General features: G+C 40.1%; 5 protein-coding genes and 1 non-coding gene across 10 annotated transcripts; 4 read left to right on the top strand and 2 right to left on the bottom strand.

The window, feature by feature from the left end:
* Nucleotides 1–335: 335 nt before the first annotated feature.
* On the top strand, nucleotides 336–20,123 carry rbms1a (RNA binding motif, single stranded interacting protein 1a). 2 transcript variants are annotated; one of them, XM_044030966.1, is made up of 14 exons: nucleotides 336–655; nucleotides 4,725–4,867; nucleotides 7,401–7,459; nucleotides 8,413–8,504; nucleotides 10,145–10,302; nucleotides 11,335–11,414; nucleotides 11,556–11,656; nucleotides 12,594–12,643; nucleotides 12,746–12,836; nucleotides 16,593–16,643; nucleotides 17,502–17,603; nucleotides 17,771–17,839; nucleotides 18,046–18,123; nucleotides 20,022–20,123. In XM_044030966.1, the coding sequence occupies exons 1-13, from the start codon at nucleotides 605–607 to the stop codon at nucleotides 18,112–18,114; spliced, it is 1,116 nt and encodes a 371-aa protein (XP_043886901.1). In that variant the 5' UTR covers nucleotides 336–604; the 3' UTR covers nucleotides 18,115–18,123; nucleotides 20,022–20,123. The 2 variants fall into 2 exon arrangements, with proteins under 2 accessions (XP_043886901.1, XP_043886902.1); XM_044030967.1 differs by lacking the exon at nucleotides 16,593–16,643.
* Nucleotides 20,124–26,562: 6,439 nt separating this feature from the next.
* On the top strand, nucleotides 26,563–44,911 carry itgb6 (integrin, beta 6). 3 transcript variants are annotated; one of them, XM_044031188.1, is made up of 16 exons: nucleotides 26,563–26,767; nucleotides 29,111–29,180; nucleotides 31,850–31,929; nucleotides 32,041–32,239; nucleotides 32,952–33,198; nucleotides 33,288–33,453; nucleotides 33,552–33,713; nucleotides 34,954–35,049; nucleotides 35,281–35,370; nucleotides 36,882–37,016; nucleotides 38,094–38,511; nucleotides 38,599–38,821; nucleotides 40,170–40,261; nucleotides 43,203–43,322; nucleotides 43,414–43,580; nucleotides 44,719–44,911. In XM_044031188.1, the coding sequence occupies exons 2-16, from the start codon at nucleotides 29,126–29,128 to the stop codon at nucleotides 44,815–44,817; spliced, it is 2,349 nt and encodes a 782-aa protein (XP_043887123.1). In that variant the 5' UTR covers nucleotides 26,563–26,767; nucleotides 29,111–29,125; the 3' UTR covers nucleotides 44,818–44,911. The 3 variants fall into 3 exon arrangements, with proteins under 3 accessions (XP_043887123.1, XP_043887125.1, XP_043887124.1); XM_044031189.1 differs by lacking the exon at nucleotides 26,563–26,767 and adding an exon at nucleotides 28,970–29,018; XM_044031190.1 differs by lacking the exons at nucleotides 26,563–26,767; nucleotides 35,281–35,370 and having other exon boundaries at nucleotides 28,956–29,180.
* A 1,170-nt stretch (nucleotides 44,912–46,081) lies between these two features.
* Nucleotides 46,082–80,291, top strand: pla2r1 (phospholipase A2 receptor 1). Its single transcript, XM_044030973.1, has 30 exons — nucleotides 46,082–46,355; nucleotides 48,678–49,058; nucleotides 49,154–49,327; nucleotides 49,819–49,983; nucleotides 50,416–50,529; nucleotides 51,551–51,700; nucleotides 53,323–53,517; nucleotides 55,289–55,455; nucleotides 56,090–56,200; nucleotides 58,069–58,181; nucleotides 58,331–58,500; nucleotides 59,158–59,366; nucleotides 61,609–61,754; nucleotides 62,204–62,288; nucleotides 62,390–62,525; nucleotides 62,599–62,634; nucleotides 63,050–63,210; nucleotides 66,773–66,837; nucleotides 68,594–68,685; nucleotides 69,455–69,591; nucleotides 70,868–70,985; nucleotides 71,071–71,210; nucleotides 71,306–71,444; nucleotides 72,291–72,526; nucleotides 76,630–76,825; nucleotides 76,924–77,058; nucleotides 77,401–77,523; nucleotides 77,604–77,780; nucleotides 78,143–78,178; nucleotides 79,231–80,291. The coding sequence occupies exons 1-30, from the start codon at nucleotides 46,196–46,198 to the stop codon at nucleotides 79,443–79,445; spliced, it is 4,482 nt and encodes a 1,493-aa protein (XP_043886908.1). The 5' UTR covers nucleotides 46,082–46,195; the 3' UTR covers nucleotides 79,446–80,291.
* On the bottom strand, nucleotides 53,868–53,941 carry trnan-guu. Its single transcript has one exon. It is a non-coding gene; the product is annotated as a tRNA-Asn (tRNA).
* A 1,408-nt stretch (nucleotides 80,292–81,699) lies between the features above and the next one.
* On the top strand, nucleotides 81,700–111,770 carry ly75 (lymphocyte antigen 75). Its single transcript, XM_044030170.1, has 35 exons — nucleotides 81,700–81,982; nucleotides 84,794–85,165; nucleotides 87,122–87,295; nucleotides 87,545–87,706; nucleotides 89,569–89,688; nucleotides 90,421–90,561; nucleotides 92,254–92,457; nucleotides 92,639–92,802; nucleotides 92,950–93,057; nucleotides 94,153–94,241; nucleotides 94,373–94,542; nucleotides 95,489–95,688; nucleotides 96,317–96,459; nucleotides 97,333–97,411; nucleotides 97,646–97,717; nucleotides 98,093–98,216; nucleotides 98,412–98,447; nucleotides 98,984–99,153; nucleotides 100,317–100,384; nucleotides 100,513–100,586; nucleotides 101,576–101,712; nucleotides 102,334–102,442; nucleotides 102,612–102,772; nucleotides 103,799–103,928; nucleotides 104,527–104,747; nucleotides 104,830–104,992; nucleotides 106,071–106,235; nucleotides 106,330–106,452; nucleotides 106,765–106,950; nucleotides 107,365–107,588; nucleotides 107,701–107,908; nucleotides 108,522–108,695; nucleotides 108,792–108,908; nucleotides 109,768–109,950; nucleotides 110,288–111,770. Exons 1-35 carry the CDS (start codon nucleotides 81,877–81,879, stop codon nucleotides 110,461–110,463), a joined length of 5,253 nt encoding a protein of 1,750 aa, XP_043886105.1. The 5' UTR covers nucleotides 81,700–81,876; the 3' UTR covers nucleotides 110,464–111,770.
* Nucleotides 111,771–122,497: 10,727 nt separating this feature from the next.
* On the bottom strand, nucleotides 122,498–134,772 carry marchf7 (membrane-associated ring finger (C3HC4) 7). 2 transcript variants are annotated; one of them, XM_044030250.1, is made up of 11 exons: nucleotides 134,692–134,772; nucleotides 131,839–132,029; nucleotides 130,518–130,664; nucleotides 130,242–130,413; nucleotides 129,962–130,153; nucleotides 125,795–126,929; nucleotides 124,927–125,096; nucleotides 124,722–124,825; nucleotides 123,556–123,660; nucleotides 123,235–123,283; nucleotides 122,498–123,131 (listed from the first exon to the last, which is right to left on the bottom strand). In XM_044030250.1, exons 2-11 carry the CDS (start codon nucleotides 132,013–132,015, stop codon nucleotides 123,043–123,045), a joined length of 2,340 nt encoding a protein of 779 aa, XP_043886185.1. In that variant the 5' UTR covers nucleotides 132,016–132,029; nucleotides 134,692–134,772; the 3' UTR covers nucleotides 122,498–123,042. The 2 variants fall into 2 exon arrangements, with proteins under 2 accessions (XP_043886185.1, XP_043886184.1); XM_044030249.1 differs by lacking the exon at nucleotides 134,692–134,772 and adding an exon at nucleotides 133,022–134,685.
* Between the last annotated feature and the right edge of the window lie 9,407 nt (nucleotides 134,773–144,179).

Below are 144,179 nucleotides of genomic sequence, written 5' to 3' on the forward strand. Positions count from 1 at the left end.
GGAATTCAAGGCAGGGTCCTAACAAGAACAGCTAGGTGTGTGTGTGTGTGTGTGTGTGTGGCAGGAGGAGGTGGGGGTGAAGAATGTTTGGTATGTGCGGACGACAACAACATGAAAGGCGGCGAGTGTAGTACGCGCCTACGAAACAAACCCATCAAAAGGGCCCACTTCGTATCCCCTTATAAATGGACCCGCAGACACCACACGTGCCAGTGCGTCTTTGTCACCAAAGCGTGAGTTTTTATGCGGCGACATCGCAGTTTATTTGACGACAAACTCCCCCCCCCCCGCGCGCAGAAGGAGATGGTTTGGTCTGTAGTAGGTGGGACTGAAGCGCTGTGCTGCAGGACGTCGTAGATCAATGAACCGGACCGGAGGGTTGGTCCATCGCCTGGTGAGCATCAAAGTGTATAGATGTGTCAGTATACCTATGCAGGACCAGGACCGAGGCTTTATTACTATTAACCAGGCCGTTCAGTATGCGGATGCCCTAAACTGACTGGCTACTCCATTAGCTCCTTCACCTCGGCTTGGATTCCGTCTCCTGTGCCTCCTCTTTGCGATTTTTATTCGGGGGGGGGGGGAAATATCTGTAACCTACAGGATGATTTTTGCAAACACAGGCAACCCGCTGAAGACAGCCCCTCGTAAGCAGGTAGGCCAAACACACACACACACACACACTATTATTCATTTATGTATTCGTATATTTTAGAATAACTGCCTACTTTTTTTTTGCTAACACTCGAGGCAGCATTAGAATAAGCAGTCGGAATAATGGCAGCCAGAAATGACATTGGAGAGCCCTCTCCTGCTTCCATATGGATGATATACATTTATATCAAACTGATTTAAATACCTCTTCATTTTCATTCTGTAAAAAACATAGATCTCAGTCGACCTCTGTGGGGCTGTATCATCAATCAATCACTAATCGACTACTAAATTCATTCATTCAGTAAAGGGTTTGATTGTTATATTTTTCTTTTCAGTAAAAAAGTTCCCCGATTTAAATGATCGGTTTCTTTGTCCTGATGTGACAGTAAACTGAACATCTTCGCTTTACAACACAGATCGAGACCTTTTTTGATATTTCATGGTCCAAACCACTAATCAACGAATCGAGAATATAACCGGCCGATTAATCAATAATGAATATAATTTGATAGCTGCAGCTACATGGAGAGATAAAAGCAGCCTGTGAGCTGATGTACACATCCACCACTCATACTTTATCATGTCCATATAACCTTGTTTGCCCAGTCAATCTCCTCCTCTGGTCGATATGCATGATGGTTACTGTAGTGTGTTTTAGAGGTTAATATATTCTGGGTGGATGCAAAGAGGAAGTAAGACTGAACGATAGCACAGATAGATGTCATGTAATGTGTGTCAGTGTGCTGGAGTCAACCGTGATGTGCTGCGTCCTGACACCTCAGGTGAAACAGAAAGGTAATATGAATATGAAGGACCCGGCCTCTGCTTTCCCATCACACCTTTTGATTCAGCTGGAAGGTGAGAATAAGAGGCAGGCACGTGATGCACAGCTCTGTACCACATGAAGAGGATTGTGGGTAGGGATGGGAAAATGTATGCAGTGATAGACCCGATTGCTGAATTGACCGTGAACCATTTCGATCATGGATTAATCAGTTTGAGATAATCAGCTCTTTGATTTTTCAGCATCTAAAATGTGAACATTTTCCAGTTTCTTTGCTCCATATAAAAAGAATTATTTAGATTTGTGGACAAAACAAGAGATTATTTGTTTGAGGGTTAGGGAACAAATTATCAACATTTTACGGACCAAACTTAGCTGATTAATCAAGAAAATAATCAATGATCATAGTGCGTGGCAGCCATGACCAAGTGGAAGGGGAACTTAGCTTATAATCGCAGGGTTGCCGGTTTGACTCCCCACCAGGTCAAAGGGCTGGGGAACCCCTGAGCAAGGTGCCCAACCCCCATTGCTTCCCGGACGTTGCTCAGTGGCTACCCACTGCTCCTAATTCTAGGAAGGTTCCTCATAGAGGATGGGTTAAATGCAAAGAAATCATTTCCCTAAGGGATTAACAAAGTATAAGAAAAAAATAATAAAAGGAAATGCGGTCTTGCTCACCAATATACAATCCTAGTGATTTATTGTGTGTGCCACAAGGGGGAGCCAGCATCGCCCCACTCGTCTCAGGACCTCATTATTTACAATCATCTTATGTAAGAGGTTCAGCTAGTGTATAAGAATGAGTGATATTTAATGGTCAAACTGCAACAAATGGACATCGACTGTTCCACTCACCCCTCCCTTTCCCAATAGCTTCAGGGAACTACGGTGGCCTTCACAAACCAGAAAGGTTGTAAACCCTCTTTCTCAACTCTCTCTCTCTCTGCTGTCACCTCCTCCGCCCTCTTTGTTAATTTATTCATCAGGTTTATGTGGGTGGAGCTGATGTTCGTTTGCATGTGAGCATCTGCCTCAGAACACACATCCATTTAGGCTGCTGTAGAGACATGGTGCCGCAAGATGGCGGCCTCCATAAAGCAAGGCCCCCTGCCTATTGTGTATAAAGGGCTTATTCTAAGGCTTGAAGAATCAAAAACATTTTTATTTTAAAGCATTTACGCACGTAGAAAAACATACACACTTATAGGTAGTAATATATTTCAACTTTGTCAATAAAACCGACCTAATTAATAATTGTGACGTTGTGCATATTTGTGGGTTCGTTTTTGAAACATGCAGCCTGATTCACCCCTCCCAGATATATAATCTTGATTATACTTGATTATAAAAAGTTGCTGCGTAATATTAATAATGACTACCTAGTTTGAGGTGCATCTATTATCACAAGGTGGCAGCGACAGTAAGCATTTAGTTCAGGGGTGTCCAAACTTTTTTTTTTAACGAGGGCCAGATTTGATAATGTGTAGATTCCTGGGGGCCAGTGGTCACCTTTTATTCAAACAGTACATATGAATGCAATGTTTTATAATACGTTTATTTTCATTGTCACAATTATCATTTTTTTTAATGGCAACGTAACCAAATCTAAACCATGCAGGAGTGAAGAAATGAAAGAATACTGCCTTTCTATATTAGTTTGTAGACTTTGTGTGTGTTTGCAGAGGTGATGAAGTGAACAAGGTTTCTTGAAGGCACCTTGAATCTGCTCCTCTCAGCTGAAGACGCTGTAGATCCCACAGAAGTGATGATATTAACCAAGGTCTTTGAATGCATCTCATTAGCTGCTCCAGTTAGCTCAACGCGCATTGAACCCTGCATTGCTTTCACTAGCTATCATGTGCTGAAGTTTAAGATATTCAAATATGTGACCAACAACAGTGTTGAATATTCAAATAGCATTTTTTTCTCAAAATGCCCATCCCTATCCCAGATACTCATATTTCATATTCAGATGGGATTTGCCATTGCTGTGTCTTAATCTGAAACCAACCGCGTCTAAATTTGGGGATTAGTGAATCCGTCTAACTGTAACATTGTATGGTTTGATATTTTCTCTGTGAAATGAAGTATCTACCAATGGCTGCTCTCTGGTAGAGTAGATGTATCCTCCCTCTGAGACCTTATGCGAACCGTGGTGGTCTTAGATAAAGTCAGCGTGGTAATTGCACACTGACTAAAATGTAAGGCTTCTACTTGAACACATAACAGGCCTAACAGATGTTTCTGCCACAGCAATCTATTCCTCATCTGTTCAAGAAAGAAAAAAAAGCTGCTGTGTATGTTTTAACCGTCACAAGAGCCGGGAAGAATATTCCAGTGATTCGTGTTGGCATGGCTATAGTTGCACCCATGGCTTTGGCATTTGGAGTGGATTGTCCTTTGGTTATGGACAGATGGTGTGATTCTGCCATGCTTTGTCTTTGATCTGATCTGGAGAGGGTTTGGGGTGGCTGGGAGCTATTTTAATGAATGAGTAAGGGGAAGGAAATGCTTTTGCGAGGCAGTGCGGCATGGTCTGGATCAGAATGAAGACAACTGAGGGTTTCTGATAAACACCACGGCAGGATGTGAGAGGTGAACACAGACTGAATCAAAATTGTGAATCACCACTGCCCACATTCATGAATGAATGTATTTGAATCACCCTTTAACGACAACCAGGAGCCTGAAGGTCAAACATTAACTTAAGTCCCTGTAGTGGTGGAAAAAGTGAATCCTTGGTAGAGATGTTGTACAGTTACTTTATATTACATTATAAGTGAAAATAAAGATGCACGAAATTGGACTTTTTTGCTGATATCCAATATATCGATATATTGGGAGTGTTTGAGCCAATAACTGATACCAATGCAAGTTCAATCATTTGTCATATCAGGGGATCTTGGCATGTTTTCTGATATCCAGTAATCCATTTTAAAACCAATGTCTGCAGATAATATCGTGCATCCCTAAGTGAAAGTATCACAACTACAAATACATAATGTAGTCCATACCAAGTGAGTTCAAATCAATACATAATTACTTAAAGTGAGTACACTAAAATGAGCACAGGTTTCTGGTATAGATGCAGAAGTCAGACTGCTGTGTGGATCATTGATGAGCAGAGCTTATCGTCTTAAGGACATGATCAACTAGCATGCATGTCTGTACACTTTTTGTCTCGCGCAGAGATGAGACATTCCTGTGATTACCGCTGACCTGGCTTTTAAATTAGATTATCAAGCTCCAGTACGGTTCCTAACAGAGGTTTTCCTGTCTGCAGTCCTACCCCATGACTCCATCCAGTCCCAGCAGCAGCAGCAACAGCAGCAGCACAGGCCTGGAGCAGCTCAGCAAAACCAACCTGTACATCCGCGGCCTGCCTCCTGCTACGACAGACCTGGACCTGGTCAAACTCTGTCACCAGTCAGTACGAACACACACACACACACACACACAGGTTCACAAAGCCATCTTTTTAAGGACTCTGCTCTGCCTTCCATTCATTTGGACAGCCTAAACCTATTCCCCAACCCTAACCATGAGCAGTTAATGTGTAACTGTAACCTCACTATAGTTCATATCATACCTCTAACTTTGACCAAGAACTCAGAAATGAGTTTCTGCCTCATTAGGATCACGTTTTGGTCCCCACAAGGTCACTATATCAAGAAAGGTAGACCTGAAAGAGGCAACAAAAGCACATACACCGACACATCCTGTATTTGATGATGATGTATGCTTATGTGTGTCAGGTATGTGTGTGTACAGCACTGTTTTGTCGCTGGGGCAAGCATTTTAAAATCATTTTCAGTCTAATTTGAAGGTCTCCTGCTAAAAGACACATACTGTATGTAGTGATTTAAGTTAATATTAGTGTTTTGCATTAAATAAAGGCATATCTGTTGTATTTTTCACTCAGATAATAATAACTGACACTTAACAAAAACACCTATTTGGGTTCTCTTTAGGGGGACCCTGTAGTCCCCCTGTAAAAGCACAAACAAGTACTTTTACACATCAATTTTTCAATGTTAATTATTGAGTGTTAAAGGGCTGCATACATTACGTATATTTTGTTTCCTTTGGTAGAGCGAGGCTAGCTGTTACCCCCCGTTTCTAGTCTTTGTGCTAAGCTAACCAGCTGAGGTTGTTAATGTCACAGTGAGTGTACACTTACTAGCGTTATCAATCTTTTCATCTAACTCGCTGCAGGAAAACAAATAAGGGTCTTTGATGACGTATGCTTATGTGTGTCGTGTGTGTGTGCACACCAGTGTTTTGTCACTGATGTTTTTGTTTGCTGAAAAAAAGGGCAAGAGGTTTAAAATACCAATGTCATTTCAGTCTAATTTCAAGGTCTCCTCCTACTGTATAAATATATACTGTATGTAAAACTGAGTTACATCAAGTTAATGTTTGGGGGGTGGGGTTTGCATTATATAAATGTATTTCTAGTGTATTTTCACTTAGATAATAATAATTTTATTTGACACTACAATTACATCTATTTGGTGTCTCTTTTTACAGTTAGCTGGAAGATGCTGGTTTAGCTTAGCACAAAGACTGGAAACAGAGGGACGATGTTGACGCATTGTAAAACCACAAATTTACATATTTTACACATTAACATTTTAATGTTAATTAGTGAGTTTTAAATGGCTGTTGACATTGGGTGTGTTTTGTTTAACTGTGCTAAGCTAACCAGCTGAGAGTGTTAGCGTCACAGTGACTGCACGCTTACACTGTTAGTGTTATCAATCTTCTCATCTGACTCACCACAAGAAAACAGAAAAGGTTCTTTACCAAACTGTTTACACAAGGGGCTTGTGACCCTCAAAATAATTCTTATTATTATGTTTTTAGATAAGATGGTCTAACCAAAGAAAAACATTTGAAGTGGCTATACAAAAAAACACACAAATTAAGAAAAATCATAGCTAAGGCTGGGGCATATATGGCTTATAAATAATATTTGGATATTTGTAGGCTATATATCGGGATATAGGAGATATATCAGGATATAAAGCTGCACACAGGTTGTTTCGCTGGGCTCATGAAACGTTCGAATGTGTTCGAAACAAAGAAATTGATTATAAATATGGTAAAAGAAATTTTGCTATAGCACTAATAATTAAGCTTTACTTTAAAGAAGTGTTATTAAGTTATTATTCCATGTATATTTTAATTTAATGTATAATATTTCACTAAATAATTCTTTGTAATAGATATAATTATCAATGCAACAGCCTTTAAAACCAGGATAAGTCATCACAGATACAGTATATCTGTAATCTAACACCATATCTATCTAAAATATCTGTATAAATTGCCCAGCCCTAATCATAGCTCATGTAGGGCATGTAAAATTGGCAAACATGGTAATGTAAACAGGATAAAAAAGAAACACAAGTAATGTTAAGCAACCCAGACTTATGTCCGAGTACATGTTTTTTTGCGGTGAATGCCGTAATTAGTGGTGTTTTGTCTGCTCTCTTTGCCACTGAATCCCAAACATATGAAGAGATGCACTCACTCATTTAAGCAGCAGCAGCAGCAGCAGCTGTTTGTGTCCTGTTTGCTCATGTTTTGTTCACGTTCCCAATGGTGTTTGCCAGCACAAAGCAGAAATGAAAGTGCTTTTCATAGCAACAAGCTCTGAATGGTGATGTATGTAAGCGAGGCATTCAGCCAGCAGGCAGCTCATGGCTTATGCCACAATTCAACTTATTTTAAAGTCAGATATACAGCAGGGCCTGTATGTATTCATTTTTGAAATGTGCATTGAGAGAGGGTACACTTTGTACCAGACGGTGCTGCAGAAATATCACTGACATTAATATGAGAAGGCCAAACTGATGAGGAGACGTTTTCATAAAGGACAAACGTGTGTTTTCGTTGTTGCTTCCTTACGGTGAGCATTTTTTTAATGCATATTTACATTTTGATGTTTGCCCAGGTATGGAAAGATTCAGTCAGCAAAGGCAATTCTGGACAAGACAACCAACAAATGTAAAGGTCAGTAAGGCCAGCTCTATCTATTTACGAAGGAAATGTAAGAAAATAAAAATGTACAATGTTATTGCATGTTTAGATATGGTGACTCCACTCTTCCACCACTTTTCCTGAATTAATGTCTTCCAGGCAGCTCCCAGTTTCCATTTTATTTCTGTCGTATGACTATGTAAATCAATTTGCTATGACTAATACACTTGAGTCGGGTAATCCATCACTTTCTGAACGTGAACAGTGAATGTGTCCGCTTTTATTTTCACATTTGAATGCTGCACAAAGTAGTAAACCGCATCACAATGCAGTGGCGCCATACAGTAAGTTTGACAAAGGGGACGGCAGATGACGATGATGATGATGATGAATTACCCAGCTCAGGAGAAGCAGGTTTACACTTTATGGGAATAAATAGAAACCAGTGACTGACAGGCTGGTGGCAAAACATAGTCATGAATCAGAAACATTGCATGTTCAGTATGTGCAATTTATCATAGACAGACTTTAACTTATAGATTCCAGGAGGTCGCTGTGGCCAGAATTAATTAAATTGGTTTCAGTGTTAATTTAGTAGTAGTACATTAACCAGAGGAAAATGTCGTTTGAAGAAGTCCAGGGAAAGAGCCCTGATTTATTTTGGTTATCTGATTGTGATATGGTACGTTGGTTATTTAAGCATGAGATCAATGCCTTAACTGGATTTATTGATAATAAGTGGTTAGATGCTACATAGTCATCTTTGTATCCTGTTTGTGGTGTCTTATAGGCATTTATGGGCTGGGCATTATTGAGTGCATGACATTTAAATAAACACATCAATCAGTAATAGTATTAGTAGTAGTAGTAAAGAATAAGTGTAAATGTGGGTCCAATCCGTCAGTAACAGTGGTAAAGCAATGTGTATAATAGGTGGTTCTATTATTATTTGACTTTCAGTGTAAATATTGTTCTGCCAACTACAGGTTACGGCTTTGTGGACTTTGACAGCCCAGCGGCTGCTTTAAAGGCTGTACATGCTCTGAAAACCAGCGGCATACAGGCGCAGATGGCCAAGGTGAGTTAGAAACGTGTGCACGTGCGCGTGTGTGTTTATTTTTCTCGCTTGTGAGCATCTCTTCTTCTTCAGTGCGTGTGCATGTGTCGGGTGAGCGCTGGCGAATGACATTAGACCGTGGTCACATGACCTCAGCTGACAAGCTGTTCTTCCCGTGACCCCATTTACTCTCACTGTAGAAACCAGATGTCATGTCTGCCTACGCCAAATAACCTGTCAGTCAGCGTGACAGGTTACACACACAGCACCAGCCGCTCTCTCTCTCTCACACACACACGATACATGATATACATGTTACACATTATCACTGATATTTTATGACTTTATTAGTAATAATTAACAGTTATACATACAGATATAGGATTTTCTGTGTTGACTCATCTGAACACTTTTAGAGCACAAAGTGAATACTTTGACATCACATCTATAAATTGTGGACCGCAAATATTGAAATTGCCTTGATTATTATATAAATCCATTTATATTTTGAAGTCACTTCCCTTTCCCACTTGCCTGTTTCCCACTTCACTGATGAAGGACTGCTGACTGTCTAGAGACCTGCATGTTGCTGCTGTGTCTGTTTTGTGTGTTGTGGTAGCTAGGCTACGCGGCTCTCCCGCTGTTTCTAGGGAGGACCATTGAGATGCTGCACAGGGTGTACATGACTCTGCTCGTGTGTGTTTGCAGAGGAGCTGCTTAGCGTTTATTTAACCATATGTCTTCCTCTGACCCTTAACCACACTCCAGTTGAGTCTTTAACTCTCATCCAACAAGACAATTCATTCATTCATTCATTCATTGTCTACCTTATCCTCCACATGAGGGTCGCGGGGGCTGCTGCAGCCAATCCCAGCTGTCATAGGGTAAAAGGCAGGGTCACACCATGGACACTGGACAGGTCATCCATCACAGGTCCAACATACAGAGATGAACAACCATTCACTCTCACATTCAAACCTCAGTGTCCAATTAACCTCTGCATGTTTTTGGACATGTCAGAGGAAACCCACGCACACACAGGGAGAACATGCAAACTCCACACAGAAAGGCCCAAACTGGGATGCAGACAGGTGTCATGCCAAAAAAGTGATTGCCTGCCAGAAATGCACTGGGTTCCGTGGGTGCACCCACAGCCTGTTAAAGCTGTGTCACGGAATATATGACGATTACGGCTGCTTTTCTCTTGATTAGACTGCCATAAGGTTTAACCTGGAGCCCCTTTTATGTGGAAGAGCACGCATCACTTTTTGGTAACTGTAATACTGTAATAATGCTGCTACTACTGGTAACTGTTACTATTTGCACTAGCCCTTTACATGGGGGGTTATATTATATAAAATATGCCGTACTAAGTCATTTTGACACAAACAAACAACAACCCTTGGCCACAAGGTAGGAGCCCAAAACAGCTGTAATGGCCAAATGAATTCTGTGATACAGCTGGACCTGATTCAGTTTCTGGCACAACACCTACAATCTTCTAGCGCTAGCAACATTCTCCACCGGGTGGTTTTATACCAGAGAAAAATATGTTTTGAAACTGCAGTTGCATGCCGGCATGTGGTCTGATGTCACACGCAGAACATTTTTAATATGAAACGCTGCAATTGTATTCACTGTGTCTATCTTTGCGGGAACAGCAACAGGAGCAGGACCCAACGAATCTGTACATTTCCAACTTGCCACTCTCCGTGGATGAGAAGGAGCTGGAGAACATGCTGCAGCCATTTGGCCAGGTCGTCTCCACACGCATCCTCCGAGACTACAGTGGCAACAGCCGAGGGGTGGGCTTCGCCAGGTCAGTCGCAGGAAATTGGCATTGTCGTTTAAAGGAGCATTAATTTCTTCTCTGTTGTAGAATACACCCATTCCACTCTCCTCAGGTCTCTGCCCGCTTCTTTGGCATTTTTCAAAATCAGGCATTGGGCGGAGTTAGCTGCAGAAAGAGGGGGTTGAGTTACACTTAAATAAACTAGCACCAAATTTACTATCAGATCACGTTTTCCTTTCCTTAGCATTTGAACAATGCAGATACATTCCCAATGTGATTTTTTTTTTACGTTTGCCAATTTGAGTTTCTGACAGTCAGACTTATTAACACCGCCATGTGCATTTGTTTTCATTGGAGCCACCGAACACAAGCCGTGGAGCCACGTCCATGCCGGTCGACATCGGTTTTGTTCTCGCCATTTGAAAAAAGCCAATCAAATGTCTGCTCACGTGTGGCCACACGCTCGGTCTGACAGTCATTTCCTCTTCCTCACTTCCTCCTCCGACTGCTTCCTTTTCACTGGCTCTGTCATGATGAACATCTAAAATAATCCTCCTAAAAACCTTGATCTTATAGCCGGTAACTGGTATGTAGTGCCTTGAAACAATTTGTGTTTCTAGAGAGAGCCTAGACTTCTGGGTCGTCTGCCCTGATGTTTTCTGCTAAAAGACAGTAGGGGGAGTGAAGACAGTGTCAAAAATAGTGTAAAAATCCTGCTTAGTTGTGCTTTAACTAGATTCAGTCATGACCTGTTTTCCATACAGCATGATTTTGTGTTTAAACAGCTGTCAGAGTTTGTAATTGCAAGCCATTCAAATCTGATCTCGAGCAGGAAACAGAAGCAACATTTGCGTGCTCCTTTGATTTTTGCAATCCACCCATGCTTTTTTTTTTTACAATCATTTTCACACTGAACCTCTAGCTGATGAACATGCTGCCTATCCCTGTTTGCATCATTCCTAACAATGCTTCTCTGTGCTGAGAACACTTTTACTCCACAGTGACCCATGTGCAATTTAGTGGTGAGTAATGGTTGTTGTATTATCCCCGCCCCCCCAGGATGGACACAACAGAGCAGTGTAACGCAGTCATCTCCCACTTTAATGGAAAATTTATCAAGATGGCTTCTGGAGCTCTGGGTAGGAAAGAATTTTTACCTCTCTGAAATCTTTTCCTTTTGCATGAAAACTGAGGAGGTGGCGACGACTGATCAGCGAGCGACAGTTAATGTATCTGTTGTTGTGTGTGTGTGTGTGTGTGTGTGTGTGCTTTCCCTACAGCTCCCCCTCAGCCCTTGCTGTGTAAGTTTGCGGACAGTCAAAGGAAGAAACATGTTCACAGTGGATTTGTTCCCAATGGACAGACAGGCGATCTCAGACTAGTATGTACCTTCACATCAGTCGCTCCCATTTTTTATCATCTGTACATCACAACATCTATCTATCTATCTATCTATCTATCTATCTATCTATCTATCTATCTATCTATCTATCTATCTATCTATCTATCTATCTATCTATCTCTCTATCTATCTATCTATCTATCTATCTATCTATCTATCTAGGCAGCTTCTCAGCTAGCCAGCTAGATAGCTAGATAGCTAGCTGCCATGTTTGCAGTTCTGCTCATTTTTGTTTCATGAAAATTGAATATCCTCCCATTTTTTATCATCTGTAGAATCACAACACACACCTACCTAACTGTCTGTCTCTCTGTCTGTCTGTCTATCTATCTATCTATCTATCTATCTATCTATCTATCTATCTAGGCAGCTTCTCAGCTAGCTAGCTAGATAGCTAGCTGCCATGTTTGCAGTTCTGCTCATTTCTGTTTCATGAAAATTGAATATCCTCCCATTTTTTATCATCTGTACATCACAACACACACCTATCTATCTATCTATCTATCTATCTATCTATCTATCTATCTATCTATCTATCTATCTGTCTGCCTGTCTGTCTGTCTATCTATCTATCTATCTATCTATCTATCTATCTATCTATCTACCTATCTAGGCAGCTTCTCAGCAAGCTAGATAGCTAGCTCGCTGAGAAGCTGCCATGTTTGCAGTTCTGCTCATTTTTGTTTCATAAATATTGAATATCCTTTTTTGATTGTATTTATTAAAGTAATAATGAATTATTGTGTATATTTGTGTATTGAAACTTATTTATTTTCATGCCAAGTATAAGTAATAAGCAATATTATGACTTTTTTTATAAGTCTCTTGTGCCTGAGTAACTTTGCCCAACATTCTTATCATTTATTTGTAATCGTAGAGATGTTCTTCTCCAATAATTACTGTTTCCTGACCTTAGGGTGCAATGACGCTCACCTACGACCCCTCGTCAGCAGCCGTACAGAATGGGTAAGTTGTGTTCATATCAGAGCAGATCATCATAACGCAGAACATTTTTCTACTTACCCCATAAATCCTTATCTACGTGTTTAAATATTGTCTCTTCCATAGGTACTATCCTTCTCCGTATCCAGTGACCAACCGGATAATGTCTGTGCAGCCTGCGATGTCTCCCTACATGTCTCCGGTCTCTGCTTACCAGGTACTGCAGAACGTCCCTTTGATGGGCGAATATTAACCTGTCTGAATTTTATTCATCTCCCTTTTACTGCCTCACTCCTCCCGTGCATGTTGCGTTTGAATTTATGGTGTGTTTATGTAGCGTTAGGCTGTGTTTCTGCTTGTGTGTGTGTGTGGGAGGGTTGTGCAGGTGCTATATAGATGTAAGAAGAGGTGATAAAACTGGCCAGGACCACCTCACACTTCATCATGTGAAATGGATGTTAAGCCGGAAGATTAGAGTTTCAAAGGAGAGAAGATCTTCCTCTTCTCTGCAGTTAGAGAGTCATCCTCTTTGAGTCATGCTTTATCTCACTCGGGTTGTCGCTCGATTCAGACATTTTAATGCACCACAGACATTTCCGACCAGTGACGTTCGCCGACGGAAATTCATATGCACGGGAGTGATGAATCTGTGGGAGCTTGTTTTGAATGGAGCCCTCAAACAGATGGTAACCAGATATATTCGCAACATGTTTGCACGTTCCATGTCTGTGCTCATGCAAAAAATCTAAATAATAACTTCCACAGACGTTCCGTTAGTGCCGTTTTTCAAGTCAATCACCCTCCTGGCTCTGGTTCTGTAGGCTGTAACAACATCAAAATCTCATGACACAATCATATTTATTGCGATGTTGTACCTCATGAAGTCCATCCACCCGTGGTGAGTGGGATGCACTCAGATCCCAATCAGACCATGTATTAACATCCATCCTGAGTGATCCTATCACGTCCACCATGCTGCAGGTCTTAACGCGCCCAATATGTCATCAGATCTGATCACGAAAACCACGTTCAGAGGTGGTTTGAGGACACATGTGGACGCATTCCTAAATATGCGTGAACGCAATCTGTCCTCAGTACAGATTAAAGACCGCCTCCCCAGCCGAAGTCCTCTGACCTGCAACTTTTTTTTTACACTAATCATATCCCATACGTCAATGTATATTACTGGTATATGATTTCTATTTATTCATTCACTCATTCATCCAGCTATGGCTTTATCCTTCACATGAGTGTCGCGGGGGTTGCTGTCTCTCGCACACACAAACGCTGACATCAGAATCATAAATATTATAATTTTGTTCCAGTGTGTATTTGAATATGGGGGTGGGAAGGCTCGATTGGATCACGTGTGGTTTCAGGAGACGTATCCAGGATGCATTTTAATCCCAGGTGTGAACAGTCATACCTAGCACTATCCGCATGTGATAGAATCATTGAGATCCAGGTCTTAACAGGGCTGCTGATTTCTTGCAGTTATGTGTAGAGAGTTGGTAATAGTTTTGAGCTGAAGTATGTTAACGCGGTATGTTCCTATCACATGCAAAGCTGTTTTTGCTGTCATTGTTGGCACCCTTCTCTTATGCTATCGCATTAAAATGGTACAGTAAGGTCACCCACAACAGAAAAATGTCACTCCCGCCCGCAGTCTTTTCTCATACAAAGCTCCATGTCTTGTTGAGACAAACAACCACAAACCGAGCAGGGGAAATAAAGAGCTGCTGGATGTCCTCCATTGTTGTCTTTTGTGTTGCGTTCAATGACGTCATTCGCTGCCGTCATGCTACATATCTAGCTAAAGTGGCCATCAGGCAGAGCCCACACCCCGCCTGCCAAGTAAAGGTACTGTTCTCAGTATGATGGAAACATAGCTATAGGGCATCATCTGCTGTAGCCACTTTACTATTATCTGCAGAGTGAAAGAAGCACAAAGGATTATGGGCACGCCTGGTATGACGGTCTATGTAGTTCTCCCTTCCCTCCATTCCGTGCCACTGCAGCTAAAACAAAATGGTCCCGCGACTGTATGGAGACTCTTTTGTTCTCGTGCTGTCGTGGAATAGACTCGGATCATATCGAGGAGACAGTTCCTCTCCAGGGAGTCCAAGTCATCGCCTTTGTGAATAGTGATATTGACATAATTAGATAACACAAAGCCAGACTGATTATATCTCCCAGTCTCAGGTTAGGAATATCAACAATACCTCAACAATACCTTTCCTTTAGTTCTGACATTATACCTGCGGGCATTGCACCTGATGCCTACCTTTTCCTATGGGGGTTGCGGGCGTGGCCTGAAAAGTGGTTGCTCAAGAGCCCTCTGGTGGAAGCTGTTGGTTTGCATACGGGTGATTCAGCAGAGGTGGAAGTTTATGAATGGACAATATGCACAGGGCGTCACTTACAACTCAAATATAAGCCAGCCCTTTAACATTAACCGGTCAGTTGTTGCTTAGGGGGAAGATTGGACCTCACACATGTTTACATTGTGTTTTAATAGTTAAGCCTTAGGGGAGTCAACATGGCCTGAAGTTAAAAAGGAGAAAAACCAGGAAGTGACCAGGCATATAGTCAGTTACCTTTACTTGTATTACTGTACTGTTGTTTTTAAATCTGCAATTTTAAAACGTAGTATACTTTGCTAAGCAAAAAAAACAAACAAAAAACTACTGACCTGTGTCAGTGCCCTGGAAACTAAACTATACTATACAATTTTGGTATTCTTTTGTGCCTTTAAAGGGCAAGTAACAATACCTGTGGATCCCTTTTGGCTTAAAGATTCTCCCTATGACTGTTCAAATAACCACAGAATCCACTGTTTATGGTTGTATTATTTTAAAATATTTACAGGATAGTGTGCACTAAAATGACACATTAAACCTCCCTAAATGTTTTATTTTGTCAGTGCACTTAAAATTGTAAAGGTGTGTTTTACTGTATATCCTCCCGTAAAGCGGAGAGACAACACCCACTGTTAAATCCCTGGAGTATATTTTAAATGAGCTACTTTTTATTCTTACTTGAGTAGATTTGTACACTGGTAAATGTACTTGTACATCTAGTGTGTAACAATATGGGACAGGACATCTAATGGTGAGACTGCACATTGAAACAAACACAGGACTCCTCTGCTCAACCCCTTTCCCAAGCGTCCCTTTCCCTTGCATACCAGAAAGGATGTTAGCACTCTTTCACAACTCTCTCTCTCTCTCTCTCTCTCTCTCTCCCTCTCTCTGCCGTCTCTTCCTTCCTCTTCATTGGTTTATGCATCAGGGTTATGTGGGTGGAGCTGTTATTCTATGTTTGCATAGGAAGCTTCTGCCTCAAAACCTGAAACACAGGCTCTGGCTGGTTGTAGAAACATGGTAATGTAAGATGAAGGCATCCATAAAGCAACTTAAAAGTACATTTAAAAGGCCTATTCTAAGACACAACACTTTAAAGCGATTATACACAAACTAAACCCTGCTAAATGTTACACACTGGACCTTTAAATAAGATTGAATTCAAATAAATTGTGCTTTTTCTTAAGGAGACAACATAAGGATTATTTCCACCTCTGTTTATCAGTTAGAGTTTACACACACATGCCCTATGTTTGTATATAAAAAGAATAAAAAATAAGACTAACAGTGCTGTCAGCATAAAAGAGGTTGTGGAGAACCACTGAAGAGAGGAAGGAAGGATCCTGGCCAGGCTGTCAGTGAGGCAGAGGATTGCTGACCTAAACAGGTGATACTGTGGGGGAGGAAGAGGAGGAGGAGGATAATTAAACCCCCATATTAGACAGACACAGTCCAAAACAAGAGAGGCCATCTTCATAAATTAGGTGGAATCATGCGCCGAGCAGTTGTAACACTCAAGTAACTTTCTCTTTTCTCTGTTTCTTTTTTCGTCTGTCTCTTCCTCTTTTTCCGCCCCTCTCTCCCTCCTTCCCTCTCTGACCTTTTCTTAGGTACAGAGTCATTCATGGGTGGCACATCAACCATATCTCATGCAACACCCGGTAAGGGAACAACAACATTTGCTCATTCACTACCTCCGATTCCGCGTAGCCGACAGGAAATGGGTGTGTGTGTGTGTGTGTGTGTGTGTGTGTGTGTGTGTGTGTGGCTCCGCTACAGCTGAATCTCTGAGCTCACACAGAAAAAAAAAAAGTCAGAGTGTTAACTTTAATTGGCCCGTTCTGCTGACGCGGCGCCAAACTTTCCCCAAAAATGTAGGAGGACAGAGCTGTGCTCTGGGAAATCCAGCCACTGCTGTGTATTTACTGTATATAATGTAAGTGTGTGTGTGTTGGGAGTGTGTATGAAAGAGGAATGGAACAACGAAAGGGACACCCCTCCTCCTGCTGCCCGCGCCCTCCTCCTCCCCCCCTCTTTGGATCCAGCAGGAAATGCCTGAAGCAGAGACAGTCTTGTGACTCTTTGACTCGTCCAACAGATGGTTTCCAGCGGAACAAGTGTCTCTGCTGATTTGCCCTCCCCCCTCCCCCACTTCTTTTCTCTTTTTTCACAAGGAAATGGTTGATTCCCCCGTAGGCATCATGTTTAGCGGAGTGTACGCCATCTGAAGACGGAGCAGAGCTGGCGATGTCATACTTTCCCTTAATGGAACCCCGGAGCACAGAGTTCCTTATGTTCAAATACGACATCGTCGCAGTGTTCATATACAGTAGTTTGCATCAAATCCCACTAAGAAGAAAACACTCTTTTGTTTGCGGTGCCAGATCCCACATATGACAGAAACTGACTTTCCACTGTCTGTGTTTTATTTGTCAGTTCTGTGGAACTGTGTGTGTGTGTGTCATGTGACGTGAACGTGAAAGAGAATTGAAGCCTAACCGAGCCGCCTTGTGTTGCAGGCTGCTGTGATGTCTCCCTCTGTGGATCCCTCCATGTCACTGCACCCTTCGGCCATGCTTACTCAGCAGATGGGTCAGCTCTCACTGGGAAACAGTGGAGCGGTGAGTGGAATTCTGGGATGTCACATGAATCCAAACTAGGGTTAAATAAATGGGGTTGATACAGTGATTATGAACGGACTTTTGAAAGCCACATTTTTAGAATATGTGACACTTTTCTGGCCAGTGAAGAGTCTGGCTTGTATTAAATGTTCTGTCTTATTTTACAGTATTTTGCTGCCAACCCCGGTGTCCAGGGAGCCTACATGCCTCAGTATCTTCCCATGCAGGCACCACCTGTAAGTGCACAATATTTCAGCCTCATCTCTTTGCACATTTTAACTGTGATGTATCCTGTTCCAGTGAACAGCCGCCCAATCTGCTTCCATTCATGAGGCCCCGGAGTTGTTTTTTGTAGTGCCCGTCCTCTCAAAGCCATCAATTATCTCCGTGAAGATAGTTATTATCGTGTTCTAAATGAGAGGCGCCGGCTTTTTCTTTTCAGGAGAACGGCACGCCGCAGCAAGTGGATTCTTCCAACAACTCCTCTCCTTACAGTCAGCTCAGCAAGTAATCACAGCAGGTGCGTTGCAGCCTCTGAGTGTTCGCAGGCCGGCGGTCTGACGCAAACAGCAAGTTGTTATCTCAGCGACTTTACTGCCACATACACTAACGGGGGGTTTTGGGAGGGCTTGCTTTATTACAGGGTAATGAATCTAAAACGGAGGCATTATTGACCAACAGAGATATAAGTTGAACTTTACTACAATTCATTTGTTTCTGGTTATTATTAGAAGTAAGTGGCACCAAATCAAATACTTCCTTCAGACATGTCTGACCTGATTTTCCACTCGTGGAAAACACAGAATCTTTGTAGTATTTATCGTTTCATACGTGTAACTGCTTGACATGGGATTTCTCAGTGTCAAGCAGTTGCCACATCTGTTTCCATGTTGTTTGTGAAGCCAGTTTTATTCATATTGACCTCGATGAGCTCAGACACTCACCCCTTCCTTTTCCAAGAGCGTCAGGGAACTACGGTGGCCTTCACATACCAGAAAGGATGAAAAGACTGTTTCTCTCTCGCTACTGTTTCCGCCTTCTTCTTCGTTGGTTTATGCGGAGCTGTTTTTCTTTATCGGAGTAGAAACTGAAAAAGTGTCGGGCTGCTGTGGAAAAAAGTTTAAAAAAAGTAACACAATGTAGGATTTGCTTTACGGGTCCCCCTACAGTTGGGAATCGGTATTGTCTGTTACCACTGTTGTAAAATAGATGTTATAGTGACGTCGGTAGCATTTGCGCTCCTTCACTTTGCGATTCTGACCATGGGCGGGCCTTAAGAAGCTGCCTGCTGATTGGCTACTGGGTTTTGGAGTCAGTAACCTGTCTGTCTGGAACTCGCTCCCCAAGTTTTCCCCGTCGACATCCAACAAAATAATTGTAAGTATCTAACGTTTATAATCTGACAAACGTTGGATACTTACAGTTAAGACGGACTTGCTCATTGTTTGAGTCGTTCGATTTATGAGGACGAGAAGACGTCAGTAACACAGCGTGCTAAGCATTTACACTTACTGTTCCAACAGAAACAGGACCAGGGGCTGTTTTGTTGATTGGAGGTAGAATGGAAGCGTAGCAGTTAGCCACCAGGGGGCGACTCTGGTGGCTAAAGAACTCAGTTTGAATGGAAGTCTATGGGAAAATGAGCATGTGCCTCTCACTTGATTTATAACATTAATTAAAAGGAATATAGAAGTGTGCCACATGTGAGTGGACGCCAAGTGTGATTGACAGCTGGTAGCGTCCAATAAGAACCTGGTTGCAGGTTTTGCAAAATGTAAACATGGCACCTAAAGCACATGTTAAAGGCTTATTCTGAAAAAATCAAACACTTTTTTAATTTAAAGTCATGATACGACCATGTGTTGTCACACTTACAGCGAAGGTCACACATCCAAGTAGGGCTGCAACGATTATTTGATTAATCATTCACTATTGCTATTCAACTATTTTGACAATGGATTCATTGGTTTGTGGGGGTTTTTCTGACATTTTATGGCATCCAGATCAATCGATGATGAAAACAACCGTGAGTCGCAGCCCTACGTCCAAGTGAAGTCAGGATGAGGAAACCTATAAACAACCAGCACTGCACGTCAGAGAGTGCTGCAGTTCCCTGACCTCACTTTTTTGAATCCGCAAAACCGTCTAGTTCTTGGGTGCAAATCGCCAAAATGGACGCCAAAATTAAAAGTGGCCAACTTCCTGTTGAGTTGAGGCCATGGTTACTGTCGACTTTTTTGTTCTTCATGGTCTATATCTTCCCACCAAGTTTCGGGAAATTAGGTGGAACTCAATTTTGCCTCTGTTTTCACCTTATGGAGGGGCGCTATAGAGCTATAGAGGGTCCGGGAATTAACATTGTCGTGTTCTTATTAGTTTATAGTTGTGACAGTGGTGCTTGTGCTTTCTTATTTCCAGGCTTTCTGTGAGCCACACGGCAACATGGGAAGTTGCCGATGACGTCACAGTGAAAACAGTTGCCGCCTTCTCTGACTGGACCAGAAACATGAACTTTTTTTTTTTTTTGCCCCAACACTTGTGGTGGAAATGAGGACGGTGTAAATGGACTCAAGTCAGTTAAATTACAGAAAGAAAGAAAGAAAAGAAAGAAAAAAAAAAAAAAAACAGACACAAAAAAAAAGATTTATTTTGATAAGAAACAACATGCTCTTCTTCTTTTTCTCTTCCCCTCCCCACCCCCATGGATTCTAAAACCAACACCAGAGGATCCCCTCCTTTCCTCCTCCTCCCCCCAGACTCTCTCCTGTCTTTAGCCTCCCCTTCTCTTCAACACCCCCTTCTAGTATGACAGGATATAAAAATGCATGAGATTGAGCTTCACACCCCCACACACACACATACACACCTTCAAAGTGTCTATGATTTTATAGTTCCTCTTTATTTGTGACATATGTCGAGTAAAAACTTGCACTGAAGTTTAACAGTTCAGAATCACTCCCATTTTGTTTGAGGCCACAGAAAAAAAACAAACTGAATTGACAGCTGACACACACACACACACACACACACACAGAGGTGACCGCCGCTCATTTCATGAGGAAATTAATGTTTTATTATTGGAAAAGGTGCCTTCCTGACGTCACATCAAACATCCTTCATCGAGACTTGATCAGGTGTCATATTTCTATCTGACTGATAACATGTGTGTGTGAAATCAGAGGAGATTTCTATTTGTGTTGAGTGTTTTTGCTATCGGGCTAAATGTGGTAGCAATAAAAAGACAATGAGAATCCAACGGCAATACTGAAAAAAACACACACACACAAAAAAAAAAAAACGGTGGTAAACTCAGAGCAAGGCAATCCCCTTAATTTCTCTTCTTTTTTTAATTTTAGACTTCAGGATGATATGAAACAAGAGCTGTACTTTTATGATGTTACATGTTTTTTCACCCAAACGGGCATCTTTTGGGGAGTTTTGTTTGTTTTCTCTCTTGTGGTCAGCTTGACCAGTGATCTACCTCATGGTTCTGCCGGAGCCTGCTGGTGTGGTGGGGGTTTGCAGGTAAAGCCCCCTGTCATCCGAGTGGACGAAGCAGAACAAAAAAAAAAGCCACGCTCAGGAGCTGGCTGGATAGGACTTGTACCGTTTGTCTCCCACGTGCAGCATTTCTCTCCCTGGTTGTCAGAGAAACACCGTTGCGTTGCCTCATCTTCGTGTGCTCCACGCTTTTTCTTTTCCCTCTACTTGAGTGTTGTTCAGTTGTGATGCTACGTTTTAGAGTTGAGTTCTCAAACTCTGGCAGGGGCCACATGAGCGTCACGAGAACCTGTTCAGTAGGGGAGGGGCGGCGTGCTCAAAATTCCATCACGTTATTCCATCACGATATAGCAATAACGACATTTGTGACAATACTTCACATAGTTTGAAAATAAAAGTGATGCGGAGCGTTATATAGTTCGCAATACATCCAAAATTAATCTATAAATATCAAAAAAACACACCTTTAATTGGCAGAATCGATTGGGGGGCCGCATGTGGTCCGTGGGCCGTGAGTTTGAGACCTCTGTTGTAGAGATTTAAAGTAAGACAGCTACTGGTTCCCAGTGTGTTTGACCTAAATGAGTATGTTCTGCCTTTTTCCATTCTAGACACATGTTTTGATGACTCACCACTTCCCTCTACCTTCACGTTTTACCTTGAGTTCAGTTAAAGCTCTCCCCTCGATTTTAAAACCGGGATTCAGCCAAATTTTGGTCGTGAATCGCGTTCATGCCAAATCATCTGGATGACGAGAGAAAGCGACTCAGATGTTGGCTCCTGCAAAAAAAAAAACAATCATGTGTGAAACGCAAAAAAAACTGCAGCGTTTCATTGGAGTTGAATGGCAGTTACAATCACATGTGATAATAAAATAGGATGTATAGATTATTTACATTCAGGGCCAAAAGTGGGGGGAAAAAATGGGTGAGTTTTATATTTTATTTGGATTTGATTTGATTTTTTTTTTTGCCTTGCTTTTCTTTTTCTTTAAATGTGTTATTTCCAATGTAAAAAAAAAAAAACTCAAAGCAAAGAAACAGGATATTATGGTCGAGGTTCTTCTCCTAAAGACCCACAGTGGGGGAAAATGTATAAGCAGTAATCAGGCTTTTACTGAGCGTACTTTTCCATCCTGATGCTGTTGTTGCTGGGGGTGGAAATTTTGAAAAATTCAAAAAGTTTAAAAAAAAAAAAAAAAAAAACAAATAAATAAGAAAATGTACATGTTTTCCTCATCGCATCACCTGTCACCTTCAGCTGATTCTCAAACAATCCTCTCCTTGCTCTCTCCTTTTGAAAAGACTGAAATGAAATCAGTGCTGAATAAATGGCTTCTCTCTTTCTCAGCTCGGACTCTGGTCTCTTTTCTTGCCACTGCAGCACATGTTTGAAATAATGTTTATCTCATGGTTTAAGGGATTTCACAATTGTAGTGAGTCATTTTTAAAAATTGTTATTTGACGCAATTGACAAAAAAAAAATGTTCGGATGTTGAGGACAGGTGAATTGACGCTAATTGAGGCCCATGAGTGAGTGAGAAAGTTAAAGCATCTGTGACCTTTGACCCATTTTGACTGATACATTAAGTGTTTACATATTGTATTTTGTCAGCACTTTAATTTTAACCCTTTTTTATGTTGAAACGTACAGTATATACAGAGGCTTGTCTCATATCCTTTATTTCAGCACAACCTATGCAATCTGATGAAGAAAAAAAAATCACCAACTATATAAACACACCTGAGCAAAAAGTACTTAAAATGTTTAAAATCGTATTGAATTTGTGAAATTCGGAAATGGGTCACAGTTCAAAGTTCCCAAAAAGAAAAGAAAAACGACAATTACTGGTACTTAACATCACTGATCTGAACGAATCATAACTTTGACGCAATAGCACATAAGAAGACGGGAAAAAAACACACTTTTTAAAGCCTGAATGTGACCTATAAACACACACCCCCAGGATGTCCAATAAAGAATTGTGTATTAATCCCACGACAATTTACCATGGGTTCACCTGTGGCACAGATCCATGCTGTGTGAGCACTAAGGGTTAATTAAAAACAATTAAAGAGAGACTTGTGTTCCCTTTTTGTCTTAAAAATACTACTTACTATTTAATAAATACTTTTTCACTTTAACTGGAGTACATTTTTAGATCAGTACTTTTACTTGTACTTAAGTAAAATGTTGTCAAAATAGTGCTACTTGAGTAGAATATTTCAGTACCTCTCCACCTCTGCAATTCTACACTGTCCAATAATGAATGTTTCGCAGCAGAGGGCGCTGTGTCCCCCATGACTGCCCCAGAACCAATGTTTATGGTCAGATATTTTAGTATGATCTTATGATTGGATCAGATGAGGTACTCAGTGTGTGTGTGTGTGTGTGTGTGTCTATTTCAGGCTCCCCGCCTTTGTAGTTTCACTCGCCCACCGGATCTCGCTTCTAAAGCGCAGACTTAGTGCAGCTGATCCCAGAGACATAAAGGCACCATGCCCCCATTTCTTACCAGTCAAGAGGATCAAAACCATCGGGGTGCAAGATTAGCCATCACACCCACTGCCACCCACCTTCACACACATCACCCACCCGACCCCCGACTCCAAGAATATACATACATCCCATGTAGCACACACACACATCAGTCAAGTGTCTATTGTAAGGGCTTTAAGCCTTTGAACATTAGATACATGGCAAGTAGGCTCTCTCTCTTTCACTGCCTTTCCTCTCCTCCGCTCTCTGTCGCTCTCTTAATTCACCACAGCTGAGGGGGACACATGGCACTGATCCCTCGAGAAAGTCCAAGGTCAGACTTGGGGCACAGACGTTGAGAGCGGAGAGGCCTGCTACAGTATCCAGTGTCGTTCATTTTGTGAGATACACGGTCAACATGTCATGCTTCCTGTACTTATTATACACTGGGACTGTTACTGTTGAAATGTACAAAAAGTGTTTGATTCACTTCTTTATCACACCAAAGCAAAAAGCTAAATTTGCAGGAGCAGAAGCCTGATGCTGCATACAGTATGATATATCATATAATATGCATCATATCATATGATTAATAGATTCAACTACAAAACAGAGGGGAAAACAGTAATTATTAACAATAATCACATATGCTATGACTATATTTCTGTCTATATAACTGTGCTTTGCTCTGCGTGACAGTCATTCTTACTTTTATTTACACTAAATACAACCAGGAGACATAAATGGACAATATAAACATGCATTTTGGGCATTGCCTCATGGGGAATCACTGGTTTTTACTTTGTTTCTCTAAACCATTTCATATTTTGACAAAAATAATAAATGACCATCTCTGTATTTTTGCAACTTCTAACATCATGTCAGGTTATATCTAGACACTGTGGCCTAGTGTTTAACTATGACTTCAGTGATCACAGTATTATAATGTTAAGTAAACATTCCATTGCTTGACTTTAAATTAATTCCGTAGATGAATGTAAAGATAATACACTGCAACAATTACATAAGGTATTTTGATTAAGAAAATGTGAATATAATGGAATTTTAACACAGTTTTTAAAACTAACTGTAATTTAGTTATGGTGTCACATAATTTGAAGAGTGAAATAATTGCTGAGACTTGACTTTATACTTATTTGAACACTTGAATTTAAGTAAACATGGTGTATTAATTATCCGGCGACCAACAACAATTTCTCAACATTTCCTCTGTGTCTGTGACATTTTAGCGCCACCATCAGGTTTGTCTTTTTGGCTTTTGTTTTAGTTTGTTGTGTGGATAGATACAGTACATTTGTGGTCCTGAGGAGAAAAACAACTTAACCCTTCTTAGTGCCTCCGTCTGGTTGCAGTATTATTGTTATTACACTAATTAGCAGAAGCTAAACTTCTGCAGTCTACTACTCAACATGGTATGGTAAACATTATACCTTTACATGTCAGCATTAGCACTGCAAAATTGTTAGCCCACTGAAGTTAGCATGTAGTTCAAGTGTAGCCTCACAGTCACAGGCATGGTGGTCGTGCTAATGTGCTATGTTTACCATACATATTATTCTAATTAGCAGTAGATGAATTTCTGAATTCTATGACTTGACGAACACAATATGGTAAACATTCCTTCACATGCTAGTAATAGCACTGAACGCTTAGCATACTAAAGTTAGCATGTAGCTCAAGTGTAGCCTCACAGGCATGGTGGTAGTGCTACCTATTACACCAAATACTAGTAGCTGAACTTCTGCATTCTACTTTGTGAACATGGTATTAACATAACATAAACACAATACTTTGACATGCTACAAACGTGTTAGCTATTGAAGATAGCGTGTAGCTAACGTGTAGCCTCAGAGTCACAGGCATGGTTGTAGGAAAAGCTGATTTATATTCTGTTACACAACATTTTTAATTGTGTCAAGTGAGAGAAAGTGACAGTAACAGTCACTTGATGTATGTCCTCTAATTTGACCCTTTTGTGTGGAGTCCCCATCACATTTGTAGGCACTTTTTTATACAGGCAGACGTGTTGAGTGATGGACTACAAATTAGGTTTAAAGGTCCAGTGTGTAAGAATTAGTGACATCTAATGATGATGATGAGGTTTCTTAACTCTCATAACTTTGATGATCCATCACAGGTGAGCTGAGCCTTTCTTCTTTAGCACTTCCTCTTCAAAACATGAAACTTACATTCTGTTTGATTTGTTTGTTTGGGCTATTTTACAAATATGACTATTCGAGGTGGCATACTTAGTTAAAACAGGACCCTTCCCTAATGCCTTATTAAATGATTATTCAAAGGCAAACAGCTTGTATTTTAAAGCAGTTATACACATTATACAACCATACTTTGGTAGTATATTACATTTAAGCCTCCCAGTGTCTTACACTGGACATTTAAGTCTTGGTTTTGTGTTGTATGAATTGTAAAGCAAATATAAAGTATTAAATATTTGTGGGGGCATGTACTTTCACTCTTTTTATAGTGTAGTGCCTTTTAATTTGCAGCACTCACATGTGTATGTGTGTACACCTGCATTCCAGCCATACCACTGAAAGAAGGAGGCTGTGTTTCTTAGGTGGTTTCCTCCTCCTCCTCACTACAGGAAGTAACGTAACATCAAAACGGACACAAGAAAATAACCAAGAAAACACAATTTCTTCGAGTCATTGCTGTTGCGCCGCAGCTGATACCGGCTTCAATCCCCAAAGTGCAACACATCACTTAGATCATCTCTCAATAAAGAAGTGAGCTCCTGTGAAGGTCTCACAGGCAGCAGTTGTTACTGTCACTCATTATCATCCCAGCCTCCCCCTGCACACACTTACTCACTCACTCACACTCACACACACATGCAAGCAAGTAGGAGCCTGTACAAACACCCACACATGACCCCAGAATGCATGCACACACCAGTCACACACACACACACACACACAAGCCACAGGAGCATGGGCAGCAGGGTCACCCTAGCGCCATGCTTCATAAAGGGCGCCGTTACAATAGGTTTACTGTTACTCTGACGACTGCTCGGATACAATGGGAGTGAATGTATTGGCCTGATGCAGCTCCTCTGTTTCTCTCCATTTTCCATTTTTCACTTGATGACAGGGAGGACAGACCGAGACGGGACAGCATGTTATCAGAGCACGCTCCTCCTGAAGGTGAGCTGGATCATTGTGGGATTAACGTGGCTTATATATATATATGTATGCCTCTATTTCTATGCATGGGAAATGTGCAGTGCTGAGAGAGAGAGAGCGAGAGAGATGAGGGAGAATAATTCATTTGTCTGTTGAATTTTAATGAGACACTACACTAAAAGACAAGAAGAGAAAAACAAAACCAAACTGGACAGCAACATATTTTAAATTGAGAATAATGTCAGGCTGAAACGTTAGTGTGATGCAACTCTGACATCTAACCCACGTGTTCTCAACACATGAGATATCTCTGAGGACATTTAAAAACTATAGCGACAAGTTAACACAGAGGATGTTTTTTAAATGAGGAATGTGGAAACGGGGGAGTGTGGATATGTGGAGGTGTTATGAATGAAAGGACTATTTCACAGAGAGCTGCTGGGTAAGGTGCATGAGAGCAGAGAGCGGAGGGGTCAGTGAAAGAAGAGAGGGGCGACAGTGGTCAGTCGGGGAGTGGGCTTGCTTTGGGGGTAACAGATGGGGGACTCACCCTGATCCAGAGGGGCGTGGTGCGGAATTGTGAGATTCCTCTGAGTTAGGACAAGCTGCACAAGACATTCACACTGCAGCTGTCAATGGTGCGACACCTACGCAGCTCCACCCTCCTTCCCCTCACACACACACACTCATATTTCCAATCATGATAGGCCCGCGTGTTTGTTTTCATGAAGCTGAAGGAAATTCTTGCACGACAATGACACTGATTCATGTGGTTAAAGATTAATATATCCTCCTGTGGTGCCTGGCTAATGCCAGTGTACAAGCTGTATTTGCTTATGGCGTGGTGGCCTTCCAGTATTTTACTGTTCTCTTAGGGTCAAAGTTCAGTCGCCTCACTTATATTGTGTACAGTCAAGTAATAAGTAATCAGATTTTACCCACACATCAAAACTACTAAATAATATAGCATGTAAAAGAAACAAGGTAGAGGTATTTTTTGTGTTAATGTGTTTTATCAATGTTCTTTAACAATATTTCACAATAAAACATGGCATTGAAATAAAACATGAAATAAAATGTGACGTTGGAATAAAAAGTTTAGTAATACAAACCTACCTCCAAGGTGCATTACACAAATATACAGCACCTTGTACTGCACCTGTAACACTACTACACCCTGTACATGCACATTTGTTTTGTTATTGTTGATGGGTTTGAGATCTTTTTGTCAATTAGTCACTATGGGCTTCAGAGCACAATAAATGTGTATGCTGTGATTGTATCATCGACTGCTTTCCTCCTACAGACCAGTGTTTCCCAAACTCTCCATATGGCAACCCACTTATAGAGACACATGAACTGCTAAACTTTGATAACACTGTTAAATATAAAATGTTTCATGGTCTAGCATCACTTCCATGACTAGAATGCATTAAAAAAGAACTCAAACAGAGCTTGAAAACAGAGCTGTCACAATTCTACATAATCTGTAACTTGCCTGTTATTGATTGGTTTTTATTTATAGTTGGACAATAAAGGTCTTAGAATCTGAATGAGCAGCATGAAACGTATGAAAAACATAAGAAAAGACAAGAATAGAAGATCAACACAATGTAAAATCATAGAACAGAATTACCGAATCACACCCTTACATATACACGGGTCGTGCATACACTCAAATTTGCTTTCTAATGATTATAGTTTATTAAGAGAAATGTGTGTTTTTATATATTTATTTATACATAAGCTTTAGTGTTTCAATTACAGTCGTCGACATCATTCCATGTCCAAACAAGCACTTTTACTTTGAAGTTCTGAGTGTCTTTACTGCCAAGTCATGGTGGAATAGTGTTATAATTATAGTTATAGTTTAATTTCAAGCTCATATTGCCCACACTTTTACTCTTGCCCAGACAAGACACTCAGGTCATTAGAGTATTAGAAATATTCCTCTAATTTCTGCCATCCTGTTGTTTTTTGTTGTTTTTTAAATTAGTATTCATCAAAGTCGAGATCCATGCTCAGATCTAAGAATTGAGCTTTTAATTGTAATCCTTGCTTTAAGTTTATCAGGTCTGAATGTGACCAAAAAGCCAGTGTAAACAAACCCACATCAGCCTCAGTACTGCTGCTGCCATTGGCTTTAAAATGTCCTCGTGCCCGCCTCGCTCGCTCACCTGAACGGAAGTGGACATAAAAGGCAGCGCAGGTAAAGGCAGCAGCGCTCACCCACTCACTCACTCAGTCACCAAGTCACGCAGTCATACTCCAGGTACACGGTGCGGGGCAGCTGCGTGTTTGACTCCGGCTGTAACTAAATATGAGACAAGTTGAAATATTCTGCTTGTGTTTCCTGTGAACCAGTAACCGCGAGGACTAATGGGGTTTATTCTGCTGAGCCTGATTCTCCGCTACTGGATCCACGCCGTGGAAGGTAAGGTCCGCCTGCTCTCTACTGTCTACTGTAAAAACAACACGTTTATGATCATGGACAAATAATGTTGGGGGGGAAAAAGGCAAGACATGAATGATCTATCTCGCTATTTATGGCTGTTTAATATTATTCAAATTATACTAAGAAAAAGATGTAGTATTTTATTATAATATACAATATTACAGGTGGCTTTTTAAAAATAAAAATTCTTCAACCCACATCATTGAATTAGGGCGATTAATCGATAATGAATCGACTACTTTAATGATCGAATAATCTGTTTCAGTGTGGTTTTTTGTCATTAAAACAGCTTCTTTTCAGTTTTCAGCTTCTTAAATGTGAATATTTTCTGGTTTCTTTGCTCCACAAAGAAATCATTAAAGCTGAATCCTTTTTAGTGGTTTGTGGAGAAAACAAGACATTTGAGATGATCATTATTAAGACTTTTGGGAAACACTGATTTGATCAACATTTTCTCACATTTTATGGACCGAGGAATTGATCAATCATGTTAAATCAGTTGTGAAATTAATTTAGTTTATTTGTGCACATCATACGCACAATTTCTTGGTAGATTTGAACCAATAGCAAATGTGCTGCTAGACATTTTGGGCCCCACAGAAGAAAATGTATTTAAATGTCTTGTTTTGACGAAGCTGACAAATCTGAAAACTTGTTTTAATTCTTGAAAACACTCAAGCCCTATAACACACACACACACGTGTCTTTTAGTTATATGAGAACCAGTTTTGTGAAGGTGAACACACCTCACTGTTTTAAGGAACATACGTGGGAAAATATGTTTTTATGCAAATTGTGCCCAGAAGGTAGAAAGGAAAATACATGTCTGGACATCAGTGACTTCTGCATTGAATATAAAGTGAGTAAGGTGCTTTTACTGAAATACAATAGTGACCTATTTATTGGGTGGAGAAAAAAAAGCAGAACAAATAAATGCAAATTACTTCACTTTTGGGACAGTGATCTTTGGGTTAGGGTTAAAAAAAATGAATTATGAACATGAGCTAGTTCATTTCCATGTGTAATGTAGGTAGTTAATTATAAATAAGGCCCTAATTAGCTTCTATCTTGCTTTCATAACCATCTGTGAGCATCTCCTGATGCACTTTTCACTTTTTTAATAGCGCACCCTTGACGGAGCAAATGTAAACAACTTACATTCTTTGTTCTTCATTGCTCAAGTGTACGTAGAGTACACGGGGGTGGAAATAAGATATACGTATAATAACATATTTGTATTATTATACTATATCCTCTAGAACAGGGTCCCCAAACTAATTAGCAGAAAGATTTATGTGTATATGTTTTAAATAATAGGCATAAAATGAAGTTGTAATTCATGTTACAGGTCAGTCACTATGTTCTGCACAACTTTGGTCCTGTAGAGTCTTCTTAAATCAATATATGATCAATGTTTAGAAGAAAGAACAGCAAACAAACACAACACTGTGCACTGTGGTATAATACAATACAATACTGTCATATGACAGTATATGTCATTTATTGTTGACATTATCAGTAAAATGTTCACGAGAATGATGAATCACATTGTACTAGACTTGTTCACAATACAATAGTTATATTGATATCATATTTATTATCATGTTTGCAACGACAAAACATAAATGTTCAAGGACTTTTTTCACAGAAAACCCCTTTAAATTGCTGAGGTAGTTAAAAGGTCCAATTATTTTAATTTAATTATTACTTTTTATATTTTTTTCCACAGCTTTTGTAATAATTGTTCCATCTTTGCTTGGTCTACTGCAGGTTCTATACCAAAACCTTTTTTATATGGAAACTAGGGCCGGTAATCACAGGGTACCACATGATACGATACATGATGTGATACGATGCGCGATACACAATACCAATTCTATCATGATACAACAATTCTGTGATAATCAGTATATCGCAAGACAGTCATATTGCGATACATCACGATAACTGTCTAACTGAAGAAAACAAAACATGAATGAAAAGTAAAAAGTGCAGGTTTTCTCAGGAACGTGGATGGAGCATCTCTTAACGTAGCTTTCACCACCATTATCCTGCTGTAAAGTTTGTGGCAGAGACTGTTTAGTTCAGAGCGCCTCAGTTTGTTGAGTAAAATGTCGATATTTGCCCTGGTGTATTGATAGTAATGTATTGCACAAGGAAGGACGACGATATTTCACCAATTTTGACCCCGTTTTTACAGCTCACAAACACTCGTGACCCAATTCACAGTATAAATCCTGATATTTTCTCCTCAATTTGTGCCTCATCTATCAACTCAGCCTCAGCTCTATCTGTTTCACCTACTGTTATTTTTAAATTGGTAAAAGAATAATTACCAAGAGAAGTTAACAAATACATTAAAATGTGTAATTTAACACATACAGTATACACATAAATCTTCTGTGTTGGGAAAATTCTTCTAATTTGTTTTGGGACCCCAAAAAACGTGTCCTGTGACCCATGTCTGGGTCCTGCCCCAGATTTTGGGAACCACTGTTCTCTACTAGTCAGAACATTTTTTTAAAGCAATGTATATCTTCCATTGCTTGTCTTTGCATTAAAAAAAATGATGTGTCATGATTTGACTCAAATTATTCAGTGCTAATTGTAAGAGCATGTTGTGTTCATGTTGTGTGTGTGTGCTGCAGGATCATGTTCAGCTGGCAGCGCTGTGACTTGTGACCAGTGTCTGCAGCTCAGTCTGGACTGTGCCTGGTGTGCACAGGAGGTGAGCAGCCAGAGTTGACCCAAACACACGGATGTTGTTTGCAGCTTCTTCTTCTTCTTCTTCTTGACTTTATGGCACAGTCTTCAGTCTGTTCTCCTTCATTTTCACCAGAACTTCACAGACTGGTTCTCAGTCAGCGACCGATGTGACACACTGGAAATCTTACTTGAAAAGGGATGTGCCCTGAGTCACCTGGAGTTCCCTGTCTCCGAGGCCCAAATCCTCCAGGACCGCCCATTTGGGAAGAAGACGGAGAGTGCGAACAGCACCCAGATCTCCCCACAGAAAATGTCCCTCAAACTGCGAGCCGGTACGCAATCCAAAGCCTTTTGTTTGGAATCAATGATTTGTCTCCAGAGCATGGTTAGGTACCCAATACCTGCTGCTCGTTGTTAAGACTTAATGCTCACGTGGCACGGATCTGTGCCACAGGCGCACCCTTGGTAAATTACAGTGGGAATAAATCACTGGTGTGTGTTTATAGGTCATATCTTCAGGGTTTTTTTTATCTTATGTGTTGTTGAGTCCAAATTACGATTAATTTTATATTGTATATTTTATTTTTTGTAAAGTGGGAGTAGTGATAATTGTGCAAAAGTCACAAAATAGACAATTTTTCTTCCATTTTTGCGAACTTTGAAATGTGATGTATTTTCCAAATTTCACAAATTACAGTAAATGCTCTGTGTTCTAAGAATTAATTGGGTTTTTAATAATTGACCCCAGCCACTGAGAGGCCACATCCAGTGTACTCCTTCTGCCGGTCCCAAGCCTGGATAAAGGGGAGGGTTGTGTCAGGAAGCGCAGTTCAAACCACACAGTGGTGCACGTGGCTCCCACTGTTGCCTCACAGCAAGATGTTTGCATGTTCTCCCTGTTTTTGTTTAGGTTTTCTCCAAAAATGTCCCAAAATATGCAGAGGTTAATTGAACGCCCATAACGGTAGATGATGGATGAATGAACTGCAGTTTTATTCCCTCACTTTCAGACACAAGTAAGGTGTCGATTTTGATTTTGAACAGGCAGTCAATTGACCTTCCAGGTCAACATTCAGCAGACGGAGGACTATCCCGTGGACATGTACTATCTGATGGACCTGTCGGCCTCCATGATCGACGACCTGGAGAGGATCAGAGACCTGGGCTCCACTCTGTCGAAAGAGATGGCCAAACTCACCAGTAAATTCCGCATGGGCTTCGGCTCTTTTGTGGAGAAACCTGTCCTGCCTTTCATCAGGATCACAGAGGAAGAGCGGGACAACCCCTGCAGGTAAACAGTGGCATCACTTTACTTCGCCACAGTGTCATTCGAGAACTCCGTTTCATATCATTTCCCTTCTCAAATGTTGTGTCTTACAGTAGCGTGGGTTTTACCTGCCTGCCAACATTTGGCTACAGGCACGAGTTGTCCCTGACGAGCAACACGGAGAAGTTCAACGACATCATCGCGAAGCAGCACGTGTCTGCAAATATCGACTTGCCAGAGTGCGGCTTTGACGCCATCATGCAGGCGGCAGTTTGTGGGGTATGATTTATTTTTTCACTTTGAATCCTAAATTCATGCAAACACAGAATGCAGTGCGTGATTTTGAGTTAACCCTCTGAGTGTGTGTCTCCTGACAGGACAAGATCGGCTGGAGGAACGATTCCATGCGGCTGCTGGTGTTTGTCAGTGATGCTGACTCACACTTCGGGATGGACAGCAAGATGGCCGGCATCGTGATTCCTAACGATGGGCAGTGTCACCTGGACGTCAACAATGAGTACGCCATGTCCACAGAGCAGGTAGACTCACAGAATGGGCGAGTATTGGACATTTTGTTTGTCTGTCTTTGAGCGGCACAAGGCAAAAAGTAAAGGACGTATTTGGAAGACATTTTCTGTGGGTGTACATTATGAACCGAGATTGGGTTGTAGTAGTGATCTGGATACCGTGGAAACCCCTGAAGTCTTAGAAAGTGAAAGGAACACGTTGGAACTTGTAGTGATTCATGCTCATGACAGTAGCAAGACATGAACAAAAAGAGTCTTTGATAAATCAAACTAACAAAAGGGACTCTGAAAAACAGAAAGCAGACCAGGAACACATGGAAACTAACATGAAACCCAGAGCAACAGACACTGAAACATGACTTGACACAAAGCAAATGAACCAACAAAGGACACCGGGGAGCACTGAGACTAAGGGCCTGTTTTTTGAAGTCATCGTTTTTCCAAAGCACTAGACGCTAGACGACGACGGTGATGTCATAGTCTCGCCTCAGTGTCCCTCCGTCATCAAATTGGACACTCTAAATTGATCGTAGGTGTGAGTGTCACAGTGGTTGTTTGCCCTATGTCAGCTGAGATTGGCACAGCTCCGCCCCCCGTGACCCTCATGTGGAGGATAAAGCAGTAGGAGATGGATGCATGTTTTTACCTAAAGGAACAGATTAGCGATTGTTCCACATACGGTCAGCTGCACTGCACATCCACAGCACATCCACAGTTTCTCTCTCTCCCGTACTAAATACAGCTAGATGATGCTCACTCGTGCGGCAGAACTGTGAGATTTCCTTCTCTGACAGTAGTTAGGGTTAATGCCAATAAGTCGCTAGATTTGTCGCTAGAAAAAAAAGACCAGGGCTATGAAAAGTCGCCAAATACAGTGACAAAGTCACCAAGTTGGATACTCTGTTGTTTGGTCTCTTTGCTTTATGATAAATTTTATTTACTTTCTGTTATTTCACTTTCTCGGTTCATTCTGTCTCTGTTTATGTGATTATGTACATTTTAATGTGTATAGGCAGTACGACAGGTCTTTGTTGGAATCTGATCAGTGGATGTTTTGCGCCGTCTTGAGTTTTTTATTTTCACCATCCAAACCCTGATGATGAGTCATCGCTGTGTCAGTGTGCACCCTCACTACTGACAAAAGTTACCACTTCAAAATCACTCTCTCTCTCTCTCTCGCTCTCTCTAACGCTTCATTTGTTATAAAAAAATGATCATCCTTATTATTATTTATCTCGCCGTGTTTTCTCAGGAGTACCCTACTCTGGCTCAGCTGATGGATAAGGTGGTTGAGAACAACATCTTACTGATATTCGCCGTGACAGAGGAGCAGACGCACAACTACAAGGTACCGAGGTGAAACTCTCTGTGTGAACACATGGTTTTCCTCAGGTTGGCACGTTTACATTTGGCCTGTTACAACTAGCCCTCTCTACTTTTCCTCTGCTCTTTTCTCTTACCTTTTCATCACTGGGAGCCAAAGTCTGCCCACATGTGTACTGTCGCTGTGTCTGTCTTGATTATCTGTTTATTCATGTTTTTTTTTTTCTTCCCTCCAACTCTCTCTCTCTTTCCATAGAACTATGCAAATCTCATACCTGGCGCGACAGTTGGAGTCCTGGCAAAAGATTCCCGAAACATCCTGGAACTGATTGTGACGGCGTACAAAGTAAATAAATGATCTTAGTGGTAATGGATGTGTGGGTATACTTGTATTTGTTGCCTCTTTCGGACCCTTCCTTGTATAAACACCGACCGTATCAGGACCAGTAGTCCAAATGGAGACCAAAACCTGGTCCTAATGACCTAATTTCTGAAGATCGGGTGAAGTTTAAGGCTGCGCTGTGAATTGTGGTTATGTTAAGGTTAAGGTTAGACAGTAAGGTTTTTGTTCTTATATGTATATGCAGTGTCATAAGAAGAATAGCGGTATTACTCATGTTGTGGGGGACGTAAATGTGTTTATACGGTCACATTATGGGGACTTGTCTTCCTTATGGGGACAGAATCAAGTCCCCATAATGTAAATGATTACATTTTAAGGTGAGGACATGTTTTATGGTTAGTATGAGGTTAGGGTTAGGCCAGTAGTAGTTATAGTTAAGGTTAGAGTAAGTCTCCAGGAAATTACTGTAAGTCAATGCAGTGTCATAAGGAGAAATCATGAAAAATGTTTTCGTCTTACACGAACTGCAGGGAGAGACAGTATCTCTGTGTCTTTTCATTCTCCTGCTTTTCCCTTTCATTCTTTCCTCTATCACATTTTTCCCCTGCACCACGCCGGTGCTCTGCATCAGCATGTTTGACAGCAAGTCTCTTCTTGTCCCCTGCTGTTTGATCTCCTCTGATTCGCTCTCTCCCCCTCCCCATTCGCTCGCTCGCTGTTTTCTTTTTTTCTTTCCCCATCTACCTTTTGCACTCCTGTGTCCTTTTGTAAACCCCCACTCCCACTGGTGGCAAGTCCGGTGCTGTCCTCTAATTACTTCATCAGTTATGTGAACACCCTGTTCTCTGCCACGTTCACCACACTGAAGAGAGGAGACTCTGTTATCTGGATGATTGTAGTTCCACTTCTTAAGAGGAGGGAAAAAAGTCCTGAAATATAGAGGACACTTAGTATTTACTCTTCCCCTGCAATTATGGATTAATTTTAAGTTGCTTTGTAGAAAGATATATAGTTAAGCTGCTGCTGCAAAAAAAAGCATATTTACAGAAAAACATGTGCATTTTTTTCTTTACTTTTAATCCATCTTCACCGCCGTCACCCTGTTTTCTCCTCCTTAGCAACACTGAAGTCGAAATTGCGGCCGCCTGTCGGAAGCACACAATTAACCCTCTGTTAGCAGCAGACAGTCCGTCACAGAGTCCGTTAGTCAGTCAAACACGACAAGGTTTGGCCGTCGCTCTCTCCTCAGGCGCTTTGTGAAGCCGAGCACACCTGGGAGGATGAGTCATTCCAGAAAGAGAGCGTTAGATAGCAGGTTTCATAATGGCCCTCTGGATGTGTCACAGGTCAGCACAGGGTGAAAGTAAGGAGAACAAAGCTCTGATTTGATAGTTATATGATATGATATGATGATTCATCTTTTTTGTGCATTGTTTTGCAGAGGAAGTCTTCTACTCGGTGCTAAAGTGTGCCCACGTTGACTTTTTAATCATTTTTAATGTACTGTTTTCCAGGAACTGCGCTCAGAGATCGAACTGGAAGTCCTCGGAGACACAGAGGAGCTGCAGATGTCCTTCACGGCCATTTGCCCCGATGGTACGGTCCTCCCTGACCACAAACACTGCTCCAACATCAAACCAGGAGAGACGGTCAGTTGACTTTAAATCGCTCTGCAACAAACAGATACTTTGGACAAAAGAGAGAGAGAATGCGAGTGAATTATTGGGCTGATATTTGTCATTTTAATGATCTGCATCAGCCGATTAATTAATCAGTCATCAATGTGTCAATGATTCATTAATTAATTGTTTTTTTTTTACAATTAAAACAACCAATTAATCAATTATGCAAATAATGGTTAGTTGCAGCCCTTTAATCAACCAATTACACATTATATGTTTGTGTTCTGAGAAACTTGATAAATGATCCTAAGGAACTAAGACTTTATTTTTGCATCCAAAAGTGTTTTCATTATGTGTTTCATTCATTTTATATGTAGTTTATACAATATTTTTATTTAAAATACATACGTACACTGCAGTGCTGACGCAAAACGTGGGTTGTGGAGTCATAGTGTTGTTCTGTAAATGTTTGTTGTGTTTCATGTGTAATTATAAAAGTGTTTAGCAGATGGAGACAAAAAATACACCGTGTTTTGTTGATGATATTTAATGCCATGCATTCTCCCTCCGACTTTTCTCCTTTCCTGTAAATCAAGGCGTGTGAATATCTACTGACGCAAACTAAACAAAAACTTAATTCCTCAAAAATCGAATTAAAACTGTGTATACAACACTGCCGCCACCCACATGTTTGCGACTTTCCTTTTTCCCTCCGTCTGATAAAACTGTTATTATCACAAATAATTCACAATAGCATTAAATAAACATGTATTGAATAACACTTGTCTGCATTTCAGTGCTCTTATTCATTCTAAATACATGAAAAAAAATTGACACTTTGTCAATCAAGTTTCTGTGTCAACTTACATAGATAGATAATAATTTACATTTTTTTAAAGTGTTCACACGGTGGCGCAGTAGCTGGCGTTGTTGTCTCATAGCAAAAAGGTCACCGGTTCAGATCCCAGTTGGACTGAGGTGTGTGGGTTTTCTCTGGTTTCAGTCCAACAACATGAAGAGGTTAATTGAGCACCACAGGTGTGAGAGTGAATGGCTTGTTTGTCTTCTTTGCTCTTTGACCTTGACTTCCTCTTCACTCCTCAGGTGGTGTTCAACGTATCAGTGGAGCTCCCGGGATGCCTGTCGGGCTTTCGCCACTTCTCCCTCAAACCGGTGGGTTTGCAGGACAGTCTGGAGGTGGACCTGGAGTCTCTCTGCTCCTGTGACTGTCAGCAGCCGCCTGAAGCAAACACCAGCCAGTGCGTCGCGGGCCAAGGAGCTTTCCAGTGTGGCGTGTGCGTGTGTCAGCCAGGCCTCCTGGGAGCAGAGTGTGAATGCAATGAGGAGAGCGCATTGTTGAGCAACTGCCTCGCAAACAATGCGTCTGAGATATGCAGCGGTCAGGGGCAGTGCTACTGCGGACAGTGTGTGTGTCATGCGTCCAGCTTCGGCCGCATCTATGGACCTCACTGCGAGTGTAACAACTACTCCTGTGTCCGCTTCCGAGGAGAACTCTGCGGAGGTTAGTGGTTCCACTTCAGTGTCACTGAAAATCCTCACCCTATTTTTGTGTGTGAGCCTGTGATTGAAACTCATTTGTGTGTTGTAGGCCACGGAGTGTGTGACTGTGGCGAGTGTCACTGTCACAGTGGTTGGACAGGAGAGTACTGCAACTGCAGCAGCAGCGCCGACGCGTGCACGTCAGACGACGGCTCGGTCTGCAGCAGCAGGGGCAGGTGTGAGTGTGGACAGTGTGTCTGCTCTGTGCCGGGAGCGTCCGGGGAAAAGTGTGAGAAGTGCCCGACATGTGGAGACGCCTGTAGCTCTGCAAGGTGAGAACACATTTATGCCATTATGCCAATCTGTGAATTAATCTGTAACTGAAGAAATAGTTCAGTTTTTTCCATGAACCAGCCTGTCTTGCTGTTCCTTTCTCCTTAAAATCTACTTCTGCTTAAATCTACAATGTCTTAAGGACACGTTCACCACTTTATCTCATAGGTAGACACACTTTTACAGCTAGAAACCGAAGTTCACTCTCCCACACCAAAGTCCATAGAAAAATCTGACGTTTTTAGCTCACAGGGTCACAAGAGCTGTTGGTCTACTGCTGCCTCGTTTTGTACGTTTGTATTACTTAAACGAGGGATTTCAAAACTCCAAAGTCACAAGATAACACATTTGAACTTTCTAATGGAGATGTAAGTGGTTCAACATGTCCTGTGTGCCATGTAAAATGTAAAATTGCTGATTTTCTCTATGGACTTTGGTGCATGAAAAGCGCAGTTTACAAACAGCTCGAAAAAGAGTTAATCTGGCATATGAAGACAGCGCCGATGCTTAATGCAACCACACGAAAAGCCTGATCTATCCCTTTAAGCAAATATTGGGAGTTATAAAGAGTAGGTGGCGCCAAAAAGTCCGGTTTACCACAGAAGAAGAATAATCAGGGCATAATTTGATGTCATAAATAGAGAGCCCCTGTATCTGTCGATGCGCGATGGAGTTACATTGTTGCCTCCGTCTATTTTTGTAGTAATAATTGCTTTGTGCGCTAAGTGGAGGACTGTTGTGGTTTCCTCATCAGTCCACTGTTCCTGCCATGTTTCCATTGCACTGAAATGTGGCAGCTGAGGGGACGCGTCAGTTTCCAAATGTCATCCTTCAATCACTGAATCTTGAATCGTTTCCGTCTCCCTCCAGCGTAATGCGATATTTCAGACTTTTTTAATTTCCTGTGTCTCCTTTCAGAAACTGGCTGATTGAAATCCGTTTAGTGTGAAGGGTTTTTTTTTTGTTTCTTTAGCTAAAAGATATGATATTGTCTCCTTGTACGACATGATCGGTCTGTTCTTTTGAGTTCAGGCCTATCGGGTTCAGGTTCCCTTGTTCACATGTGTCTATACCTTTCATGTGACATGAAAAGACAACTAATGTCCTCAACACAGCACTACGAGATTTCCTTTCTCCACTGAAAAAGCAGCTGTCAGGCCCAGTGCCATTTGATATCAGTGTTATAAAAGGGGGAGCGAGAGAGTGAAGCCTTGGGAAAACGCTGATAAGTGACCAACACTGAGATTCATCTGTATTCACCGTGTCAATAAGTGAAGCCTCACGAGGCTCCTGTGTTGTCCCCGAGGTAAAACCGACTCTTTGTTCTTCCACATGTTTTAACATCAGGACCTGTGTGGAGTGCCACCTCCAAGATAAGGCCGATGTGGAGTCCTGTAATCAAAGCTGCAGCGCTCTGAAGATTCACATCAACACAACAGGTAAATGACCACAGAGGCTTTAAAGGGTCCGGTGTGTAAGATTTAGTGCATTGAGTTTTGAATAATAATAACCCTTTACAACATATGGGTATATCATTCAGGGATCTTAATGTAAAGTAATAACTGTTAAATGACAGTGAAAAATAACATTAAAAGCTAGTTTAAATCACTTTAAATGCCTTTCATTAATTAAGGGTTTCTGTGTCTGTAATTTTTTTTCCCTTAAGCGACACTGATGTGTAAAACATCCCTGAACAAGGACTGCATTAACGTACTACAATTAAGCATCTATTGACCAGTATTACCCTTTATTAATGTTCCTTGTGACCCTTGTCATGTTTTTGTACCTGTGTGGCTGTTTAAGGCTCACAGGGGCATTAATAAAGGCTAACAATAGGTTAATAAATGCTTAATTATGGTTAAGTAATGCTTATCCGCATAATATGATGAAATGTATATATAAAACATCAATTAACAGGTAGTAGATTCTTATTAGGGCAAGCTTCCTTTTCTTCTTGCGTGTTTTAAGTGTAGAGCTATTTAATACACATTAAGGATATTTTCTAACATGACAGTTAATATCACAATGTAGTAAATGCGTGATTATGAGAGATTTAAGTACTGAATGAGTAAAATACATGATAATAGTTCAGCCTTTTACCCTCCTGGTATTATTGGAGCTTGAATGATATCTGCCTGATTTGTATATATTGCATAATTACAAAAATATTGGTTATATAAATTAAAAATATAATCTCAAAATTATTTTGAAAGCATTTGCAATAACTTGGTCTTTGTGAATTAATCATTACCAGGATAGTTATTGACTGAAATATTTCCTTACCCTTAGTACCCACATTACCAAGTGTGGCAACATGGTAATAATGTCAGTAATGTTTTGATAGCAATAATTTTAGGTCATAGTTTCCCTCCATATCCATAATCTCTGAAGGTTTTCTGAAGGTTTATGGATATAAAAACCAAATTAAGGAAGATTACGGACAGCAGGTTTTGCCTATTTACATTTAAGAATCATTATCACAACTGTGACAGAACATTTTCATATCATCCCATGTCTAGATTTGCATGAGAATGAACATTTATGTTGAAATAATTACCATGTTGACATTCCAGTATTTTCCACAGCATTCCATACATATTTTATTCTGGACCGCACTTGTGTTTTTGCAAAACACACGTATATTAAAAGGTCATGCCAGTCCAGTGTGAAAATAAACTGTGTGATACATGAAACCTGTTATTCAGTGTGTCACGGGGAGAGTTCAGTCGCCTCCACCCAGTTTGCATTTTGGCAAACTGTCTTGGATGTCACCGCTTCGTGTCGTAGTTTACAAAGGAAGAACTCACAAAACAGCGTCCGCTTGCATCTGTCACCATGTGATGATGGGAAACACTGACAGCGCGAAGGATGTGGAGCAGGTTTCAAGTCAAATGTGCATGTGGCTTTATGTGGAATACCCACATTTTATGTTGACTGGAAACTTAGCACATAATCTTATATCTCATAAGTGAATATAATATATGGGCTTGTAACCGGAGGATCACTGGTAGAGTTTAAAAACGAACTGATAACTCGCTGAAATTGAATTGTGTGTTTATAAAACAAACTAACATTGTAGTGATGATGTGCTTAGTTTTTGTCTTTGTAAATGTGTTATTTACTTATGTAGTTAACTGGGTTGAGTTGGTTCATCCAAGTGAATCCAACCATTAATCTTTTATTGGGTTTTTAATTTTTGCTCAGATTAGATTAGATTATATTAGATTGTACATCCCACAACGGGGAAATTCACTTGTGCAGTAGCATACATGTTACAAAGGACAGAACAGAACAGAATGGCTTAGATTACCTAAAGAAACAAATGTTAAATAAAAAGATAAAATAAATAAAATAAAATAAAATAAAATGAGATATGCAATTTACACTATGTATTTAGATGTGTAGAGGAACTAAATACTGTAAAGAAAATATGGATTATATTTACAAAAGTGATTTATGCTGCTAATTATTGCACAGAATTTGACTATTGCACGGGGGTTAAATTGCACTTTAGGTAGAGGTAGTTAACAGATTGAGCTCCTGAGACTCCTGGCTCACAAACAATGTGATGGGTCTCATGAGGGTTATTTATCATTATTTATGTTATGTTCATGTGTCTGCACATTTTGCTCTTCGGTCTACTTTCTACTCAGGTTGTCTAATGCAAGCCTGACCGATCCAAATCGTACCGCACTGTACCGTACCACAACGGTACGAACGTTAGTCATGACAGTCACTGCTCTGCTAACCTACGATTACGACCTCCGGCCACCTCGTGTCAGACCCGCCACGTACTGTGCGTAAATTATTGTCGTCATGAGAGTCTGCTCTCTCGTGTGTTTTTGATAGTGGTATCAGCACAGTGCCATGCTAAGTTTCCCCATGGGTCAGGGGTTTGGAGGAATGCTGACCTGCATGGACTTGGGTGTCCCTCTGGAGCCTGAAGCCCCTTCTCTTAACACAACACCATCCATGTCCATTCAGGCAGCAGTCGACAATGGGGAACATATTATTTACCTTGTCGTACAGGCAGAGCTATTGTGGTGCATGTGAATGCTCCAAAAGGAGCCTGTCCTCCTTTATGGAAGAGATTAATTTAAACCCACTATACTTGTGCAAGCTGAGAGCTATATCTGATTATCGCCGAGGATTTCTCAGCTTCAGATGTGGAATACAATGGCTTGGTGCACACATGCACACACACACACACACACACACACACACACACCAGATTCAAGGCTTTGATATGGAAAATCACAGCGACAGCTCAACAGAAGGAAGGGTATCCTTTTACATTCTGGGCACAAAGTGGAAAGGAAAGACGATATAGGATGGATTCATTCTTTCCTTATGGATATGTATGTTCACATTTCCTCCCAGATTATGACAACAGCCCTTCTATGCCATGCTCGTTGAAGACGGAGAATGAGTGCTGGATCTCTTTCAATGTGATGGAAAGTGAGACGGGGACCACTACTGCCTACAACCTGCAGATGTATGGTAAGACTCACAGTGACACAGAGAACAGATGAAAAGTGAAAGAGAAAGTTCTGCCACGAGTCTCATTTCTTCGCCTGTCGTCATCTCACAGGTTGCCCAGAGCCGCCGAACATCCCCATGATTATTCTGGGAGTCTCCCTTTCCGTGGTTTGCATTGGCCTGATCCTGCTTGGTGTGTGGAAGGTGCTGGTGTCGGTCCATGACCGTAAGGAGGTCGCCAAGTTTGAGGCAGAGAGGGCAAAGGCAAAATGGCAGACGGTAAGACCTTTAAAGTGACAGGTCATGTTTTTAAAGTGTGGTTGTTTGAGGTATTGAAACATAAGCTGTGTTTCTATCAAGTGGAACTGCTTGATTTTTTTTACCAAAGTACCAAAATAACCAGCCCCTATTGTTCCATTCTTTGGCATAAACTGACTGGAGTGGCTCACTTCCCTTTGGTAGGAGGGAAGGGTGCCAGTCAGTTTATTCTCATACGAAGCTTGACGTCTTGTTGAGACAAACAGCCACAGACAGTGCTACGTATCTCGCTGATGTGGCCATCAGGCACAGTCCACAACCCATCTATCTGGGTCGGGTACTGACCCCATTTGCATTTAGCTTGGTATTACTAGAATAGGAGGAGTATTTTTGAAAAATTGTGCTTCCCAACCTCAGTTCCCCCAGAGCTATGAAATATCTTCATTCTTTTCTTTTTTACGTGCCCACCAGTGACACTTGGTCCTGTTAGCGTAACTGTTAGCGAAGATGTCGGACGCGGTTTACATTCTGAGAATGAAGTCCTGTCCCCCGACGAGTGGATCTAAATAGTTTGGAATTAGCGTTGCAGTTGCAAGCCTCAGACCAAGGCTTGGACCAAGTGTCACTGGTGGGCACGCAACAAAGAAACTTTGTAAATTTGTAAAGTGCTCACTCTCCTGCACCAAAGTCCAAAGGGTAAAATCATAATTTTACCTATAGGATTGGTCACTTGGGTAAAACTGGATAACATAACTGAACTTAATGATGTACAGTACACTTCATGTGTGCCATTTTCTTCGTGGACTTTGGTGCATAGAGAGAGAGAGGGTAGTTTACAAACTTTCCAGCTGTATTGGGGCTGCCAAATGGCGAGAAAAACTGGCAACCATATTCTTCATTAATGAAGACTTAAGCAGGTATGGATTTTATTATGTAAGCCTTCTGTTACGTGGCTAAAGTCTGTTTTTCCATCTGTTCCTGGTGGCAACCATGTTATCAGTGAGAGTGAGCGAGTGTGCAGGTTTCCAGTGCATGCTACCTTTAAAAAAAAAAACCCACTTCACAAAAAAACCCACAAAATCATCCATATTTCAACTGTAAATGACCTGTATTTTCATATTATCACGTGTTTGTGTCTCTTTTTTTTGCTCCTCTTCAGGGGACCAACCCACTGTTCAGAAGCTCAACAACGACATTCAAAAATATCACTTACAAGAACAAAGAGAGAGACAAGATTATTGCAATGGATCACTACTGATGATGAACTGGAGGCAATGCAAAGCAACATCTGAGTGCGCTTAGGTATGCGTGTGTGTATGTGTGCGTGCGCACATATGCGTTAACTTCTATTTGTTACCTCTTTTGGACCTTTTCTGGCATAAACACTGATCTTGTCAGGACTTGTAGTCCTCATGGAGACATAACCTGGTCCAAATGAGGAAGCACCTCATTTTTGAGCTACTGGTTAAGCTTAGGACTAAGATTTTTGAATTGTGGTTATGTTAAGGTAAAGGTTGAGCAGCAAATGTTAAGGTTAAGGTTAGGGATCAGGCTGCTGTCCAAATGAATGGAAGTCAATGCAGAGCACTCAGCTCTGGAGAGGCGTGTGTTTTTGTGTGTGTGTGTGTGTGTGTGTGTAATGTTATAATCACAGTAGACAACACTGTGAACAGATGAACACTATGTACATGATGAATTTGCTGCTGTAACGCAAAGGTGCACTGTCAGTGTACTAAACCCTGCACTTTCCTGTTGCATGATCCTGCAAACTGACACAAGTTTCCCTCTACTGTAACATGCAGCCTGGAAAAGAGGACTCAACACTATGAGTGGCCTACTACTGAAATTAAAGAGTCTGTTTTTTATTAATTTTTAATGAATGTACAGTAAGTATGCAGGTGATATGTGTGTGTATTTCTATGTTATTGTGCTTGTTGTATTTTAAAGTAAGGCTGTGCCTTCAATGTTAATAATGGATTAATGGAATAAAACTGTTTTTTTGTCTTCTTGTGAAATATTTTTTCACTGTATTACAATGTAGTTCTCAAATCCTCACAGAAAGTGTATTTGCATTTGAGTGAGACGCATTGCACTGGAAAACATACAAGATTATTGTTGTTTACAAGTGTATAGTTCATTGTTATTTTGTTCTCCCACAGTGCATTGTACTAACTGTATCGTTTTACCTGGTAATGTGTAAGTAAAAAGTGTATGAACTGAGAAACAACTTGAGCTAAACTTCACCCACTACTACAACAAAACTGCATTCAGTGCTTGGATCTCTTTTCATTTGTATTTGTGTTGTGTAGTTACTTGTTTGTTTGTCTGGCTGCTGTGTTCGTTTGTCTTTCTGTGTGTCTTCGTATGTCTTTGTTATCTGTTTATTTGCTGTCTGTCTGTCTGCCCCATATTTGTTTGTTTATAAAGTAGCCTACTATACTGTATCAGTGCAAACGCAGCCTCCAGCCTCAGCCGTGTCGTCAGTCGTGACGTCACCGCCCCCTTCACTTGGTCAAAGTTTTGTATGAGACGGAGAGAAAAAAAAAAAGAGAGGAAGAACTGCGGGTCTAAAACAGCCGCTGTGACCGGGAGTCTCGCTCGGGTTGTGCGGACGTTTTCTTCCCGCCGTCGTCGACATGTTCTCAGGTCGGTGTGGCTGCAGCTTCCACTCCTCTGCTGTCGTGGCCACGGAACGACTGCTGTTGCTGTTGCTGCTGCTGGTGTCGCGAAGCTGCGTGTGTGTGAGCGAGGAGGACGATGAAATCCTGGACAAAAAGCAGCTCGCCGACTTTTACAGTAAGTTCACTCTTGTCATCTGTGGGTGCAGCATTACTGCTGCTGCTGCTGTTGCTCTTCTACACTCACGTTTACTGTCAACAAAACACGTCTAGTCAACACGCTGTGGTCTTGTTACACTTTTAACCTGGCAGGGAGTGAATTTATGGAGGAATGAAGGAGTAATCACTGCAACATGTTCCTATCGGGCTGTGGTGCTTCGGGTTGTTTTGAAAAGTCTCACTTTCCTGGGGGCCCAATGGGTCTGTGCTGCTGCTGCTGGTCTGTGGACACTTTCAGCCTCACTGGACTCACATTACCTCCACTCATCTGTATTCGAATAGCTGTTGCTGCACTAGTGTTTATAATGATAATAATACTTATAATAATTTAATTCGTAAAGGCCACATTCAAAGCTACAGTGGCCCTTAAGTCCTTGCACTACAACATGATAGGAAACATTACAACATGATAGAAAACACTACAACATGATAGGACACACTTCAACATGATAGAAAACACTACAACATGATAGAAAACACTACAACATGATAGGACACACTTCAACATGATAGGACACACTACAACATGATAGAAAACACTACAACATGATAAAACACTACAACATGATAGGACACTTCAACATGATGGGACACACTGATAGGACACACTACAACATGATAGGACACACTACAACATGATAGAAAACACTACAACATGATAGGACACACTACAACACGATAGGAAACACTACAACATGATAGGAAACACTACAACATGATGGCTACAACATGATAGGAACACTACAACATGATGGGGACACACTACAACATGATAGGAAACACTACAACATGATAGAAAACACTACAACATGATAGGACACACTTCAACATGATAGGACACACTACAACATGATAGGACACACTACAACATGATAGATAGAAAACACTACAACATGATAGGAAGCGCTACAACATGATAGGACACTACAACATGATAGGAAACACTACAACATGATAGGAAACACTACAACATGATAGGGAACACTACAACATGATAGGAAACACTACAACATGATAGGCTACAACATGATAGGAAACACTACAACATGATGGAACGCTACAACATGATAGGGGAACACTACAACATTATAGGAAACACTTCAACATGATAGGAAACACTACAACATGATAGGACACACTACAACATGATAGGAAACACTACAACATGATAGGACACGCTACAACATTATTACAAAACACTACAATATGATTACAAAACACTACAATATGATTACAAAACAATACAATATGATTACAAAACAATATGATTACAAAACACTACAATATGATTACAAAACAATACAATATGATTACAAAACACTACAACATGATAGAAAACACTACAACATTGAAAGAACATGGAAAGTATTTATGACATCTAGTATTAAAGTAAATTTAGTCAAAACATAATGTATGTAACAACATAATAAAGTGTAAATATGTGTGCGTGTGTATTCGTGTGTATTCTTACCTCACAAACAGACTTCTATAAAAACATTGTAGTAACACACAGGAAATTACTTTTTTAAAGATTGTTACTAGTCCTTTCTTTCCTCTTCTCTTCCTTGAGCACCCAAAAAGCTCTTTGAATTAAAAAATATGCCCCTTGTTGACATCCGTGTGCACAGCATTAGTGCAGACTATGGTCAGACATGTGTTAGGATGACGAGTTGGACTTTATTTATATTTTGTTCATAAATGGAAGGGGGGGTCATCAATGGGTTAATGCAGTGGTTCCCAACCTTTTTTCCTTGAAACCCCCCTTGCTTGTGTCCAGGACAAACCAGGCCGAAACCCCTGTCCAGGGCACGGACACAAAAGATAATAAAGTAGAAAGTTCACATGCAAAAATAAACAGCAGTTGTATGTTTTTGTTCCTATTCTCGCAGTGTATATAGATAAAAACTGTCCTGTGTGTCCAATCAAAACCAAGGTATTGCCTTGTTTTCTTTTTGGTCTTTGGTCTTTTTGGTCTTTGGTACTTACACAACAGGAACCATCAGGTGTTGTTGATAAATAACTTGATAAATAACTAAGGGGGCTTGGACCCCAGGTTGTGAACCATGGGGTTAATGTATAGCCTCAGTGTTTCCCACTGCCTATATGGGGACCTACTTTTAAAAGATGGTAAACTATTGTGACCCAACTCACATTATAATTGTGACAAGGTCAAATTTCTGCACAATTTAGCAACTCATTTACAACAATTTCCTATAATAAAAAAATAACCTATGTCTTGTGCTTGCCCTGCTCACACACCTCTTTATTCCTCTGCTTTCAGAGAAGGGAATCTTCATCCTGGAGAGTACGCTGCTGAAGCGCTGTGTCACAGTGGATGGCTCTAACCTGGTGCTGGAGGACTGCGAGCGGCCAACGCGACGCATGCTGTGGAAGTGGGTCTCCCAGCACCGCCTCTTCAACATGGGCACCAGCACGTGCCTGGGCCTCAATGTTTCAGACACCACGCAGCCGCTCGGCATGTTCCAGTGTGACACCACCCACAACACGCTGTGGTGGCGCTGCAGTGGGAAGATGCTGTATGGGGCGTCCCAGTGGAAGGTGGCTGTGACCAGACGCACGTTGGTGGTGAAGAAAAACTCTTATCATGAGTGGAGAAGGTACAACACAGCTAGGGAGGGCCCGTGTTCATATCCTTATGAAGGTAAATCAATGTCCTGTGTTTTTTCAGGTCACTGGCGATGTTTGACTTCACAACATTTGACTTGTCTGCACAGGATGTTTGTGTTTTCTTTGCAGATATCCACACGTTGCAGGGGAATGCACACGGCATGCCCTGCGCCCTGCCCTTTAAATACAACAACAGATGGTACTCGGAGTGCACGAGTGAGGGCCGTGAGGACCATCTCCAGTGGTGTGCTACCACCACACGCTACGACGACGCTGAACGATGGGGCTTCTGTCCTGTCCAAGGTAAAAGACAAGACACACCAGAGTAAACACATGACATACAGACACGTTCTGTACAAAAGAAGAGTAATGAACTGACGCGAAAGACGAGGAAAATGAGATGTATAGTGGACGAGCAGAAACATGCAGTGTTGGTTTACTACAGAAGCGGAAGTGAAGCTTCTTCTGCTTCTACATCCGGAGAATTAGACAAAATAATACACAAAATAAAATAAGATAAGATAGTCCTTCATTTGTCCCGCAGTGGGGAAATTTACAATTTACTATCAACATTAGATACTTGGCTACTCCGCTAACTTAGCTAGCTAGCTAGCTGATAGATAGATGCTAGTTAGCCAACTTAGGTGGCTAGTTAGCTAACTTCGATAGATAGCTGTTACTTAGTGATTTTAGAGAGGTAGAGAGGTGTCTACTAAATATTAAATACTGTATGTAATTTGAACTTGTCAACATTTCCTGACATCTCTGACACTTTTTTTTTTTTTTTTAAATAGATTCCACTTGTGAGCATTTCTGGAAGTCGAACCAGGAGCTGAACGCATGTTACCAGTTCAACCTGTACACCATCCTGACCTGGAGTCAGGCGCAGTCAACCTGCCAGGCGCAGGGTGGAAACCTGCTCAGCATCAGTAGCCTGGCAGAGCACAGGTACATCAGAGGTACGCATCTGATAGTAACGCACACAGGTGTATGCAGCGTTCAGTAATCGCTATTAGAGGTGTCCAAAAAAAGAATGAGTCTTTTCTCCAAAGATTCTAAATCAATTGAAAACTTCCAAAAATCGATTTCTAAGAAAATAACATTGTTTGTTTTGATTGGCACAGGAATAATAGGAAATCGTTTTGATTGGAAGATTGATGTTTTACAACAGATGCGCTATAATCAAACTTTTTTGATTTTAGCAAATGGCTGCAATGAAACAAAGAGTGAAAAATTTAAAGGGGTCTGAATACTTTCCGTACCCATTGTATATGTTTCATAGTAAACCAGTCGTTAGTGTTAACATAATGCCATGCAGTGCAACCAAGAACCTGTTACACAATGAAATCCGTTTTTACACCTTTTTTTTCACTTCATCTGTGTGACTCTAGATCGACTGGCAAGTGTTGGAGTGATGGTGTGGATCGGACTCAACCACCTGAAGAATGGTCGGGGGTGGCAGTGGTCCGATGGAGCTCCTTTATCATTGGTCAATTTCACCACAGGTACTGATTGACTGTTTATTTCATGGCCAGTGGGATTGAAAATTGCTGTATACTCTTATCTGTCAGAAGGATTTCACGTTCTATGCAGCAGCGGTGTAGGCAGACCTTTTTTTGGGGGTGGGCCAGAACAAAAGTGGGCGGACCATCTTGTCAAAGAAAAAGTAGAAGTAGAAAAAAGGCAAACATAAACAGACTGGGTTTGTGTCACACGTTTGTGGCGTCAGCTTATTCCAAAATGGTTGAATAACTGCCAGATATGGAAAGTAGAAAGGAGCAAAAGCACTCACTCATTGAATATTTTTTGACAATAAGGCAGCCAGAAAATCAAAATAAATCCAGACAGCCTCATTATCTTGGTGGTCATAAGAGGGTTAAGGTTGTGGAGAATTTTCAGGCCTGCAGAACCAGCAGCACATCGGCTCTACAGAGCATTTTGTTTATATTTATCTCTTTCTAACATTTCATTTTTGTAACAAAATGGCCGGTCGGACCAGTGAGTAATGTGGGCGGCGCTGGTCCACCCAGGCCCTTTACTGGCTACGCCGCTGCTGCTATGCACCCAGTGGTTTTGGTTATGAAACTCTTCTCCGCATGTAATCCAATAAATATGTGAAGTATGAAATGTGCAAGCACGGTTTGTGGGAAATAAGTCTTCCAATATACACTCACCAGCCACTGTCTCAGGTAGATTTATTATCAGACTGCCCAGCCAGCATGTCCATGTGGGCTCCATTAAGGCCCCACCTGTGTTTACTGAAACCATGTGGGACCTGTATGACTTGTCCACTTCAAGCCCATTGCTCATTTAGGATCCACGTCGTACCCAGGTAGCCTGGAAAGGTGAGGGGCCACTATGTAAACCATGGACAAAACAGCTTGGGATCCATATTGTCAGCCCGAATATAACCTGTACACTGGGTGATACCAATATTGGGTTTGATCTGTGCGTCCCCAGTCAATTATTGGATGCCAGTCTCAAACAATATAAGGTAAATAAAACATAAACTCTTCCTCCCCTCAGCGCTGCCTGCCAGTCCGCTACAGGACAACAGACAGTGTGGAGTGTACAACTCAGCCTTCGATGGTCACTGGCAGAGTCTTTCCTGTGAGTCTGCTCTGCCTTACATTTGCAAGAAAACACCCAACAACACCAGGAGAGCCGAGCCATTGGGTGAGATCATCTGGACACACACACACACACACACACACACACAGTCTGGTTTCCATGACTTCAGAGGACATCACATTGACTTACATTCTTTTCCTGCAGACTTACTCTAACCTTAACCAAACCCTAATTTATGTAATGGTCTTCGTAATGTGACAGTGTAAACTGATTTAGATGAGTAATACCTGGGAACAAGCCTAACAATAACCAGTTAATGCCTAACCCTAACCTTAACCTGACCACATTTTACATTGTATCTCTATTTTTTCGTGTTCAATTCCAATACCAAGACCTCCAGTGTTTACCAATACCAGTATCATTCAGATGCAGTCAACTTTATTTCTAGAGCACATTTAAAAAAAAAAAAAAAAGGTTGACCAAAGTGCTTTACAGATTTAAAGGCACGCACAGCAACATAAAAGGTATGAAGGCATAAAATCAATAAAAAATGGAAGTAAAACAGTAAAATAGTGACATAATAGTATAGTAAAATATTGAAAACTACATAGAAGTGTCCGGGTTGACTATTTTTATCCTGAAGGGAACTAGGGATGCAACTTTAAACCTATTTCATTATTAACTGTGATTAAAAACGTTGCAAGAGCAGCACAGTTAAGAAAGATGGAGTCTGATGATACACTGTTAACACTTGTTACACTTGACATTGAATTACAGCTATGTGGCTGCATTACCTCATCAGTGGCCCCAATGAGCTGGTACAGAAGTGAATTCAAGAATCTCTTGACAGTCAAAGTGGTAGCAATGGTAGACTACTACTACTGGCAAAGCAGCATAAGGAGAACTGCACCAAACAGTCCAGCAATGAATTAGCCTCAAAATGTATAATTGTTGCATCCCTACTCATAACTGACCAATTCACAACAGACATACAGAGTATACAGCCCTAACTCACATTATGGTGACATGATAATGATATTTCCTTTACAACATGTCACAGGTTTCATGACTAACTAAACTCTTTGACTTATTTTCTTTTTCTACTATTTGATTCAGGGATTTTAGCCAATTTTGGACTAATACAGATACTGAGTAATGGCTTCTAACCTGAACAAAAGCCTCAGAAATGAGGTTCTGCCTCATTAGAGCCAGGTTTTAGTCTCTTTGAGGACTACTGGTCCTGACAAGATCAATGTTTCCACCAGAAAAGGTCCTAAAGGTGCATACAGGTAGCATCAATACACATTAGGGCTGCACAATATTAGGAAAACATGCACGGTAACATTGAATATAACTACATAAATGAATGAAAAGGATTTGTGTTCCAAAACTATCTATTGCATTGTGTTTCTTGCGCATGTTGATATTGCAGTGATCATAGGTTTTTGTAGACACAAACACGCACACAAAGCCCCCACCTTGACTGCAGCAGGGATGAATTATCAGTGAAAAATGTTCTCGTTCTAGCTTTTGTAGGTCTTTGGCTCAACAGCTGCACAGCACCTGGGGAGTCAACTTTCCTTTGACCTCTCCCTCTTTCCCTCTGTAGCGCTGTCGGCATCTAGACCAAAACAATGTCTGCTGTGAAAACATGGCGTTAAAAAGCGTGTCTAGCGTGCAGTCGGTCCCGCTCTGATTTCTCCTCCTGATTCTTGGTCCTCTCACAGAGAATTGGCAGTACATCCACACCGAGTGCGCTAACGGCTGGTGGCCTCATAATGGTTTCTGCTACAGAGTCCTCCCTCAATCAGAGGCAGGAAGCTGGGAGGAATCTTCCCGGGCCTGTGGATCTCAGGGGGCAAACCTCACCAGCCTCAGGTCACTGTCGGAGGTGGAGATCCTGCTCAGCGTCTTGGCGAACTGTAAGGAACATATATGACATTCTTTTTCATATAGATTAGGAAACTTTCCATGGCAATTATGGGAATTTATGGGAACAAGAATATATTTGGTGGGACTACTCACTACTGAGTAATTTTCTGTTCTGTTTTTTACTTTTTAAGGCTATGGTTGAAACTTTTTGATCAGCTGTTTCGATGCTGCATTTTGAATATCTACTTACAACATGGTTACAATACACCAGTGCGAAATGTCAATACTTATCATTTTACCTGCGGCCTTAAGATTATGTTCCGCAGTGTATATAGGTCAATATGGGTTTCTCACTGAGGACAAGACTAACTCTGTAATGTGGCTAATGCAACTCAAAAATCGTCCCTGGGTGGGCTTGAACCACCAACCTTTCGGTTAACAGCCGAACGCGCTAACCGATTGCGCCACAGAGACTGTGCGCAGGGTGTGGAGTGTGGCCTGAATGTCAGCCCACCTGTATTCAATTGAAAAACTGCCATATTTAACCCCATATACGTCGTGTAAAGACAGGAGCAGGAATTGGAAATCATTTGAAAAAAGAAGAAAAATTTGTGAACTAGTGCAGTTTCCATGAAAAATCTGTTTTTGTGTGTGTTTTTAGTAGTTGTTGGTTTGGTGTGTGCTCATTGTTACTATTGCACAGCAAAAGTTCACTGACATTTTTATTTGTGTATGGAAAAAAGCAAATACTGATACTGACATAATGGCATGCAATAAATACTACATGAACTACATGCTTGCATAATAGTTGGTTGGTTGTCACCGGAATGAAGAGCTAGATTTCAGTAGGGCGACAGCTGCAGGAAAGAAGCTTCATCTGAACCTGCTGGTCCGGGTGTGGAGAGACCTGAACACGCCTCCCTGAGGGGAGTGGGGCGAGCAGTGTGTGGTCTGCCTCAGCTTGACGGCGCCTTATCTGACCTGCAGCGTTACTTGCCAGTGAAGCATTGCCTTCATCACCTGCCTCAGCTTGACGGCGCCTTGTCTCACTCACAGTGCTGTGCGAGTGAGTTTGAAATCAATCGGACCATCGGTTCGAGAGATATGCAAATAACACACACACACACAGATAGATTCATGAGAATTACCTGGAAATTGGGGATAATTCGCCTGGAGTGGAACTCTTGTCTGATGCATTTGTTGAGCTCTGGGAAAATTTTGGGAAATTTTTTGCAACGTGCTGCTGCATTTTCGTGGCATTCTTCACGTATATGTCTTTGCACAATAATTACACACAAACAAAGACTTTCCATCTACTTTAGCTGGTGTGAAATACCTCCATGTACACGCTGAATAAGATGAAAATGCAGATATGTAGATAGTTAGTTGAACTAATGGAAAGGTCTTTTTGATTTAATAGTTGCTAAACTATAAACTATAGTGTCAAAACTTACTTGACTTTAAGTCGTCCATTAGTTCAAATGCGTGGCTTCATATCTGTGTTGTGGGCTCAGAGAAGTAGCTTAGTAGTTCAGAATTCTAGAAATCATTGTGCATGTGATGGAGGCATGCATGTATGCACGTAGGGGGTGTGGCCTCAGTAGCCCCGCATTACAAGTAGTGTTAGTGCTATGTCCCTGTAAAATCTGATTGTTTTCGCCAAGATTATGCTACAGTATTTATTTTACCAACTATATTTATGTTCCCAACCTTCAACTTTCCAACAATTCCCGTAATTTCCCAGGGAAAGTTTCCAACTTTGAAGTAAATACGATATTGTTTGTGGGAATATCACGGTGTATGTGTCGTCTTTCTCCTCAGTTTCTGGGGACAGTAAGGAGGTGTGGATTGGTCTTCGGAAACAGGCGTCTGCACCAGCAGTAGAATGGTCTGACGGCTCGCCAGTGACTCTCACTCTCTGGCATCAGTATCACCCTCCCCACAATGTGACAGACGCATCAACACTCTGCACCAAAGTAGACAGGAAGGTGGGAGACCTCTTATATTCAAGATTCAAGCACTTTGTCTTTGAGTAGCACGGAAATTGCTTAAAAGGCATAAAAGAACAACAACAAATCAATGCTAATTTAAAAGCAGCACACTTCAAGTACCCAACGGTACAAATAAATGAATAAACAAAGACCCAAAAACAAGTCATCACAGGTAATATGTGCCACCATAATAACTGAGATAGATAGATAGATAGATAGATAGATAGATAGACAGACAGACAGACAGACAGACAGACAGACAGATAGTAGTAGTTACTGATTTAGTTTCTTCCAACTGAGAAACTTAAGAAAACTCTTAGCGAGCACAAACCTCCATCAAGGCTGCTCAGTTTTCCACAGTGTCTACCTCGCAAAAGTAATAACAGTTTTAATAAATACGGAATGCAGATCTATATCTGGATGACCCCCAAAGTCTTATAATTTCTTCCTTGGGCCATAACCTGCATCCCCAGAGAATTCCATCCATTTTTTTTTTTTACTTTTTGAATCGTGCTGCTCACAGTCAAACAGAGGCCACGACATAATCAATCACTGTGTAGCAGGTGGGAATGAATTGTTCAGAGGTGATCAGCTCTAACACTTGCATTGATCAGGTGCTCTGCTTTCACAGAAGGGCACCTGGCTTTTAGCGCCCTGCACTGAACGACTGCCCGGCGTGTGTCGAAGAGAAAGCCCGAGTCCCGTCCAACAGTCTGGATCCTGGGATGAGGGCTGCCCTGAGGTAGGAATGCACACAATTACTCCAGCCCATTTACGTAGTGTTAAAGCAATACTTCACCGCTTTGTATTTGGCTTTGTATTACTAGAATAGACGTAGTATTTTTGATAAATTGTGCTTCCCAACCTCAGTTTCCCCTGAGTTGAGAAATATCTTCATACCCCTATTTGAGTAATACAAAGCTAAATGCAAATCTGTGAAGTATTCCTTGAAACCAGGTCACCCTCAATAATTGAAAATGTTATGAAAACGTTTAGTCTGGACAGGCAGAAAGTGAGACCTCACACACACTCAACTGCACCTCTCTCTCACTGGAGGTCATTCATGCTCATGCATAAGAAAAGTACAGTTTTATACCGTGAAACATTTGATAATTTGAAAAATACAGTGATATTAATTTTTGGTCATCTAACTTACAATCATACCACCTATGGTCCCAGCTCGCCTCGACTCGGCACGGTTTATTTTTGGTTTCCCACTACAAAATAGTTAAAAAGCGACATTTCCCTGGTAATTCTTGGAAATTAACCCACGTTTTTGGGATTTTTAAGTCTTTTTAACTGATCTACAGTTTTGGCATAGTTCGGCTTGATTCTTGTGTCGGACGTTGCGCTCGTAGTAGTATCGCCTCAGCTCTCTGGGAACCTTGCAAGAGCAGGTACTAAAAAAAGTACCAGGTACCAGGTACTATTTGCTAGTGCAAAATAACCATGCCGTGCCGAGACGACGCGAGTTGAAACACGCCATTTGTGTCCAAAGCTATAAACCTCGGGGAAACACTGAAGAGTAACAGAAAAGGATATAAAAAAAGGGGATTAAAATGAGTATTAAATGTGTGTGAAGAGGAGAAACTACAGCAGCAAAGGCAGAATCTATGATGTTTGGTTTTTATTTTACTGATTGTATTTGTGTGTTCATGTGTTACTTTCTGAGAGGAACTTTCATTTTCTCTTCTCGTGTCACAACAGGCCAACCACAAAAGTCACTTTCATTCAGTGAAACCGGCCTCTTGGCTTCTCACATAGCCAAATGAATTGCGAGCAAATCAGATTTGGCGACATTTGAATTCTTGGGCCGCGTTGTGACTAAGTGAAACGCGCGGATGGTGTGAGCTGCGCTGTGTCACAATAGCTCCATAGAGAGCAGGACGTGCAGCAGGCAGAGCCACACACGCCTGCTGCAGGTCAACTTCTGAGCACGTTGCCCTCTTCACAGGCACAATAAGCTGATTCACTCGGCTGCTGACGTATTGTCTGGCATTCATGTTGCTCCTTGACTCTGTTTACAAGAATATCAGACTCCTGACTCACTGGGCTTTTTCGTCCTGGAACATGAGTCAAAAAATGGCCCTGAAGGCACAATATCAGTGGACATGCTCCGGCAGTCTCTCTGGTGATTCCTGCTGCTGTTTTGCAAACAATCCTATATTTCTTTTTCTTTGTTGTGACCGTGTGTTTGTCCATAGATTTTAGTTCCCATAGTGATTTTATGAGGATTTTTGAGCAGAGGAAGATATGTATTTTTCTTTTAATGACTTAAGATGCTGTGTTCTTTCTACTTGCTGCCACCATGAGGTTGGTTTTGAGGCGTAAACATGTGGCTCTTTCACTGTGAGATGGATGCATTCTGGTAACTTTTCATATAGCGCCATCAACAGGTCAACATCAGCCACAGGCGTGTGTGGCTGTGTTCCTCCAAATCCTGCACAAGGAGAACAGAAATTCTTGAGATGTTGATGATATGATTTTAAAAACCTGATCCGTGATATTAGGACTTTTCATTCATCGCCTTGGTGATGATTCGTTTATTGGCATTTGTGGTTTGATTTGAAACAATCTGATTTCACATGGTGTGTCGTTTTCTTATTGCAGGGCTGGAAGCGTCACGGCCATTCCTGCTACACAGTGACGAGCCAGGAGCAAAGTTTTGATTATGCGCTGATGGGCTATTACTGCAAGGCTCCTCTTCTTACTGTGGAAAACAGGTGACAAGCCCAAACGGCTGAATAACTGCCAGATATTGAAAGTGAAAGTTATCTTGGAAAAAAAGGGGGCAGAAGAATTTTTCAAAGAACTAGTTTGGTGGCTACACTGGAGTCTCTGTCCTCACGTCTGCTCTTCTTCACATCTGCAGGTTTGAGCAGGCGTTCGTCAACAGTTTGCTGAGTGAGCGAGGGGCCAACAGCAGCGTGTATTACTGGATCCACCTCAGAGATGATGGGGAGATGGGAGAGTACAGCTGGCTGCTTCACAACAGCTCCTCTCTGCCTCTCACCTTCACTAACTGGAACAAACATCAGCCAGGTGGGCTGCTGGGAATGTTTTTGTTCACTCGTGAGATTTACTATTGATGCTTTTCCACTACATGGTCCCAGCGCAACTTGACTCGCCTCTGCATGGCGCGGCGCGGTTATTTTGCTCTTCCATTAGCGATAGTACCTGGTACCTTGTACCAGGCAGACTGCCGACCACTGATTGGTCAGAGATTGATCAAACTGAACAATGCCGAAATGTAGATCAAATGAAAAGACTTAAAAATCCGGAAATATGCGTTAATCTCCAACATTTAGCAAAGGAAACGTCTAAAATCTCAATATTTATCACAGGAGTACTTTGCAACAGCACGGCTCTAAAGCCTGTGATCACAACTGGTGAGCCACATCACAAACCCTGTCACTGTATTTCAAGTGACTGTGTCAGACGGAGTCTGTGCTCCGGTCATGCAGGAAGTGCTGAACTAATCCTTTTAATTACCTGATTCTAATGATTCAGTTATACTGAAAACAACTGCTTTCACGGCGGGTTCATGCAGGTGTGCAGTGATGACTCCGCCCACTTTGAAGGGGGTACTATAGTAATGGAAAATCAACCAAACCATGTAGAGTTGAGCTGCGCCGAGGCGGGACTATGCAGTGGAAAAGCTTCACCTTCTTCATTCCTGTTTCCTCCTCCTTTCCTCAGTCAGTGCTGGTGGTTGCGTTGCGATGTCAGGTGGACCTGCTCTGGGTCACTGGGAGGTGAAAGACTGCGTGTCTTTCAAGGCCTTGTCTGTGTGCAAGCAGAGTGTGAGCAGTTATCACGATCTCCAGCTCCAAGAGCACCACATCGACGCCCACGCCCCCTGTCCTCCAGGATGGGAGTCACAGTCTGGGCTGCTCGACTGTTTCAAGGTTTGGATCATGTTCCTCTGCCCTCGTTCACCTCCCTTCTTGTCTCTGTTCTGACACGTCATCCCGGCTTAATCTCTCTCTCTTTTTATTTGATATTTGTTTATCTGTATTACAAGAACTTCCATGGAAAATCACAACACATTAGAAAAGCAGGAAAACGCGGCGGGAAAAGGGAAAACAGTCATTAATCTTTTACCTCTCAAGCAAAACAAGACGAAAATCAGACAAGGACAGGATTTGCGAAGGAAAGATAAGAAAGAGGCAGTAATGTAACATAACAGATGCCAAAAATATGAAAAACAACCACATGCCTCCCACACCAAATTCTTTATGAAACAGGAATCAATGGATTTGAGTGTGTCTAAATATAGTTACTGTATTTTTTGCAGTTTATTCCATGCCCACATTGCATTGTGGGTAAAAGTGTGTGAGAACCTGAGGTGTTTTAGAGTTTAGAGTTTAATTCTTCAAATGCTTAGCCAGGGATAATGAGTGTAAATGTGCTACAGCCTGACATCCCATATTTACAGCTTCAGTTACATTGTATTAACATGTAGCAATGATTGTATGTATCAGCCATTTCAAATAAGTCAATAAAATACATTGAAAAGTAGATTTGCTGAAAACAGAGTAGCAAGATTTTGCATATAAGCGTCACATTGAATTTTCATAGGTTGAATCTTAAGGACTCTCTATACCTTAGTGCAGTCAGTGGTTCCCAAAGACCGGGTCAGGGCCCACAGATGGGCCCTAAACATATCCCAAGGTTTTATTGAAGATGTTTTAAATAACTTGCAAAAAAACACATAGATGTCATCAAGAGGCAGATTTTTACTTGTAATTCCCTCAGAGGTCAAAGCTTCAAGGAAGATAAAAGTGGAGGAGAGAACTAGCCACAATACAAAATGTAATTTCCTGTGCATTACCACGGCGTTTCCTGATTTGTTCTGCGCATGTGCAAAGTGTGACCACTTCCTGGCGAATGTCAACAGTTGTGTAATGGCGACTAAAACTGAAAATAACGATAAAATAAAGATAGTTTTAATTCATTTCATGATTTGTTTACGGATTCAAAGCAATACAAAAATGAAGGTGTGCTGTTTCACAGTGGTAGGATTTTTAATTCTCATGCATAAGAATCAGTGGGTGGAGCCAGGCATCTTTCAAATGGAATGGCAGAGGACTCAAACCTGCGGCCCTCGGGCCACATGTGGCCCCCTCAATCTAATTAATGCGGCCCACCACTTAATATCAAGTTAAATGTGTTATAAAAATTGATATTAATAGATTTTAATTATCTTTTTTTTAATCATGAATAGCATATGTTGTTCCATATACAAAAACAAACACTCTAAGAAATATTTAATATCACAATATCATTGAGATAGCATTTTAAGCTTGTATTGCCGATTCATACTGAACACTTTACTGGCCCCTACTGGCCAGACTAGATATGCAGTGGCCCCCAGGTCATATGAGCTTGAGGCCCCTGGTTTATGGGCTTTTCCTAACCCCGAATTGTGATTGACATAACCGTAGAGAAGCTTTGAATGGTCATCAAGACTAGAAATGCTCTGCATGAATACAGACCATTGTCCTGATCCCACATTCTATTCCATTCCAATGTAATGTTGTGCCTGGAGCATGTACAGTGGACACAACCAGTCGGCATGGTCACAACATTATGGGATGCACGTGGATGTTTGCATAAACCGTGTACTTTAAGTGACGTGGGTCGACGATGACATTTACATCATTTGTACCTCAGAAGACATTTAGTTCATAAGTAGACTTCCACTTTTCACAGCAGTTCAAAGTAGACATTTCTTCCTTTCTCCATTGACCGTAGAGCTGAAACACTTAATCGATGAATCCATTAATTGATTACTAAATTAATTGACAACATATTGATAATTGATTAATCGGTTTGAAGCTTTTTTCATGATTAAAACAAGATTTATGATTCTTAAAAGTGAATATCTTCTTAATTTCTTTGCTATGGATAACAAAGAAATCATTAAAAGTTAATCATTTTGGTTTGTGGACAAAACAAGAAATTGAGAACATCATCATTTCCAGGTTCGACGAACACCGATCAACAATTTTTAAGTTTTTCTGATATTTTGTTGACCAAACGATTAATCGATTAATCGAGAAAATAATCGGCAGATTAATCGATTATGAAAATAATTGTTAGTTGCAGCTCTAATTGACCGTGTAACTCCATATGTTGCTCTTCTAGGTCTTCCATGATGAGAAAGTCCTGATGAAACGCTCGTGGGTGGAGGCAGACTTCTTCTGCCAGGCTCTTGGCGCTCAGCTGGCCAGTTTCTACCACTATGAGGAGCAGGTGTTTGTTAAACACCTCCTCACGACCATGTTTGAAGGGTTGGTACAGCTCTCTGGACCTCTGTAACACCATATTAACGGTCTAGTGGGAGGGTTTATTGACTGAAATGAAATATACTACCCATCAGTATGATTTTACAACCAATTAGGTCATTTGATCTCTCATCATCCTCCTTTTCCCCACGTATACTTCAGACTCTGGTATAGTGAAATAAGATTAATTTATTTTCTACACAATAACATACCCTGGTATATATAGTATTAAATAGTAATAAATAGCTCACGTACCACAGATTGAGAACCATGTTTTAATTGGTTGAGTGTTTTTTTCAATAATTAAAAAAATAAATAAAAAAGTACTTGATTCATCGAGAAATGAATCGGCAAATTGATTGATTATGAAAGTAATTATTAGTTGCAGCCCTAATGTTCGTACTGGTTCCTCTGAGTGACTCTTGTGTGTGTTCTTGTTCTGCTCCTCTCTGTAGAACACTGGGTCGCAGGTTCTGGGTGGGTTTAAACAAGAGAGACCCCGACTATCCTGGAGCCTGGGAGTGGTCTGATGGCTGTCTTGTAAGTGCACAGACACGCCCACTTGCCACATTTACCCTCAGTGACATCCAGGAGATTTATTTAACCCTTGCTGTTCTGTTGTTCTGTCCGTGTCTGTGCAGGTTGTGACGTCCTTCATAGAAGATAAGAACGAGGAGGACGACAGGAGGGACTGCGCTGTGTACAGTGCCCTGACCAACACTCTCATGCCACAGCCATGTGACGGCAAACACGAGTGGATCTGCAAGCTGCCCAGAGGTCAGTCATAATTCTCGTGTCAGAATTCAAGAATTCAAATCCTTAAATGTTATTCACTAAATTATTGTTGCAGGTGAAAAACTGAAAAAACCCTACTGGTACACTGAGGGTGAGTATAATTCCGTTCATTGATTTTCACATATATATCAACTTTTGCCACTTTTCCACTACATGGTCTCAGTGTGACTCGACTCGCCTCGGCACGACACTGCATGTTTTTTTTTGTTATATCTATATTATAGATATACTACTATAGATGTCGATGTAAATAAACATATACTGAAGATAAAAGAGAATACAATAGTGTCATAGCTTGTGTAATTGAACCTCATTAACTTTAAGAACCTATTTATAGATGTATAAACAGGTTTAGGTTTATTTTTTAGTCTTTGTGGGTGTGTGAGCATTTATACCAACATGTTTCTGGCCCCCGGGCCTGGCATACTTGACTCGATTTGGACCTGGTGTATATAATGAATAAACCCTTGAAACAGTTTGCTGTATGTGTGCTCTGTTCGCCGCAGAGAGTGAGCCCTGGGTGTTTTACCGCGGTGCCGAATACCTGCTGGCGAAGCAGCCGTTCGACTGGCACTCTGTGTCTCTGGCCTGTCAGATGATGGGCGCTCACTTACTCTCCATTCACTCCAGGGACGAGCTGCACTTCGTGAAGGATCGCTTACGGCGGGTGAGTCACAGCCTCTGCTCACATACACACAGATGCACATAGATTTAGTTTTTTTCCGAAACTTGCTACATGCTGTTCTGAAAGCTCAGTTAGTTAGTCAGTATTTTAAATATTAAAACTATTTGAATCTAATGCAACATTCACATCATTACAAAAACACCCACATTCTCTCCCAATACAGTACTCCTATAGCAGTTCTGGACTGGCAGGGAACTAAAGAATCCAAAAATAAGAAGTGGTACTGATGAAAATAGCATGAATAAAAAGTGTAAATATACAGCAGTAAATAAAATAGACAATAACAGCTGTGAAATTAGAACATTTGTCTGCTCCACATTTACCTGTCCTCATTCACAGCCTTTGCTGCAAACAACATCTTATAATAGAGTTATAATAACTGCAATGGCAAAAACAACATGACAAACGGTAATAATTGTAGATTAAATAAAATAATCTGCTGTATACATGCATAACGCTTTATTTGCTAAAACAAAGAACGAAAATTGAACCAGATGAGTGGAGTCAAAAACTAGGGCGATTTATCACATTACCCAGTATCTTGCCTGAAAGTCGATATAAAGTTTATCCAGGTTTTCCAGTATCTCCCAAATCTATCTTGTTCAAGCCCGCGAATGAATAGCTTTTCCATTATAAAAATATCCTGAACCACTTTGATCCAGTCCTCGAAAGGACAATATACCAGTGACATCCCTTGGTTGGCTTAATTATTGTGTTTTGTTTTTATATTTATGTCTGTCATTGTCTTAAACCAGTTTTTTTTTTTTTCATGTATTCGAAAAGGTGGCACTTTGAAGAAATTTCGAAAAGTTGGCATGTATGCACAATCTTTTACCAACCATTTCCTCGTAATTGCTTTCTTACTCGCTAATAATAGAATATTATACAAATATTGGTCTTCAGACCCCTTCACAGTGTCCGGTCTTAATTCCAGACATAAAGACATAAACTCTGATGGAATTTTCCGAGTCCCAAAACTCATGAAAATGTGTTGCCTTATTCTCGCCACAGGATCTCCGATCCTGCATATTTGATGATATAGAACACTATCTATAAACTAAATGCTATAATAAAATCAATGAAATAGATTTTAAAACTCAGAGATCAATGAGGCTATAGACCATTTTAAAAAACAAATCATATAATATATTTTAAATAAATAATGTAACTGTATAATCAATACCAAGCAGGTAACAGCTCCATTCAATTCACTTTCATTCTGGTCGTGCCAAGTGACGATGTGAATAATTTATAGAGTGAAACCCAACAGTTCATCTTCACAACGAGGAAAAACAAGTGCTCACACAGAACCAAACCTGCCTCAGGTTTAAAAAAATGTGAAAATGCTGCAACAAAGGTTTTGTCCTGCACTTTGAGAAAAGAGTGTCAGGAAACAAGAGTCGCTGATCTGCTTTATAGATGAGAATTGTCAACATACAGCATTGATAAAACTGTAATCACTGTTTATTTCTTATTTTGATATTATCAGAAATAAAAAAAGTGTAATTAAGCCTCTAAACCACCATTTATTTTTGGTATAAACCAGTGTACGTTATTTATAGTTTAGTGTAAAGTATTTAAATTGTACACAGATTGTGATAAATATTTTAAATATAACAATTTTGCCACTGTCTTTCGTAGTTCACATTGCACACCGCTCTAATTAAAGATATATCTAAACATTTGAACAACAGTAAACTAGCATCTCCCTTTTTTACTTTATATTTTTATATATAAAGAGTTATTATTGTCCAGTGCTAATGGTGATGTCGTCTTCTTGGCTTCTATAATCAGTCCACTTCCAATTTTTTTTAATTAAATAGCATCTCTTGTGGTCTCAATTTTTCCATTACAGATATCTCATCCACAACGCACAGCCGCTGACCCTCGTTCTGTTCTATACCATAATCTCATAATTGCTTTTTTGCTTGCTGTTGGTAGTATTCTAAGAAGATACTTGTCCTCTTTTTGTAGTAGGTCTTGTGATAAGCTTCCCAAGTAGAGTATCTTACATGTTCCAAGTATCTCATATCCTCGTATCTTTTTCAGTCCCCACCATATCTTTATCCCAGTATCCTGTAATCTTTTGGCAAGACCAAAATAAATGTGTGTGGTCTAAATTCATGTGTCCAATGAGCTCCAACACGGCTGTTGATTGGATACCAATTCTTTCCTAATCTTTGGCGTTAGAATAAAAAATCTGGTCACGTTTTTCCAATTGAATTCTCTCCAAATCCTGGATCTTGTGGCCATGCACTGCATTTTACAAAATATTAAAGCATTTGTATTAGTTTTTATCTCCTTTTATCTCAAAAATAATCCCTTATTTGTAGGTACCAATATCGTTCATGTTCATCTAATCCTAATTTCCCCCTTCATTTTTCAATATTGCTGTAATGCCTTTATTTGCCCATTGTCTAAACCGTTTATCATGAGAACCAGGTATAAACCCTGGATACCTACTCAACGTGGGCGGAGTCATCACTGCACGGCTGCATGAAACTGTGACTAGTGAATTGTAAAGCACTTGTTTTCAGTGTAACTAAATCATTAGAATCAGTTCATTAAAACTATTTGTTCAGTACTTCCTCCTTGACCGGAGCACAGACTCAATCAGCAGTGCTATCTCTAAATACACCAGACTCCTCTGTTAAATATTGAGATTTTAGACATTTCCCTGGTAATTGTTGGAGATTAACGCACATTTTGAGGATTTTTAAGTCTTTTTTAACTGATCTACAGTTCGGCATTGTTCGGCTCCATTCTTGTGTCGGACGCAACTTAACCGTGGCGAGGCGAGGCGAGGTGGTGGAAACATGCCAATAGTTTCTTCAATGCACTTGGAAGGGAAGAGTGAGAGATATTTATATGCAACATGCAACTTCACTAATAAATGTTACAAGATTTTACACACTTTACCATTAAAACTAACCACAGTGCACCCTCTCACGCCAAAATTATGATATATTGATTAAACGTCAAATTCGATGGATGCCAGTGGTTTTCAAAATGCAAGACATGTTTTACTAACTTCAGAAAAAGTGTTAAATGTTGATACTGTTGGAATAAAACAAAGTTTTAGTTCAATTTAAAGCACAGCGTTATCGTTGAGTTTACCAGTGCACAGCTAAAGAAAAGCACACGTGCGTGAATGAGCGTGAACACAAAGGACACACTTATCCCTCATACGAGCTCAAGTGTTTACAGACACACAGTGAAAAGCCCAAACGTCCCTCATACACTGACACCTTCACGCTTGAGTGGCCTCACACACAAGGAGAAAAAAAAACAGTAGCAGTGGGCGCTTTTCTTTTTCTTTTCTTTTTTTTTACCAGACGAAAGAACTTTCTTGTGGTGTTGTGGTTTGTGGGGGATAAAAGGAGCAGGAGAGAGATAAAAGGAAGTGAAGCGCTTGCCAAGGACAGAGGCTCAATGGCTGCTCATGTCTGAAAAAGGCAAACTTCCAACTCAGTGAAGACAGCAGAGGAGGAGGAGGAGGAGGAGGAGAGTGAAACTAAAGTTTCTTTTCATCTCTTTCTCTTAGTTCTCCCTGGGCCCGACTGACTGGTGGATCGGCCTGTCCATTGGGCAGCCTGGAGAGGAGGTCAGGTGTGTATGTGTGTGTGGGAGCTTGTTAAGCATTCCTTGACATTTTATTTCTTCATTGCGACTAAAGAAAGAGTACAATTGTAAAAGAATATAACTGACACAGTCCTGCGATGGACTGGAGACCTGTCTCGGGTGTATGTCAGCTGGGATTGGCAGTGGTAGAAGATTAATGAATGAATTAACAATCATAACAATACACTTCTTTAGGTATTTTGTTCACCTAATGAAGGGTTTGCTGTGGCCTCCTGCTGCTGCAGCCCATCTGCTTCACAGTTCAGTGTGTTGTGAGTTCAGAGAACGTTATAGTCTGCATACCTCGGTTGTAACGAGTGGTCATTTGAGTTCACCTCTGACCTCTGGCATCAACAAGGCATTTTACTCCCAGAGAACTGCTGCTCACTGGAGATTTTCTCCTATTTTGGACCGTTCTCTGTAAACTCTAGAGATGGGTGTGTGTGAAAATCCCAGTAGTTCAGCAGTTTATGAAATGATAAGACCAGTCTGTCTTGTAGGGCTGTTATTGCGGTGCACACAGAGAGCGGAATATTAGAGGTTGATTGATGATCTTGATTTCTAAACGGGTTACACGTGGGTCGACCTCTCCCAAATATGAACTAAGGTTAACATGAAAATCAGGCTGATTTGTGGTAACAGAGTTCTGAAACACAATGGTTGTGGCGACATCCTGCTGTGTTTTATTGTGAAAGTCACTTTGAGCTGAAAATGTAACCTTTCAATGACTCCATAACAAGTTAGCAAATAGATGTCAACTCAGACAACACACCCAAAATGAATCATCAGACACTTAGCAATGCATCTTTTTTGATATAATCAAGAATAGTCACATTTCTTATAATATCATTTTTTATATAGGGCTGCACGATAAATCGTTAAAAAAATCTCAACTACACGTGATCTCATTTCTAAATGACAACGATTGTTCTGCATTTTATTTCATCATGTATATCGCAAATACGTTTTCACAAGAATCAAAGTGTTTCGCTTGTGACATTGTGCATTTTCGATCACTAAAGGAATTGTCAACTATTTTGATAATTCATTCATCGGTTTGAGGCTTTTTTTCATTATTATTTATTCATTATTTCTGATTGTCTCAGCTTCTTAATTGTGAATATTTTCTTTGTTTCTTTGCTCCACATAACAAAGAAATCATTCAAAACTGAATCATTTTGGTTTGTGGACAAAACTAGACATTGGAGAACATCGTTTATTTCCAGGTTTGACAAACACTGATGAAGGTTTTTTACGTTGTCTGACATTTTATGGACCAAGCGATTACTCGATCAATCGAGAAAGTAATCAACAGATTAATCGGTTATGAAAAAATTGTGCCAGAGAATCGTGATCTCAATTCTAAGCAAAAAAAAAATCACGATTCACATTTTTTCCAGAATCGTGCAGCCCAATGTGTGATAAATACACGGGAATCGACGTAGCAAAGCAAATAATTGTCTTCTGAGGAGTGATGTTGCTCACATGACCCTGTTCCTCCTCACAAATCTCTTCTGTGAAAATCCCAGCTGCTTCTGGGATCCATGCAGGATGTTTGTGTTTACATTCATGACCCCCGACTGATGCTGCTCAAGCTGGGGCAACTCCAATTAACAACAAAGCCAAGCTGAACTTCCCTGAAAAATTAGTGTTTGATCTCCAATGTACATTTCCTTTTTTTTCTGACAGGTTGATTTGCTCGAATCATAGCAATATTCACCATTATTTTTGCTTTTATTTGCAGTTGGAGCGACAAGACTGGAGTGGACTTTCAGAACTGGGCTGAGAGGATCAGTGGGAAACACGGGTTTTGTCTCACTATGTCCTCTTCAACAGGTAAATATAATATACAGAGATTTTTTTGTGGGGAAAACAAGCAGTCACTGGGGTGGGGAAGTGTCCTTGATGATTTTAATGGCTCTACTCCTGCAGTGCCTGGTGTAAATGTCCTGCAGAGAGGGCAAATCTGATCCGTTGCTCAGCTGCTTTGAAGTCCTTTGTGGCCGAGTAAAAGATTTTCAGGATCTTAATTAATCAAACATCTGAATTGAATAATTCAAAATGAAAAACACACAGATTTGGGGATGAGGCAAATTGGACACTCTAAGTTTCAGATGGTTTGGCAGAGTGTTCCAGGTTGTAGGTGCACAGTAAGGAAAACTGGATTTTCCAAATTCAGTGTTAACAGAAGGAAGCTGCAGTGTGAGCCAGTCCTATGAACGTGCATGATGGAGACTTACATTAAAAGATATTAAAGAGTTAATATAGGACGGTAAGAGACCAGTGAGAGCTTTAAAAATAAACAAAATTCCTGTAGATGTGTGTGTGAGAGTGGACGATTGTTTGTCTCTATGTGGCCCTGTGATGGACTGGTGAGCTGTCCTGGGTGTAGCCCGACTTTCACGCTCCCACTCTCATGTGGATGATGAGCAGTATAAGATGAATTAGTGAATTAACAATAATTACAATAATGATGGGTGGATGGATGTCAGTTGTAAATGTGTTGCTACATTATGTGCTATGAATTATACAGCGATAGATATAGATGATAGTTTGCCATCAAACGTTTGGGAAACACCGAGTTAAACTGAGGTTTATGTTGCAGGGAAATGGTCGACAAAGAAGTGCAGTGACCTTCATGGCTACGTGTGCAAGAGAAGGACTGCGTCTGTGGTGGAGACTCCCAGAGAGCCGCACTACATCGGAGGATGTCCCGAGAAATGGCTGTACTTCGGACACAAGGTTTGGACACACAACACAAACACGCATTTCAGGATATCAGAATTTCACAAAATGATGTGAAGATTGCGTGCAGACATTTTGTTCACTAGGAGATTGCCTGGGTCAGATGCACATTTGTACAACAGCAGGACATTTTTCCGGAACATTCGGGTTAGGTGGATGCAGGGGACAAGACACTCACTCTCTTGATGGGAATATTCCACAGATTTTCCTGCTGTGTCTTAGTTGCTTTATCTAGTTTTGTATTTTGCTGTTTATAGTTTTACATTTCTATTGTCTGTGGTCAGCGTCTGTACTCATAATTTGCAAACAAACACTTAGTGTGTCTTTATGCCTGTCCACACTGTGGTATTGTGTAATGACTGTCTGCTCACTGTGCTGCGAGCTGAAAGAGAGAGTAGAGTTGCTCATGTGACCCTGTTCTTCCTCACAAATCAGATCTATAACGGCCTCCTCTGTGAGGTCCCAGCTGCCCGTGGGATTCACGCAGGATGCTTGTGTTTACATTCATGACCCCCGACTGATGCTGCTCAAGCTGAGTCAGCCGCAAGAATAAGAAGGAGGCTGAACTTTTCCCAAATCACTGACTCATCTGGAGTAGCATTTGATTTAAAAATGAAAATCTACACGATGGCTGCTTATTACCAAATTATGATAATGTTTTTCCTTGGGCCATAACATGCAAATACAAATGCAAAATTTGTCCTTGACTTTTTGAGTGAGTTTAAAAATAAACATTTTTTAAACTAATCCCTTTTTTTCCCCTTCAAGGCATATAAAAATATGTCAACATAAGAATTATATTTCTAACGTTTGGTGATGATGATAATGTGGCCAGTCATTACTCTGCAAAACCAGATCAGACCCACATATTTGAGACCATCATTGTTCAGTATCTTTCTACTATTTAAATACTAAGGACAAATAGTATAGGGCAATAAGGAAGGGAGGACATAAAGGAAAGAGTCGTAATGGACAGTTTAATCCAGAAGAAGGCAGTAATGCATCATTATGGAAACCAAGTACAGTTAAATAACAACCAACCAGCCAACTGCTGTACTTTCTCTTCTTGAATATATAAAAATCTACATTATTGTTTCTGAGAATCAACTTTGGGAAAGTCAGATCTTATGTGTTTTTTAGCTGTTCAGACTGCCCGAAAATCAAGCTATAGATACAATCTGGATGCTCTTAAAAATCCAATTTGGGCTACAGTCTGAACAAGGCTCCAAGTTCCATTTCATATTGAGGTTTTGTGTTGTGTGTGTGTTGGCAGTGTCTCCTGCTTCACCTCCCTGACGATCCAAAGGATGGAAAGAGTTGGAAAGATTCCCAGTCTATCTGCTCTTCATTCGAAGGCTCGCTGGTCGCCATAGAGGACGAGATTGAACAAGGCAAAGTGAACTCTACAACCGTCAAGTACACGTCGATATACAAATACCGTAGAAATTGTAATTATTTTCTATTTTTTAACTGCAGCCTACATCACCATGCTGCTGCAGGGCAGCTCTGTGGGGGTGTGGATTGGTCTTGGGGACGGGGACATCATGAAATGGACCAATGGGAGATCAGTCAGCTACACCAACTGGTCTCCAGTAGAACCGAGAAGTTACCTCGCTGTAAGCTCCAGCTGACCTTGCTCGTCTCAGTGTCTGTATTTATGTGTGATAATCAATCAATTAACTTACTTGATTTGTTGCATATGCACCACCAGGACGACGATTGGCTCAGTGACTTTAAAGAGCCACCGTGTATTGTTCTGTCCAACAACCACAACTTTCACCTGACAGGGAAGTGGTACGATGAGAAGTGCAGCGAGACTGGGTATGGATTTGTGTGTCAAAAACCTCAAGGTAAGAGTCTTTCCGCGCTCTCTTTTCTTTGGTTTTGTTCAGTCGCTACCTATGTGTACGTGGACACGCGTAATTGGAATAAATCATCATTTATTTTGCATCCATGTAAACAAATCTTTTCAGAATGCAGAGATTTTGTTGGGTTTCTGAAGCTGAAGAGGTTCCTATTCTCCTTTTATTATGAACTCTCATATTCACACGAGATGTCACAATAACTCCTTGAAGTAAACTCTGACAGGTTGACAGCTTTGGGCTCCTATGATTAAGACATTTAAAAAAAAAAAAAAAAAAGAAATTTTAACACAACAAAGAGAAAACGTTCTTTTGCAAGATCTCATGTGCATGTTAATACTGTGAAGGTTGAGGTGTGTATATATTTTGGATATATAATGTCTAAATTATATAGTCTATCCTGTTTTTATAATCTTAATAGCCAATATTTTTCTATATTATACCTGCAGAGATGTATAACCTTTACCTTGACTGTCTTTGCTGCTGTAACACTATGCATTTTTATTTTAATGTTGCATCCTCTCGTATTGCATTTGCCTCTTGCCTCTTATTCTTATTCCATTCCTATTGCATATTTGCATTAATATTGTGCCCTTTGGGTCATTGGCATGGCAGACATTTTGACATGTTTTGGCTGGAGGGGCACAGGTGTAACAAATCACATTGACAATTACTCTATTCGCTTCACGTATGTTGGGACAGTGCCCTCTGAAATGGAGTATATAAAATGCTACTTATCCAAACTGTCCCAAACTATCTTAACTATATTTCAGTTATCTTTCTATTCCGTGTCTTAATACACTCGCCTCTCTTCTGTTTTTGTTCTTGTTACAGATCCATCCAAACCCCCCACCCACTCCTATCACCACCCTCTCCCTGACAATATTGAGTACAGGAGCCGCAGCTACAAGGTTGTGTCTGGCAACATGAGCTGGTACGAGGCGATGCAATTGTGCATAGAGAATGATTCTGACCTAGTGAGCATTACAGATGCCTACCACCAGGCTTTCCTTACTGTCCTTGTCAACAGATTGGCAGTCCCCCACTGGATTGGACTGTATAGTCAAGACGTATGTATCCTCTCATGCAATTAATACACTCTGTATATTTTCTGCACTGTGAATGTCAACTCTATGATTGCGCCAGAGAGGTGGTGTTGTGTGTGTATACTTTTATTTATAAGACCCCCACGTCACCTCCCCCTCTTCTTCTGCAAAGATTTCCAGCAGCAGACTACAGCATCACATCCTGTGTGTCGCTATGTCAACAACAACAAAATTTCCACTCACGTAGTTGTCACAATGCGCCTCTGACCACCTCCCGAAGTGGTTTCGCAGATCAGATAACAATCTGTCCTCAGGTGTATTTACACCAGTACTTACAAGTGGTCAGGCGCTATCAGATTGCAATCCGATCACAGGAAACACATTTTAATGCCAGATGTTAAGGAGGCCTTTAAATTTTTGTGTAAATTATAGAATTGAAACCGTTCTCATGTCTGCATGTATAGGCTTACCTGAGCTTAGCTTAGCATAATGAACCAGATACTGCATGATCGACCCTGTCCAACAATCTGCCCTCATAGTGAATAGGCAATTATATACTTTGCGTTTTATAATCCATACATAAAGCGGAGAAACCTAAAATTGTAGTTCACAGATAATTTATATGCTGGACAGTGGGCCCTTTGCACAGCAGCTATTTTGACAGATCGCAGTAGGACAATCACAGCTCTAAAGTGGGTTTATCAGGTTGTTATCGGCATCAGCTGAAGTCGAACATGCAATTTATTTACAATTAAATGCAATTAATTTATTTATTACTAATTTATTGTTCACCTGTACTATTTTTGCCTGCGATATGCTCTTTCATATTTGTAGTGATCCTTACTTTTTAAAACTTCGGACAACGCTCATTATCAGTTATTTCAATATTGCAAAAACAGGCTTTTTAGCAGCTTGAATTGGGTTCAAATATCCCGTGTATACTCAGTGATTTCAGTGTGAAAGAGGATTAAGTCTCATGATGATGGTGTTGATTACTCCAGGATGCTTAGCGCTACTTTTTACACTGTAAAACTATGCTGAAAAGATGAACATCATTTCACTAGGAGAGGAGAAGGAGCAGGATATTTACAGTACATACACTGCAAAAACAGCCCCACTAGAAATAAGACAATTTTTTTCTAATTCTTAAATTTTTCTTAAATATTTTCTTTTAAGAAAAGGAATCTGCCAATAGAGTAAGCAAATTTAGCTTGGCTTGAATTTTTGAATCTAGCTTGTACATCTACAGCCTTTTCCAAACTATAATGTGCCTTGAAACGAGGATAAACAGTCCCAAACAATGATACAATACTGGCAAGTTAAACCTATCATGAGCAAAGAAATTCTGTCATGTAAGAAATGTTTACTTGAATTGAGTCTTCCTTCCTTTTCAAGTAACTTTCCTAAAAAGTTACTTGAGCAGGAACAATTGATGTTCCCGCTGATGTTGAATCAAGTTGCTAATTCACCAGATTCACACAAATCACCAAAGCAACTCAACACTTTTTCTCCAAACATACAAATAATTTACATACATCAAATTAGTGGACATGGCTTGCTCTAAAAGTGTAAAACAAACTACTGAGCTATGTGTTGCCAGGCAACAGTCAAGTTGGGCCAGTTGCAGAACTATTTGTTTTGGCAGAGCCAAATAAATAAATAAGATAAATAAAAAATATTCCGTTACAGCTTATTACTGTAAACTAATAAATAGCATCTGTTACACTGAACACTTACACCCGTGCCTGCGATCGTGCCTGCGATTACATCACAGCTGCGCTGATACAGCATGACCTCAAGGGTGATATTTCTTAATTAAAAGAAGAACACAAGAGCACCATTCCCCAAACAATTTCTTTAATGCTGATTAATAAGCATGAATTACAGATAAAACACAATCTCACGGTGGCAAATTAGCTTTTCCTTGGGGGGCTTAATTAAGCTAGCTAGCCATTTCCATAGCAGTGTTGCTAGCTTAACACTTCTGTAATATAACACTACAATTTGATTGAATATCTCTGTTTTTGTCCTACTCTATTTTGTACGCCACTTGACAGGTCATATTTGTCTGTTCTTATATTGAAGTATTTGAATATTTTAGAATTTCTTCTGAATAATAGGACATGTAGCTTTAAATTGAATATCTATATAGGGAAAATATTTTACCTACAGGTCTGAAGGTTGAAGAAAAAGTGCTCTTAATGGTTGGCCACACTAATGTGTGTTAACGGCTTGCCTGTAAGTGGGCAGCTACAATCTCTAGGGATTTTCTCCTGGCCTTTTGTCCATATACTGTACAGCACAAGCTTTGTCGGCACACAGAGCCTTAACATTTGGATTCAGGAATATCATGGAATGTCTTAGTCTCTTAGTCAAGGAAAGAAATTGTCTCCGCTTCTCTTATTTTGCTTTTTTTTTTGCATGTTTCTCTACTTCTGCACTAACACATAACTTGTATTTCTGTTGTAGCATAACTATGACTGCCTTAAATTATTCATGGGAAAACTGCTTGTATTACATCTGGTGAGTCAGTGGCAGTATTTTTATTTTTTTATTTTTTTCTGGAAGTAAACAGTAATTTAAGCTATTAAGATTTTATAGTGTTTCTGAAATAGGTTCCCAGTCAAAGGTTTTAGAACACCTTTGTTTTCCCAGTTGCTTCTGAAATTGAAAAAACACACACAATCATTCTTCACTGTTCAAGTTATGCTGCTCACAAACAGACAAATGTGGGCAAAAACATAACCTCCCTGGCAGAGGTAACAATGGAGATGAACCTTGTTTGGAAAGTTCATGCCATGTCTGAGTCCACAAAAGTGTAGCACTTGCAGGATGCTTTGTTTGCACCTTCTTTAAGTTCATCTCAGACCAGCCCTGTGAGGTTAAGCGCTTTAGTTTGAAGACTTGTACTCGTCTTCCATTTTACAAAGCCACAGTCCTTTTTCTCCCCTAATAATCTTGCTGTCAGGTGAAGCCCTGACTAACCAGTTTTCTTTTTATATCTCCTGAGAGACGTAAACAGTGCTATTGCCTGCAGTACAATATTGCTCTAATAATGCACTAGAGGGTGTATTGACACAGTTTCTTACAGCAGTGCCTTTAACTTATAAGGATTTGAACTAAACTTTTAACAATTTAAAGGACCAGTGTGTGGGATTTAGGGATTTCTATAAAGGAAAATTAAATACAGTAAAATGAAGACTGCCTCCCAACTGTCTTTCCAGGTCATACTCACCTTTACAAAATTAGGTTGGGGTTCTGGTTTACTGGAGATATTGGCCCTCATAGAGCTGCACGCCCATCCCACAATAATCAACTACCAGTATACTGGTATATGTTTGTGTAAGTGTATAATAAGAAAATTATTTTTGTAGTCTTACAGTAAGCCTTTAAAATGTACTGCAGACGATTATCTTGCTTTCCTCCTTCCTCCACTTTCACTTTTACCATAAGATGTTTATGTAATATTTCTTACACAGTGGGCCTTTAATTCATTATCATCTGAAAATGATAATGCATCCTGAAAGCCACAGTAATTTTGGTGCATTCTATTCTAAATTGTAAATCGAAAACCTTGGAACAACCTCACCAACCGCAACATGGCATCGCAAGTTGGCTGCCACTAAAAGTTGCACTTTTGTTGTATTTGTTTCACAGTAAATCAGTTGTACACATAGTACTTTTTAATTTTTAACTTACGGCATGTTGCTACGCTGTTTGTGTGCACGAAATATCATGTAGAGCGTTGTTAGTGACTGGCATTTCTAACTGTGGCTAGTCTAAGACACAGCAGTGAAAACACAGCATTTTTTCTGGCAAAAGATATTCTGTTTGCAGCTTCACTCCTAGAATTTAGTAATTGGTCTTTAAGTTCGCTCAATTGACTACATTAAAACTGGAAAGACTGGGCTGTTCTAGCGCAATTGTACAAGTAAGCTGCTGTTACAAAATACAGGTATTATTTCCAATATTACTAATCAAACTAATGAATACTGCTGTGCGTGAATAGATTGACATCCACAGCTGCATTAGCTTGCATTATACAGAATTGAGCGGTGCAGGCAGAGTGCCAACACAGCTGACACTTCTTGACTGAAAATCTGGTGACTGTGTCCTCTTTGTTACAGAGTGGCATCAATTATCAGTGGTCAGATGGCAGAGACACCGTGTACGCTCACTGGGATGCAGCCGATGATGACGAAGACGAAGACGACGACGACTTTCTGACGGGAGAGTGTGTGTACATGGATGTAAACGGAGGCTGGCGAAGGGCTGACTGTGAGACCCGGATCCCAGGGGCACTGTGTCATGTTTCCACACCGAGTCAGTGCTGCTTCAGTTAAAACCTGAAAATCGGAGAGCTTGATACTGCTTCTCTTCAGCTATTTCAAAATCTCTCCCTCTCTTTTTCTCTCCCACAGGCAATAAACCATTCACATCATATGAGGTGGTGTGTCCTGCCACGTGGGTAAAATTTGGACATGGCTGTTATAGCTTTGAGCCTGTGGTGCAGAAACTCACATTTGAAGAGTCCAGAGAACACTGTAGGCACAAAGGTAGGAATCTCAGTGTGTCTGAACTGGAGGCCTCTCTCACTATGATCTGGCATATGGAATGCATACTCCCCCTACAGGTCAAGTAGAGGATCTGCCCAGAATAAGACTGCTTTTCGATAACAGTTGACTTTTAATGACGTACCACTCCAAGAAATTGATTTACAGTCTCAGTGCTAAGTCAGGCTTATTGACTTTTAGCTGTAGCTTGTAAAATGAAATCAATCAATAAATAAAATAAGGGTGGTATCATCTGATCTAATTCTTAGCAAGAAAATAAATAAAAAATATTCTGTTGTGGCACAGTAGTTATGAGTAGTTTCTTGTGCTTCTGTTATTCTCTAGTCAACACCTCAGATGTGCTGACCATTGAAAGTGAGACAGAGAATCGCTTTGTTCTGGAACAGCTGTGGTCGTCAGGGCTGCGTCATCAGACCGTGTGGTTGGGGATGTACTTTAGAACTGACAGTAAGTATGAGCCTCGGTGGCAAATGATCACAGTGTCCTTGCAGCCCGTGGTGTTTTTTAACTGTGGCCTCTGTTTGTAGCTGATTCTCTGGCCTGGGTGGATGGTTCATCTATGGACTACACCAACTGGCCGAATAAAGCCCCAGACTCCAAGCAGCTGACAGCAGACACCTGTGTCACAACCAGTGTGGCTAATGGTGTTTGGCAGCTGTCGCCGTGCACCGAGCTGCGGGGCTTTGTTTGCAAAACTAACTCAGGTGAGTTCAGTCGGAGGCTGTAGTTTGAAGCCTAAAAGTTCTCCAAGAGAACAATTTTTTTAGAGGGGGTGCTGCTTATCAAAGCTTTGATTTCACAATATTAAAATAATATTAATAATATTAATGTAGCTATAAAGAAATTGAAAGTATGATCCAGATGTGAAAAGAATCGATGCGTTTAATTATAATAATTTGCATTCATTATTGAATTTAAAATTAAAATGAAAGAAAGTAAATATATACCTTTAGCTACAAATGTATTAATCACATTGCCTCTTTAGTTAATCAAGGCTGTGATTAAGAATTTTTCTGAATATGAGACATGATGTGTTATATTTTGAACTGTATGTTTTGTGTTGTAGATAAGATTGCTGAGGTGGAAGTGGAACCACTAAACGGTAACGTGCACTTCCATTCAAATGACTTTCACATGCTGTATAAGCCACATTTAAAATGTCCTATAGGTGCCATTATAAGCATGAGTGAGGTGGAGACACAGCATTTGATACATACTAACAGTGATTCATTTATAGAACATGTGATGTGTATCATTTTATTATGTTGTAAAATATATCTATATGTATATCCTTTTTTTTGTTTTAAAAACAGGTACGGAATTGGATTTGTGTCAATATTTTCAAACAACACTTTTCACGAAGCAAGCTACACTTTTTAAGAAGCAATGTTTGCAATGCTCGGAATCAGACTCTTTTGCGTTTGCGCTCCCTGATTTGTTCTTTGTGCCATGGCTTTTTGTTTGTGTTCTGACCATGGGCAGGCCTTGGAAAGCTGCCTGCTGATTGGCTAACGAGTTTTGGAGTGACAGCTCAATGGACCGGAAGTAGTCAAAGGCTCGGAGTCGATGTCCGTCCGTACACGTTAGATACTTATTTTGTGGCACGTCGACAGGGAAATCAAATACTTCCATCTCAATTGAGCTGTCGCTCCAAAACCAAGTAGCCAATCAGCAGGCAGCTTCCTAAGACTCGCCCATGGTCAGAATCACAAACAAAAAACCATGGCGCAAATGCAATCGAGCCAGAGCAAACAGAATTCCAATCATTGCAAACAAAAAGTGTATTTTCAAAAAAATTAAATACAATATTTTTGAATGATTAAATCGTTTGCTTCTAATTCCATAATTAAATGCGACAGATTGTAGCCATTGGCTAATTTATACTGTATCTAGGCAGGTTGATGTAACATAATGCACAGCAATACACCAAGTACAACCACAACAAAGAGACAACAACACATTATCATCTCCAGAGTGTCATATACCGCCTCTCTGTCAAACTTGGCAGGTGACTTACTGACGGCACCATGGTGTGCAGTGCCTACTTAAAGTTGTTTGAAAAAGAAATACAACAGATATTGGTAGAAATGTGACAGATGTATGTTGCCATCGAAGTGCACACGATAACAAAAACTGTGACGTGGTGTATTTCAGGTTTACATCATGGTGTCATTGCTGCTGCAGTGCTGGTGGCTGTGCTCATCTTTGCCCTGCTGGCAGGAGCAGTGTGGTTCATGTACAGGAGGAACTCCACGCGTTTCCGTGGGCTCCCGATACTCCGCACCGCATATTACCGACAATCGGGCTCACTGTCCGAGTCAGATGGAAATGTGTTGATGACTGACCTGGAGGCTCACTCAGGAGAATAGCGCTAAATCGCCCTTTTTCCTTGTGTCCAAAGTCTTTCGAAGCGTTTTCCGTCTCCCGCCGTTTCACCATCAGGTACGAACGCTACACGAGTCTGACTGATGCCGACTCCTCAGGACAGTGGTGAGATGACGACGGTAACAATCTGAGAAGGTGTCATAAGGATCCCAGTGGCTCTCTGATGTCTCCATTTATTTAAACCATTTCAATGACACACGTTGGTGAAGGTTTTTCTTGTGTTGACACTGAAGAACCTACGTTTTCATGTAGACTAACGAAATATTCACATGAACACAACTGTACAAGAAAGGATGCTAGCGAGCGTTGTGCCGTACACTGTTTGTTTCTGAGAATTTTATCAAGTACATTTGGTTCACGCTTCATTTGAAAGTATTTAGAATAAAAAGGAGATGCTTTGAATAATAATATTTGAACAGGTGAAGGAAATTCTTGGTCTAAAATATTATTCTTGTCGTAAATAACCAGCACACTGAAAAAAGGGGAGAAATGATTCAAATTATATTTGTAATTATACATACTTTTGTACATTTCATTCAGAATCCAGGAGCTGCTGGAGTTGTACATGAGTTACAGCAGTTTTTATCAGTATTACTTTTTAGTATTATTATTATTACTTATCAGTGTTTCATTCTTTTTTTAAATATACATGCTGCACATGATTAACAGGGTTCTTTTTTGTTTATTCAAAACAGAGAATGTGTGAGGCATAACTTGTAATTTGATGGTGAGTATTTTGTGCACTGCTGTCTGTGGATGCAAAGCAGAGTTTGAGATGTATTTTTGCACAACTGTCTTTGTGTTTTAATAAACTGAAAGTAGGACTGAAAGTTTTTTCCGCAAAACATATTATGTGTGTGACTTTTAGTCCATGGAAACTACCGAACTCTTGATACATCATTGGACAAAACACCCAGGCTACCAGGGAGCGTGGACAAAGTTCACCGACACAGAAAACAAAAAGATGCAAAACTATTTTTGCCTTCAAAATAAAAGTCTTACATAAAATTTGGATTGTTCAAACATGCCACTGTTGTATCGTGGAACTCAGATCACTTTGTATTCAGGAACTGTATTCAATGATATAATTTGTAACAAAAACAGCACATTGATTCTGGATCAAAAGAAGACAACAAATTATATTTTTTATTGCAGAGGGAAACTTGTATGAAAAATGTAATTAACATGATAACAATGATACTTTATGAGTAATCGTATGTTCTCAAACTGTGACAAAATGATCTGTGACTTAAATATTTATAATTTATTTGACCTGGTAAACATTTTGACTTAGTTACAGTTATTTGATTTAATGATAATGTGTCTTTGTATTATATTCGTTCTAAGGCTTTTTGACTTATACCTCTCTTTACTTGTTTGTATATGAACACATAAATATGGCAGAAGTTCTCAACTTCCTATCCCATCCTAATTCTGACCTTCTATAATGTTTATAAATATACAGTAATAATAAAACAGTTCCCTTTACTTAGAATCATAAATTCACACAGCTTTGTTAAGTGCTATTTCATTTTTTTTATTTTTCATTCATTTAATCGCCTAATTGTGGAGTAAAAACAAGAACACGGAGTACTTTAACTTCATGACTAAAAACAAACCCAAGAAAATAGCAGTAAAAAAAATAAAATTAAAAATCAAAATATACCCAGTCTATTCTTTCCAAGGTTCCTGAAATTTGAGTTGTTGACACTTCACAGACTACACTTATAATATTTATGATATCATACCAGTCCTCTGGTTAAGTATCTTTTCCAGCCTTTTACAAGATTTATGTGAATATATTCTCTATAAAACATGCATGAAATGAAAAAAGTTGTGACATAAAAATGATGTCTTTTCTATGACTGAAACCTATTCAGTGTTATTTGATTAAAAAAAGTACAGCTTGATAAAGACAAACATTTGACCCATCCAAATTTCATACAGTAATATATTTTATTAATCTTGGTTTGCATAAATAGAATTTATCTATTGTTTTACTTTTTACAAAACTTTTCTCAAACTATTTCTTTTTTTATATGCAGGATGCTGAGGAAAGAAAATTAATTGCCAGATTAAGATAAATATTTTTTATTTTTTATCTTTTATCTCAGAATTCATGCTGTTTTATGTATTTATTTATGTTATATTATGTTATACTCTTCCGTATTGATTAGCGGATGCGCATCGTGTTATATGACATATTTTGAAGGTCAAACCGGAAACGCCGCCCGTTAGCGTACAGACACACATACTATTGTCGGAGCGAAGGCAGCGAACAACACAGCTGACAGTTGGGCAGGACTGGGTTTGGTTTAGTTACCTGCCCACTTTGTGCGTGGAGCTCAGTGTTTTATCACAGGTCAACACCGCGGGACGACACGCTCTTTATGAATCCCACAAAAGGACTCTGCCATGCTGAAATTAGCCAAAGCGACATTTTGCCTTTGTTTGTTGAATGTGTTGGAGACAACAGTTTTATTTGGGAGTTGCTCACCGGCGGCTAACCTTCACGGCTCGGGTAAGTAGTTTCGCTGCGACAGTTCGCTTTCGCTTCTGTTTCACTTTACTTGCTTTTCAGCCATGACTAAGCCGTTTCTGACACACACACACACACGCACGCACGCACGCACACACTTCCCCTCTCTTTCACCCCCTAACACACGCTGGGTAATTATAACTACGTATAAGTACGACACGAATCTGACGACGCAGACACCCAAAACAACTGGAGGCAGATAACGAGCGCCGTGTGAACACGTGACTATTTACTGTCCGAAAAGAATCGCAATTCACGATATTATTGCGATAAATTGCACTAAACAAGTGCAGGCAAATATGGCACCCGGTTGTTTTTGATGGTGAACTCATCTCAATGATATGAACATGTGCTACCCAAACAATAACATTTCACCATATTGTTTTGATTTAACTTAATGTTGAGTTCTATGCTCAAATACAAATTATACTTTTCATAAATAGGACTATAAAAAAGGTTCACTATATATTGTTGTTTATGTTTATGAGTACAGAGGAAAACATTGCACATATTGCCAACATATTTTGTATGTTGGCAACATGTCACAAGATGTTGCAATGTTACAAAAACATAACTTGCGTTACCATAATCCAAATTACACATTGTTGTTAATTGTAATGTTACAAAATAATGTTATGAGAGATATTATTAGTTAATGTTTTAAAGTGAAAAAGAACCCCAAAACTTAAATAAGATAACAATTAAAAATTAAAATTAAATAAAAAAATTAAATTACTAGGACTGTATTTTGGTGAGCTAGACAGTGTTTTTTTTTGAGTATGTGTCATGAATTATTAATGATTTTCACCTTTTGTGATTATTTTTCATGATTTACTACAATTAAAGTAATCGTTTGTTCCATAAAATGTCGGAATATGTTGAAAAAAGTCAAATAACTGTTTTTAATAATAAAGAAAACATTTAAACCGATGAATCGATTATAAAATTAAATAATTGATTAATCGGCCCATCCCTACCCATCCTGCAGTGACATTAATTCCAAATCATCATCATTCTGATGGGTCAAACTAATTGTATAGCCATCCTCCTTATAGCTCTGTGTGTGTCATATGTGTTACAATCATGCAGCTGCTGTTTTATGTCCAGTGAAGTATTAATACTCTCACGCAGCCTGATGCACAGTGAAGCTGCAGTATGGCTCAGTTTTTTTAGGTACTGTACCCTCCACATCCACGTGTCAGTTTCACAACTCTATTTTATTTGTGCCATTATGTGTGTCATAAGTCATAACCCAAGAAAATTCCCCTCACAGAAAAACCCCACACCCACTTGTGCCCACGAATATGGATCAAAGTAAGGCGCAACATCTCCTGCTTCAACAAGTTTTAAGATGGAAGATTCATTGACAGAGACACATCAAAATGAGAGGTGGTACTTTTCCTGTGATGGAACAATTTTAGTCAGCCGAGCCTTTTTGCAAATTAATTTTAAATATATAAACAGAGTATGTTGTAAAAATACTCAGAACAAATATTATTATTATCAGCCATAATATTAGAAGACATAAATGTTGTTATTAATGTCATTGCAGCTTGGTTTATGTCGTCTATAAAAATTATTTCCTGGGCATCGTAAATATTTCTAATCATGTTTTTTTTTCTTGGATTAAAATCTACATGTATTTCACAGCTCAGGTTTATTTTTTTTAGTGGCATATTAATTATTGGTTGGCATGGTCTGTACTAACAGTTATATTATTTATTATATTTGAATATGTCAAATATTGTCTAAATGAATCAATTGTTGATGCAAGCTTTCTGAACTTTGATACGTCACACAAAGCAGCAAACTTTTCACACGTAAGAAGCTAAAATCATAGAACTGTTTTATTTTGAAGATTATCTAAAACTATTATCGAATATTTGATAGTCAATTGATTGTCACAGTCTTAATTTGGTGTAATAAAAATGAATGTAATGGATATTGTAATTTCCCCCCCACAATTTTATGTATTGTCTGATGTCCAAGTGTCAGTTTTAAATACTGTCCAGCTGTGTTTGGTCAGAGGCTTGTTAACCTTCAGTCACTTATATTCATGCTGCGCCATATTTTTGGTGTTTTGTATTTGCATGAAATCTGCCAGCCGTTTTGCTATTTCAAAATATTTCACAATACATATTCTTGTGAGATTTCATATCCTTGTTAATAGGAGAATCATGTGTCTTAGAACGGGACTCTCACTGCCTGTAACCTTTCACCGCTTCTCGCTCCGCTCTCTCGCCATTGCCCTCTTTTTCCCAGATTACAGAGGATATTTGCTGGTTTATATTCCTCACTACAAGTGTCTTGTGTCTGAGCATGACTGCCCTCTAAAAACACATTTGCGAACAAATAGCATTTTGCATGTGCCATCATCAACAACAGAAAAACCATTTGTTATTGAAGCAGGAGATGTGCGAGATGAGATGAAATGTAGGAAAGGGAAGTTAACACAGCACATTTGTGGGTGAGATTATAGGACAACACTCTCATCCTCTGCAGTGCATGTCGATGATGTCGAGGCTCAGTGCTCGCATGTAGGCAAGAAGCTGCATGGAATCTGATCTGACTGTTCTTATTCATGTCGAATGGCCACGTATCATAGGGTTGGTGAAAGACCACATACTGAAGTGATCTGATTTTAAAAAGGAGATTGGATTTTTGTTTCCTCACAGCCCTGGAAAACTTTGGGATATGAGTCACTTCAGCCTGGTAATCTGAACGTTTGAAAATATTACCAGATGCCATGTTTAATTCAGTGCTGTGTTTTCTCTCTATGTCCTGTCATCATAGATGAGAATGCATTCACCATCCAGCACTCCAGCACAGGGAAGTGCCTGGGTTCGGGGGCTTCTACAGACCTGAACCTCGCCACCTGTGATTCAAAGAACAGGTCCCAGCTGTGGAAATGGGGTTCAGGCCACCGTCTCTTCCATGTAGCCACCTCCTCCTGTTTGGCGTTGGACGTCCACTCCAAAAGGGTGTCCCTGGTTGACTGTGGCACCAACATCCTGCTGTGGTGGCGTTGCCAGGGCGGGGCTGTTTACACTGTTTATCAGATGAGCCTGGCTGTCAGTGACGGCAAAGTTGCAACCAAACGGGACACTTTTGATACGTGGGTCAGAGGAGAGTCCCAGGACGATGTCTGCCAGGAGCCGTACCGTGGTGAGTGTGGTTTCCTCTCATGCTGACATACAGATATCAGTACAGCACATTAGGCCATTATGATGCTCTGTAGTCTGACTAATGCTGAAAGGAGCTCGTCCCTCAAGGATTGAAGGTTGCGTTAATTGCAGTGTTTGTGTGTGTGTGCAATGAGGACCCACCTCCTCGTTGGTATGTGTGTCACATGGCTAAACAGGTTCTGGTACATTTTAAACCACTGTGTTATGGCCTTTGCCTATCAGTTCTAGCTTGTCTTTAATGCAGGAAAGCAGTCAAATGTGTGCTGTGGAAGTCTGGGGATTTCTTTTACAATGACCTTTGTACAGTAGGGAAACATAAAAGCTAACTTTTACTTTCGATTTGTGGCTATTTCTGTCTGCAACTTTACTTTACAATTTGCAGACTTCAAAATCATTTTTAAAATGAGAGCGGAAAGCTTGACTGTTGGTTAATTTTAGTTCCTGAAGATTTACTGTATTGTACATTTTGTAAATTTGTAGAATGTTGTCCATGAGTATGCCACAATGGCCTGGCCCACATATTATGTTCATGTCAAAAATAGTTTTAAATAAAGCCACCTAATAATCCATTGTAGATTATACATTTTTGTTTGCAGCTTTTGGTGCAACATTATGAGTGCTAATCATTAGTGGCACATTGATTTTACTGATGTTTAATGAATTTTTGTTGTGGAGCTCAGTAAAAACTGTAGAAAAAAGTTTTCCTCTCATTAACTGATGTTATTTCTGAACAGCAGCGTGTCATGTCCTGCATCCAACTTCCAGCAAAGCTATCCAAACATTAACCATCATTGCTGCTGTTCCATCCAAACACATCCACAGATTTTTCCCAGCTGTCTTCGTAAGGGCTGGGTATTGATTAAAAGTAGGAAATGTGCTGATACCAAGATCAAATCAGACCTGATAAAATTAACAGATTGGAGATCGGCAAACTCCCTGATCTTAATACTCCAGCTGCAGAGCTTTCCACATGTCATGACAATTGGCTATTTTAGTTAGCAGATTATTTATGTACTGTGGCTCAGCTGTAGACCGTAGCAGGGCTTTATTTGAGGCAGACACACACACACCTGTACACACTTTCGTGGATGCCAAAATAGTTGAACGTCACGTTTGTCAGCGTTTGTACAGATTTCAAAGGCATCAAACCACCTGTTTAACACATATATGCAGAAGCGACATTTTCTCAATTTTGGTCACAGTATAATGACACAAACACAGCACAGGCCTCTTAGCACAGGTGTCTTAGTCTTAATCCCAGTATCGCTGATGTCCCTATGATTAAAAATGTACAATACACTATTGATATCTGGATGATGATATTGATTCCTGGATGTAAATTTTTTGATATTAATTTTATTTAGGGCTGCAAGGATTTATCGATTACTAAATTAATCATCAACTATTTCGATAATCGATGAATTGGTTTCAGCTTCTTAAATGTGAGTGTTTTCTGGTTTCTCTGCTTCGTATCACAAAGAAATCATTAAAACTAAACTGGTTTGACATTGGTTGACATTTTATGGATAAAATTATCAACAGATGAATCAAAATTATCAACAGATAAATCAATTATGAAAAAAATGTGTTGCAGCCCTAATTTTATTTCACACATTTAAACTTCCTGCTTGCTTGAGACAGCCGACCATGAGCATTCAAATGGCATGCAGCGTCCTTATTGGCTCCCATATTTTATATTGAATGATGATACATTTTTGGTGATACACAGGAAGTTTCACACATACAGAAAGTGTTGAGGTTTCATACCCAGCCCCAGTCATGAAAGCATTCAGAAAGCTGGGTATTTCCATGCTTTCCAAACATTTTATACTTTTTTTGCTAATTTAGTGGAGTCCAAAGCTATGGGTTACAGGCTCCAGTTTGATTATTTTCTCCCTCTGACTGTGTTCTTTCCTCACCTGTGCTCTTTACGCAGTTGTCCACACTATGAATGGGAACTCTGTCGGCAGTCCCTGTGACTTTCCCTTCAAATACAATGGCAGCTGGCATCATGAATGCCTCCCTGACTTGGATTCCCCTGGACTATCCTGGTGTGCTACTACCTCAGACTATGACCAAGACAGAAAAAAGGGACACTGTCTAACACCTGGCATGTTGCACTTTGATTATTTTTTTTAAATATTATCATCATTTTGTCATCAGATTGATATTTCTTAGTGCTTCAAGAGAATCTATGTTTTTCTAAATGTAGTGTAGTTGTGATGTTATTGACCTAAAATGTCTGACCGAGGCTGATCATGGAAAAATATTTATTTTTTTAAGCTTTTAATCTATAAATACATGTAGAATTTACACACACTGACACACGCACTTAGACTCTCTTTCCTTGATTTTGCAGAGGAGGGTTGTCAGACTCTGTTTGCTGGGCCAGAAGGGGAATTCTGTTACGAGTTTGTCTCCAATGTCGCGGTGACCTGGCAGGAAGCTCTGGATTCATGTCGCAGTCAGGGAGCTGAGCTGTTCAGCCTGTCCAGCCCCAATGACCTCCACTCCAAAACCTGTGAGAATTATTTATTATGACAATTTCTTCACCTCCTTCTCTGCCTTTTTATGTCCCTTATTTCTCTCAGTCAGTGACCAAGACCAAAAATACAAAACATAATATTAATGAATTTGAAGAAAATGAGCAAAAACAACAACATATGTATATGTTGTATTCACACTGCACAGAACAATATGATTGCATTCATTATTTATTATTATAAATAATGTCATAAAAATGATCAATCAATTTTGAAGTACAGGTATATCCGTTTTATGTGATAATATGTTTGTTGTTGTTGAAGGAAAAAGAAAAGGGGGGAAATAGTGAAGCTCAAAAGACTTGAGTGTGCAGGCTCATTGGCAAGTGCCATCTTGGTTGCTCTGCACACTTTCAGTCCAAACAAGGTTTGTGGTTTTTGTAGGTGTGTGACACAGTTACAACTTCTGCAGTGTTGAGACCGTTGTTTTTGGTTGTCCTTTTTTAAATTGATCGTGCAATAAGATTTCATCTGCCATGCCTCTCATACACCATCAGTTTGAGCACAAGATATATTCAAAGTATATAATTATTAAAGACTGCAACATTGTTTTGTAACAAAAAAAAAGAAAAAAAATAGGAGGAAATCGCATGACTTCAAAATAACTGTTGCACCTTCTTTTGTATCTGTGATGCAGCCTGTGTCTTGTTAGGGACGTTACCTTATCAGAAGTATTCACATGTCAAAGTGGTTTCAAAATGTTTCTCTGCATCACTGTTCTGTGTAGAAGCTATGTAGACAAAATGTACATGCATGTACATGATATGGTTTGCCTTTTATGCCATCAGTGGTGATATTCAAAGATCCAGGTTGGCAAGACTGTCATCAGTGTTCTGATTTTATCGATACTGCTTATCTGATTCTGATCGATTCTTATTGATACTTTTCTTTGAATAAATAAGGAATTGAGTGTAATTTAAAAATCACACACTTAGCTGACAATATGGTGTCTGTTTGGTTTGAACATGGGCTATATGAAGATTCTTCTTAAATATATAATGCATTTGTGCATTCATGTATCTAAAAATTACAATTTTTTTATACAATTTTTTTGTACTTTAATTAGCCAAAGGTTTCCAACATATTTATATTTAATGATTTAAAACAATGCTCAAACTGATTAATTGATTGTCAAAATAGTTGAGGATTAAGTGACTGAATTTATTCACACACCCTCAACTTTCCTTACACAGCACTAGATGCATTGTAATAATGCACAATTCCCAGTGTCTTCATTGTCTACCATAAAGCACATAGCAAATACTAAACTACTATTTGTGTACTACCATATATACTGTAACAGGTATAACCTTTGGGGCAAACCCTATGAAATGTCAGTGCTGGTTAGCCAGTGTGTTTTCCTCTGTTTTTGGATTTTATTGTGTGTATTTGTCACTAATGGATCCCAACTACACATTGCCATTTGCTGCATGTTCTGCTGCTGTGCCTGGTCAACAGTGATTCCGTGATGCCACACTGCTTCATCACATCCTCAAACTAAGTATTCTGTTGTAGTTTTAAATGATAGGCCCCTGGCAGCAGAAATTACATACTTTAACAGTATGATCTCTATGTATAAGTGAATACTGACGTTCAAAGACACCACTTCTTGATACATTTTGAAATGTAATAGTTCTCTTACATTAGAGGCTTTACTGCTATGTTTTCCCACCTCTCTCTCTCTCGCTCTCTCTCTTATCTCTCATCACACATCCCCTTTCTGTATTCTATTATTTTATCTTAACAGTTGCATGTGATCGTGATGATTTCTATTGCAGACGCTCACAAAAAATTCCCTTATTAATTTGCCTTTCTCGCTCTGTGCTGTGATGTTGTGCAGTGCTGGACGGCCTTGGCGGAATGCCTGAGAGGATGTGGATCGGCCTTCACCAGTTAGACATGTCTCAGGGCTGGCAGTGGTCGGACGGCTCCCCTCTCTCCTTCTTGCGCTGGGAGCAAGGTAATTATAGTTAGCTCTGTCAAGGAGGTTATGTTTTTGGCCATCTTTGTCCATCTATGAGCTGCATAGCTCAAGAATAATAGGAACATTTCTAAATGAAATGTTCTCGGGGTGTAGGTTATGACCTTTTTGCATCTCTCCACATGTTTACTTTTAAAAATAGAATAGCATAGCAGAATATATAGAAACGGGCTCAACATAAGCCACAGTTAAACGGTTTCAATTGTGGAAACACCTGCTTTTCCTTGCACACAAAATAAGCTGCATCCTGCTCGATATGCTGTTGCTGCTGCCCTTCTATTTACTGCAACTTGGTGTCAGTCGGAGAAACAATAAGGTCAGTGTTAATCCACAGAATGTCATTGTACTTGGTTTTTGGACACAGTGTGCCATTGGGGTTGTTAGTGTGAGTAAACCATTAATATTATTCAACGGAAGGCTTTACAAAGCCTTCTAGCAATTAAAATATGTTTGCTGTTTTTTTTCCCCCCTTTCTTTTAAATATTAACATCAAGGATCCTTCAGCCGTCTGGCCTTCTACTGATACCAGCTCTTTATGGTTGCTATAATCTACAGCATGTCAGTGTTGCTGCTAGCACTACCATGTTTTAGCGGCACTGCAGCATAAAGGTTTTTTTTAAGCTGAATTGAGAAAGATTTGAAAAAGTGGTGAATGCCTCCTCCTGTGTGTCATCATGTTGTATTCATTGTGTGGGTGCCTGTGTTTCACAGGAATGCCATCCATCTCCGCACTCACGGCGTCAGACTGTGGTGTTCTGAACTCCAAGCAGAACTTTGAATCTGAAGCGTGCAACAAGCAGTTGCCATACATCTGCAAGAAGAGTGTCAATGCCTCGCACACTGCAAGCACAGGTAGGACAGCTGCTACCCGTCCCCATTTTGTCTGAATCACATTTAAACAGGACAAAAAGGCTGAAGCTGATCAGAAAATTGGTAGAAGTGGTACTTGTATAACTATTATCACATACACTGTGGTTGAAATTCTCAGTGAGGAAAAATAAATCAAATATTCTAAATGATTAAAATGTCTGCATACATTTATTTAAGACCAGTAAGAATGGAAAGACCAAGAGCTGTTCTAAACTCTAAATTCATACAGGTATCTAGTTTCCAGATTCAAATGACCAGGCATGAGAGAAGGACATGAATGAAAGAAGTAACTGACCTGCTGTTACATACAATAATATAAACATTGTGTCCAAGTTAAAAGTCACGTGTTCATCATATAGATATTACAGTTAATCTTGAAGTGGACATGATTGACAGCTCCAGTGTCTGGATCGGAACCAACAGATGATTTTCTTAAGAAACCTTTAAAATGAAATAACACATGCATAAAATAAAGTTGTCGAACATAAATCTCCTGGAAATGACTGGTGTACCTAAATGGTAGTAAATAATTAGAAACATTACATTTGCTCTGGTAATGACTTGCATAGAGAATTTAGTACCTGTTTTGATCCAAGTGGCCACACACCATGATGTCACTCTTTAATTTCACAACCCTATTGTGACGCCTGGAGTTTGTTTCGAATTATGGCCAGCATTATGTTAGGTTTTTTGAATTTCTGTATTGAAGATTTGAAACTTGATTGACATTTAAGTTAATACAGGTGATAGGCACTTCCACTTTGACTTCACTTACAGACGTTGAGACTATGACCATTTTTAAGTACAGTTTATAAATTGATCCAGCTGATTGATGAAATGACAGAAGCCCTGAAGCCCTACATATCAAGAATTGGGCTAACTTTATGTAAATGTACTCACTCAGTGTTCTTATGCTTCTTTATTTTCTTACGTCTGCCAATAAGGTCATGTATTTCGGGCATGTTTGTGATCAGCGTAACTCCAAACGAAAGGGCAGATTTTGATTACATTTTTGGGGGTTATGGTCCAAAGCAGAAATTATTAGATTTTGGTTTTGACCCGTACTGACACTGTGGGAAACTAAGAGGCCTTTGTGTATGTTTGTGCACTCTGAGTCTTTTCTGTGAGAAGAAGAGGTATGATAGTTGAGATAAGACAGACTAATTCATTAGGGATGACATGATAAGATACTTAAGTCAATTCTAATCCTAAAACAAAAACAAAAGAGAAAAAGAATACTCAAAAAAAGGAGACACACTGCCCTGCAGCTTCTTTGACATATTATGCAGTGGGGTTTCTGCAAAAGTGTGCAAGAGCAGCCTGGGGGAGGATTGAGGTTATTTGTAGAACATGTCAAAATAATGGAGGATTTTGTATGTTTTTAGTGGCAGTTGTTATGTGTGTGCGTGGCTACACTTTGGCTCTCTGTAGTGTCAGTTTTTCTCCCTCCATTATACATCTGCTATTTCATATTTATCTGTTCTAGAAGTGAGATCACTCCTCTGTTGATCCTCCTTTCCATCCTCTTCCCTTTTAATTTTCACACTGAGTCCAAGGTCAGAAGGTGTTAAACATTATGCAGATTATATAAGAACTTTGTAATAAAATATTGTAATTGTGTAGTTGACCTACGTGCCCCTCACGGCCTCTACCTGTCTTGCCCCATCTCCACAGAGGCTCCTGTGTATAGTGAAACAGTGTGTGTGGACGGTTGGGTCCCCTGGAATGGCTGGTGTTACATGTTAGTGAAGGATGACCCTCAGAACTTCACAGAAGCCCAGGAGCACTGTAACAAAACAGCAGGAGAACGAGAAGGCTTTCTGGCCAGTTTCCACTCTATTGACAGCAAAGAGATGATCAGCACTCAGTTCCATGGAGGTAAATCTGTCATGTTTTTTTTGTGCAAGATGTTTAGCTTTGAAATGTATTAATTCAAATCACCATATTCATTTACTTGCACAACAAACAATGAGTATTAATTGTGCTTACTAAACCCCTGTCTAGGTTTAAGTGTTTCGATTAAGGGCTGTGCTTTTGTATTTGTGATATTTTCCCTCAGACGGCCAGTTTTTGGATGTGTGGATTGGTCTGGTCGGTTTCAATATGGACCCAACAACAGTCTTTAAGTGGATCGACCAGGCACCAGTCACCTTCACTTTCTGGGGCCCTAATGAACCACTTCAGCCCACTCAGGATACAAGCTGTGTGTTCTATTCTGGAGAGGTATTGTATTCAGCCTTTCTGTACTGTGTGTATACGTATGTGTATCTGTGCACTGCCAAGGAGCTGTGTTTGTCTTCTTGTGATCTTTGGCACAGGTTTGTTTATTTATGAGGCCTGCGAAATCAAACCTGTTTCTGCTCTCCACAGTCTCATGGTTGGCGGGTCGGGAACTGTACAGTCAGGCTACCTTTTATGTGTCAGACAAAAGGAGAGGTCAGTCAAACAGCAACACAGACCGGATGTCGCTTTGGAGATGTAAGTATTGTCTAAATGACCCACTGTTCTCAAGAAAAATGTAGCTCAGATGCTATCTTTTTTTGTCTCTTCATGTCACTGTGTGGAAGTGATATCTGGCCTTTCACACATCATTGTGTGCATGACCTGCATGGTAGTACGCTACGGATCGTCTCAAAATTTAGACATAAAGGATAAAGTGTGTATTTTAAAAGATTACTTTGTGTCAACGAAAGATGACACATCTTTGAATATGTTTACATGGGTTGAAAATGTAATTATTGTGTTAATCTGAAAATCAGAATACACATTAAAGCGTTAGTCCAACTTGAAATGTGCTAAAATGAATTTTCTCAAAATCAGACTTACTGTAAACCCCCAGTGAATATGGCTGGGATTTGTAGGGCTACCAAGGCGCTTTGCACACGTTGCACATTTCCTGTCTGGGCTTTGATCTGGAAATGATAGAAGAAGCCGGTACACAAATAAAGAAGACAACAGCTAGAAAAACAGAGAGAAATCCAGAGTGTCTCCTTTTTAGACTGAAGAGGGGACTGAATTTATGCTCTGTCAGCTTAAAGAATGAAATATTTTTTAAGTTAATGGATTGAAGAAAGACACGGAATATGACGCTTGACAGCTTGTTGTTTTTGGTGTGTGGTATAATAGGAGAACCACAAAATGCCAAATACTAAGACGCTGAAAGCAATTATATCACCACCTAGATTGGGACACGCTTCATTCAATAAATGCAGGGAAGATAAGATAAGACAATCCTTTATTAGTCCCACAATAGGGACATTTACAATTTACAATGTACTGTTTCAATGTGACGGTAGTTCAATGAAACAGTGACTCGGCTGTGCACGGAAAAGTTACTGACTGATGATTCACTGGCAGACGTGTAGCTGGGATGGCAGCCATTTCCACAATAGAAGAGACGTGCTTATGCAAAATCCATGCTGAAGTATGGATGAGAATGTCTTTAATATAATAGCATCGCAGATGGCTGGATTTGTATCAGAATTAGTACTACGCATTGAAATGACATACTGGAACATGTTTGCTTTTCATATAACTCAACGTATCTGAAGTGTCAAATACTAATCCCCTCAGGGTTGGAGGAGACATGGCAACTCCTGTTATCAAGTGAACACCATGCAAGTGTCCTTCAAAGATCGCTGCAACGTCACTATAAGAAACAGGTACGAGTTTCTTCAGGTTGCGAACCTGCTGTGTTATCACAAATGCACACTTGACACTCCTTCATGGCTTATGAAACGTGTATATTTGGGCAGGAAAAAAAATCCTGCTAATAAATGTCTGTATTTTCTAGGTTCGAGCAGGCTTTTATCAACCGTCTACTTGGAGAGCACATCAGCAAGGAACCGCAGTATTTTTGGATCGGTCTGCAGGACATTAAGAACACAGGGGAATACCAGTGGCTAAGCCAGGATGGGTCCCTAGGTTTGGTTCCATACACAAATTGGGGCTGGTCTGAACCTGGTAAGTAAAACTCCCACGACTTCTGCTCCACTCTGCACCTGCTGTAGGAATAAAAACTGGACCCAGACACTCGCTCTTACTGATAATGTGGTTTCTTGCAGGGACAGAGGAAATAGATGTTATCTGCTTAACAAAAGGCTCACCAAAAAACTCCTCCTGTCAAGTCAGCCATCTAAAGAATATGTTTGTCAATTCTGACTGGAAAATTAAGTTTGCAAACCTCCTCCCCACACCAAAGTCTCTATGGCTAAAACCCGTTATACCCTTTGTCCCTGCTGGCAGTGTCCAGGTCACAGGATGATTCACAGAAGTGGCACATTTGGAAATTGACAGCGGAGGTTCCCCAAAAGTCCTTTACTAAAGCATAATAAAAAAAATGAAATAAAAAAATAATATATATGATATTGACCACATACCAAAGCAGAAGCATAGCCCGGTCTAATTAATCTGAATTTCTGATGAGGCACACAGATGGTAGCATCATAATTTTGCATCAACTTGGGTCCAAACTGCCTTATGTCAACAGTCCAAGCTGCTGATGGTGGTGTAATCAGTGTTTGAGAAAGTTTCCTTGGCACAGTCTGGGTTCTTAATGCCAATCATTCATCATTTAAACGCTACTATGTAACTGAGTGTTGTTGCTGACCATGTGCATCACTTTATGGCCACAGTTTACCATCTTTTAATGGTTTCTTCTGGCATTATTTTTCAGAAATATCCATCCCATTTCTCCAATAACCCAGAGTGTTACCATCAAATACCCTACTTTGTCCGATGTATTGTGCAAAGACAAAATATTCAGTTTAGTAGAGAAGAGAATCATATAAGACACAGAAAATGTGACATTTTAAAATATTTAATACAAATGCTCAGGTTGCTTTTACTGTATGTCATGATGCCAATGTTTAAAAGAAGTACAAATATTGTACATTACGATTTTTTTCAGATCAGCATGGACGTTGTGCAGTAATTTCCACTGCACAACCGCTTGGCAAGTGGGAAGTTAGGAACTGTACCGCTTTTAAGGCTGGCACCATTTGTAGAATCGACATGAGTGCACCCCCACCGCCTGAACCAGAGCCAGACCCCAGCATTCCCTGTCCTGATGGATGGGTGTCCAGAGAAAATATCAACTACTGCTACAAGGTGTGTGTGTGTGTGTGTGAGAGACTGTCTTTGAATCTGTCAATTTCTTGTTCACTGTTTACTCCATGAGGAGCCATGTTTGTTGATGTAGAAAGGGAACACTATTTTACACATCACCATGTATTTACAGATGTTGGAAAGCAGAGGAAGAAGCATGAAGCCTCTTGTGGCTTCAGAAGTGAAGTGAATGAAATCTGTACTTGAGTTGTTTGGAGCTAAATCCTTTGATTTTGAAAGTGACAAACTTTTGTTAGAAAAAAAGTAAGTTATCAGACATCTGTACTTTTCAACCACGTTTAGCATCCTAATCTCAGACAAAACTTTTAGAAGTCTGCTTGCATTGTGGTTAATGTAGATAGCAGGCTGCGAAAAGAAAGAACTGCTAAATTGGTTGCATGCTCTTTTAATTAAGCCCATAATGGAAGTTAATGAAAATATGACAATATCGCTATTCTTTTAAACAAAACACAAACCCAGCACAGTCAAAAAAAGGACTAAAGGAGGACTTAGGAACAATGATCTGTGTAACATTTTCCAAAGTATGAGATCTGATATCTCAACTGGATTTGTTTTCACAATATGCTCCAGTCTCACTGGTGCTGTTTCAGCAGCTATTGTTTCTTGTCAGGTGTTTCATGAGGAGAGGCTGAGCAGAAAACGCTCCTGGGAGGAAGCTGAGAGGTTCTGTCAGGCTCTGGGAGCCCGTCTGCCCAGCTTCACAAGCTATACTGAAATGAGAGCCCTGCACAGCATCATGAGAGAAACCATCAGGTAGACTCACATGAATACAAGAACTGCATGAAATCCTTTGTCAGAGCATTGATGTTGATTTTAAATTCTGACATACAGAAAATGTGATGCGCCTCAGCCTTAAAATACACACTCTTTCCACTCCTTATGGTACTTTATCACTATACAGTTACAGTACAATTGAAGTCTTGGTATCCTTGGTATCCTTTTCCATTTACTATAGTACCTCCTCAACGTGGGCCGAGTCATCATAGCACGTCTGCATGAAACTGCTGTGATGTCATTTTATACGCAACACACAAATTAGTGACTAGTGACTTGTAAAGCAGTTGTTTTTGGTGTACTGAATCATTAGAATCATCCATCAATCCATCCATATTCTACCACTTTATCCTCCAAATGAGGGTCACGGGGTTGCTGTGGGTGATAGGCGGGGTACACCCTGGACAGATCGCCAGTCCATTTGTTCACAGAGTCGTTCAGTACTTCCTGCATGACCAGAGCACAGACTCAGTCTGACAGTCTGTCACTGAACACGATTGCTGGCTTATGGCAGTGTGGTCACTAAATACACCACACTCCTCTGTTAAATATTGAGATCTTGTCCTTACCAAATGTTGGAGATTAACACAGGAAGTCTTTTTAACTCATCTACAGTTCAGCATTGTTCAGTTTGATTCCTTTATCAGACATTACGCTCATGACTCATCCAGTGCCACACAATCACTCATCTTTCATACCCATTCATACGCTTGTCTCACTGTACCGCTGAGCTATAGTCACCCCTCAAGAATGTGTCAAAGAATAAAAAGCCAACATCCCCTTAAAAACTGTTTAAAAATCTTTTTTCTTTGATAGAAGTTCAATACATGTGTTCTGGTTTTCTCGTTGCAGTAATAATAGGTACTTCTGGGTTGGCCTGAACAGGAGAAACCCATCTGATCAGTCCTGGGAGTGGAGTGATGGCCGGCCTGTGAGTAGTGTAATACAGTACAGCACAGTACACTAAACCTAAATTCAGAATACTTAGTATCGTACATCTTGCATGTCATTTTTGCAATAAGATAGTGAATTCTGTGCTAGAAATTGCATTTTAAATGTAGCTGAGTAACCCTGCTGCTGATATAAACAAACCACATGTGCTTGGATAGAAGAGTTATACTATGTTGTGTTTGTTTAGTCTGTTTATTTACTTTTGCCACAACAGGTGTCACTGGAGGTGTTGCCCAATGATTTCCATGAGGATGATGCATACAATCGGGACTGTGCTGCGTTCAAGGTGGGCTTTAGTTTGTGCCTTTAGTCTCCAAGTTGTTAATCCAGCCATGGCTTATGCTTAGTAGTTAGTTTAGTTAGTAGTTTTATTGTGAGATAAGGTTATCTCTTTTGTAAAGCTTGATCTGTGGGTCAAGGCCATTTGTAGTGCTATTTGTGACAGAGTTGATAAGATTTAGAGCTGAACTGTGGCCCACTGGCTCTCATACTACATACTGCACTGAAATAACAGTCCAGTCAGAACAGTTGTCAGACAATGCCCTTTGTCTCAGATAGTGATTGTGTTGTCAGAGAGATGTCATTAAACTACTGAAAAAAATGTTTCATCAAAATTGTTTCTAATGAAAATACACATGTAAACAATCTGTGTCTTCATTAGACGACCAAGAGCACCCTGAAACACCTTTTTGTCTTTCTGCACCATGACGTACCACGCCCACCTTTCTATGCCACACCATTTCACTGTGATGCCAGGCTGGAGTGGGTCTGCCAAATACCTCGTGGTAAGACTATGCGTACAAGTTCCACTGTGTAGTGTAAGCGTGCACAAAAACATATGCTTGTGTGAAATGGTTTGTGTTTAAATAAAATTATTTTCTCTTTAAGAACCTAAACATCTACCTGAAAGCAGCATTAGCTGGTTTTTGTGCTGTTGTTCATGGTCTATATCTAATTTATGTTTGTTTATATCTAAACAGGAAAGACACCAAAGATCCCAGACTGGTACAATCCTGGTAATGATGAAATAATTCTCAAATCTGTGTTTGGAGTGTAATTTGAATGTGTTACATCTGTAATATGTATCTGTGAGTGGCCAGCATTTACTGACTAATGTTATTTTCTCGGACAGTTTTCAGATCAAATGACCCCACATACAGTTTTAGTTAATAAATCAAATAATGAGTATTAGTGTAACAATCCAGGTAGTCTCTAATCCATCCTGAGGACAAACTGCATTCATGCATGCTCAGGGATGTGGACACACAAATCACGTCCAAATGTGTTTTTAGTGAATTGGATATGAGAACATAATCAGAACAATTTGACAACATTCAGACCTGAACAATTGAAAACAAACAAGGGGTAATGGTCTCTTCTCAAAGATCCCAAACAAAGCATAGCATCTACTTCAAAAATCCTACAAAGTATTATATTTTTATTTTGTGAATGATACACAAAATCTGTATTAGTATACATTTGTCTATGTGCGTGTAGTATATCTGTTATCTTGGCCCAAAAAAAGGAATTCCAACACTGTTGTGCTTTTCAGGTGGGCACCATGAGACATCTATCTTCGTAGATGGAGCAGAGTTTTGGTTTGTTCAGGAGCCAAAGCTAACTATCGAGGAGGCAAAGCTCTTTTGCGGTGCGAATGACAGCAAACTGGCTGAACCAGCTAGCACCACTGCTGCCATACAGATCCACCAGTACATAAAAAACGTAAGTGAGAGGCCTCATTATTGTAAATATATATACATTATTAACCTATGTTAATTTTACAGTCATATGGATACTTTATGTGTTATTAATATTTTCCTGTGTGTGATATATGTTATTATTATAACAACGACCATCTTTGAAATTGCCATGATTCTTTTACATCAATCATCTTTCTGTCTGGGACAGTCCAACGTAGTACAATGTTGTCAGAGCACTTAAAAAAACAAAAAAACAAAACAAGGAGTCAAACCCTGAAGCCAAACTTAAATTACATCTCAGTCTCAGCTTCTGTTTGACTTTTGAGAAAACCTCAGAAAACCTGGTTTCATGATGGTGCCCCCTTCATTGGACACAGATCAAATGACAATAGGAAGTAGAATCTGAATCATGTAGCAGAAGCATCAGGCACAACAACCTTTTTTTTCTCCAAGCACAGTAATGATGCAAATACATTTAAATCACATCACACATTTATTTGAAAGTGATAGTAAAATGTGATTTCAGTTGGAAAAAAAACAAGAATTTTGTCCCTTGTTTTTTGGCCTCTACGCTGTTGACATTTTTCTTTCCTCACGGGCAGCTTTAGTAGATCTCCAGAGACTTATGACTGGGGAATTTCTTTTTCCACATTTTTGCAGTCATGGAAAGATGTCAGTTTTTTTCTGAAAAAATACAAGTGGAAGCAATAGAGCAGAATAATAGAGAACATATAATGCGGCCTGAAACACACTGTGTAGAGTAAATTCTGCCTCCAAGCAAACCACTAAAAAAGACTACTATCATCACTCTCACAAAAGCTCAGCTGCATATGCTTCACAGTTCATTAGAAGTCACCCTCAAGTTTATTTTTCTGAAAATGTGAAATACATGTGATCTCAGCTTCTGCTGCATGAATTCTGACTGCCCTGTTTTTGTTCATTCTCCTGTGAACTCACTGGCAAGCTTGCATTGTACAGTTAATCATTTAAATGATCTTGTGAAACCAATGTTACAGAGATTTAGAGTTGTTTCACAGGAAATTGATTTTTAAAAAATTGTTAATGTTGGGCATTCCTTGTCTACTTGATGGGCATGCTCAGGATTTTTTGTCCCTTCAGAAACCTGGCAATGTAATTTATTATGTATTTATTTTGATTATGTTTTTGATTTTTTTTTTTTAACAGATTTCAAGTTCATCGAGGCAAAATTGGTGGTTGAATTTGTCTCAAACTGGCCGGATTATCCCCATGACGTAAGCTGATATAGTCGCATTGCATTGGCTGTTCATGTTGTACAAACCCAAATAATACAAATATTTAACACATAAACATTTATATATGTTGTAAAATTTGATGTTGAGTGAAATATCGTGTCTTGTAGGTTCGACCAGGCACAGGTGCTTTTCCACACACCTAATGCGTGCCTCTCTATGCGTCCTGTGAGCTTCTTTCCCGGTGAGTAGATATTGTAGTGATTCTATACACCTGAGTGTTATGAATGTCCTTTTAAAGCTGGCTGTGTGGCACAAGAACACAGTTTAATTTAGTCGAACCTGCCAAAAGAAAACTATTTATAGAAATTGGAAGGTTACAGTCAGGCTTTGATGAGTTTTTAAAGTAATAATCCAGAGTCCAAGCCGCTATTTGTTTGCAGTGGTGATGGACAAGTTGACAGATGAGGTCAGGCAGGAGTCTTTGATGAGACAAAGTTGTTTACAGATAATATTGTAATCTGTAGTGGGACAGGACCTGTAGAGGTAGAGGTCTATGCTGGAGAGGAGAGGAGTGAAGGTTAGTAGGAGCAAGACAGAATACCTGTGTGTGAATGACAGTGAGACAGAGGAGGTACGGTAAAGAAGCAAGAAGTAGACTTAGAGAAAGTGGATGAGTTTAAATACCTGGGTTCGACCATCCAAAGCAAAGCAAAACAAGAGAGGTGAAGAAGAGCGAGGTGGGTGAAGACCAGTTTGACGGATAGCAACAAAAAGTGAAAGGGAATGTCTACACGATGGTAGTGAGTCCCGCCATGATTTATGGCTTACAGACAGTGACACTGTCTAAAAGACAGGAGTAGGAGGTGTCAGAGCAGAAGATGCTGAGATTTTTACAGGATTAGAAATCAGCATATTCGAGAGACAGCTCAGGTTGAAAGGTTTGGAAATAAAAGTAGATGGTTTGGTCACATGCAGAGGAGGGATAGTGATTATAGGAGAGGACAAGATAGAGGCAAAGGATCCATTGTGGTGATACCTAAAGGGAGAAGCTGAAAGCAGAAGAAAGCACTAACCTAGAGCGACATTAATCACAAAATGACCAACAACTCATTTGACTGTTCAGAGAGCAAAAAAAAGCTAATATTGACACTTTTTTATTTGATTTATAATTGGGACACTGACAGTTCTGTTTACTAAAAAGCACATTCACTGTCTTACATTTACTTTTAGATTTTCAAACGAGTTGTGAGGAGCGTTTGTCCTTTGTGTGTGAGAAACACGCCATCACCTCGGTGGAGAGAAACCCTCTGGAGCCTCAGCCAGGAGGACTTCCCTGTGGAAACAGCTCTTTGTCTTTCAGAAATAAGGTACAAGTACCTGCATTTTTAATAACGTATTACACAGATAAACCTCTTCTTTCACTTGAGTGATTCTGCTGAACCAAATTGGTATATTAAAGCAAAGGAAACAATATTATGATCATGATTTACTTCAAGCCATTTGCTGTGTTAGTTCAACATAATTGAAAAGCTATGGCTTTTTTAAAAATCATCATCACCATATTATTATTACCTCCACCAAGGAGATAATGTTTTTGGCAGCTTTGTCTGTGAGTGAAAAAGTAGGACAGATTTCTAACCTTTCTAAATAGGATGTGTATTTTCACTGTGGTACATTTGCCCTTTTTGAGTGCTTTATTTCGTTTTTATTATTTTAGATTTTAATATTGTACATAAGGAGAAGAACTAATGTAATGTAAAAGAACAAATAATACAATATGAAAAAGAAATTGGTTGTTACTGTATGTCACTGTATATTTAATGTTATTCAACCATGATTTAATGAGTAAGTGTCTTCAGACTGATGAGAAAAGTACTTTGTAGTACAGGGTCTCACTAAATATTTTACATCATGCAGGTGTAGCATGAATTATTAATGGTCTGTATTAGCTCATAGAATCTGAATGATGCTGATCTCTTTGATTTCAGTGCTACACAATAATGACGAGCCTGAAGCCTGTAACATTCAAGTATGCTAACGAAGAGTGCCAGTCATTGAGAGGAACTCTGCTCACTATATCAGATCAGGTGGAACAAGGTAAGGTTGGCTACTCAAGACAAGCATGGTTAATTTACCATGTTGTGTTTTTATAATAAAGATCTTATTTCAGCTCTTCAAATCATTGTTTATCAGAGTCAGAAAATATACATTGCACATCCAGTTGAGGACAAAAATGTTGTATTAATAATGTACGTGTGCATTTTAGATTTCATCAACACAATTTTGCCAAGCATGAGACACATGGACAGGGTATGGATTGGTATGAAAATCAAACATGGTGAACCTGGTTGGGTGGACCAGTCTCCAGTGAACTACCTCAATTTTAACCCCCTGCTGTTGGGCATGCACAAAACTATACATATCAAGGTAAGTTTACCTCTGTGTTTTTTTTTTTATCATTGAGTTAGCGTTGGGTTTAATATCACAGTACAGCAATTCAGTGATGATGTATAATATATTGCAGAATAATCATTTAAGAATCACAATCATAAAAAATGTCCCTGAATCGTTGAGGTTTTGGAGGAGTTACATTCTTTTTCCTGCTGTCCTTCATTATCCTGCTCTTAACGGTGGCTCAGTGGTGTAGCGAGTCATCTTTCAACTGGAAGGTTGTGGGTTCTAGGCTCTGCTGCTCTATGTACAGTATATGCTGATGTGTCCGTGGTCCAGACACTTAACCCCACATTGCTCCCTGTGAATGGGTATGAGAGAAAATGTATGGCACATAGATGTGCTGTAGGAAAGTGTGAGTGAATGTCAAAACTCCAGACTAGAAGCGCTATATAAATATATTTACCATAACTTCTTATTCAGCCAATTCACTTCCATTCACTTTAGTCTGCTCACTGCTACTCTGATCTACAGGCTGGAAAAGTGTGGAGATACAGTAGTTAACAGGACCTTGAGGATGCACTGACAGTAGTCGAGTTGCATTGTGGGTAGACATAAGTACCAGATTTTGAATGGAAGGATCTTATTGTCTTTTATTTTCCATTACCATTGCACAACAGTACCACATGACCTGCTGTCAGACATGCAATAAAACTCTCATTCTATGTGATAACAATCTGGTAATCTTCCATAACTTATTCTGCCAGGTTACTTTCTGGTCAGAGTGCCAGAAAGAATTAAGACAATGTGAGAATACAGCAGTAAAATCTCTTCACAGTGAGCAGGTGGGCCAGTGTTCCGCTTCCTGCTTGCTTGACCCGGACACCTCTCCTGAATTCATTTTATAGAATTTTATTTTCCGCAATTGTGAACACGTCTCAGAGAATCCCCTGCAGGGAAAAGCCCAGAGTTCATGTCTGAAAATATTAATATTAAAAGAATAGAGAAAAAGACTTCATAATGTAATTTCTTTTGGTTTGTACTTTCTCTCATTTTCATTAGTCCTGGGATCCGGACAGTATTGATCTGTGTGTGTATGTGATCAATAACCAATACTCTGCCATGCTGGGTACCTGGGACTATTCCTCCTGCACAGATTATCAAAATTCAGGTGTTTGCCAACACTATGCAGGTAAATGTCTATTTCATGAATGTCCTACTGCTTACTGAGATTCTGCACCATAAATGAAATCCAATTATTAAGCCTGCCATGTAAAGGTTAGTCTTTAATTTGAATGTTATTAAAGGTCCAGTTTATAACATTAAGGAGGATTTATTTGTAGAAACTGAATATACTACCTGAAATATTTCTGTATGTGTAAAGTCACTTCTAAATAAAAGTGATTTAACCAAAGTTTACTACATGAAGAAGAATGGCTCTGCTTTTACAAACAAAGAAATAATAATTTGATCATCAGTAACTTTATCAGCTGACGTAACTCAATACTTGCTGACGATGACACCCTTACTGGTATACAAAGACAACTGTAGGTTCTTGTTGTGCTTGAGGAATGATTTTGCAGTCTGTGCTCTCACCATTGATGTTGATGTAAATAATATCTACTGGGGTTGGTGGCTACCCCACTAATCGCAATTTCCACAGTCCAGATCCGGCCATATCCACTGTTGGATGTCATTTTCCCATTTGTCTTCATCTGTCTAATAAAAAGCATTAAATATTCAGATAAATACTTGATGATCTTTATTCAAAAAAAGCATTCTCATTTCAGATGAGGTAGAGGAGCCCCACATCGACACGGAGCCGTTCCACATCGGTAACCACACTGTCCAGCTGATAGCCAAAAATCTCACCTGGTCCGAAGCTTTGGAGCAGTGCCAAATTATTGACATGGACCTGGCAAGTGTGGCCGACACCTTCTTCCAGTCCGCTCTCACTGTGCGTGTGAACCGTGCACGCACTCCCATGTGGATCGGCCTCACCAGCAAGGATGTAAGCGTGCCAACGGAAAAAAAGTGACCTTTTATTTACAAATCCGCTGTCTTTTACACAACTCTCTTCATTTTGTCCTCAGGATGGGATGCACTACCGCTGGAGCGACCACAGTCACACTGTTTTCAGTCGGTGGTCTCCTGACGTCACCAGTGGCTCCTGTGTTTATCTAGACACCGATGGCTTCTGGAAAGCCACTCAGTGTGAGGAGGAGCTGGGAGGTGCCATCTGCCATAAACCACACAGTAAGTGGAGAGTTAGAATACAGACGTACAGATATGCATGAAACATTTTTCTTGATAAGGTCATTTGGGTCACTCCTTGTAAATTCCTTCAGGAAAGTGGTCAGTCGTTAGAAACCCCTGTTGCGACCTCGGTCCTTGTGCCTGCAGTGTTTTTTATGGGGTTTTCTGCTTTCCCTCGCTATCTCCCACTATCTATAGACTTACAGGTTGGACTCTATTTGTTATAGTCCCATTCACATCTAGATAATCGTCAATAAATGTGTTATTTTTGGTTTAAAATAAATAAATATGTGTATTAGAACACTTGTTATATTGTTTTTCTACACGATTCAACAAATGTTTTTTTAATTCATGGTTGCTTGAAGTCCTTGAAAATGAGTTGTGTTTTCAATGTTTGAAAATTGCTTAGAAATGTGTGAAATACTGACTAATTCTCACACAGAAATATCTTATTGGCTGAATAATTTGCATATGAACCTGTGCGTGTGACAGTCACTATTATAAAACACGATTTTGGTTGTTTATAGCAAAAGTCCATCTCTTTTAACGTGATAGAAACAGTTTGTACATGTTGACATTCATTTGCCACAGCTGCAAGGTGCTGGAAAAGCATTAAAATTATCTTTTAAAGTGCTTGAATTTGACCATGGAAAAGGTGTATGAACCATGATAGTTGTTGACAGTAAGATTAATTATAGTTTTTTTTTAATTTAATCAATTATTTGAGCATAATCCTGCACACTAGCTTACGTCACACTTAAGAGTAGGGCATGGCCCCTTCTTTGATTCTTGTACATGTATTTCTATGTTTCTGTTTATTGTGCAACCAGAGAAAAAGCGTTGAGAGTTGCTTTGATGGGTTTGTGCAAATCTGGTGAATTAATCCAACTGTAAGGTCTCTATTGTTTCCTGCTCTCACCAGATGGTCAGCGGCAGTAATTCTTAATGAGCTTTCAGATCAGCACTACTGAACATGTTTTTGTTTGTTTGTTTGTTTGTTTGTTTGTTTGTTTATTTAGATATTATTATTTTCGCATTATAAATCAGCTTATCTTTTTCTTGTTTTTTCCTTTTACAGAAGAGGTCATCACCCCACAAAAGGACAGTCCCGTAAAGTGTCCCCATAAGAGCAATGGTCCAAACTGGATCCCCTTCAAGGGCAACTGCTATTCCTTCCAGTTGGTGGCCTCTCGCTGGGAAGAGTATGATAAAGGAAACTTTCAGGAAACCTGCAAAAACATCCGTAAGAATTGTACAAAATGTTATTGTGTGGAGACGTGCTCCTGAAACGTTTAATACGGTATTGTGAATGTAATAAGGATGCATATGTGGTTCAGATCCCGATGCAGACATCCTAACCATCCGGAATAAAGAGGAGAATGAGTTCATCAAGCAGCAACTCCTTCCTTTCCAATCCTTGGCCCAGTTTGTGTGGTTGGGGCTGTTTAAAGACGACAACGGTTGGCACCTCATTAATTTGACTACAAGTTTTTGATAGTACAGTACATGGTTCTGTGGTCACTGCATGCCCTTACAGGTCCAATCACAAACTCATGACCATTACAGTCAAATACCTCACTGACCATTATATGTATGGCTGCTTGCAGCTGCTGCTAAAGCCATTAGCTTAGCTGATGTTTTGATCATATTTCTGTTTCAAAGTGCCCTTTTTTCAAATGTGTTTCAGGTGTATCCATGTGTTTATGGCAGGATTAATATTGATTGTGTTCTCCTTCATATGACCAGCTAACAGTGTTTGTGTTCGCTTGTAGATGACCAGCTGAAGTGGTATGATGGGACAAATGTCCAATACTCCAACTGGGGGCAAGGCAGACCAAGCGTAGACGGACCGTTCCTGGCTGGTGTCGCCAATGACGGCAACTGGATTCTCGTAGTAAATCCAGACTATTTCGCAGTGTTCAAACAAAGGACTATAGTGACCTGCAAGCTGGACAAAGGTTGGTGTGTCGCACTTAGCATCATATTCCTATTTAACTCTGACTTTATCATACAGTAAGACAAGTAAGACAATCGCATTATCGTGTGACTGCCATTCTGACCACAAGGACGGCCATGTTGTGTGTTTGCCCTGATGAAGGCCTCGATGGTGGAAACGCCTTGTCATGTTTTTACTCCTGATATGATTCAATAATCATGAATTATTTATGGCTTCACCCACTTCAGTGCCTCAGATTTCTCAAGTTGTCTTCGATTTTTTTGGATCTCTACACTGAAGAGCACCAGACGGATATTATTTACCACACCAAAGAAGCACTCCTGGTGTATTGTTGTTTTTGTTTTTTTTATTATCATACACTATGTCATATACAAGTTTGCTCTGACATGATTTTTTTTCTTCTTCTTCTCCCAAGAACCAAAACAGAAGTACAACACGTCGTCACTGGATTTTCAGAGATATGGTAACTTAACTTACATGGTTGTAGCACGCAAAGTAAATTGGCACCAGGCTCTGGAAGAATGTGGTCAGCTTGGAGGCCACTTGGCAAGTGTCCATGACATCCAGCACAGTGCACATGTGAGGCTCATTGCCCAAACAGATGGCTTCCCGCTCTGGATTGGCCTGTCCAGTCAAGATGTAAGCGAGAGAAAATAAATGACATGCGGATTACATCCACATTGCGGTCTCACTTAATATCACTTTAGCTGCCGAGCAGCAGGTGGTCTCACATGTCTCTCCCTCCATGCAGGTTAGCGCCTCAGCCTATGAGTGGTCAGATGGAACAACATTCGACTATAAAGCCACCATCTCTGAGTCAATGCCGGCGTCCAGCTCAGACAAACCGGAGGCCAGCTGTGTTCTTATAACTCCAGCGGGAACCTGGGTAAAGACCAGCTGCAACACGCAGGCAGACGGCGCCATCTGCTACACCACCACCGTCACCACCCCTTCGCAGAGTAAGACCCCCATCTGTTTTATATATGTAGAACCATCTAACCGTCATTGCAGTGTCTCCCACAATTTCTTTATGGGGACCCACTTTTTAAAGATGACCAACTGTTGTGACCCAGTTCACAATATAAATTGTGACAAGAGCAAATTTGAGCACATGTTTCATGAAAGTTTCGTAACGGCTAATAATATTTTGAATAGGTAAAAAAGGCGTCTTCAAGAGATTCTTCTTCTTCTTCTTCTTTTCCTTTCGGCTGCTCCCTTCAGGGGTCGCCACAGCGAATCAACCTCCTCCATCTCACCCTGTTCTCTGTATCCCCCTCTCTCACACCAACTAACTTCATGTCCTCTTTCACTACATCCATAAACCCTCTCTTTGGTCTTCCTACCCCAGCATCCTTCTACCAATATACTCACTATCCCTCCTCTGTACATGACCAAACCATCTCATTCTGGCCTCTCTGACCTAATCTCCAAAACATCTAACATGTGCTGTTCCTCTGATCCTTCATCTCTGCTACCTCCATCTCTGCTTCCTGTCTTTTCCTCAGTGCCACTGTCTCTAGACCATACGTCATCGCTGGCCTCACCACTGTCTTGTATATCTTTCCTTTCCAGGAGCCAAACTGCAAGCAGCACCCCAGTCCAATCGCTGCCCTCAGAGCAGCCATTTTCCCAACGGCATGACAAAGTGGGTGCAGCACCAGGATCACTGCTACGCCTTCGACATGAGCATCTACAACTACAGCGTCTACAGCATGGAGCGAGCGAGCAGCATCTGTCAAAACATGGGTTAGTGAGTAGTTGTTGTTGTTGTTGTGTAAGCTTATATTTAGTTTTCACGTGAAGCAACTGTGTTCTACTCGTTTCTTTTGTTTGTTTTGATAGATGCTCACCTGCTGACCCTAAAAACCAAAGAGGAGAACGACTTTGTGTCAAAGTATGTTTCTGATGACCCTCTCATCACCAGTCGGGTCTGGCTTGGCATCACTTTGGATACTCAAGGTAAACCCAGAGGTTTGATATTGAGATTTTAAACAATAATACCTTGGTAACAAGTCCTTGGCACCATATTTATTGTTTCTTCTTAAAACGTTCTGATTTCTTCCACTTTGAAGAACTAGAGCTAGACACAGTTGAAGAAATACTTGATATGGAAAGACTCACACATCTGAATTTGAAGTGAAATGGGACATGTTGTTTGTGTTGTGAGCAAAATGGAATAACAAAATTGGCTGAAAAGGGCTGGGGTGCCCCTGAGCAAGGCGCCCAATCCCCTATTGTTACCCGGGCGCAGACAAGTGCTGCCCACTGCTCCTGCGGCCGGCTTGTGTGTGTGTACACTACTGGTGTGTAATAAGGATGGGTTAAATGCAGAGGATAAATTCACCATCACTAAATTGTTTTTTTTTGTGCAAAAATGAGCTTTCTGAGTTAAAAAAAATACAACTGGATTTTTATAATTTTCTCCATTATTTTGCATTTATTACCAAGGGATCAAATTATTATTTATAATGTGTCAGGTGCCACTCGTCGTGACAAATCCACAGAGAATTCTTCCGTGTAGCATTTTAGTGTCTTTTAGCTCCTTTGGCTTTTCAGTTCTCTGGTTTTTGCATCTCGCTAGAACCAAAATGGCTGACAGGAAAACGTTAGTGACCAGCAGGTGAACATAAACAACTCAGTGGTGGAGACCAAAATGGAGCGAAAAGCAGTGTCAACACATAACTGCTTGATGATATCTGTTAGAAAAGTAGTTGTTACAGACATTAACAGTCATTGAATGTTTATGTGGTGCTATAGTGCTGATTGTCTCTCTCCCTTTCCCTCCACTCATTATTTATCTCTCTGGTTTTTTTTTTAGGTGAGCCTGTTTCCTGGAATGACGGCTCAGCTCTCACTTATTCTAACTGGAAGCCTGAAGTCTTAGACGCAGGGAAGACATCGTCTCCCCGCTGTGCCGTCATGATGGCAGACAATAAAGGAATCTGGAACTTTGTCGACTGTCAGACCATCCACAGTCGTGTTGTCTGCCAATCTAAAGCCAGTGAGTGTCATAAAGAGGACGAAATGGACACCACTCTTTTTTACATTTACTGTCTGTCTTATGGAATTAGATTTGTGTCAACACTTTTTAAGAAGCATAGAGTTTATGATGTTGACCTGTCTAACAGCATGTAAAAAGTAAACCTCTATATATAACAGACTTAAGCAGGTGTAGACACCAATTAAAAATATTTTAGAGGTAGATGGTTGTCACACTTAATGGTCCGCTAGACTCGGTACGACTGGGGGTTCAAGCAGCATCAAGGATTACTGAAGGAGAAGACGAGAGAAACAACGAACAAGAAAACACACTCATCTCTGTTTCCTTGTGTCCTCAGAGTCCTCCGGTGCTCCTGTGGCGTTGGGTCTCTTCATCATTGTCCTCCTCGCTCTGCTCTCAGTTGTGGGTTTTATTCTCTACAAGAAGAAAAGAGCCCACTTCTCCTCCACCGTCCGCTACAAGAGAACCTTTGATGAGTCCGACACCACCAGTATTATCACGGAAGCTGACTGAGCATGTTTCAGTGAACAGCCTCAGGGAGTATTGATGTTCCTGCCTCGTGGGCTTTTAAAAGCAAGAGCAGACTCGGATATTTTCCCCATTTGTTTTAAAAAATTATTTATTCGTCCTGCTTGAGCTGTCAAACGTCCGACTTTGACCGTGTAAATATTGTTTGTGAATATGAGTTTCCTAATTTGGTTATTTTAGTGCCTTGTGTCAAAGCGAATGTAAATACAGCTGATTCTCTCTGGTGAACGATCATCAGTGACACTTTTGTTGACGTTTCAATAAATCTAGGGCGTTTGTTGTTGTTTTTTTCCTCGTGGACTGTAAAAAGATTTTGAGTTGATTTTACAGAAATATGCAACGACATAGTAAATAAATAGTCTTACGCTTCCATTCGGCCTGAAAAGGTCAAACTGCAGTGATGTTTGAGTGACTCGAAACCATATACGATTTGTAACTTTAACTCCATAGTAATTTTTTGTTAACGTGGGGTTTTTTCGGCGCATTCACAGACAGTTTAAAAAGACAGTACCTGAGAATACAGTCAAAGTAAGTTTCCCAAAGCACTGCCCAGACCTGCCTGCCTTTTACACGTAGTTTTCCCAGAGAAAGGAAAAAGAAAGAAAAAGTCTGTGGCTCGTGCATTTGCCGATCATCTACATTATCTCTACTGAAACTGCACTGAAGTCAGAAAAACTCTTTTACAATTTTAAAAGGACTGTGCCTTTAAATTAGCAGAAAGAACACGTCACTGATTGTGCCTTTTGCGAAACAAATATGTTTTTTTTGACAGTTGTTGACACAAATGAGAAAAATCTGAAGGTTATGTTCAGCTGCTGTGCTTCAAACGCATTTGACCGTCTTAAATGTACCGGACACCTGTTTGTGTACATTTGCTTGTCAATATTATTATAATTCATTTAACTATGCACTCAAACTACTGAGCGAGAACGCACTTTAACCTGCTATGGAGCTGCAGTTTCTACTCTGTTTAAAGCACAATGAAGACTTACTTTTGAATTGCACTGTTTTTGTGTGTGTGTGTTTAAATGTGTGACGCTTGTTTTATAATGAGAATGAACCAAAGATGCTTTGACTTATTTGAATGTCGGAAGCCTGAGCTTTCCTCTCAGTTTGTGGACATGTCTCGGTGAGATTAGTTTGTTCATACCTAGGTGTTAACCAAATGTTGATGGTGGTTTTGTTTGTTGCTGTTGTGTTGTTTTTTTTTTAACTTTCCCACCACTTCTGAACAAACTATCTGTTCAAATCAGGTACAATATCCTTCCAATAAAATTACAGTCATCCTTGAATCCTTTTTTGATCTTGTCCTGAGTGATTTGGTTTGCTTTAAAGGTACAGTGCATAGTCCACTCGACTCTTTTCCATTACAATGTATTTCCTCCTCAACATGGGCGGAGTCATCACAGCACGGCTGCATGAAACTGCCATGACTTTGTTTTATACGCGACACACAAACTATTGACTTGTTACCAGTTGTTTTCAATGTTCTGAATCATTAAAATCAGTTCATTAACCCTTTAACAGCGCGCATCATAGACTGCACGTTTGCGCTAGTGCACTTTGCATTACTGCAACTACGCAACGGTTTGTGCTATCGGTACAATTCCAACAGTTTCTGTTGCACGTTAAAAATGTGTGGTTATTACGGTAATTTCAGCCGGCGAATCAGTGTCTTTGTCATCAGAAAGCATGTTAGAGTCTGCAGGTTTTCTGGCATAACTTTATTTTAATATTTTATGATTATTATATTAGCCATACATTGTAATTATAACCATAAGTTAGCTTTATTTGTAAAACAGTTACACATTTGAACTTTGAAATTTAAACTTTAAAAGTACTTAATGTTGTCATTATTTTCTTGGACAATAATATATAAAATCCCTGAGTTCTGTGAAAGCAAAATGTATTTTACAACGTTTTTGATTATTAGCATACAGTATATCAGTGAATGGAAGAAAACAACATGATTCCTGTAACAACCAGTGGTGTAGTCCAAGGTATACGGCGTATACCTTCTTATTTTTCAGTCAGCATTGCGTATGCCCACTTCTAAATCCCCCCTGATGCGCACCATTCAGTAATATCTGTGAGCCACCTTCCTCTGCCTCTAATTGGCTGGTACTCGCTGCTACTCGCTGATTGGTTAATTTTAGGCATGATAACTGATGAGCCAATCAGAGGCAGAGGAGGGCGGGTCATGCCGAGGAAAATATCGCTAACACCTCAGGTGCTCGTGAAAAAAAAACTCAGGTGCCAGTGCCACTTGACTACGATAACAACAGATGAAGAAATAACACAACAAGCGGCGGTGTGTGTGTGTGTGTGTGTTTTCAGCAGACACATAACAAACGCAAAAAGCATTAGAACGTTGAACTGTAACAGACAGCTGAGCTTCAGACCCGCGTTCCTCCACCACAAGCCCCGCCCATCGCTGACGTCACTGAGCGCGAGCAACTCCTGATGCGTTCAGCGTACAATCTATGCAAAGGAAATATCAGCCTCCATGGTGGAAATCATCAGTATTTATGTTTAAAGTTGAAGAACTTGTACTTTTATGACAGTGCACTTATAAGTTTATCCGATTGGTTTTGATGTTTGGAAGAGAATGATTTGTGTGTTTTATTTAAGATGAACTATGAACAAGGATGCATTCTCAACTTCAGATTTGAAGTATTTTATTTAAATAAATGTGCAAAAAAATAACCGAAACACCACGTTTGCCTCATGATAAATACATTTTACATTCATCCAGGCTGATAGGGCACTGGTAACAACACAGCCACGGTCAATGAAATAAACCATTAAATTCATCATTTTAACCTTTAATTACGTCATTATACTTTTCAGCTTACGGTATTCACTATAGGTTGGTGTTGCCATTTATTTATTACTAGTTCGAATTACATAGATTTATTCGTTATGAGTGTTCCATTTTCTACGGTGGCCCTGAAGTGCAAATATCCACCGCAAACAGGAAGAAAACACCAACAAATAACAAAAAAAAAAAATACAAAAACGCAAATAAAACACAACCGCAAATCACAAAACACAACGATAAAAACAGTAAAGTAAAAGTGGATTCCTCCTTGCTTAGTGCGGTCCCCTCTCGATGAATCTAATTGGAATCATCCACTTCCTGTTTGCCAGTCGGACCTTCCACGCACGCGGAGCCAGCAGGAGGAGACTCCGAGGAGCAGCGGGGACAAACATGTGGTAACTGTTGCTTAAAAATGATCCGCACATTTCTTACATGTTCTTTTGACGCTCTGTTCACACTGAGTGATGCGATCACATGTGTTCAGATTACACCTGCTAATGTGACGTCACTGGTCCGCATGTAAACACACACCTTTCATTTCATTTCTCTTCACATTCAAATGATGTTGTTTTCTGATTGTTACAGAAAGACAAAGAATCCAGGAAATGTTAATGTTATTATTTTCTCCACTAATCGAGTGTTTGTTTGGGCCAGAAAATGTTTGAAAAATGTTGATCAGTTTCTCATTTTCTCACCTGACATAAACTAACAACTATTATTTTTTAAAGAATTAAATCAAGCTTTCTGATTTTACAGCTTCTTAAATTTTCTATTTTCATTTTTCAAATATTTTCTGGGCCAAACAAATACTCGATTAATGGAGAAAATAATAATATTAACATTTCTTGGATTCTTTGTCTTTCTGTAACGATCAGAAAACAACATCATTTGTATGTGAAGAGAAATTAAATGAAAGGTGTGTGTTTACATGTGTGATCGGATCCCTCAGGTCAGATGTTAACAGCAGGTGTGAACAGAGCGTCAAAAGAAATGTGTGGATCATTTAGGCATGTTTGTCTCCGCTGTCCTCGTCCTGCTTCTGTCCCCGTGTGGAAGAAGAAGTTCCGACTGATAAACTTTGTGTTTATCAGTCGAACATTACAAATATATCGACACAGAGGGGAACAGTGGAATGTACCAAGTCACGGAAGGTATACCATGGCCTTCACATCAGTGTCGCTTTGTGCAGGAGCAGCTCCACCTGAAATGAATCAATGTTCATGTTCTCATTGAAATGCTCCCACCTGCTGGACGAACGTTTCCCCTTCATCAAGCTGTTGAAAGGATCCACTTGTAGTTCTTATCTTAAAAGTATAAACATAGATGATTCATTTCAAAAGTTGTGTGTAAAATGTCACAGTTGTTTACTGTCATGAGACTGTTACTGTAGAGAATGGAGTGCATTTCACAGTTGAACATAAAAGCGAATTGGTTGAACACTAACTTTTTTTTCTTAATATTATTTCACTTGCGCACCTTAGCGTCACCAAAGATGGACAATCACAGTATAAGCACTTAGTGAGTTGAGTTGAATTTGTTTAAAATAGATATACAATTTGGAGATTTACATGTAGCAGCACAGGATTATGTTTGTGTCAAAAATCTCCAAATATAAACTGTAAAAAAAAGTCATACTATAATATGTCGTCCAAAATCACCAAAAAAAAAGTCATAGTATGTCATCTAAAATCACTTAAGAAAAGTCATAGTATATTATGTCATCCAAAATCAGTCAAAAAAAGTCAGAGTATAGTATGTCTGAGACAGAGGCAGAGATGACGACCACATTTTATAATCCTATTTTCAATACTACCAGTAAAAACCTCCTGAATAATTAATGTTCAGAACAGTCCTGTGGTTGTGGACCAGAACCTGTCGACTGCTGGACTGGGACAACCCAACTGTTGTGAAACCTACCTTGCCATCTTGCAGGTTCTAACAACTGCCAAATTTAAAATAATAATGGATGAGGAACTTAAGAAACACCAATAAATTCACCTTCGGATCATCAGCAGAAATAGCTCAGTCCGTCAGAAGATGACTTGAGTCTCTGAGGTTGTGAGTTCAACTCTTACTGTCAACTGAACTTCTGCACTACTTTCAAACTTCAGACCAAAAGAAGTTAAAAGAAGTTAAAAATACCAGCAACGTATTGTTCTGCAGCTCAGTAAGGATAGCTCCTACTGGAAGAACAAGACTTGTATGTCTGAGGTTGTCAGTTCAAGTCTTATGAAGAACTCAAATGTTTGAGTTCAGTGTTCAAAGTAAACAGTCAAAAGCTCTAAGAGAACCTGAAGAACTGTGAAGAGCAGGTAGCTCAGTGGATAAGCACGCTGCTGTGAAGTCCTGAAGTCATAGGTTCAGTTCTTGTGAGGAGCAGGTGCTTTTAAAGCTCCACATCCAAACTCAAGATTAAAAGCAGTCAGCAGTCCTAGACGAAGGCGGCCTTTGTGGTGTGGTGGCTTTGTTCCAAACCATAAGGTTGTGTCTCAACAGTGAGGTGGCAGGTTCAGTTCCAGTGGAGTTCCAATTGCCAACCCTGCAATTGTTCACTGGAACAGAACCAAGCCTAACATCTTGCTGACTGACACAACAACACCACATGACCAACCCCAAGTGCGTCGTACCCCCCAGTGGCCAGCAGGGCGCGAGTGAGTCGTACCCCCCGGTGGCCAGCATGTGTCAGCTTGCATCAGGTTGTGTCAAACTTACTAACAGCCACTCCTGGAGAGTCCAGTAAGCATAGCAGAGGGTAAGGCCCCCACCCCATCCAACCTTAATCCGCAGTGGTGGCCTCTGGCCGCCACCACCTAACTGTCTTAATGCGATACCTTTTGCTGCACAGTGTAATATAAAGTATTTGACCTTTGACCCTTCCCTGCCCCTCCTCTCACTACCAGGCCTGCCCCTCCTCACCTCTTGCTACCTGCCCTTGCCCTCTCCTCTCACTACCTGCCCTGCCCCTCCTCTCCTCACACTACCTGCCCTGCCCCTCACCTCTCACTACCATTCCTGCAAGGCTGCAGACTAGAACCTGCAAGGCTGGGGAACTGAACCAGTCACCTTGTAACTCACACATTCCTATGGTTGTGAACAAAACCACTGCACCACCAATTCCTACTGTAATTAGGACTTTCGGTCTCCTTTCAATCTTCACTTTGGATGTTGACCTTTAAAATATCCTGGTCCTCACAAGAACTGAACCTACAAGCTCTGGACTTCACAGCAGCATGCTTGTCCAGTGAGCTACATGCAACTTTTCTTCAGGTTCTCTTAGAGTTTTTGACTGTTTACTTTGAACATCACACTTCAACAGTTCACCATAAGACTTGAACTCATAACCTGTGACATACAAGTCTTGTTCTTCCAGCATGAGCTATTCTTCCTGACCTGCAGAACAACACGTTGCTGGTATTTTTAAATTCTTATGTTGATCTGACGTTCTAAAGTTGAGGGAAGTTCAGTTGATTGCAAGAGTTGAACTCACAACCTCAGAGATCCAAGACTCCTTCTGATGGTGTGAGCCATTCATGCCAATGATAATTCCCTGACTTACTTGGTATACTTAACTTTCTCCTCCAGGTCAGAATTTCAAGAACAGTCACTTGAGGGGTTATCATAAGACTTGAACTGACAACCTCAGACATACAAGTCTTGTTCTTCCAGCAGAAGCTATTCTCGCTGAGCTGCAAAATAATACGTTGCTGGTATTTTTAACTTCTTATTTTGGTCTGAAGTTTGAAAGTAGTGCAGAAGTTCAGTTGACAGTAAGAGTTAAACTCACAACCTCAGAGACACAAGTCATCTTCTGATGGACTGAGCTATTTCTGCAGATGATCAGAGGGTGAATTTCTTGGTGTTCTTGAGTTTTTAACATTCTCAGAGTCTTACAAACATTAGAATCACTTTAATCAGCTATTCTACTTCATCAGACCATGAAGTTGTGTTGTTCAAGTCCTCAAGGTGTCAGACTCACTTCCTCATGGTTCAGTAAGGTTTAGGATCTTGTCTTTTTTTCTTATTTTGGCCACCAGTGTGAAGCTCAAACAGACAGACAGACAAAAACTCATCGTATAGTATGTCGTCCAAAATCACCTGAAAAAGTCATAGTATAGTATGTCGTCCAAAATCAGTCAAAAAGACATAGTATAGTATGTCTTCCAAAATCACCTGAAAAAGAGTTTTAGAGACAAACAACCATTGAACACATTCACTCTCACACCTTTAGAAGTCTTTCAATAGTAGATTACCCATGACTTCACAGACCTCCACCTGATTGATCAGGTCAGTTGGTCAATTTAGAGTGACCAATCAACCTAATCCCCATATTGCATGTTCTTTGACTGTGGGAACCCGGAGAGGCGCCGCGCACACCAGGGGACAACATGAAAAACTTTCTTAAATACTTCATCAGTATGACGCTTTTGGGTCATCTGTATTGAAAGATGTCCAAACGTCTAATTGATTCTACACAAGGACAAATAGGTCACATGGTTTAGTTAAAGACTAGAGTTCCTGAGGTCAGGGGTTTGAATCTTGGATGAAGCAACTTTTTAAGCACAACATTCAACACGGAGAGCAGATTGGTCTAAGAAAACCTGAGGAAGAGGGAGGTTCAAATCCACCACGCTCCGAATACCTGGCCCCAGCGCCAGAAAAGGGACGAGCACATGACATAGACTGTGTGATTAATGTGTTCACATCATGTTTACATCGTTAACAAGTGAAAGCTATGGACTAGTCAAAGTGGCAACATTCAACCATTAAATAATGACTCAAATGTGTCTCACATTCATTCATTCACATTGGAATTAAATACATAAATGTCTCATTATTAAATATGTCATTCATTCATTAAAATACCAAATTCATTTGATGTAAAAAATACAAATACAATTTCTTCACTATTTAATGAATTATTTCATAGTCCTGTGTTGCAGTAAATCATGAAATAATTCATTAAATAGTATTTAAGTAATTCTATATGGTTTTTCTTTACATTAAATGAATTTGGTATTTGAATGAATGACACATTTACTAAGACATATATGTATTTAATTCCATTGTGAATGAATGTGAGACAGATTTGAGTCATTATTTAATGGTGTATTTATTGATTGAATGTTGCCACTTTGACTCGTCCACAGTTTTCACCTGTTAACAATGTACAAATTATGTGAACACATTAAACACAGAGGCTCTGTTGACAAAATGCAAAAATGATTGAGTTTGAATGAATTCTTTGTTTTTATGGAGCAAAGAAATCAGAAAATGTTGCCATTTAAGAAGCTGTAAAATCAGAAAGCTTGATTTAATTCTTTAAAAACAATAGTTTGTTGTTAGTTTACACCTGACATGGAAATGTGTCGGGATGCACCAGGTCCTGGTCCTGGCTCCTGGCTCTGGTCCAAACAAAGCTGTAGATCAGTTACAAAGACTTTAAAAATCCTGTAAACATTTGTAAAATCTCAATATTTAACAGAGGATTCTGATGTATTTAGTGACAGCGCTGCCGAAAGCCTGTTTTTACTCTTCACTGTAAAGTCATGGCTTGTTTTTTTTTCTTATTGCCCTAAATTCTGATGATAATGGCCTCATTCAACCATGCTTGAAAACACATGAACTGAGCCTTTAACTGCAGCTGTTTGCAGATGTTCAGTCAGAGGACATGATCAGAAAAAGCCGTGTCCACTTTAAAGTGTTCAAATGTTGACTACTCACTGCAGTAAATGAGTGAGGAAATGTGAGGAAAATACATGAAAAGCTTTTTATTGTCAACTATACTATATATTGGTCCATAGCAACCCGGACACTTTTATTTAGAATTTTTATTTTATTTTTTGTTGACTATACTATATTTAGACATTGTTTAACATGTTTGACAGTTTATAATTGGACAGTTTACTAAATAATATACATGTTTTTATTACGACATACTATACTAGGACACTTTTAGACAGTTCATTTTTTAACTTTTTGTTGACAGTTAATATTTGGACAGTTTTTGACAGTATGACGTCATACTATATAATTATATATTTGACCCTAAGTCACGTACGTGTCAACAGAGACTCTAAGAAATGTGTCGATAATTTTTGAACCGCAGTTGCCACATGTTTGTTCCTGCTGCTCCTCGTCTTCCTCTGCGTAGAAGAAGCTCCGCCTCCGACAAAGGAAGTGGAACATTCCAAATAGTTTGACACAGAGGGGAGGAGTGGAATGTACCAAGTCATGGAACGTACACAAAGGCTTTTAAATCAGTGTGTCTTTGTGCAGGAGCAGCTCCACCTGTAATTAATCAGTTCAAGTCCTCGCTGGACAAATAAGAGAAAAATGGCAGCTGAAATTGTTGTTATTGTTATTTAATTTTTTTTTACTAAAACAGAGAAAAAAAACACCACCTGTAGGAAATGCTGCCACCTGCTGTCCTTTCCCCCTCATCTTATAAAAGCTGCCTAAACAGAGCCGGCCCAAGGCATAAGCGAACTTAACGGCTGCTTAGAGCAAGAGCAATTAATAAAAAATTTAAATTAAATTTTTTTTGTGAGTGCGTAATTAAAAAAATGTCTTCTGGAAATTAAAATAAAATGAAGGCGTAATGTTCTTTTCTCCGCCGTCTCGTATGAGTGTTGCTGCGAGTGTTTTCTTCCCTTGCGCACGCCCCTCACCTGGCAATCGCGTCAGGAATTATCCAGAACCACTTCGCCGCTCACACGGACCTATCGCTCCTGATATCACCATGCCAGGTTGCCGATTCAATGCCAACTGGCTTGACAATTATAAATATAACATTTGGTTAGGACGAGGCAAAAATGACCGACAGGCATACTGTAAGGTAAAAATCAATGTCTTAAAATCAGCTCGATTAATTGCGCTTGTATTAGTAACGTCTTATTTTGAAAACCGGAAGTGATCTCGCTCGGTATCAAACTAGCGCTGACATTCTCAGTCGACTCCCAGCACTTACCGTAAGTTCGACTACATGGGCGCACTTAAAAACGTTGGTGCGGATGGCTCGACCACGCGAAGACGAATGACGGCGTACTTGACCGCAGTTTCTGGCTTCAGAGTAACCCTCTTACTCCCATTAAAAAGAACATAAATGTCCATTTTTTTACGCTTTTTTCGTTGTCCCAACACTAGTTTATGCTTCTCTTCCCGATCACAGGTAGTCTTCTTCTTCTTCTTGTCTTGTCCGGTCACAGGTCACTTCCGGGTCACATAACTTGCATTGATCAATTAAACGGGAAACTTGTTATCCGTTTTTTACATTTTTCCTTTCAGCACAAAATCGGAAATTGGAAAAACGAGTCGTTATCCGTTCCTTCATTTTGATTTTGTAAACGAATATTGTGAAAAGTCGTTTTTTCGTTTTTTTTATTTCTGGTTTTATTTTGAAAAACGAATGAACGAATGATACACGGATTGCTATCCAATTACAATACAATTTAGGGATGGACGATATTGGACTTTTTGCCCATATCCAATATGCCCATATATCAGAGTGCAATACCGATATATATGCCTTTCCTTTTGCCCAACTGCAGTGGTCATTAAGTCTCTTCCGTAGTGAAATGAACAGACTATTTTTCATACGTCACAGCAGATGTGGATATGAAATATCTTTATTGTGCGCAATAAATAAGCATAAAAAATAGCTGTAGGGGGCGTTAGAATAGAAGTCAATGAGGTAGAAGCTTTTTCAGTCTACTATTGTAATCATTAGTCATATCAGCACGTCTGCCGATATCCCATAAATTTTTTGAAATATCTCCCAATACCGTTAATATCATGCATCCCGACACATTTCAATATCAGTTGTAAACTAACAACATTTTTTGCTCTGAACAAACAGTTGTTTTTTAAACAATTAAATCAAGCTTTCTGATTTTCCAGCTTCTTAAATGGGAACATTTTCTGCTTTCTTTGCTCTTAGAACAAATAAATCATTCAAACACGATAATTTTTGGTTCGTGGACTAAACAAGACATTTCAGAACATCATCATTTCCACGTTTAAAAAACCCTCATCAACATTTCCGGACATTTTATGGACCTAACAATGAATCCACACAATAATGGACAGTTTAATCCATTATGTCAACAGAGCCTCTCTTTAATGTGTCTACATTGGTTTCCATTGTTTTCCATGTGGCTTTAGTGAAAACACTTGTTGCCTGGTTTTTCATGCTTCAGCCAGTCCAACTTAACTGCAGCTGTTTGTAGCGCTTCCAAGAACCCACACACTCGCTCTGCCTGATAACATGGCTGACAGCATAACGCAGGCTGCTTCATGGACAAAGTCCGTGTTGATGGTCATACAACCAGACTTCACAAAACCCCAAACTGTGTGACTGGTTGAGGCATTGAAACTCTTGCCACGTAAAGTCTACTTTTCACCGGTTAACGATGGAAAAATCATGTGCACACATTAATGACACAGTCTAGTCTAATTCATGTGCTGATCATTTTTAAGCAGCAGTTACTAGACACCTGGACCCCAAAACCTTGTCAAATTTTATGTTATTTTAATGACTATTTTTGGCCAACACCAGTTAAATAAAATTGCACAACCCCCTCCTGTCATCTCTCAGGGGGGCCGGGGGAGCACAGCCCACTCACAACCTTAGACTTACAAGTCTTATTCTTACAGCATCAGCTATTCTTACTGGTGTTTAATGGGTTCTTTTAAAATGGTGTGAAATTCAGCTCATTGTAAGATTAGAAATATCATCTTCCGCTATAACGATATTTTTTTTTTTTAATAGAAATCAGCGTCACTATCAGTTCATAAAGTTATTGTCTGCAGGTTTATTTTAATATTTTATGATTATTAATCATTATTGTAATTATAATAAGTCAGCTTTATTTGTAAACGACCTATCCAAAAACAGTTACAAATTGATTCACTTTTAATGATTTTTTAGTTATCTGGAGTAAAAAAAACAACGAAAATATTCACATTTAAGAAGCTAAAACAATCAGAAATCTTGCTTTAATCATGAAAAACCCCTCAAACCGAATAATCGATTATCAAAATAGTTGACAATTAATTTAGCAATCAGTTGTTCCAGCTCTAAAGCTCATGTACCACAGTTTGAGAACCATGGATCTAAAGCTTTAAGTAGTAACCTAAATTACAAGCATAAACCCCATTATGTGCATGTGTCTCGTTTATTATAAATAAGACTGAACAAAATGGCAGTCTGCAATCAAAGTTTATTTCCAAAATTAAAACCTTAACACCAGATTTGAACATAAATAATTTCAGACACTGACACAAAGATAAAGAAGTTTTGCCTGATTACATTTTTCGTTTTTCTCAGTCAGAAAAAACAAAAGGTAAATAATCACCATCTAAGCATGAACACCTTACGTACCACTCTACAACTTTTTTCCCGCCTCTCTTATTTAAACTTTAGAGCACTTGTGGTATAACGGTTTAAAAAAGACTTGCATTTTTATCATATTAACATTTGAATAAAGTGCAGTCTCGTAGACACAAATACAGCAGTGTCACACAGGATCTTTTACACACACTTGGTTCATTTCAGGTTTGCATATTTTTTTGCAAAAGCCACCTGCAATGAAAGCGATACGTGCGCTCTGTGCACTTGCATTTTCAGATCAACACAAAAGCGCATTATGTGAAAACTGGGTGAGCTACTACACACGGCAGGGAGTAGCTCTGCGACTTCAGCTAAACTGACCCCAGTTTTTCATTCCCCCCCGTTATCCACATCGTTAATAATCCTCCAGATCGTCGTCCAGGTCGGAAAACTCGATGGACGGTCGGCTGTCTCGCACCTCGCCGTCACTTTCCTCGCTGGCACCTGTAATTCACAGACAGAGTCAGATCCTGACACCAAACGCTATGAAAATCAAGGTAGCAGTTACAGACGAAAGGCGTGTTGGGAGGACGACTGAGCCACATACTTAGAAGATTGTCCATGTGTTCTTGAAGGACTCTCACCAGGTTGAATACCTGGGTGAGAAAAGGGGAAGAATTCTCTTTTCAAGCTATGTCGTCCACCACAATGCATCATTCAAACATCCGTCAGCGCCCGAGGGTTACGTGCAAACGAAACTATTTACTGTGATAACTAGACGCACTGCAGTGTGACGGTGTAACCCGATCGCACACAACAACACAAATGGCTCGTCCGGCAAATGTAGACAAACATTGATGTAATCTGATCCGTCTGAAAGCTGAATCACCAGTACATCTATAGTGTGTGTGTGTGCACACGCGCTCACCCCGGCTGTATCGACTGCTCCCAGGACATCAGAGAACCTCTCCTCACAGAAGTGCAGCAGCACCACCAGATACAGACCACTGCTGATGAACTCATCATATTCTGACTGCAGAGACACAAACACACACACTTTGTCTCAGCGATAAGGTCTTTGAGGATTTTATCTTCACTTATCAACATGGTCATCGTGACTACGCAAAACACACAAAAATAAATCTATTATTTGCAAACAGCCAGAGATGAGATAAAGTTGAGGTTCCCCCTAATCTGACAAGTCAGACAGTTGGACATGTCCATCCGTTTACGGCTGTGCTGGCTGCTTTATCAATATCTGAACACTGGGGGCTTACAGACAGGCACAGGTAAAAAAAAAAGGGGAAAGGGGCGACGGGACTGTAAAGTTTTATTTAAATGTGTATTTGTGTGTGGTAAGTTTAGCAGCAGCTGTCAGGCTCTGTGTTCAGGTGCTGTGGCTACCAAGTGTGTGAGAGCGGGACGCAGTGAATACATGGGGTGCAGTGAAGATATTTCGCCAGCAGGGAAAAGACCAAACCTACAAGTGTCTGTGTGTTCATTAGTCAGAGTGAGCGACATTGCACGGACTTGTTCCATGAAAGAAACAAATAAATAGCAGCATTGTTTGTCCAAATGTTTACTTATACTTTAGGTACTGGTACCACGTCAGTACTGGTCCTTGGTGGAACTTTTTCAAGAATCGTATGGTGTTTTGGTCCAGACTGCGTCATATATTTAGATCTAATGACTGCAAACACGCACCACACGGCTGGTGTAGTGGTTAGCAGCAAGAAGACCAGAACAAGGGCCTTTCTGCATGGAGTTTGCACGTTTTCCCCCCAGAGTGTGCGTGGGTTTTTCTCCCACAGTCCAAAAACATGCAATATGGGGATTAGGCAAATTGGACACTCGAAAGTTGACCGTGTGAGAGCGGATGTTGTTTGTCTATGTGGCCCTAGGATGCAGCAAACACACAGCCTATGGGAGTGCAAGGTCTCTCAACTGCCCTGTGATTGGTCAAAGTCTCCCAAAGTTTTACATTATGCTGGAATTATTATTATTTATCAATAATGCCATAGATCTTGCCTACTGTAGCTTTACACCAGTCTCACATTACTTCTGAAGACTTCATACATTGACAAAGGGACTCACCTGCACGTGTGTCCTGTGGAGCTCCTGAATGTCAAAGTTGTCTATGTTCAAGCGCAGCTTCTCCTTGCAGAGTTCACATGTTGTGATGGCCTCCATGTTTGAACCTGAGACAAAGACAAAAAAAAGACTTAATTATTTAAAAATTAAATAAATAAATAAATGAATAAAAAATACTGCGATCAATCTTCACAGGTCTGTTATTTACCAGAGCCAATTTTGGAGCAAAGCCACCGCTTGATGCACTCCTGGTGGACGTACTGCAAACTTCCTGTGCAGCGGCAGGGCTGAATCAAGGGGTTAGAAGCCGCTTCTTCCCTCATCTGGCAGATACGGCACAGGTCGCCTTCTTCCTCGTCAGAATCCTCCAGAAGCAGCCTGCAGCACAGAGAGAGGAGTATTAACCTTCAGTAAAAGAGGTCATAGTTGTCCATTTATGAGCAGCAATAACTCAAAAAGTGAATGGTGGATGTGGTTGAAAGTTTGTGCGGAAGTCAGTGATGAACCAATAATGAAATCTTTTCATTGTGGTGGTGAAATATAAGCGGGACTGAACAGCAGCAGAAAAAAACTGTCTTGTTTTCTCTTTAAATTTCAAGAAACACAAAATGTAAATCTAATTGTTTGCTGTTTTGGAAGGTAACTTTAACAGAGCAAGGTCATTCACATACTAAGCAAGGTAAAAAAGCATCACTGTACGTACAAGGTCAAACACCACTTTACCCAAATTAAAGTAGAACACTAAGTAAGAAATGTCTATATTAGAAACGAGAGGGAGCATAAACTTCTGCCAAAGCTGCTCAGTTTCTCAGTTTAAAACACTCAAATGTCTCATCCAGGGCGACCAGTGGTTAGGGCGTGTGCCATATGGGCTCTACACCCCGAGCAGCTGTTCACTACATGCCATACAGATGGATCATTACATGTCTCTCTCCTACTAGTTACCCAGTTTTCCCATCTCTGTCCAAACAATGGCAAAACACCAAAGCTTTAACAGCACATTTCCCAACAATTATTGTACGCATTGAAAACTCCCCTACTTCACATGCTTTAAAAGAAAATGCTGAATTTGTTACCTCTCCTTGATCTTGCGCAGCTTCTCTTGATCCCTACTGGAAACGGGCTTCTCCTTCTGGCTGTCCAGCAGGTTCTCAACACCGCTCAGTGGACTCATGGAAGCTGAGGTGAAGAGTGAGTTTCTGCGGCGTGATGGAAAGAGGGAGCCATCTTCAAGTTCCGGCAATGTTTCGTCCTCGGGTCTCCAGGGTTGACGTGCTCCAAAGGCGTCTACGCCAACTGCTCCTTCCTCCTCCTCTTCATCCTCCTCGTCTTCGTCGTCGTCTTCCTCCTCGTCTTCCTGCGGCGCTTTGTGCTCCACGTTGTCCCACCTCCTCGGGAGATGCTGTGGACAGCTGGCATCTTCTTCCACACCCGAGGCTGAGCGTGCGCTCTGATCCCGTGTGTGTCTTCTGAGGCGAGAGAGTAGCGGAGGGCAGCGTCCACGGAGTGAGGAGGAAAGCCAGGAGGAGCCACTGCTGCTGCTGGTACTCCTGCCAACACCGGGCTCTCTCCATGATGGCAGTCTGGACGCTCTGCGATACTCATCGGTGTTGTTTTCCTGAATGGTCGTGAGGTCGGCTCTACGGTTCCTGAGGCTACTCAAGGTCGTCTCTGACCCTCCAGCATTCGAGTCCACACTGGTCCTCCTCCCACCCTCATCTCCATCCAAAGACTCTCCTCCGGTAGACGGACAGTCATCGTCGACAGAGCGAACACTGGACGATCCACTTGAAGAGTCTTGGCTGGAGCGCCGAGAAAACAAACGCGACAGTAGGCGCCGCGTGGAGCGACGGCCCTCGGACTCTGCACCTTCAGGGGCCGGCCTTGGAGGGAGCGTGGCCTCTGGTCTGGCCTGGGAGGTTGTGTACCATGAAGGGTGGGAGGAGTACGAGGAAGGTCCACCTGAGGAGGATACAGGGATTCTTGTTTGTTCCTGAGATGAGTGCAGGGTGGAGGAGGTGTTCAGACGGGCTGTGGCTCTGCTGCTCAAGTCACGTGCGAGAGTAGAGCGATGGGCGGAGGAGGTGGAGGATGAGAGGTGGTGATTGAAGGACCTCTCTCTCACAGTGGGGGAGAAAGAAGAGGAAGAGTAGGAAGTCTCTTTAGGCCGAGCTCCCTGTGCATATGTGGAAGTCACCCGGTCTGTCTGATCTGAAAGGAGAGAGAAGAAATCATAAAGCCTCATTTACAATTTGCTGCTTAAACAGTGTCTTTCAAGTGTCTTGAGACATTTTCAGTTTAAACTCCAGGGAAAGTTTTCAGTCAAACATTATAGCTATTATCCTTATCTATGTTAGCCCGTTTATTAGTGTTCCAATGGTTCCAGTGTTGATAATGGATAGATTTGATGCCGTTGTTGATATAAGAGGCATGAGATTCAGATGGTACGATACCCTTATCCCCATTACAGCTGTGAAACGTCACCTCCTACAGCCATCATACCACGAAAAACACAGCTGACTGACTGCTTACACCAATCTGAAGGTAAATGTCTGCATTTGTATAGACTTTTCCTCGTCTTGACGATTACTGACAGTTGAATTATTGTAGCAGTATCAAAAGAAAGAAAATAGATGCACTGAATGAATGTGAGTGCTGGTGAATGGAAAAAAGTCTTTGATTCACTCTTTTCTGCCTCTCCGTGTCATTTGCTTAAATGCACACAGTGATGACACACACGTCTGTACGGTCAGACTTGTTAAAAGTGCCTCAGCTGGCGATCAAAAGACGATATTAACAAGCATGACAACCTGCGGCTAGAAGTCTCACACCTGCTGAAAAGGAAAATGTACATATATTACTAGTAAAACAGCACCCGTATCGCTCCATTGCATTTCTTCCCCAAATAAAGTCAGAGTCTGCACTGAAAAGACAAAAGAGACAGACATCTCTTGCATTTGTCGTCACTGCACACATTTGAGTCTTCTTTTAATTAAGAACACTGTAGTGGTTGCCACAGTAACCCGCATACAGATCAAAGGACGGTGACGTGTGTCATTTCTCCAGGCGAGGCGGGGCGAAAGCAGCTCGCTTAGCTCTACCTCAGTCACGTTTCTACAAATATCTCCCACGTTTCTCATCCAAACACTTTTCCCTAAAAAATATTTTAGGGAAAAATTATCTTATCCCAATGCAATTTCCATCAATATCTCTTGAATTTCTAATCCAAGCAACACCAAAATCAGCACTGTACTGAAGTTTAAAGCCTTCAACAGTTGTGTGGTCAACACAGACAGACGTTCCTTGAGTTAATATACATATATAGCACATCATTAGACTGTGGGAGTTTATTTTGGCGGCCTCTTTTTTTTTTACATTGCTGAAAACATGTTTGAGAATTCCTGTCCCTGCTCACTGCAACACAATGAGTGACGTACTCGGCAGTTCCCCGTCACACCCTTCAACAGCAGGTGTGTAACACACCGACAATTCACGAGAACCTCACTTCAAAAAAACCTCAACAGTCCTTTTGAGGAACATTCTTTGTACTGAGAGGTCAAGTGTCGATTGAACTATTCAAGAAAGCAAAAGCGTGATGTTTAGGTCGGACAACTGAAGATGAAACATCTACATGGAAATGGTGGCAACACTGCTGTGTAATCTGCATCTGAGGTAACGGCATAAAAAACATATACACTACCGGTCAAAAATTTTAGAACACCCCAATTTCTTCAGTTTTTCATTGAAAATTATGCATTTTAATGTCTCATTGTACTCTAAAATGAAAGCATAAAACAAATAAACAGTTGAGGTCAAAAAGGAAATCATGGACTCAATTTATAAACCAAAATGTATTCTATATTTTGACTCATCAAAGTAGCCACCTTTGGCAGATACAGAACAGCTGAACACACTCGTGGCATACTTTCTACAATGGAAATTAAATATTCTGCTGAAAGTTCTTCCCAACTCTGTTGCAGAAGTTCCCATAAATGTGTGGGACTTGTAGGTTGCTTTGCTTTCACTCTTCTGTCCAGTTCATCCCAAACCAGCTCAATGGGGTTTAAGTCTGGAGACTGTGCTGGCCACTCCATGTTTTTGAGCTTACCATCTTGTTCTTTTTTCCTGAGGTAGTTCTGGCATAGCTTGGACGTATGTTTTGGGTCATTATCTTGCTGTAGGATGAACCCCTGACCAACTAGGCGCATACCAGAGAGTACTGCATGGCGATGCAGAATGCTGTGGTAGCCGTTTTGGTTCAGGGTGCCTCTCACTCAGCCCCAGACCATCACGCTTCCTCCTCCATGTTTGACAGTTGATGTCCCACACTGAGGAACCATCCTTTCGCCTACTCGACGGTGTACGAAACTCCATTTCAAACTTTGATTCATCAGTCCATAACACCTTCTTCCAGTCTTCAGTAGTCCATTGGCGGTGTTTCATGGCCCAAGCAAGCCTCTTCTTCGTAGTCTGACGTCTTAGCAATAGCTTTCTTGCTGCAACTCGACTGTTCAAACCTGCAACTCTAAGTCTTCTCTTCACAGTTGAAGCTGATACTTGCTTACTATGACCAATATTAAGCTGTGCTTGAAGCTGTTGTCCTGTGAGCCACCTATCATGCAAGCTGTTGACTCTCAGAAACTGCCAGACCTCTTCCTGTCAGAGTTTCTTACAGTTTTGTGCGTTTTGATGGTGAAGGAAACTGTACTCACTGACACCTTGACTTTCTTCCCAATTTCTCTGGAAAACCCTACATTTTTAAGTGTTATGATGGTCTGTCTCACTTCCATTGTTAATTGCCTTTTTCTTGCCATTTGTATGGTAACACACTACTTTCTGCAGTACAATACTGTTCAAATGATGCTCACTAGGTTATGGTACCACAGTGTGTTCCAACACTACTTTTATTCAGACAGAGGGGGTTGTAAGTAATAAAGAAAAGATGGAACACCTGTAGGAATTGGTAGAACCAACTTTCAAGGCTTGATCAACCTCCATTGCTGCAGAACAGCTCTAAGTTGTTAACCCATTTCTTGTTCCCTGAAAAAGGCCATTCTGAAATATATATTATTTTTCAGTTTTGGGTAACCTTACCTTTTTTTTTTTTTTACCTAGCAGTTCACAAGTTGCCTACTCACCTTTGTACCATTTCAAGCTATTCATTGGACTTGAATGGCTTGAATTTCAATAAAAAACTAGAAAAATTGGGGTGATCTAAAACTTTTGACCGGTTGTGTACATACACAGTGACGAAGCCACTCCAGCAGTCCCAATTCTTCTTTCTCCCAGACTTAACAGCCTGGGCTCATACTTTGTCTCCTGCTCTCTCCTGGACGACAGTGGCTTTGAAGAGGAGGAGGAAGATGATGACCGGGAGAGTAAACAACTTGAGCTCCATGATGAATCAAATGTGTCATTTTGTTTATCGACTAAACCTGTTGGGCGGAAAAAAAAAAAGGAAATGTTTTGAGATTTGCAGGATGAATTATCTGAAATCAGATTCAAATTGATGGGAATATGTACCTCTACCACTGCTCAGCCCATGACTGGAGTAAGTGGAACCTGCAGCCGAGGTGCTGGACGTTTTTGAGTACAGTCCTCTGTTGCTGTACAACAGTTTGGCCCTTTTTGAATCACCATCATCACTGGTGTTCAACAGACTGGAGCTCAATCCCAACCTCCCATCAGATTCACTCTGGAAAATTAAAGCAGACATCAGTGACATCAAGTAATATACCCAAGACCAAGCAGACTGCATTTTTCCGGCCACAAATAAATGACACAGGACAGCTTCTGTACCAGTTTACTCCTGCTGCTAAGAGCGGAATCATTCCAGGAGCGATCATAAGATCTGCTGGAGGACGCCAGAGACGTGGGTAACTTCCAGCTCGCGGAGCGACTGCTGGAGCTGCTGTAATCTCTGGTGGAACTCAGGAGACGAGAATTCTACAAAAAGGAGAGAACGTGAAACACATATTTAACTACTGAGCAAATACACTACATAGAAAATTAGGGGCAGTAAAATAAAATCAGAGGTCAGGGGAGAAAGTTTCCTCAAACTGTAGTTGTGTAAGTGGTTAAGAGTCTGGTACATAAATGTCAAATGTGAAAAATGGCAATCTTTGTTTCCTAAGATCCTCAAGTGTTTGCCAACAGATCAAAGATATTCACTTTACTGTCATAGAAGAGTCAATATTCACATAAGACAATCACAGAACTAGGTTTTATGTTATTAATAATCAATTACTTTAGCCTTTAATTCCAGAACTGATAAAATGAAAGTAAAAATGTTTTTATGTCACTAAGTTTTCAAGTGACAAATGTGTCCCTGAACTTGTGGCATTTTGAGAGGATAGCTTATATCAACTTGTCTCCGTATATAACCACACAATAAATAAATAAATAGTCATGGAAGGTGAGCGTTTGTTTGCGCATAACTTGGAGCGTTCTGGAAAGAACAGGAACGACCCACCAGGGTCGGGGCCAACAGTAACACTATCTCTTGAGACGGGCCCTTCACGAGCAGCAGGACTGAAATACACATAACGTGTGCCAAAGAATCTAGGCTGCCCTAAAAAAAGACCTTCAAAGTGTCTGCTCTTGCACCACTGATACATGTAGTTAGCTACTGTACTGCGGTCCTACGGGAAACTCTTACTTAAGCCTCATGTGGAATATAACCATAGCTACAGTGGGATGACACAGACTGTAGTTGCAGTTGCTATACCTGACAGTTTAAAACAACATCTGCTCACCTTTTCACCCGATGTGGCCTTTACATGTTTGGGCCAAGTTATACAACCGGTAACTTACACAGCAGCACAGAGACTCTTTGGAAACATGTTCCTTGTTTTAGCTTGGTTTATCTGCTTCTACTAAATGTACTGTATTGTTGTTTGTCTGCAAGTAAATATTGTTTTATGTGTGTTCAAAACAGGTCCCTCTTGCGAATGAGGTTGACACAATGAGGTTACCTGTATAAATAAAGACTCGATAAAAGAAAAAAAGGTGTTCATGTACAATGACAGGGAGGAACAATTTGACTCATACAGTAAAACAAGGGAGTGGTGAAATCAGAAAAGTAGGTACATTGGGTGTGTGTTTTGTTCTGAGGGTTTACCTGCTGGTCCAGGTCTGTTTTGTAAGATGATGAAACCCTGGGCAAGCGGTCATTACTCAGCACCGTCTCCCGACTGTACAACCTACTGGAGCCCAGCGATGAGGAGGGAGTGGATGTGTAGGACGAGCGCGAGCTGGACAGACAAAAAGGAAGCCGGCGAGAGCTGGAGTCCATCATGGATCGCCTTGAACCTTGTGAGTTGGAATCACAAAAATATTATTAAAGAACAAATTTGAACTGCAGCCTAATGCAAGTGCATGGTCTCGGTGTGGCAACAGGATGTTCACTTGGTTACTAATGTGGCCGTTATGCCACACCCAATGAGTCTTACAGCAGAGACTTAAAAATAAGCAGACTACAACCTCACAATCTGTCAAGTGACAGGAGGCTTGCTGCCCTGGGGTGCTAATAATTTCATGAGACAGCACACGCACACGTGACAGTGTGTCTGTAAACACCAAGTTCCTCCTTCTTAAACTTGGTATCAAAGAAACAGTGCCTATCTTTGGGACTATGAACTCCATCACATGAACATGACACTACTGAGGAGCCAACAGCAGCACCAAGTTCACAGTGTCTCTTCAGTTATAAAACACTGAGATTATTTATTATTAATCTGGATTGGTAAACCTGCAGAGGGCTGCAGTTTTTCACTTTTTTTTTTTAAGTTGAAGTTACTTGTTGCTATCCAACAAATCAGCTGAAAGCTAACCAGAGAGGACCTGAGAGGGAGTTATGACACTCTTATCCGCAGACACACAGCTACAGCACCTGTGGTCAAAGATAGCCCAGCAAAGCCAGCAGCCTGTCAGACTGAAATGAGCAGCAGTAAATAAGGCCAGATAAAGACATTTTAACCACAGCAGAGCAATTTAACATTTTAAAACAAATCAACTACAGGAATTCATCAAAAAAAAGTGATGGAACAAAAGTCTTCAGGGGGACAACAAAGTAAAAGAAACTCTTTATACGAATTATACTGGCTTACAGTAAAAGCATCTAATATCAGCTACTGCAGTGTTCAAACAGCCTTCATAATGACCATAATGTTAGGAATCAACAATCCTAGGAAATGGAAGATTGCATGTATAGCAGAGCTGTTAAAGGCTGCAGTAGTTTTAGCTCAGTTTAAATTACCTGGCAACCCTAGCCCACATGACCTGACCTGGAAATAACTACTCACAGTTTGCAGCCTCTGATTTGACACTTAAGGGGAATATTGTGGAAACTTGGCTTAGAGCGCTGAGCCACAGATTCTCCATTTTCCACATGTCATTGTGAAAACATATTAAGATACGGCACAGTTTAAAAAAACACAATTAAATATGCAATGCTGTTATTTTTCAAATAATAACACTCAAAATATACATCCTGAACATTGTCATTTTGAAAACAATTTTAGTCAGTTTATCTGCTCCTGATGCAACAAATATTATCAAATAATCTTCTACATGACTGCTAATATGACAACCATCTGACGCCACCCTTTTGATTTTTTAAATCTTAATGTACAGCATTGAATTTCCATTTTCTCTACTACATACTATTGTAAAAGATTGATAGAAATGCTAGTTAAAAAACCTTGGCAGAGTTGGAAGCTCAATAAACTTTAACACTGTTATTTCTTTTCCTTGTTTTATGCATGCATAGGTTGCCAACCATTTACAGGTGTCAGGGATCTTCCTCTGTTAAGTGTAAATCACATGTCGAGAGAGAGAGATAAACAAGTTTAATTTACAGTTAATAAGTCACTTGATTTTATTGACTATTCCTTTAGTGTTCTACATACTCATTTATCTGACCATGTAATTATTAAACTAACAATTATTCTAATTAGTGGATAATTTATCAAATACCTTTGTGACATATTTTAACAATAGGAAGTACGTAAGTAGTAAATGACACGGTTTATTATGTACAGTAATGTCAGGACAAGCGTATAGTGATGACTAAAAGCTTCAACAGTTTCTCCTGGATTAACTCTTCTTAAAAATACAATCTCTGAAATGATTTACATCCACATAAAATACAGACACTGTTCTCAGAGAGACAAGGGGGATATAATTTAAGAGGGAAGCTAAATTTAAAAATGCAGTGTGCCAGGACAACATTAAAAAGTGTGTGTGCCTCAATCCTGGGGGTTAAATTATGGAACAAACAGATAAATTAAAGCAGAGTGAAAACATAAATCAGTTTAAAGCCAGACATATTCTTGTGCTGAACTGAGAACATTAAGAACATTGTATAACACACTGTAATTATGTAAATATCTGGTGATGGGATAAAGTAGTACATAAATTGAGTTGTGTGAAATAGGAATGGGATAGGTACAAGTTTATACTTCTGCCTAATCCATTTCAAACATGTGACGAGATGTAAACGTTAATGTGTTGTCATTGTAAATGTTGCACGTGTTTGAAATAAATACATACAGTTTGTGTTGTGTTATGCTAGTCTGTGACAAGTCTACACAAATGCTCTCATCTCTAAACCTGTTTCACTCAATCTGATCAAATCGTCTTTTACTTGATTGACTGTTACTATGACAACTGTCTTTTTTTCCGCCGGCAGTTGAAACAATATTAACGTTACGTGCGTGTGTGACTCGTGTGGTAATGAAACACCTCAGCTGTTGTGTTCTTTTCCAGCGACTGGCCACAACTGACACCTCGGTGTTAGCCGTTAGCTGCCTAGCTATCTGCTTAGCTCACCCTCTCTGTACGCTGACGCTCAGAAGTGCCGCAAAACGTGCGCTAATTGTGTCCTGTTTTTGTTTGAGACAGCGACATTAACAAACGACACATTGACAGAAGTGAATACACAACAGTGACGGGCAGCACATGTCCTCCTCACCTTGAGTTTGAGCGTCTCTCCCTTTAGCACAACAGCAACTATGGCGTCTCAGTTGACTGCTGCTGCTGCTGCTAGCACAAGATCAGCTGACTTGTCGTGACCCGGTGGGCGTGGCTTACAGGGTGATTGCTCTCAGGTGTTTTTGTGCTCCTGTTATTTTGCACATGGTCCATCCACGTTTTTGAAAGAGTCATTTGTTGGCCTGTGTTCAAATGTTTTTGAGTTCATTTCTTTAGTGCGTTTAAAGGTGCAGTGTGCAACATTTATTAACATTTATTGGTGGAGTTAAAGTTGCAGCTATCCCTAACCTCCCTCTTCTCCTTTCCATGTGTGTTGCAAGGTTATAATAGTTTCAGTTTTTATTTAGCTTGACATTTTGTTTTTAAAATTAGTTAGTTTTAATTAGTTTTAAGAGATAGTTTTTTTCTTAGTTTTTATTTTTTGGAAATGCTTAGTTTTAGCTGAGTTTTTATTAGTTTAATTTTTTGTAAACAAACTGAAAACATTTTATTATGAATGAAAATACAACAAAACATAAATACACTTCATATGATTCAAAAAGGATGAAAAAATAATTTACAAAGATGAAAACTAAACACATTTTCACAACAATTTTGTTTTACAAACGCACACTTCAGTTTCGGTTATCAGTCGTTGTGGCGAAAATTGTCGTAAGGCGTCTGATGAAGAAATAAAGTTGGAGAAACAAAGTCGATTGTGGTCACGAACAGGAAGTTGAGCTGCAGCTTTTGCAGCAGAGTCTGCCCTCGCGTTGCCAAGAGACACAGGGTCAGAGGCACCTGTGTGAGCAGAACTATGACAAACAGCGACGTTTGGCGGTAATAAAATGCCAGTCAAAGATCAGAAACAAGTGTATGGTTACGAATTGGTGACTCTGAGGAAGTGAGAAACTTTCTTTCCTTCCAAAGAGTGCCAAGGTGTAGCGTGAGTCAGTCTAAATAGTGACAGAATGTCCTGCAGCTAGTTTACACACTTCAGTCCATGCAATCAATTCCGCTGCTTAAGCAGAAACAGGGAATCCAACCCTATATTGTCCAGAGTTGGGGTCACGGGATGCTGAAGCATCTTCAAAGAAAATCGAATCAGGGTTAGTCAATGGCAATGGTCGAGGACTGCAAACCTGGGAAATGGCAGGAACGGCATATCAAGCAACACATTTGATTATTAGTAACTGCGACCATCAACGTTAAAGGCAAACCAGGAAAAATTGGAGTGCGTACAGGAGAGTTATCGCATGGGGCAATATTCATGCGTCAAGCAGAGACATGAACACAGGTCTGATTCCCTCAACAGCCTCCTGTTTGAGAGGATACCGCTGCTGGCATTGGCCTGTAATGTGATTTAGGAGTGACAAGGTTTTGATTAGGCCAACGTCATATTTGTGTTTAGCCCACAGTGTTTCAGGGACTTCCTTCAGTGCAGGAATGGCATTCACTCAAATCCTTTTCAATTGGAATCAGATTGAGTGTACGCTCTGTGTCATTTGTAAGGTCTGAGGTTGGATGGACTTCAATGCCCTCTGGTGTTGACACCAGGGACAGGCCAAATGTGGCACATCAAATCTCTGCCGAGGAGATTTGATGCCTCTCCTCGGCTTTTATGGTTATTCCACTCACTCCAGTGGTATAGATTTATAGTCTTTACCTGCTCTGTATGCTGAAACAAGCAATATATGAGAGCAATTGTTATTTACCATGACATCCTTTTATTTATTTATTTATTTATTTAGTTGTTTCGTTGACTATAATAACCTCATTACCACTCACATTGGTAAGGTACGACTACACACTGACTCAATTCTAATGTGAAAAGCTGAATTGATAACTTCCATGATATATGACTTTTTGCCGATATCCAAGTGCTTTGGCCGATAACTGATACCTACTGATAATGCTGGGCGATATGGCTTCTGAATGACATCTCACTTCCCTATCTCACTGTTTTTAGGCTTTATCCTGATATAGGAGATGTATGATCTACTGAACCTGCTTTATTTCTTTGGCTTTTTAATGTTAAGTGAAAAGTATTTACGCTTTTATGTCAGAAACAATGAAATTTACTCCAACGGTTTGTGCTATTGGAAAAATTCCAATGTTTTCTGGCAAATCAGCATCTTTGTCACCAGAGAGGAGAGAGTTGTTGAAACGCCTGTACATAGTTTCCATTTTTTGGCCTGTTTAAATGTTATTTTAAATGTTTTATATGTTTTATCCTGTTCTAAAATCTGGTATTTGTGTACAACTACAGTGTTTTTTCTCAAAAACCTTTTGTTTTTCTTCTTTTTAAATTGTTAATACACTATTTTAACATGCAGTGAATTGTAAATAACTGCCAGATATCGAAAGTTATTTAGGAAATATGGGCAAAAGCAGTTAATTCACAGGACATTTTCTGGCCCTGATGAAGTCCAGATGGACATTTTGAGGCTTAGGTGTTGTGCTATAACACAAATAATTAGGTTTAGGATTAAAGATTAAAATATAATTTTGTAAATTTAATGAATTTTTTTATCATATATAATCAATAATAATTATATTTATACTATATAGTGTAATACATACACAATAAATATGATGATTATCAATGCAACAGCCTTTAAAACCAGGAAGAGTCACCACAGATACCTTATCACGATATGATGATGTCCAAAATCAATATATTACCCAGCCCTACCAATACTGATATACAGTTTTTTCCTGCGTCCAAATGCAGAGATCATTGAGTCTGTAGTGAAATTAACATAATATTTTGCATACTCCTGTTGCAGCAAATGTAGATCATTGTGCAAAATAAATATAATAAATAAAAAAAACAAGAATAGTAGTGGAGGTGCTAGCAGCTTATTCATTAGTCATATTGGGGGATCCTGGCGTGTTTGCCAATGTCTGATTATACATTTAACCAACATTGATAATGTTGTGCAACCCTAGAAAAAAAACATGCATGAATCACTGCAGTAATGTGAAAGTAGCCTCAGATCTGCTCTGAATCTGAAGTGATTGGAAAAGAAAAGTGTGGTCGTAGCTATAATTATATGGAAGATTGGATTACACTCGGATGTCATTTTTATGTCAAATGGAATCAGATTTTTTAAAATTCTGATTTTGACGACTTTTCCCACAACATAGTACCGCCTCGTTATTGCATGGCTCGACTCTTCACGGTTTGCTTGGTTTTCCATTACTATAGTACCTCCTCAACGTGGGCGGAGCCGTCACTGCGCGGCGGCATGAAACTGCCGTGACTTTGTTTTACACACAAACTCGTGACAAACGACTTTTATTTTTCAAAGCAGTCGCTTTTGATGGAACTGAATCATTAGAATCAGTTCATTAAAACGATTAGTTCAGTACGTCCTCCATGACCGGAGCACAGACTCCGTCTGACACAGTCACTGGACTGAAACACAGCCGCAGGGTTTGTGATGCGGCTCGGCTTTCAGCGGTGCTGTCGCTAAATACACCAGACTCCTCTGTTAAATATTGAGATTTCAGACATTTCCTCGCTAAATGTTGGAGATTAACGCACGCTTTGAGGATTTTTAAGTCGTTTTAATAGATCTACTGTTATTGTTCGGTTGGATTCTTGTATCGGACGTCGGAAGTGGAAAAGCGGCATTTCATATGTCAGTGTAAACATTAAAAAGTCCCATGGAATCAGATTTGTTTCCCTTTTGATTGTGTGCATGTAATCACAGTGATAGGAGCTGACTCACTTTATGCTGATAGAACACCTTCATTGTTCCTCAGTGGGTGTTTTTGGCTTCCTGGCTGTGTCGTGACCTCACCACTGAAACCCCCGTATCTCTATTGCACTGTGTTATAAAAATACCGTCACAGAAAATGATCATTTTATGACGCACAGATTTTATCACGAGTACATTTTACCAGGCCAAATCAAACAGTGACTCCCTGTGGCTCAGATAAGGCAGTCAATCATATTTTTTATTTTCAGGAAATTCAGTCTATCACCACTGTACATGAGCGATGCCAATACAAGTGCAGAAAAATACTGTTACTGCAGCTGTTTTTACAAAATGTCAGTGGGAGTCTATTACAGAAAAATACTTTCAGGTTTCTTTTGAAAAAAAGAAAACCTGCCATGAATAGATTTATTTTTTGGATTAATGTCATACACCGTGCAGGCGTGATCTGCATCTGGAACGAGGCCTGTAAAAAGTCACAAGCCAGAACTATTAACAGCTTCAGAGGTGCCAATGTATTCCCTTCTGAAAGCACTCAAATGTGTTATGGTGTCGTAGTTTAGTACCACTGCTGCGATGTGGTTATTTTTTTTCTCCTGCAAATTTGGAAGAATTGGCAAAAGTGGCGCGTGAAGCAGCCCAAAACATTAGCCCGGGAATAAATCTGGAAATAAAAGGCATCGTTTGATTTAAAGTCTACAAAATAGCTTGTGAATAAAATAAAGTTGTTAATGCAGTTCAGCAGCCTCAGGTCCATGACTGACGGTGTTTATATGGAAACCAATTATCTGACTGTTGAGCTTATTCTGAATAAGACATTATTCTGATTATGATGTTAGAGAACACATTGTAGCCGTGACTCACATCCACATTATGTTTACTGCTGCAAAACCATATTTCTACATATAAAAACTAAAGGCTCACTGAAGTTCAAATGTGTTATCGTGTGACTTTGGTGTTTGAAATCCTTCCTTTGGATTTATTGAAGTGACACAAACTTACCACACGAGGCAGCAGTGGTCAAATCCAGTGGTTCTCAAACACTGGGGTGGGACCCACAGATGGGTTGTGGGAGATTTTTTAGTGTATGTGTTTTAAATGAAGATTTAATGAATTTACCAACATCTTCTGATTCATGATTTGTTTACCTTTTCAAAAATGATATCAGATGTTGCAGACATGGCTGTAAATCAGTGGTCATATTGTGATTTGGTTTAGTCTTTAAAAAGTGGGGTCCCCACATTTTGACAATTAGACTATTGTCTTCATTGGATTCATCTGCTGTTCATCTTTTCCTTTTTCCTAGTTTAGAATACCTAGAGTCGCCCTAAACTGGAAACATGAGGGTAAATGAGCATTTTGTTTCCTATGTATTGTATTTTTGTTTCTACTGCATTTTACAAACACTTCAGCTCTGCAGATAAATGTTTTTATGTCACTGATGATTCTTTGGTGAACTTTTGTGGCGTTGTGACTGCAAAACTTAAACTTGAAATTGTGTTTACATTGGTACCATAATAATAATCCATCATTGTCCCTCCATCCGATTATAATTATTATGATTTTGACAGCCAACTCCCCCATTATGATGGCCATCCAAGACATAGGGAAAATATAATGAAATCTGGGACATCAGTAATAATGCAGAGGACACAATGAGAACAAGGAGGGCGTAACAAATGATACAATTAATGTTTTTTTTTTTTTTTTAAATCCATGTGCAGTATCCATTAAATCATCTAAAGTGTATCAATTTAAATATATTTGCTGGCTTTTTTTAAAAATCAAGCTTCAGATATAAGTCTTTCACACAAAGCAGTCACTGAATTTTGACTAAACTGGGCCATGTGATTCATCTAATGTGCATCATGGCAGTCTGACATTTAAAAAAAAGAAAAGAAAAAAAAAAACTTGCCCCAAGGAGGACATTGTAAACAAAAGCCAAAAATTAATAAGTGAAAACTTTGCTTAAAGCAACTTAAATGCTGAGCAAATGCCAAATAGATTCATGAAAAATTCAGAAAAGGCATCCAAGAGTTTACAAAACCCTCCTAGGATTTAGAGCAGTGTGATCTGAATCCAAAGAAAACACAGTCAAACAGGGAATATTTTTGTGGATTATCTCACAATCATCCAGAGTAACTTGATTTCTGGAAGAAAACAATGACAAATGTATCTAAAATCCTGTAAATGAAGTCCAAGATGTTCAGGTGCCATGATGAAAATAATACTATCTGTGGGTAAACATGTAAACAATAAAATATACCGGTGATCTCACATGTAACAGTGAGAAAGAAAAGGAAACACACCATGTGTATAGAAAAGCTTGTAATGCACATGTTTTAAAGTCCTCAAAGCACTCATTTGGAGTTAAGTATATTAATAAACTGGAAGTGGATTCATAACTGACGTTTAGAATTCTTTATTACTGGTTCAAGTTCATCAAAGCCCTTGATATGTAGGGAAATGAGACTGTTTATACAGATATATAATGCATTTATATAGATAAATGAACATAGTACTGCATCAAAAATGCCTCAGTTCACGTTAGTAGAAAATACGTGTGTGATACATTGTATCCCTATAACTACAATGGCTTTGTTACTGCTTGAAAAAGTGGTGGAAGGGAAGGTTGAGAGGTAGGCAGGTGGACATGTACGTACTGTACAGGGGGTAGGTGGATATAACAATAATAATAATAATAATAATAATAATAATAATACATTTTAAGGACACTGCACAAATACAATATACATTTAAAAAACAAACAAAAAAACAACAAAATAACAGAAAGGGGCAGAGCAATTGGGATCAGGTATAGGTAAGAATGCTGTTAAGTAGGTGGATATGTAGGTAAGTATGTAGATAGGTAGGTAGGTAGGTAGGTGGACATGTAGGTAAGTATTTAGGTATCTAGGTGGATTTGTAGGTAAGTAGGTGGGTAGGTAGGAGGGCTGAATACATATCTTTATTTGCGATTATTGTGACAGGAATTGCAATATGATTAGCGATATTAGAGGGAATGGTCTTTTTTTTTACATCATCATTCTCATTTTTATTCAAAATGGTAACTGTGTGATATTTGTGCAGATCCGTGTGAAACAAATAAGTTTCCTTCCATCTGCAGAATAAGATGTGTACATGTCAAGACAATAATTCATCCAAAAATGATATTTTGACTCTAACAAATGTCGTGCCTCCTGCGATTTGAAAATTACAGTAGGCTATATTATGAGATTGGATAACATTTCGATTCATTGTTCAGTCCTGGTAGGTAGTTTGGTGCATATGTAGGTAAATAGGTAAAAATGTATGTAAGTGGGTAGTGAGGTCGACATTTTTTCACATTTTATGTAACAATGGAGAAAAGAAAAGAAAGCAAAGCAAAACAAAACGAAAATTAATGAAAACATTAGCGTAAAATGTCCTTATAATAAATAATCACCAAGTTTGTGCAAACAAATCAAAGGTAGACACATAAACACGTGGTTGTAAATGGTTCATGCGATGTAGCAAGAACAAGAATAAGGGACAAATAAAGTAGAACAAGATCAAATAAAACAAAACAAAACCAGGCAAAACAAGCAAGGTCATTACACTAAGAAACAGGAGGGGGGGGAAAAGGCTCTTCAATTATTCAAGTCGTGAGTTTGGTTGCATCACAGTTGGGCAAGGTTTTGAGTAAGACAATCAGCATACAGTATGTTGCAATAAATATAGCATTTTTAATTAACACCTATTTATATTCATACTTGTGGCATTAGATCACACACACACACATACAGACAGTTGTCCAGGGGGTGACGTCATTATGAAAGCCAGATGAAGCTAATAGCCACTGAGAGGCAGTGTAGTTCACACTTTAGTCCCATGGAGGAGAGAGCAGAGCTTCTCTGTGATGTGTGTTTGTGCCAGAACGTGGTGTTTGTTTAGTCAGGGAGGCAATTAAAGCCAATTTCAACAGGTTTAATGAGATTGATTTGAATAATTGTTTTTGAAAGGCATTGTAGATCCCATCATCGCACTAAATCCTGGATTAGGGGGCTTTTATTTGATTTGCATACTTTTAACTCGACGTTTTATTTAGCAAACCTCGGGAAGCACGTGTGAACACATTTTATTCACACTCAAACGTGTTTGTTTTTTTTAAACCCCCTCCCCCCCTGCTGAGTGAAATCAATTTATTTTTTAAAATTGTAACACGGTGAATTCATGCTAAGTGTGTGTGTGTGTGGATGCAGGGAAGGTCAGTGTGGAGCAGAGACAGCCGGAGCTGTTACACAGCAGCACCATGACAGAGTGAAGGTCAACAAGATACTCAGCACACTTGGTTAAAAAATGTAGCTCTTAAAAGGGCCAGCGCTCCTTTTAATAGTGACATGTATACAACGGTGAGCGCCGATCGCACCAAAGTGTAAATCTAGCCAAGGCCGGCACAACAAGAGGTGAAGGAGAAGCCGCCGAGAGTGAAAGGGATGAATATGAGAGGGAGGAGCTTCAGAGTAATTGCCCACAAAAAGGACACATGACCTAGACAAATGAGGAAGTGCGAGGTCTGGTGAGTTGGGGGGTGCAGGGGGCTGCCCAATCCTACTTGTGGGTCTGTAGGCCAATGCCACTTCGCCACTGCGTCACACACACATACACACAGAGAAAGAGACACACACATTCTTGCGCGGCATTCTTAGTGAGGACACTCGTAGCAATAATGCATAACCTACCCCAGGGCTCTGCAACTTCTAGAATAAAAAGAGCCCCTCTCCACACAAATATAATTAATCTGGAGTCATTTTGACCCAGAAAATAAAGATGACGGCATGTAATAAGTTTAATAATAAGACAAAAAAAGAACTGTGGTTTGTTGCATTTATGAAATTTAACAACAACAATAAGAAAACTGCTGTTTACAAAGGAACAACACTCACACACACACAAACTGGCGCGTTTATTTCAATGCCTACCTTGAAATAAACCACATAACTGTATAGATCTATTTGAGTCCTGTTATTTGTGGAACATTTATAAGATAAAAAAGGTGACCCAATTTGAAATAAATAAAACAGTGTTTAGATTTTACGTAGTTCATCCTTTGCATGTGGATGCAAAGACGGACACGACTCCAAATGTGTTGGGAATGACTTTCCATGTTTGTAACACAAGTTTGTTTACAAGGATTTATAATATCGCATTTGACGCAGACATAAGATGTGACACTCATTTTTATTCACGGTATATTAAAACACTTATTCATCATCTCGATCTCTAAATAAGAGGTGTTCACTTTGAAAGGAAAATGAAAATAAAATAAACACCATCACTGAATTAAAGGCCTAAACTTAACTCTTAACTTAAACCTAATTCTTACCCTGACACTAAACCCGAGTCTTAAACTTCCAACAGCCCTTTAAAGTTGTGTAAACACTGCATTAATTTCATTCATTTAGATCAGAGGCCTCAAACTTAATATCAACATACAATGAGCTATTTCTGTCTTTTTATTATTTACGGATTAATTTTGCATCATAATAAAATACATTATTGTGAATTATCTAACGTTTCATATCAAAACATACCCATTTATTTCTTTATTCTATGAAATATACAGTGTGTTGATTATTCTTTAAGCTTATATTGCACTCCCTTACTGACCATTAATGTTTTTTCCCCAAAAGTTTGACTTTTTATTTCACTTAACCAGCCCCTCCTGACCAGACCAAACAAAGCGTTCCCCTTAATCCCCTAATACCTAACCTAACCACCTATT

The sequence above is a fragment of the Solea senegalensis genome, linkage group LG7, assembly GCF_019176455.1.
Source record: "Solea senegalensis isolate Sse05_10M linkage group LG7, IFAPA_SoseM_1, whole genome shotgun sequence".
Classification (NCBI taxonomy): Eukaryota; Metazoa; Chordata; class Actinopteri; order Pleuronectiformes; family Soleidae; genus Solea; species Solea senegalensis.

Excerpts from the sequence above, each read along its gene's own strand:
- rbms1a (XM_044030966.1), top strand. The coding sequence starts at position 605 with ATGATTTTTGCAAACACAGGCAACCCGCTGAAGACAGCCCCTCGTAAG. Across the intron at positions 8,505-10,144 it reads TACAGGCGCAGATGGCCAAG|CAACAGGAGCAGGACCCAAC; the intron begins GTGAGTTAGAAA and ends TTGCGGGAACAG. Across the intron at positions 10,303-11,334 it reads CGAGGGGTGGGCTTCGCCAG|GATGGACACAACAGAGCAGT; the intron begins GTCAGTCGCAGG and ends CCGCCCCCCCAG.
- itgb6 (XM_044031188.1), top strand. The coding sequence starts at position 29,126 with ATGGGGTTTATTCTGCTGAGCCTGATTCTCCGCTACTGGATCCACGCC. Across the intron at positions 35,371-36,881 it reads TGATTGTGACGGCGTACAAA|GAACTGCGCTCAGAGATCGA; the intron begins GTAAATAAATGA and ends ACTGTTTTCCAG. Across the intron at positions 43,323-43,413 it reads CTACAACCTGCAGATGTATG|GTTGCCCAGAGCCGCCGAAC; the intron begins GTAAGACTCACA and ends GTCATCTCACAG.
- pla2r1 (XM_044030973.1), top strand. The coding sequence starts at position 46,196 with ATGTTCTCAGGTCGGTGTGGCTGCAGCTTCCACTCCTCTGCTGTCGTG. Across the intron at positions 56,201-58,068 it reads GGGATGAGGGCTGCCCTGAG|GGCTGGAAGCGTCACGGCCA; the intron begins GTAGGAATGCAC and ends TTCTTATTGCAG. Across the intron at positions 77,059-77,400 it reads AGAACACTGTAGGCACAAAG|TCAACACCTCAGATGTGCTG; the intron begins GTAGGAATCTCA and ends GTTATTCTCTAG.
- ly75 (XM_044030170.1), top strand. The coding sequence starts at position 81,877 with ATGCTGAAATTAGCCAAAGCGACATTTTGCCTTTGTTTGTTGAATGTG. Across the intron at positions 94,543-95,488 it reads TTGGGGCTGGTCTGAACCTG|ATCAGCATGGACGTTGTGCA; the intron begins GTAAGTAAAACT and ends GATTTTTTTCAG. Across the intron at positions 104,748-104,829 it reads TCGGCCTCACCAGCAAGGAT|GATGGGATGCACTACCGCTG; the intron begins GTAAGCGTGCCA and ends TTTTGTCCTCAG.
- marchf7 (XM_044030249.1), bottom strand. The coding sequence starts at position 133,109 with ATGTGGAAAATGGAGAATCTGTGGCTCAGCGCTCTAAGCCAAGTTTCC. Across the intron at positions 130,665-131,838 it reads AAACAGACCTGGACCAGCAG|AATTCTCGTCTCCTGAGTTC; the intron begins GTAAACCCTCAG and ends TCCTTTTTGTAG. Across the intron at positions 123,132-123,234 it reads ACACATGGACAATCTTCTAA|GTGCCAGCGAGGAAAGTGAC; the intron begins GTATGTGGCTCA and ends TGTGAATTACAG.